This window comes from Narcine bancroftii, chromosome 2 (genome assembly GCF_036971445.1).
Source record: "Narcine bancroftii isolate sNarBan1 chromosome 2, sNarBan1.hap1, whole genome shotgun sequence".
In the NCBI taxonomy this organism is placed as follows: Eukaryota; Metazoa; Chordata; class Chondrichthyes; order Torpediniformes; family Narcinidae; genus Narcine; species Narcine bancroftii.
Window position 1 is genome coordinate 120183933 of NC_091470.1, and position 144179 is coordinate 120328111.

The following is a 144179-nucleotide window of genomic DNA, read 5'->3' on the forward strand; positions in this document are numbered from 1 at the left end:
GAATCAGAGGCGGGGAATCAGATATGGGGAAACAGAGGCGGGGAATCAGGGGCGGGGAAACAGAGGCGGGGAATCAGATATGGGGAATCAGAGGTGGCGAATCAAAGGCGGTGAATCAGAGATGGGGAATCAGAGGCCGGGAATCAGAGGCAGGGAATCAAACACGGGGAATCAGAGGCGGGGAATCAGAGCTGGTGAATCAGAGGCGGGGAATCAGAGTTGGGGAATCAGAGGCAGGGAATCAGAGGCAGGGAATCAATATGGGGAATCAGAGGTTGGGAATCAGAGGCAGGGAATCAGAGGCGAGGAAACAGAGCTGGGGAATCAGAGGCGGGGAATCAGAATTGGGGAATCAGAGATGGGGAATCAGAGATGGGGAATCAGAGGCGGGTAATCAGACGCGGGGAATCAGAGGTGGTGAATCAGAGATGTGGAATCAGAGGCGGGGAATCAGAGGCAGGGAATCAGACGCGGGGAATCAGAGGCGGGGAATCATAGCTGGCGAATCACAGGCGGGGAATCAGAGGTGGGGAATCAGAGGCGTGGAAACAGAGGCAGCAAATCAGATATGGGGAATCAGAGGTGGGGAATCAGAGGTTGTGAATCAGAGATGGGGATTCAGAGCGGGGAATCAGAGGCCGGTAATCAGACGCGGGGAATCAGAGGCGGGGAATCAGATATGGGGAATCAGAGGCGGGGAATCAGAGGCGGGGAAATAGAGGCGGGGAATCAGATATGGGGAAACAGAGGCGGGGAATCAGAGGCGGGGAAACAGAGGCGGGGAATCAGATATGGGGAATCAGAGGTGGGGAATCAGAGGTTGGGAATCAGAGGCAGGGAATCAGAGGCTGGGAATCAGATGCAGGGAATCAGATGCGGGGAATCAGAGGCGGGGAATCAGAGCTGGGGAATCAGAGGTGGGGAATCAGAGTTGGGGAATCAGAGGCGGGGACTTAGCTATGGGGAAACAGAGGCGGGGATTCAGAGGCGGGGAAACAGAGGCGGGGAATCAGATATGGGGAATCAGAGGTTTGGAATCAGAGGCAGGGAATCAGATGTGCAGAATCAGAGATGGGGAATCAGAGGCAGGGAATCAGAATCAGAAGCAGGGAATAAGACGCGGGGAATCAGAGGCGGGGAATCAGAGCTGGGGAATAAAAGGCAGTGAATCGGATGTGCGGAATCAGAGATGGGGAATCAGAGGTGGGGAATCAGAGGCGGTGAATCAGACATGGGTAATCAGAGGCGGGGAATCAGAGGCAGGAAATCAGACACGGGGAATCAGAGGCGGGGAATCAGAGCTGGGAAATTAGAGGCAGGGAATCAGAGTTGGGGATTCAGAGGCGGGTAATCAGATATGGGGAAACAGAGGCGGGGAATCAGAGGCGGGCAAATAGAGGCGGGGAATCAGATATGGGGAAACAGAGGCGGGGAATCAGAGGCGGGGAAACAGAGGCGGGGAATCAGATATGGGGAATCAGAGGTGGGGAATCAGAGTTTGGGAATCAGAGGCAGGGAATCAGAGGCTGGGAATCAGATGCAGGGAATCAGATGCGGGGAATCAGAGGCGGGGAATCAGAGCTGGGGACTCAGAGGTGGGGAATCAAAGTTGGGGAATCAGAGGTGGGGAATCAGAGATGGGGAATCAGAGGTGGGGAATCAGAGGCGGTGAATCAGACATGGGTAATCAGAAGCGGGGAATCAGAGGCAGGAAATCAGACATGGGGAATCAGAGGCGGGGAATCAGAGCTGGGGAATTAGATGCAGGGAATCAGAGTTGGGGATTCAGAGGCGGGGAATCAGATATGGGGAAACAGTGGCGGGGAATCAGAGGCGGGGAAACAGAGGCGGGGAATCAGATATGGGGAATCAGAGGTGGGTAATCAGAGCTGGGGAATCAGAGGTGGGGAATCAAAGTTGGGGAATCAGAGGCGGGGACTTAGATATGGGAAACAAAGGCGGGGAATCAGAGGTGGGGAAACAGAGGCGGGGAATCAGATATGGGGAATCAGAGGTGGGGAATCAGAGGCGGGGAATCAGAGCTGGGGAATCAGAGGCAGTGAATCAGAGGCGGGGAATCAGAGGCAGGGAATCGGATGTGCGGAATCAGAGATGGGGAAACAGAGGTGGGGAATCAGAGGCGGTGAATCAGACATGGGTAATCAGAGGCGGTGTATCAGAGGCAGTAAATCAGACACGGAGAATCAGAGGCGGGGAATCAGAACTGGGAAATTAGAGGCAGGGAATCAGAGTTGGGGATTCAGAGGTGGGGAATCAGTTATGGGGAAACAGAGGCGGGGAATCAGAGGCAGGCAAATAGAGGCGGGGAATCAGATATGGGGAAACAGAGGTGGGGAATCAGAGGTGGGGAAACAGAGGCGGGGAATCAGATATGGGGAATCAGAGGTGGGGAATCAGAGGTGGGGAATCAGAGGCAGGGAATCAGAGGCTGGGAATCAGATGCAGGGAATCAGATGCGGGGAATCAGAGGCGGGGAATCAGAGCTGGGGAATCAGAGGTGGGGAATCAAAGTTGGGGAATCAGAGGCGGGGACTTAGATATGGGGAAACAGAGGCGGGGAATCAGAGGCGGGGAAACAGAGGAGCGGAATCAGATATGGGGAATCAGAGGTGGGGAATCAGAGGCCGGGAATTAGATGTGCGGAATCAGAAATGGGGAATCAGAGGCCGGGAATCAGAGGCCGGGAATCAGAGGTGGGGAATCTGAGTCCGGGAATCAGAGATGGGGAATCAGAGGCGGGGAATGAGATAAGGGGAATCAGAGGCGGGGAATCAGAGGCGGGGAAACAGAGGCGAGGAATCAGATATGGGGAATCAGAGGTGGCGAATCAAAGGCGGTGAATCAGAGATGGGGAATCAGAGGCGGGGAATCAGAGGCAGGGAATCAAACACGGGGAATCAGAGGCGGGGAATCAGAGCTGGGTTATCAGAGGCGGGGAATCAGAGTTGGGGAATCAGAGGCGGGGAATCAGAGCTGGGTTATCAGAGGCGGGGAATCAGAGTTGGGGAATCAGAGGCGGGGAATCAGAGCTGGGGAATCAGAGGCAGGGAATCGGATGTGCGGAATCAGAGATGGGGAATCAGAGGTGGGGAATCAGAGGCGGTGAATCTGAGATGGGGAATCAGAGGCCGGGAATCAGAGGCAGGATATCAGACACGGGGATTCAGAGGCTGGGAATCAGACGGGGGGAATCAAAGGCGGGGAATCAGAGCTGGGGAATCAGAGGTAGGGAATCAGAGTTGGGGATTCAGAGGCGGGGAATCAGATATGGGGAAACGGAGGCGGGGAATCAGAGGCGGGCAAACAGAGGCGGGGAATTAGATATGGGGAATCAGAGGTGGGGAATCATAGGTGGTGAATCAGACAATGGGGAATCACAGGCGGGGAATCAGAGGCAGGGAATAGAACGCGGGGAATCAGAGGCAGGGAATCAGAGCTGGGGAATCAGAGGCGGGGAATCATAGTTGGGAATCAGAGGCGGGGAATCAGATATGGGGAAACAGAGGCGGGGAATCAGAGGCGGGGAAACAGAGGCGGGGAATCAGATATGGGGAATCGGATGCGGGGAATCGGAGGCGGGGAATCAGAGCTGGGGAATCAGAGGCGGGGAATCAGAGTTGGTGCATCAGAGGTGGGGAATTAGATATGGGGAAACAGAGGCGGGGAATCAGAGGCGGGGAAACAGAGGAGGGGAATCAGATATGGGGAATCAGAGGTGGGGAATCAGAGTTTGGGAATCAGAGGCAGGGAATCAGAGGCTTGGAATCAGATGCAGGGAATCAGATGCGGGGAATCAGAGGCGGGGAATCAGAGCTGGGGAATCAGAGGTGGGGAATCAGAGTTGGGGAATCAGAGGCGGGGACTTAGATATTGGGAAACAGAGGTGTGGAATCAGAGGCGGGGAAACAGAGGTGGGGAATCAGATATGGGGATTCAGAGGTTGGGAATCAGAGGCAGGGAATCAGATGTGCGGAATCAGAGATGGGGAATCAAAGGCAGGGAATCAGAATCAGAAGCAGGGAATCAGAGGCCGGGAATCAGAGGCCGGAATCAGATGCCGGGAATAAGAGGCCGGGAATCAGAGGTGGGGAATCAGAGTCCGGGAATCAGAGATGGGGATTCAGAGGCGGGGAATGAGATATGGGGAATCAGAGGCGGGGAATCAGAGGTGGGGAAACAGAGGCGGGGAATCAGATATGGGGATTCAGAGGTTGTGAATCAGGGGCGGGGTATCAGTGGCAGGGAATCAGAGGCGGGAAATCAGAGGCCGGGAATCAGAGGCGGTGAATCAGAGGCGGGGATTCAGAGGCAGGGAATCGGATGTGCGGATTCAGAGATAGGGAATCAGAGGTGGGGAATCAGAGGCGGTGAATCAGACATGGGTAATCAGAGGCGGGGAATCAGAGGCAGGAAATCAGACACGGGGAATCAGAGGCGGGGAATCAGAGCTGGGGAATTAGATGCAGGGAATCAGAGTTGGGGATTCAGTGGCGGGGAATCAGATATGGGGAAACAGAGGTGGGGAATCAGAGGTGGGCAAATAGAGGCGGGGAATCAGATATGGGGAAACAGAGGCGGGGAATCAGAGACGGGGAAACAGAGGCGGGGAATCAGATATGGGGAATCAGAGGTGGGGAATCAGAGGTTGGGAATCAGAGGCAGGGAATCAGAGGCTGGGAATCAGATGCAGGGAATCAGATGCGGGGATCAGAGGCGGGGAATCAGAGCTGGGGAATCAGAGGTGGGGAATCAGAGTTGGGGAATCAGAGGCGGGGACTTAGATATGGGGAAACAGAGGCGGGGAATCAGAGGCGGGGAAACAGAGGCGGGGAATCAGATATGGGGAATCAGAGGTGGGGAATCAGAGGCAGGGAATCAGATGTGCGGAATCAGAGATGGGGAATCAAAGGCAGGGAATCAGAATCAGAAGCAGGGAATCAGAGGCCGGGAATCAGAGGCCGGAATCAGATGCCGGGAATAAAAGGTCGGGAATCAGAGGTGGGGAATCAGAGTCCGGGAATCAGAGATGGGGAATCAGAGGCGGGGAATGAGATATGGGGAATCAGAGGCGGGGAATCAGAGACGGGGAAACAGTGGCGAGGAATCAGATATGGGGAATCAGAGGTGGCGAATCAGAGGCGGGGAATCAGATATGGGGAATCAGAGGTTTGGAATCAGAGGCAGGGAATCAGATGTGCAGAATCAGAGATGGGGAATCAGAGGCAGGGAATCAGAATCAGAAGCAGGGAATAAGACGCGGGGAATCAGAGGCGGGGAATCAGAGCTGGGGAATAAAAGGCAGTGAATCGGATGTGCGGAATCAGAGATGGGGAATCAGAGGTGGGGAATCAGAGGCGGTGAATCAGACATGGGTAATCAGAGGCGGGGAATCAGAGGCAGGAAATCAGACACGGGGAATCAGAGGCGGGGAATCAGAGCTGGGAAATTAGAGGCAGGGAATCAGAGTTGGGGATTCAGAGGCGGGTAATCAGATATGGGGAAACAGAGGCGGGGAATCAGAGGCGGGCAAATAGAGGCGGGGAATCAGATATGGGGAAACAGAGGCGGGGAATCAGAGGCGGGGAAACAGAGGCGGGGAATCAGATATGGGGAATCAGAGGTGGGGAATCAGAGTTTGGGAATCAGAGGCAGGGAATCAGAGGCTGGGAATCAGATGCAGGGAATCAGATGCGGGGAATCAGAGGCGGGGAATCAGAGCTGGGGACTCAGAGGTGGGGAATCAAAGTTGGGGAATCAGAGGTGGGGAATCAGAGATGGGGAATCAGAGGTGGGGAATCAGAGGCGGTGAATCAGACATGGGTAATCAGAAGCGGGGAATCAGAGGCAGGAAATCAGACATGCGGAATCAGAGGCGGGGAATCAGAGCTGGGCAATTAGATGCAGGGAATCAGAGTTGGGGATTCAGAGGCGGGGAATCAGATATGGGGAAACAGTGGCGGGGAATCAGAGGCGGGGAAACAGAGGCGGGGAATCAGATATGGGGAATCAGAGGTGGGTAATCAGAGCTGGGGAATCAGAGGTGGGGAATCAAAGTTGGGGAATCAGAGGCGGGGACTTAGATATGGGAAACAAAGGCGGGGAATCAGAGGTGGGGAAACAGAGGCGGGGAATCAGATATGGGGAATCAGAGGTGGGGAATCAGAGGCGGGGAATCAGAGCTGGGGAATCAGAGGCAGTGAATCAGAGGCGGGGAATCAGAGGCAGGGAATCGGATGTGCGGAATCAGAGATGGGGAATCAGAGGTGGGGAATCAGAGGCGGTGAATCAGACATGGGTAATCAGAGGCGGTGTATCAGAGGCAGTAAATCAGACACGGGGAATCAGAGGCGGGGAATCAGAACTGGGAAATTAGAGGCAGGGAATCAGAGTTGGGGATTCAGAGGCGGGGAATCAGTTATGGGGAAACAGAGGCAGGGAATCAGAGGCAGGCAAATAGAGGCGGGGAATCAGATATGGGGAAACAGAGGTGGGGAATCAGAGGTGGGGAAACAGAGGCGGGGAATCAGATATGGGGAATCAGAGGTGGGGAATCAGAGGTGGGGAATCAGAGGCAGGGAATCAGAGGCTGGGAATCAGATGCAGGGAATCAGATGCGGGGAATCAGAGGCGGGGAATCAGAGCTGGGGAATCAGAGGTGGGGAATCAAAGTTGGGGAATCAGAGGCGGGGACTTAGATATGGGGAAACAGAGGCGGGGAATCAGAGGCGGGGAAACAGAGGAGCGGAATCAGATATGGGGAATCAGAGGTGGGGAATCAGAGGCCGGGAATTAGATGTGCGGAATCAGAAATGGGGAATCAGAGGCCGGGAATCAGAGGCCGGAATCAGATGCCGGGAATAAGAGGCCGGGAATCAGAGGTGGGGAATCTGAGTCCGGGAATCAGAGATGGGGAATCAGAGGCGGGGAATGAGATAAGGGGAATCAGAGGCGGGGAATCAGAGGCGGGGAAACAGAGGCGAGGAATCAGATATGGGGAATCAGAGGTGGCGAATCAAAGGCGGTGAATCAGAGATGGGGAATCAGAGGCGGGGAATCAGAGGCAGGGAATCAAACACGGGGAATCAGAGGCGGGGAATCAGAGCTGGGTTATCAGAGGCGGGGAATCAGAGTTGGGGAATCAGAGGCGGGGAATCAGAGCTGGGTTATCAGAGGCGGGGAATCAGAGTTGGGGAATCAGAGGCGGGGAATCAGAGCTGGGGAATCAGAGGCAGGGAATCGGATGTGCGGAATCAGAGATGGGGAATCAGAGGTGGGGAATCAGAGGCGGTGAATCTGAGATGGGGAATCAGAGGCCGGGAATCAGAGGCAGGATATCAGACACGGGGATTCAGAGGCTGGGAATCAGACGGGGGGAATCAAAGGCGGGGAATCAGAGCTGGGGAATCAGAGGTAGGGAATCAGAGTTGGGGATTCAGAGGCGGGGAATCAGATATGGGGAAACGGAGGCGGGGAATCAGAGGCGGGCAAACAGAGGCGGGGAATTAGATATGGGGAATCAGAGGTGGGGAATCATAGGTGGTGAATCAGACAATGGGGAATCACAGGCGGGGAATCAGAGGCAGGGAATAGAACGCGGGGAATCAGAGGCAGGGAATCAGAGCTGGGGAATCAGAGGCGGGGAATCATAGTTGGGAATCAGAGGCGGGGAATCAGATATGGGGAAACAGAGGCGGGGAATCAGAGGCGGGGAAACAGAGGCGGGGAATCAGATATGGGGAATCGGATGCGGGGAATCGGAGGCGGGAAATCAGAGCTGGGGAATCAGAGGCGGGGAATCAGAGTTGGTGCATCAGAGGTGGGGAATTAGATATGGGGAAACAGAGGCGGGGAATCAGAGGCGGGGAAACAGAGGAGGGGAATCAGATATGGGGAATCAGAGGTGGGGAATCAGAGTTTGGGAATCAGAGGCAGGGAATCAGAGGCTTGGAATCAGATGCAGGGAATCAGATGCGGGGAATCAGAGGCGGGGAATCAGAGCTGGGGAATCAGAGGTGGGGAATCAGAGTTGGGGAATCAGAGGCGGGGACTTAGATATTGGGAAACAGAGGTGTGGAATCAGAGGCGGGGAAACAGAGGTGGGGAATCAGATATGGGGATTCAGAGGTTGGGAATCAGAGGCAGGGAATCAGATGTGCGGAATCAGAGATGGGGAATCAAAGGCAGGGAATCAGAATCAGAAGCAGGGAATCAGAGGCCGGGAATCAGAGGCCGGAATCAGATGCCGGGAATAAGAGGCCGGGAATCAGAGGTGGGGAATCAGAGTCCGGGAATCAGAGATGGGGATTCAGAGGCGGGGAATGAGATATGGGGAATCAGAGGCGGGGAATCAGAGGTGGGGAAACAGAGGCGGGGAATCAGATATGGGGATTCAGAGGTTGTGAATCAGGGGCGGGGTATCAGTGGCAGGGAATCAGAGGCGGGAAATCAGAGGCCGGGAATCAGAGGCGGTGAATCATAGGCGGGGATTCAGAGGCAGGGAATCGGATGTGCGGAATCAGAGATAGGGAATCAGAGGTGGGGAATCAGAGGCGGTGAATCAGACATGGGTAATCAGAGGCGGGGAATCAGAGGCAGGAAATCAGACACGGGGAATCAGAGGCGGGGAATCAGAGCTGGGGAATTAGATGCAGGGAATCAGAGTTGGGGATTCAGTGGCGGGGAATCAGATATGGGGAAACAGAGGTGGGGAATCAGAGGTGGGCAAATAGAGGCGGGGAATCAGATATGGGGAAACAGAGGCGGGGAATCAGAGACGGGGAAACAGAGGCGGGGAATCAGATATGGGGAATCAGAGGTGGGGAATCAGAGGTTGGGAATCAGAGGCAGGGAATCAGAGGCTGGGAATCAGATGCAGGGAATCAGATGCGGGGATCAGAGGCGGGGAATCAGAGCTGGGGAATCAGAGGTGGGGAATCAGAGTTGGGGAATCAGAGGCGGGGACTTAGATATGGGGAAACAGAGGCGGGGAATCAGAGGCGGGGAAACAGAGGCGGGGAATCAGATATGGGGAATCAGAGGTGGGGAATCAGAGGCAGGGAATCAGATGTGCGGAATCAGAGATGGGGAATCAAAGGCAAGGAATCAGAATCAGAAGCAGGGAATCAGAGGCCGGGAATCAGAGGCCGGAATCAGATGCCGGGAATAAAAGGTCGGGAATCAGAGGTGGGGAATCAGAGTCCGGGAATCAGAGATGGGGAATCAGAGGCGGGGAATGAGATATGGGGAATCAGAGGCGGGGAATCAGAGACGGGGAAACAGTGGCGAGGAATCAGATATGGGGAATCAGAGGTGGCGAATCAGAGGCGGGGAATCAGATATGGGGAATCAGAGGTTTGGAATCAGAGGCAGGGAATCAGATGTGCAGAATCAGAGATGGGGAATCAGAGGCAGGGAATCAGAATCAGAAGCAGGGAATAAGACGCGGGGAATCAGAGGCGGGGAATCAGAGCTGGGGAATAAAAGGCAGTGAATCGGATGTGCGGAATCAGAGATGGGGAATCAGAGGTGGGGAATCAGAGGCGGTGAATCAGACATGGGTAATCAGAGGCGGGGAATCAGAGGCAGGAAATCAGACACGGGGAATCAGAGGCGGGGAATCAGAGCTGGGAAATTAGAGGCAGGGAATCAGAGTTGGGGATTCAGAGGCGGGTAATCAGATATGGGGAAACAGAGGCGGGGAATCAGAGGCGGGCAAATAGAGGCGGGGAATCAGATATGGGGAAACAGAGGCGGGGAATCAGAGGCGGGGAAACAGAGGCGGGGAATCAGATATGGGGAATCAGAGGTGGGGAATCAGAGTTTGGGAATCAGAGGCAGGGAATCAGAGGCTGGGAATCAGATGCAGGGAATCAGATGCGGGGAATCAGAGGCGGGGAATCAGAGCTGGGGAATCAGAGGTGGGGAATCAAAGTTGGGGAATCAGAGGTGGGGAATCAGAGATGGGGAATCAGAGGTGGGGAATCAGAGGCGGTGAATCAGACATGGGTAATCAGAAGCGGGGAATCAGAGGCAGGAAATCAGACATGGGGAATCAGAGGCGGGGAATCAGAGCTGGGGAATTAGATGCAGGGAATCAGAGTTGGGGATTCAGAGGCGGGGAATCAGATATGGGGAAACAGTGGCGGGGAATCAGAGGCGGGGAAACAGAGGCGGGGAATCAGATATGGGGAATCAGAGGTGGGTAATCAGAGCTGGGGAATCAGAGGTGGGGAATCAAAGTTGGGGAATCAGAGGCGGGGACTTAGATATGGGAAACAGAGGCGGGGAATCAGAGGTGGGGAAACAGAGGCGGGGAATCAGATATGGGGAATCAGAGGTGGGGAATCAGAGGCGGGGAATCAGAGCTGGGGAATCAGAGGCAGTGAATCAGAGGCGGGGAATCAGAGGCAGGGAATCGGATGTGCGGAATCAGAGATGGGGAATCAGAGGTGGGGAATCAGAGGCGGTGAATCAGACATGGGTAATCAGAGGCGGTGTATCAGAGGCAGTAAATCAGACACGGGGAATCAGAGGCGGGGAATCAGAACTGGGAAATTAGAGGCAGGGAATCAGAGTTGGGGATTCAGAGGCGGGGAATCAGTTATGGGGAAACAGAGGCGGGGAATCAGAGGCAGGCAAATAGAGGCGGGGAATCAGATATGGGGAAACAGAGGTGGGGAATCAGAGGTGGGGAAACAGAGGCGGGGAATCAGATATGGGGAATCAGAGGTGGGGAATCAGAGGTGGGGAATCAGAGGCAGGGAATCAGAGGCTGGGAATCAGATGCAGGGAATCAGATGCGGGGAATCAGAGGCGGGGAATCAGAGCTGGGGAATCAGAGGTGGGGAATCAAAGTTGGGGAATCAGAGGCGGGGACTTAGATATGGGGAAACAGAGGCGGGGAATCAGAGGCGGGGAAACAGAGGAGCGGAATCAGATATGGGGAATCAGAGGTGGGGAATCAGAGGCCGGGAATTAGATGTGCGGAATCAGAAATGGGGAATCAGAGGCCGGGAATCAGAGGCCGGAATCAGATGCCGGGAATAAGAGGCCGGGAATCAGAGGTGGGGAATCTGAGTCCGGGAATCAGAGATGGGGAATCAGAGGCGGGGAATGAGATAAGGGGAATCAGAGGCGGGGAATCAGAGGCGGGGAAACAGAGGCGAGGAATCAGATATGGGGAATCAGAGGTGGCGAATCAAAGGCGGTGAATCAGAGATGGGGAATCAGAGGCGGGGAATCAGAGGCAGGGAATCAAACACGGGGAATCAGAGGCGGGGAATCAGAGCTGGGTTATCAGAGGCGGGGAATCAGAGTTGGGGAATCAGAGGCGGGGAATCAGAGCTGGGTTATCAGAGGCGGGGAATCAGAGTTGGGGAATCAGAGGCGGGGAATCAGAGCTGGGGAATCAGAGGCAGGGAATCGGATGTGCGGAATCAGAGATGGGGAATCAGAGGTGGGGAATCAGAGGCGGTGAATCTGAGATGGGGAATCAGAGGCCGGGAATCAGAGGCAGGATATCAGACACGGGGATTCAGAGGCTGGGAATCAGACGGGGGGAATCAAAGGCGGGGAATCAGAGCTGGGGAATCAGAGGTAGGGAATCAGAGTTGGGGATTCAGAGGCGGGGAATCAGATATGGGGAAACGGAGGCGGGGAATCAGAGGCGGGCAAACAGAGGCGGGGAATTAGATATGGGGAATCAGAGGTGGGGAATCATAGGTGGTGAATCAGACAATGGGGAATCACAGGCGGGGAATCAGAGGCAGGGAATAGAACGCGGGGAATCAGAGGCAGGGAATCAGAGCTGGGGAATCAGAGGCGGGGAATCATAGTTGGGAATCAGAGGCGGGGAATCAGATATGGGGAAACAGAGGCGGGGAATCAGAGGCGGGGAAACAGAGGCGGGGAATCAGATATGGGGAATCGGATGCGGGGAATCGGAGGCGGGGAATCAGAGCTGGGGAATCAGAGGCGGGGAATCAGAGTTGGTGCATCAGAGGTGGGGAATTAGATATGGGGAAACAGAGGCGGGGAATCAGAGGCGGGGAAACAGAGGAGGGGAATCAGATATGGGGAATCAGAGGTGGGGAATCAGAGTTTGGGAATCAGAGGCAGGGAATCAGAGGCTTGGAATCAGATGCAGGGAATCAGATGCGGGGAATCAGAGGCGGGGAATCAGAGCTGGGGAATCAGAGGTGGGGAATCAGAGTTGGGGAATCAGAGGCGGGGACTTAGATATTGGGAAACAGAGGTGTGGAATCAGAGGCGGGGAAACAGAGGTGGGGAATCAGATATGGGGATTCAGAGGTTGGGAATCAGAGGCAGGGAATCAGATGTGCGGAATCAGAGATGGGGAATCAAAGGCAGGGAATCAGAATCAGAAGCAGGGAATCAGAGGCCGGGAATCAGAGGCCGGAATCAGATGCCGGGAATAAGAGGCCGGGAATCAGAGGTGGGGAATCAGAGTCCGGGAATCAGAGATGGGGATTCAGAGGCGGGGAATGAGATATGGGGAATCAGAGGCGGGGAATCAGAGGTGGGGAAACAGAGGCGGGGAATCAGATATGGGGATTCAGAGGTTGTGAATCAGGGGCGGGGTATCAGTGGCAGGGAATCAGAGGCGGGAAATCAGAGGCCGGGAATCAGAGGCGGTGAATCAGAGGCGGGGATTCAGAGGCAGGGAATCGGATGTGCGGAATCAGAGATAGGGAATCAGAGGTGGGGAATCAGAGGCGGTGAATCAGACATGGGTAATCAGAGGCGGGGAATCAGAGGCAGGAAATCAGACACGGGGAATCAGAGGCGGGGAATCAGAGCTGGGGAATTAGATGCAGGGAATCAGAGTTGGGGATTCAGTGGCGGGGAATCAGATATGGGGAAACAGAGGTGGGAAATCAGAGGTGGGCAAATAGAGGCGGGGAATCAGATATGGGGAAACAGAGGCGGGGAATCAGAGACGGGGAAACAGAGGCGGGGAATCAGATATGGGGAATCAGAGGTGGGGAATCAGAGGTTGGGAATCAGAGGCAGGGAATCAGAGGCTGGGAATCAGATGCAGGGAATCAGATGCGGGGATCAGAGGCGGGGAATCAGAGCTGGGGAATCAGAGGTGGGGAATCAGAGTTGGGGAATCAGAGGCGGGGACTTAGATATGGGGAAACAGAGGCGGGGAATCAGAGGCGGGGAAACAGAGGCGGGGAATCAGATATGGGGAATCAGAGGTGGGGAATCAGAGGCAGGGAATCAGATGTGCGGAATCAGAGATGGGGAATCAAAGGCAGGGAATCAGAATCAGAAGCAGGGAATCAGAGGCCGGGAATCAGAGGCCGGAATCAGATGCCGGGAATAAAAGGTCGGGAATCAGAGGTGGGGAATCAGAGTCCGGGAATCAGAGATGGGGAATCAGAGGCGGGGAATGAGATATGGGGAATCAGAGGCGGGGAATCAGAGGCGGGGAAACAGTGGCGAGGAATCAGATATGGGGAATCAGAGGTGGCGAATCAAAGGCGGTGAATCAGAGATGGGGAATCAGAGGCGGGGAATCAGAGGCAGGGGATCAAACACGGGGAATCAGAGCTGGGGAATCAGAGGTGGGGAATCAGAGTCGGGGAATCAGAGGCAGGGAATCGGATGTGCGGAATCAGAGATGGGGAATCAGAGGTGGGGAATCAGAGGCGGTGAATCTGAGATGGGGAATCAGAGGCGGGGAATCAGAGGCAGGATATCAGACACGGGGATTCAGAGGCTGGGAATCAGACGGGGGGAATCAAAGGCGGGGAATCAGAGCTGGGGAATAAGAGTTAGGGAATCAGAGTTGGGGATTCAGAGGCGGGGAATCAGATATGGGGAAACGGAGGCGGGGAATCAGGGGCGGGCAAACAGAGGCGGGGAATTAGATATGGGGAATCAGAGGTGGCGAATCAAAGGCGGTGAATCAGAGATGGGGAATCAGAGATGGGGAATCAGAGGCAGGGAATCAGAATCAGAAGCAGGGAATAAGACGCGGGGAATCAGAGGCGGGGAATCAGAGCTGGGGAATCAAAGGCAGTGAATCGGATGTGCGGAATCAGAGATGGGGAATCAGAGGTGGGGAATCAGAGGCGGTGAATCAGACATGGGTAATCAGAGGCGGGGAATCAGAGGCAGGAAATTAGACACGGGGAATCAGAGGCGGGGAATCAGAGCTGGGAAATTAGAGGCAGGGAATCAGAGTTGGGGATTCAGAGGCGGGTAATCAGATATGGGGAAACAGAGGCGGGGAATCAGAGGCGGGCAAATAGAGGCGGGGAATCAGATATGGGGAAACAGAGGCGGAGAATCAGAGGCGGGGAAACAGAGGCGGGGAATCAGATATGGGGAATCAGAGGTGGGGAATCAGAGTTTGGGAATCAGAGGCAGGGAATCAGAGGCTGGGAATCAGATGCAGGGAATCAGATGCGGGGAATCAGAGGCGGGGAATCAGAGCTGGGGAATCAGAGGTGGGGAATCAAAGTTGGGGAATCAGAGGTGGGGAATCAGAGATGGGGAATCAGAGGCTGGGAATCGAATGTGCGGAATCAGAGATGGGGAATCAGAGGTGGGGAATCAGAGGCGGTGAATCAGACATGGGTAATCAGAAGCGGGGAATCAGAGGCAGGAAATCAGACATGGGGAATCAGAGGCGGGGAATCAGAGCTGGGGAATTAGATGCAGGGAATCAGAGTTGGGGATTCTGAGGCGGGGATTCAGATATGGGGAAACAGTGGCGGGGAATCAGAGGCGGGGAAACAGAGGCGGGGAATCAGATATGGGGAATCAGAGGTGGGTAATCAGAGCTGGGGAATCAGAGGTAGGGAATCAAAGTTGGGGAATCAGAGGCGGGGACTTAGATATGGGAAACAGAGGCGGGGAATCAGAGGCGGGGAAACAGAGGCGGGGAATCAGATATGGGGAATCAGAGGTGGGGAATCAGAGGCGGGGAATCAGAGCTGGGGAATCAGAGGCAGTGAATCAGAGGCGGGGAATCAGAGGCAGGGAATCGGATGTGCGGAATCAGAGATGGGGAATCAGAGGTGGGGAATCAGAGGCGGTGAATCAGACATGGGTAATCAGAGGCGGTGTATCAGAGGCAGGAAATCAGACACGGGGAATCAGAGGCGGGGAATCAGAACTGGGAAATTAGAGGCAGGGAATCAGAGTTGGGGATTCAGAGGCGGGGAATCAGTTATGGGGAAACAGAGGCGGGGAATCAGAGGCGGGCAAATAGAGGCGGGGAATCAGATATGGGGAAACAGAGGTGGGGAATCAGAGGCGGGGAAACAGAGGCGGGGAATCAGATATGGGGAATCAGAGGTGGGGAATCAGAGGTTGGGAATCAGAGGCAGGGAATCAGAGGCTGGGAATCAGATGCAGGGAATCAGATGCGGGGAATCAGAGGCGGGGAATCAGAGCTAGGGAATCAGAGGTGGGGAATCAAAGTTGGGGTATCAGAGGCGGGGACTTAGATATGGGGAAACAGAGGCGGGGAATCAGAGGCGGGGAAACAGAGGAGCGGATTCAGATATGGGGAATCAGAGGCGGGGATTCAGAGGCAGGGAATCGGATGTGCGGAATCAGAGATAGGGAATCAGAGGTGGGGAATCAGAGGCGGTGAATCAGACATGGGTAATCAGAGGCGGGGAATCAGAGGCAGGAAATCAGACACGGGGAATCAGAGGCGGGGAATCAGAGCTGGGGAATTAGATGCAGGGAATCAGAGTTGGGGATTCAGTGGCGGGGAATCAGATATGGGGAAACAGAGGTGGGGAATCAGTGGTGGGCAAATAGAGGCGGGGAATCAGATATGGGGAAACAGAGGCGGGGAATCAGAGACTGGGAAACAGAGGCGGGGAATCAGATGCAGGGAATCAGATGCGGGGATCAGAGGCGGGGAATCAGAGCTGGGGAATCAGAGGTGGGGAATCAGAGTTGGGGAATCAGAGGCGGGGACTTAGATATGGGGAAACAGAGGTGGGGAATCAGAGGCGGGGAAACAGAGGCGGGGAATCAGATATGGGGAATCAGAGGCAGGGAATCAGAATCAGAAGCAGGGGATAAGACGCGGGGAATCAGAGGCGGGGAATCAGAGCTGGGGAAGCAGAGGCAGTGAATCAGAGGCAGGGAATCAGAGGCAGGGAATCGGATGTGCGGAATCAGAGATGGGGAATCAGAGGTGGGGAATCAGAGGCGGTGAATCAGACATGGGTAATCAGAGGCGGGAAATCAGAGGCAGGAAATCAGACACGGGGAATCAGAGGCGGGGAATCAGAGCTGGGAAATTAGAGGCAGGGAATCAGAGTTGGGGAATCAGAGGCGGGGAATCAGATATGGGGAAACAGAGGCGGGGAATGAGAGGCGGGCAAATAGAGGTGGGGAATCAGAGGTTGGGAATCAGAGGCAGGGAATGAGAGGCTGGGAATCAGATGCAGGGAATCAGATGCGGGGAATCAGAGGTGGGGAATCAAAGTTGGGGAATCAGAAGCGGGGACTTAGATATGGGGAAACAGAGGTGGGGAATCAGAGGCAGGGAATCAGATGTGCGGAATCAGAGATGGGGAATCAGAGGTGGGTAATCAGAGCTGGGGAATCAGAGGTGGGGAATCAGAGTTGGGTAATCAGAGGCGGGGACTTAGATATGGGGAAACAGAGGCGGGGAATCAGAGGCGGGGAATCAGAGTTGGGGAATCAGAGGCGGGGAATCAGAGCTGGGGAATCAGAGGTGGTGAATCAGAGTCGGGGAATCAGAGGCAGGGAATCGGATGTGCGGAATCAGAGATGGGGAATCAGAGGTGGGGAATCAGAGGCGGTGAATCTGAGATGGGGAATCAGAGGCGGGGAATCAGAGGCAGGATATCAGACACGGGGATTCAGAGGCTGGGAATCAGACGGGGGGAATCAAAGGCGGGGAATCAGAGCTGGGGAATCAGAGGCAGGGAATCAGAGCTGGGGAATCAGAGGCAGGGAATAGAACGCGGGGAATCAGAGGCAGGGAATCAGAGCTGGGGAATCAGAGGCGGGGAATCATAATTGGGAATCAGAGGCGGGGAATCAGATATGGGGAAACAGAGGCGGGGAATCAGAGGCGGGGAAACAGAGGCGGGGAATCAGATATGGGGAATCGGATGCGGGGAATCAGAGGCGGGGAATCACAGCTGGGGAATCAGAGGCGGGGAATCAGAGTTGGTGCATCAGAGGTGGGGAATTCGATATGGGGAAACAGAGGCGGGGAATCAGAGGCGGGGAAACAGAGGCGGGGAATCAGATATGGGGAATCAGAGGTGGGGAATCAGAGGCAGGGAATCAGATGTGCGGAATCAGAGATGGAGAATCAGAGGCAGGGAATCAGAATCAGAAGCGGGGAATCAGAGGCCGGGTATCAGAGGCCTGGAATCAGATGCTGGTAATAAGAGGCCGGGAATCAGAGGTGGGGAATCAGAGTCCGGGAATCAGAGATGGGGATTCAGAGGCGGGGAATCAGATATGGGGAATCAGAGGTGGGTAATCAGAGGCAGGGAATCAGATGTGCAGAATCAGAGATGGGGAATCAGAGGCAGGGAATCAGAATCAGAAGCAGGGAATAAGACGCGGGGAATCAGAGGCGGGGAATCAGAGCTGGGGAAGCAGAGGCAGTGAATCAGAGGCAGGGAATCAGAGGCAGGGACTTAGATATGGGGAAACAGAGGCGGGGAATCAGAGGCGGGGAAACAGAGGCGGGGAATCAGATATAGGGAATCAGAGATGGGGAATCAGAGGCAGGGAATCAGAATCAGAAGCAGGGGATAAGACACGGGGAATCAGAGGCGGGGAATCAGAGCTGGGGAAGCAGAGGCAGTGAATCAGAGGCAGGGAATCAGAGGCAGGGAATCGGATGTGCGGAATAAGAGATGTGGAATCAGAGGTGGGGAATCAGAGGCGGTGAATCAGACATGGGTAGTCAGAGGCGGGGAATCAGAGGCAGGAAATCAGACACGGGGAATCAGAGGCGGGGAATCAGGGCTGGGAAATTAGAGGCAGGGAATCAGAGTTGGGGAATCAGAGGCGGGGACTTAGATATGGGGAAACAGAGGTGGGGAATCAGAGGCGGGGAAACAGAGGCGGGGAATCAGATATGGGGAATCAGAGGCAGGGAATCAGAATCAGAAGCAGGGGATAAGACGCGGGGAATCAGAGGCGGGGAATCAGAGCTGGGGAAGCAGAGGCAGTGAATCAGAGGCAGGGAATCAGAGGCAGGGAATCGGATGTGCGGAATCAGAGATGGGGAATCAGAGGTGGGGAATCAGAGGCGGTGAATCAGACATGGGTAATCAGAGGCGGGAAATCAGAGGCAGGAAATCAGACACGGGGAATCAGAGGCGGGGAATCAGAGCTGGGAAATTAGAGGCAGGGAATCAGAGTTGGGGAATCAGAGGCGGGGAATCAGATATGGGGAAACAGAGGCGGGGAATGAGAGGCGGGCAAATAGAGGTGGGGAATCAGAGGTTGGGAATCAGAGGCAGGGAATGAGAGGCTGGGAATCAGATGCAGGGAATCAGATGCGGGGAATCAGAGGTGGGGAATCAAAGTTGGGGAATCAGAAGCGGGGACTTAGATATGGGGAAACAGAGGTGGGGAATCAGAGGCAGGGAATCAGATGTGCGGAATCAGAGATGGGGAATCAGAGGTGGGTAATCAGAGCTGGGGAATCAGAGGTGGGGAATCAGAGTTGGGGAATCAGAGGCGGGGACTTAGATATGGGGAAACAGAGGCGGGGAATCAGAGGCGGGGAATCAGAGTTGGGGAATCAGAGGCGGGGAATCAGAGCTGGGGAATCAGAGGTGGTGAATCAGAGTCGGGGAATCAGAGGCAGGGAATCGGATGTGCGGAATCAGAGATGGGGAATCAGAGGTGGGGAATCAGAGGCGGTGAATCTGAGATGGGGAATCAGAGGCGGGGAATCAGAGGCAGGATATCAGACACGGGGATTCAGAGGCTGGGAATCAGACGGGGGGAATCAAAGGCGGGGAATCAGAGCTGGGGAATCAGAGGCAGGGAATCAGAGCTGGGGAATCAGAGGCAGGGAATAGAACGCGGGGAATCAGAGGCAGGGAATCAGAGCTGGGGAATCAGAGGCGGGGAATCATAATTGGGAATCAGAGGCGGGGAATCAGATATGGGGAAACAGAGGCGGGGAATCAGAGGCGGGGAAACAGAGGCGGGGAATCAGATATGGGGAATCGGATGCGGGGAATCAGAGGCGGGGAATCACAGCTGGGGAATCAGAGGCGGGGAATCAGAGTTGGTGCATCAGAGGTGGGGAATTCGATATGGGGAAACAGAGGCGGGGAATCAGAGGCGGGGAAACAGAGGCGGGGAATCAGATATGGGGAATCAGAGGTGGGGAATCAGAGGCAGGGAATCAGATGTGCGGAATCAGAGATGGAGAATCAGAGGCAGGGAATCAGAATCAGAAGCGGGGAATCAGAGGCCGGGTATCAGAGGCCTGGAATCAGATGCTGGTAATAAGAGGCCGGGAATCAGAGGTGGGGAATCAGAGTCCGGGAATCAGAGATGGGGATTCAGAGGCGGGGAATCAGATATGGGGAATCAGAGGTGGGTAATCAGAGGCAGGGAATCAGATGTGCAGAATCAGAGATGGGGAATCAGAGGCAGGGAATCAGAATCAGAAGCAGGGAATAAGACGCGGGGAATCAGAGGCGGGGAATCAGAGCTGGGGAAGCAGAGGCAGTGAATCAGAGGCAGGGAATCAGAGGCAGGGACTTAGATATGGGGAAACAGAGGCGGGGAATCAGAGGCGGGGAAACAGAGGCGGGGAATCAGATATAGGGAATCAGAGATGGGGAATCAGAGGCAGGGAATCAGAATCAGAAGCAGGGGATAAGACACGGGGAATCAGAGGCGGGGAATCAGAGCTGGGGAAGCAGAGGCAGTGAATCAGAGGCAGGGAATCAGAGGCAGGGAATCGGATGTGCGGAATAAGAGATGTGGAATCAGAGGTGGGGAATCAGAGGCGGTGAATCAGACATGGGTAGTCAGAGGCGGGGAATCAGAGGCAGGAAATCAGACACGGGGAATCAGAGGCGGGGAATCAGGGCTGGGAAATTAGAGGCAGGGAATCAGAGTTGGGGATTCAGAGGCGGGGAATCAGATATGGGGAAACAGAGGCGGGGAATCAGAGGCGGGGAAACAGAGGCGGGGAATCAGATATGGGGAATCAGAGGTGGGGAATCAGAGGTTGGGAATCAGATGCAGGGAATCAGAGGCTGGGAATCAGATGCAGGGAATCAGATGCGGGGAATCAGAAGCGGGGAATCAGAGCTGGGGAATCAGAGGTGGGGAATCAAAGTTGGGGAATCAGAGGCGGGGACTTAGATATGGGGAAACAGAGGCGGGGAATCAGAGACGGGGAAACAGAGGCGGGGATTCAGATATGGGGAATCAGAGTTGGGGAATCAGAGGCAGGGAATTAGATGTGTGGAATCAGAAATGGGGAATCAGAGGCAGGGAATCATAATCAGAAGCAGGGAATCAGAGGCCGGGAATCAGAGGCCGGAATCAGATGCCGGGAATAAAAGGTCGGGAATCAGAGGTGGGGAATCAGAGTCCGGGAATCAGAGATGGGGAATCAGAGGCGGGGAATGAGATATGGGGAATCAGAGGCGGGGAATCAGAATTGGGGAATCAGAGATGGGGAATCAGAGATGGGGAATCAGAGGCGGGGAATCAAACGCGGGGAATCAGAGGTGGTGAATCAGAGATGTGGAATCAGAGGCGGGGAATCAGAGGCAGGGAATCAGACGCGGGGAATCAGAGGCGGGGAATCATAGCTGGCGAATCAGAGGCGGGGAATGAGATATGGGGAATCAGAGGCGGGGAATCAGAGGCGGTGAAACAGTGGCGAGGAATCAGATATGGGGAATCAGAGGTGGCGAATCAAAGGCGGTGAATCAGAGATGGGGAATCAGAGGCAGGGAATCAGAGGCGGGGAATCAGAGGTGGGGAATCAGAGGTTGAGAATCAGAGGCAGGGAATCAGAGGCTGGGAATCAGATGCAGGGAATCAGATGCGGGGAATCAGAGGCGGTGAATCAGAGCTGGGGAATCAGAGGTGGGGAATCAAAGTTGGGGAATCAGAGGCGGGGACTTAGATATGGGGAAACAGAGGCGGGGAATCATATATCGGGAATCAGAGGTGGGGAATCAGAGGCAGGGAATTAGATGTGCGGAATCAGAGATGGGGAATCAGAGGCAGGGAATCAGAATCAGAAGCAGGGAATCAGAGGCCGGGAATCGGAGGTGGGGAATCAGAGTCCGGGAATCAGAGATGGGGAATCAGAGGCGCGGAATGAGATATGGGGAATCAGAGGCGGGGAATCAGAGGCGGGTAAACAGAGGCGAGGAATCAGATATGGGGAATCAGAGGTGGCGAATCAAAGGCGGTGAATCAGAGATGGATAATCAGAGGCGGGGAATCAGAGGCAGGGAATCAAACACGGGTAATCAGAGGCGGGGAATCAGAGCTGGGGAATCGGAGGTGGGGAATCAAAGTTGGGGAATCAGAGGCGGGGAATCAGAGATGGGGAATCAGAGGCTGGGAATCGGATGTGCGGAATCAGAGATGGGTTATCAGAGGTGGGGAATCAGAGGCGGTGAATCAGACATGGGTAATCAGAGGCGGGGAATCAGAGGCAGGAAATCAGACACGGGGAATCAGAGGCGGGGAATCAGAGCTGGGGAATTAGATGCAGGGAGTCAGAGTTGGGGATTCAGAGGCGGGGAATCAGATATGGGGAAACAGTGGCGGGGAATCAGAGGCGGGGAAACAGAGGCGGGGAATCAGATATGGGGAATCAGAGGTGGGTAATCAGAGCTGGGGAATCAGAGGTGGGGAATCAGAGTTGGGGAATCAGAGGCGGGGTCTTAGATATGGGGAAACGGAGGCGGGGAATCAGAGGCGGGGAAACAGAGGCGGGGAATCAGATATGGGGAATCAGAGGTGGGGAATCAGAGGCAGGGAATTAGATGTGCGGAATCAGAAATGGGGAATCAGAGGCAGGGAATCAGAATCAGAAGCAGGGAATCAGAGGCCGGGAATCAGAGGCCGGAATCTGATGCCGGGAATAAGAGGCCGGGAATCAGAGGTGGGGAATCAGAGTCCGGGAATCAGAGATGGGGAATCAGAGGCGGGGAATGAGATATGGGGAATCAGAGGCGGGGAATCAGAGGCTGGGAAACAGAGGCGAGGAATCAGATATGGGGAATCAGAGGTGGCGAATCAAAGGCGGTGAATCAGAGATGGGGAATCAGAGGCGGGGAATCAGAGGCAGGGAATCAAACACGGGGAATCAGAGGCGGGGAATCAGAGCTGGGTTATCAGAGGCGGGGAATCAGAGTTGGGGAATCAGAGGCGGGGAATCAGAGCTGGGGAATCAGAGGTGGGGAATCAGAGTCGGGGAATCAGAGGCAGGGAATCGGATGTGCGGAATCAGAGATGGGGAATCAGAGGTGGGGAATCAGAGGCGGTGAATCTGAGATGAGGAATCAGAGGCGGGGAATCAGAGGCAGGATATCAGACACGGGGATTCAGAGGCTGGGAATCAGACGGGGGGAATCAAAGGCGGGGAATCAGAGCTGGGGAATCAGAGGCAGGGAATCAGAGTTGGGGATTCAGAGGCGGGGAATCAGATATGGGGAAACAGAGGCGGGGAATCAGAGGCGGGCAAACAGAGGCGGGGAATTAGATATGGGGAATCAGAGGTGGGGAATCAGAGGCAGGGAATAGAACGCGGAGAATCAGGCAGGGAATCAGAGCAGGGGTATCAGAGGCGGGGAATCATAGTTGGGAATCAGAGTCGGGGAATCAGATATGGGGAAACAGAGGCGGGGAATCAGATATGGGGAATCGGATGCGGGGAATCAGAGGCGGGGAATCAGAGCTGGGGAATCAGAGGCGGGGAATCAGAGTTGGTGCATCAGAGGTGGGGAATTAGATATGGGGAAACAGAGGCGGGGAATCAGAGGCGGGGAAACAGAGGTGGGGAATCAGATATGGGGAATCAGAGGTGGGGAATCAGAGGCAGGGAATCAGATGTGCGGAATCAGAGATGGGGAATCAGAGGCAGGGAATCAGAATCAGAAGCGGGGAATCAGAGGCCGGGAATCAGAGGCCTGGAATCAGATGCTGGGAATAAGAGGCCGGGAATCAGAGGTGGGGAATCAGAGTCCGGGAATCAGAGATGGGGATTCAGAGGCGCGGAATGAGATATGGAGAATCAGAGGCGGGTAATCAGAGGCGGGGAAACAGAGGCGAGGAATCAGATATGGGGAATCAGAGGTGGCGAATGAAATGCGGTGAATCAGAGATGGGGAATCAGAGGCGGGGAATCAGAGGCAGGGAATCAAACACGGGGAATCAGAGGCGGGGAATCAGAGCTGGGGAATCAGAGATGGGGAATCAGAGGCAGGGAATCAGAATCAGAAGCAGGGGATAAGACACGGGGAATCAGAGGCGGGGAATCAGAGCTGGGGAAGCAGAGGCAGTGAATCAGAGGCAGGGAATCAGAGGCAGGGAATCGGATGTGCGGAATAAGAGATGTGGAATCAGAGGTGGGGAATCAGAGGCGGTGAATCAGACATGGGTAATCAGAGGCGGGGAATCAGAGGCAGGGACTTAGATATGGGGAAACAGAGGCGGGGAATCAGAGGCAGGGTCTTAGATATGGGGAAACAGAGGCGGGGAATCAGAGGCGGGGAAACAGAGGCGGGGAATCAGATATGGGGAATCAGAGATGGGGAATCAGAGGCAGGGAATCAGAATCAGAAGCAGGGGATAAGACACGGGGAATCAGAGGCGGGGAATCAGAGCTGGGGAAGCAGAGGCAGTGAATCAGAGGCAGGGAATCAGAGGCAGGGAATCGGATGTGCGGAATAAGAGATGTGGAATCAGAGGTGGGGAATCAGAGGCGGTGAATCAGACATGGGTAATCAGAGGCGGGGAATCAGAGGCAGGAAATCAGACACGGGGTATCAGAGGCGGGGAATCAGGGCTGGGAAATTAGAGGCAGGGAATCAGAGTTGAGGATTCAGAGGCGGGGAATCAGATATGGGGAAACAGAGGCGGGGAATCAGAGGCGGGGAAACAGAGGCGGGGAATCAGATATGGGGAATCAGAGGTGGGGAATCAGAGGTTGGGAATCAGATGCAGGGAATCAGAGGCTGGGAATCAGATGCAGGGAATCAGATGCGGGGAATCAGAAGCGGGGAATCAGAGCTGGGGAATCAGAGGTGGGGAATCAAAGTTGGGGAATCAGAGACGGGGTCTTAGATATGGGGAAACAGAGGCGGGGAATCAGAGACGGGGAAACAGAGGCGGGGATTCAGATATGGGGAATCAGAGTTGGGGAATCAGAGGCAGGGAATTAGATGTGTGGAATCAGAAATGGGGAATCAGAGGCAGGGAATCAGAATCAGAAGCAGGGAATCAGAGGCCGGGAATCAGAGGCCGGAATCAGATGCCGGGAATAAAAGGTCGGGAATCAGAGGTGGGGAATCAGAGTCCGGGAATCAGAGATGGGGAATCAGAGGCGGGGAATGAGATATGGGGAATCAGAGGCGGGGAATCAGAATTGGGGAATCAGAGATGGGGAATCAGAGATGGGGAATCAGAGGCGGGGAATCAAACGCGGGGAATCAGAGGTGGTGAATCAGAGATGTGGAATCAGAGGCGGGGAATCAGAGGCAGGGAATCAGACGCGGGGAATCAGAGGCGGGGAATCATAGCTGGCGAATCAGAGGCGGGGAATGAGATATGGGGAATCAGAGGCGGGGAATCAGAGGCGGTGAAACAGTGGCGAGGAATCAGATATGGGGAATCAGAGGTGGCGAATCAAAGGCGGTGAATCAGAGATGGGGAATCAGAGGCAGGGAATCAGAGGCGGGGAATCAGAGGTGGGGAATCAGAGGTTGAGAATCAGAGGCAGGGAATCAGAGGCTGGGAATCAGATGCAGGGAATCAGATGCGGGGAATCAGAGGCGGGGAATCAGAGCTGGGGAATCAGAGGTGGGGAATCAAAGTTGGGGAATCAGAGGCGGGGACTTAGATATGGGGAAACAGAGGCGGGGAATCATATATGGGGAATCAGAGGTGGGGAATCAGAGGCAGGGAATTAGATGTGCGGAATCAGAGATGGGGAATCAGAGGCAGGGAATCAGAATCAGAAGCAGGGAATCAGAGGCCGGGAATCGGAGGTGGGGAATCAGAGTCCGGGAATCAGAGATGGGGAATCAGAGGCGCGGAATGAGATATGGGGAATCAGAGGCGGGGAATCAGAGGCGGGTAAACAGAGGCGAGGAATCAGATATGGGGAATCAGAGGTGGCGAATCAAAGGCGGTGAATCAGAGATGGATAATCAGAGGCGGGGAATCAGAGGCAGGGAATCAAACACGGGTAATCAGAGGCGGGGAATCTGAGCTGGGGAATCGGAGGTGGGGAATCAAAGTTGGGGAATCAGAGGCGGGGAATCAGAGATGGGGAATCAGAGGCTGGGAATCGGATGTGCGGAATCAGAGATGGGTTATCAGAGGTGTGGAATCAGAGGCGGTGAATCAGACATGGGTAATCAGAGGTGGGGAATCAGAGGCAGGAAATCAGACACGGGGAATCAGAGGCGGGGAATCAGAGCTGGGGAATTAGATGCAGGGAGTCAGAGTTGGGGATTCAGAGGCGGGGAATCAGATATGGGGAAACAGTGGCGGGGAATCAGAGGCGGGGAAACAGAGGCGGGGAATCAGATATGGGGAATCAGAGGTGGGTAATCAGAGCTGGGGAATCAGAGGTGGGGAATCAGAGTTGGGGAATCAGAGGCGGGGTCTTAGATATGGGGAAACAGAGGCGGGGAATCAGAGGCGGGGAAACAGAGGCGGGGAATCAGATATGGGGAATCAGAGGTGGGGAATCAGAGGCAGGGAATTAGATGTGCGGAATCAGAAATGGGGAATCAGAGGCAGGGAATCAGAATCAGAAGCAGGGAATCAGAGGCCGGGAATCAGAGGCCGGAATCTGATGCCGGGAATAAGAGGCCGGGAATCAGAGGTGGGGAATCAGAGTCCGGGAATCAGAGATGGGGAATCAGAGGCGGGGAATGAGATATGGGGAATCAGAGGCGGGGAATCAGAGGCTGGGAAACAGAGGCGAGGAATCAGATATGGGGAATCAGAGGTGGCGAATCAAAGGCGGTGAATCAGAGATGGGGAATCAGAGGCGGGGAATCAGAGGCAGGGAATCAAACACGGGGAATCAGAGGCGGGGAATCAGAGCTGGGTTATCAGAGGCGGGGAATCAGAGTTGGGGAATCAGAGGCGGGGAATCATAGCTGGGGAATCAGAGGTGGGGAATCAGAGTCGGGGAATCAGAGGCAGGGAATCGGATGTGCGGAATCAGAGATGGGGAATCAGAGGTGGGGAATCAGAGGCGGTGAATCTGAGATGAGGAATCAGAGGCGGGGAATCAGAGGCAGGATATCAGACACGGGGATTCAGAGGCTGGGAATCAGACGGGGGGAATCAAAGGTGGGGAATCAGAGCTGGGGAATCAGAGGCAGGGAATCAGAGTTGGGGATTCAGAGGCGGGGAATCAGATATGGGGAAACAGAGGCGGGGAATCAGAGGCGGGCAAACAGAGGCTGGGAATTAGATATGGGGAATCAGAGGTGGGGAATCAGAGGCAGGGAATAGAACGCGGAGAATCAGGCAGGGAATCAGAGCTGGGGTATCAGAGGCGGGGAATCATAGTTGGGAATCAGAGTCGGGGAATCAGATATGGGGAAACAGAGGCGGGGAATCAGATATGGGGAATCGGATGCGGGGAATCAGAGGCGGGGAATCAGAGCTGGGGAATCAGAGGCGGGGAATCAGAGTTGGTGCATCAGAGGTGGGGAATTAGATATGGGGAAACAGAGGCGGGGAATCAGAGGCGGGGAAACAGAGGTGGGGAATCAGATATGGGGAATCAGAGGTGGGGAATCAGAGGCAGGGAATCAGATGTGCGGAATCAGAGATGGGGAATCAGAGGCAGGGAATCAGAATCAGAAGCGGGGAATCAGAGGCCGGGAATCAGAGGCCTGGAATCAGATGCTGGGAATAAGAGGCCGGGAATCAGAGGTGGGGAATCAGAGTCCGGGAATCAGAGATGGGGATTCAGAGGCGCGGAATGAGATATGGAGAATCAGAGGCGGGTAATCAGAGGCGGGGAAACAGAGGCGAGGAATCAGATATGGGGAATCAGAGGTGGCGAATGAAATGCGGTGAATCAGAGATGGGGAATCAGAGGCGGGGAATCAGAGGCAGGGAATCAAACACGGGGAATCAGAGGCGGGGAATCAGAGCTGGGGAATCAGAGGCGGGGAATCAGAGTTGGCGAATCAGAGGCGGGGAATCAGATATGGGGAAACAGGGGCGGGGAATCAGAGGCCGGGAATTAGAGTTGGGGAATCAGAGGCGGGGAATCAGAGGCGGGGAAACAGAGGCGGGGAATCAAACATGGGGAATCAGAGGTGGGGAATCAGAGGTTGGGAATCAGAGGCAGGGAATCAGAGGCGGGGAATCAGAGGCGGGGAATCAGAGGCAGTGAATCAGATGTGCGGAATCGGAGATGGGGAATCAGATGCAGGGAATCAGATGCGGGGAATCAGAGGCGGTGAATCAGAGCTGGGGAATCAGAGGTGGGGAATCAAAGTTGGGGAATCAGATGCGGGGACTTAGATATGGGGAAACAGAGGCGGGGAATCATATATCGGGAATCAGAGGTGGGGAATCAGAGGCAGGGAATTAGATGTGCGGAATCAGAGATGGGGAATCAGAGGCAGGGAATCAGAATCAGAAGCAGGGAATCAGAGGCCGGGAATCGGAGGTGGGGAATCAGAGTCCGGGAATCAGAGATGGGGAATCAGAGGCGCGGAATGAGATATGGGGAATCAGAGGCGGGGAATCAGAGGCGGGTAAACAGAGGCGAGGAATCAGATATGGGGAATCAGAGGTGGCGAATCAAAGGCGGTGAATCAGAGATGGATAATCAGAGGCGGGGAATCAGAGGCAGGGAATCAAACACGGGTAATCAGAGGCGGGGAATCAGAGCTGGGGAATCGGAGGTGGGGAATCAAAGTTGGGGAATCAGAGGCGGGGAATCAGAGATGGGGAATCAGAGGCTGGGAATCGGATGTGCGGAATCAGAGATGGGTTATCAGAGGTGGGGAATCAGAGGCGGTGAATCAGACATGGGTAATCAGAGGCGGGGAATCAGAGGCAGGAAATCAGACACGGGGAATCAGAGGCGGGGAATCAGAGCTGGGGAATTAGATGCAGGGAGTCAGAGTTGGGGATTCAGAGGCGGGGAATCAGATATGGGGAAACAGTGGCGGGGAATCAGAGGCGGGGAAACAGAGGCGGGGAATCAGATATGGGGAATCAGAGGTGGGTAATCAGAGCTGGGGAATCAGAGGTGGGGAATCAGAGTTGGGGAATCAGAGGCGGGGTCTTAGATATGGGGAAACGGAGGCGGGGAATCAGAGGCGGGGAAACAGAGGCGGGGAATCAGATATGGGGAATCAGAGGTGGGGAATCAGAGGCAGGGAATTAGATGTGCGGAATCAGAAATGGGGAATCAGAGGCAGGGAATCAGAATCAGAAGCAGGGAATCAGAGGCCGGGAATCAGAGGCCGGAATCTGATGCCGGGAATAAGAGGCCGGGAATCAGAGGTGGGGAATCAGAGTCCGGGAATCAGAGATGGGGAATCAGAGGCGGGGAATGAGATATGGGGAATCAGAGGCGGGGAATCAGAGGCTGGGAAACAGAGGCGAGGAATCAGATATGGGGAATCAGAGGTGGCGAATCAAAGGCGGTGAATCAGAGATGGGGAATCAGAGGCGGGGAATCAGAGGCAGGGAATCAAACACGGGGAATCAGAGTCGGGGAATCAGAGCTGGGTTATCAGAGGCGGGGAATCAGAGTTGGGGAATCAGAGGCGGGGAATCAGAGCTGGGGAATCAGAGGTGGGGAATCAGAGTCGGGGAATCAGAGGCAGGGAATCGGATGTGCGGAATCAGAGATGGGGAATCAGAGGTGGGGAATCAGAGGCGGTGAATCTGAGATGAGGAATCAGAGGCGGGGAATCAGAGGCAGGATATCAGACACGGGGATTCAGAGGCTGGGAATCAGACGGGGGGAATCAAAGGCGGGGAATCAGAGCTGGGGAATCAGAGGCAGGGAATCAGAGTTGGGGATTCAGAGGCGGGGAATCAGATATGGGGAAACAGAGGCGGGGAATCAGAGGCGGGCAAACAGAGGCGGGGAATTAGATATGGGGAATCAGAGGTGGGGAATCAGAGGCAGGGAATAGAACGCGGAGAATCAGGCAGGGAATCAGAGCAAGGGTATCAGAGGCGGGGAATCATAGTTGGGAATCAGAGTCGGGGAATCAGATATGGGGAAACAGAGGCGGGGAATCAGATATGGGGAATCGGATGCGGGGAATCAGAGGCGGGGAATCAGAGCTGGGGAATCAGAGGCGGGGAATCAGAGTTGGTGCATCAGAGGTGGGGAATTAGATATGGGGAAACAGAGGCGGGGAATCAGAGGCGGGGAAACAGAGGTGGGGAATCAGATATGGGGAATCAGAGGTGGGGAATCAGAGGCAGGGAATCAGATGTGCGGAATCAGAGATGGGGAATCAGAGGCAGGGAATCAGAATCAGAAGCGGGGAATCAGAGGCCGGGAATCAGAGGCCTGGAATCAGATGCTGGGAATAAGAGGCCGGGAATCAGAGGTGGGGAATCAGAGTCCGGGAATCAGAGATGGGGATTCAGAGGCGCGGAATGAGATATGGAGAGTCAGAGGCGGGTAATCAGAGGCGGGGAAACAGAGGCGAGGAATCAGATATGGGGAATCAGAGGTGGCGAATGAAATGCGGTGAATCAGAGATGGGGAATCAGAGGCGGGGAATCAGAGGCAGGGAATCAAACACGGGGAATCAGAGGCGGGGAATCAGAGCTGGGGAATCAGAGATGGGGAATCAGAGGCAGGTAATCAGAATCAGAAGCAGGGGATAAGACACGGGGAATCAGAGGCGGGGAATCAGAGCTGGGGAAGCAGAGGCAGTGAATCAGAGGCAGGGAATCAGAGGCAGGGAATCGGATGTGCGGAATAAGAGATGTGGAATCAGAGGTGGGGAATCAGAGGCGGTGAATCAGACATGGGTAATCAGAGGCGGGGAATCAGAGGCAGGGACTTAGATATGTGGAAACAGAGGCGGGGAATCAGAGGCAGGGTCTTAGATATGGGGAAACAGAGGCGGGGAATCAGAGGCGGGGAAACAGAGGCGGGGAATCAGATATGGGGAATCAGAGATGGGGAATCAGAGGCAGGGAATCAGAATCAGAAGCAGGGGATAAGACACGGGGAATCAGAGGCGGGGAATCAGAGCTGGGGAAGCAGAGGCAGTGAATCAGAGGCAGGGAATCAGAGGCAGGGAATCGGATGTGCGGAATAAGAGATGTGGAATCAGAGGTGGGGAATCAGAGGCGGTGAATCAGACATGGGTAATCAGAGGCGGGGAATCAGAGGCAGGAAATCAGACACGGGGTATCAGAGGCGGGGAATCAGGGCTGGGAAATTAGAGGCAGGGAATCAGAGTTGAGGATTCAGAGGCGGGGAATCAGATATGGGGAAACAGAGGCGGGGAATCAGAGGCGGGGAAACAGAGGCGGGGAATCAGATATGGGGAATCAGAGGTGGGGAATCAGAGGTTGGGAATCAGATGCAGGGAATCAGAGGCTGGGAATCAGATGCAGGGAATCAGATGCGGGGAATCAGAAGCGGGGAATCAGAGCTGGGGAATCAGAGGTGGGGAATCAAAGTTGGGGAATCAGAGACGGGGTCTTAGATATGGGGAAACAGAGGCGGGGAATCAGAGACGGGGAAACAGAGGCGGGGATTCAGATATGGGGAATCAGAGTTGGGGAATCAGAGGCATGGAATTAGATGTGTGGAATCAGAAATGGGGAATCAGAGGCAGGGAATCAGAATCAGAAGCAGGGAATCAGAGGCCGGGAATCAGAGGCCGGAATCAGATGCCGGGAATAAAAGGTCGGGAATCAGAGGTGGGGAATCAGAGTCCGGGAATCAGAGATGGGGAATCAGAGGCGGGGAATGAGATATGGGGAATCAGAGGCGGGGAATCAGAATTGGGGAATCAGAGATGGGGAATCAGAGATGGGGAATCAGAGGCGGGGAATCAAACGCGGGGAATCAGAGGTGGTGAATCAGAGATGTGGAATCAGAGGCGGGGAATCAGAGGCAGGGAATCAGACGCGGGGAATCAGAGGCGGGGAATCATAGCTGGCGAATCAGAGGCGGGGAATGAGATATGGGGAATCAGAGGCGGGGAATCAGAGGCGGTGAAACAGTGGCGAGGAATCAGATATGGGGAATCAGAGGTGGCGAATCAAAGGCGGTGAATCAGAGATGGGGAATCAGAGGCAGGGAATCAGAGGCGGGGAATCAGAGGTGGGGAATCAGAGGTTGAGAATCAGAGGCAGGGAATCAGAGGCTGGGAATCAGATGCAGGGAATCAGATGCGGGGAATCAGAGGCGGGGAATCAGAGCTGGGGAATCAGAGGTGGGGAATCAAAGTTGGGGAATCAGAGGCGGGGACTTAGATATGGGGAAACAGAGGCGGGGAATCATATATGGGGAATCAGAGGTGGGGAATCAGAGGCAGGGAATTAGATGTGCGGAATCAGAGATGGGGAATCAGAGGCAGGGAATCAGAATCAGAAGCAGGGAATCAGAGGCCGGGAATCGGAGGTGGGGAATCAGAGTCCGGGAATCAGAGATGGGGAATCAGAGGCGCGGAATGAGATATGGGGAATCAGAGGCGGGGAATCAGAGGCGGGTAAACAGAGGCGAGGAATCAGATATGGGGAATCAGAGGTGGCGAATCAAAGGCGGTGAATCAGAGATGGATAATCAGAGGCGGGGAATCAGAGGCAGGGAATCAAACACGGGTAATCAGAGGCGGGGAATCTGAGCTGGGGAATCGGAGGTGGGGAATCAAAGTTGGGGAATCAGAGGCGGGGAATCAGAGATGGGGAATCAGAGGCTGGGAATCGGATGTGCGGAATCAGAGATGGGTTATCAGAGGTGTGGAATCAGAGGCGGTGAATCAGACATGGGTAATCAGAGGTGGGGAATCAGAGGCAGGAAATCAGACACGGGGAATCAGAGGCGGGGAATCAGAGCTGGGGAATTAGATGCAGGGAGTCAGAGTTGGGGATTCAGAGGCGGGGAATCAGATATGGGGAAACAGTGGCGGGGAATCAGAGGCGGGGAAACAGAGGCGGGGAATCAGATATGGGGAATCAGAGGTGGGTAATCAGAGCTGGGGAATCAGAGGTGGGGAATCAGAGTTGGGGAATCAGAGGCGGGGTCTTAGATATGGGGAAACAGAGGCGGGGAATCAGAGGCGGGGAAACAGAGGCGGGGAATCAGATATGGGGAATCAGAGGTGGGGAATCAGAGGCAGGGAATTAGATGTGCGGAATCAGAAATGGGGAATCAGAGGCAGGGAATCAGAATCAGAAGCAGGGAATCAGAGGCCGGGAATCAGAGGCCGGAATCTGATGCCGGGAATAAGAGGCCGGGAATCAGAGGTGGGGAATCAGAGTCCGGGAATCAGAGATGGGGAATCAGAGGCGGGGAATGAGATATGGGGAATCAGAGGCGGGGAATCAGAGGCTGGGAAACAGAGGCGAGGAATCAGATATGGGGAATCAGAGGTGGCGAAACAAAGGCGGTGAATCAGAGATGGGGAATCAGAGGCGGGGAATCAGAGGCAGGGAATCAAACACGGGGAATCAGAGGCGGGGAATCAGAGCTGGGTTATCAGAGGCGGGGAATCAGAGTTGGGGAATCAGAGGCGGGGAATCATAGCTGGGGAATCAGAGGTGGGGAATCAGAGTTGGGGAATCAGAGGCAGGGAATCGGATGTGCGGAATCAGAGATGGGGAATCAGAGGTGGGGAATCAGAGGCGGTGAATCTGAGATGAGGAATCAGAGGCGGGGAATCAGAGGCAGGATATCAGACACGGGGATTCAGAGGCTGGGAATCAGACGGGGGGAATCAAAGGCGGGGAATCAGAGCTGGGGAATCAGAGGCAGGGAATCAGAGTTGGGGATTCAGAGGCGGGGAATCAGATATGGGGAAACAGAGGCGGGGAATCAGAGGCGGGCAAACAGAGGCTGGGAATTAGATATGGGGAATCAGAGGTGGGGAATCAGAGGCAGGGAATAGAACGCGGAGAATCAGGCAGGGAATCAGAGCTGGGGTATCAGAGGCGGGGAATCATAGTTGGGAATCAGAGTCGGGGAATCAGATATGGGGAAACAGAGGCGGGGAATCAGATATGGGGAATCGGATGCGGGGAATCAGAGGCGGGGAATCAGAGCTGGGGAATCAGAGGCGGGGAATCAGAGTTGGTGCATCAGAGGTGGGGAATTAGATATGGGGAAACAGAGGCGGGGAATCAGAGGCGGGGAAACAGAGGTGGGGAATCAGATATGGGGAATCAGAGGTGGGGAATCAGAGGCAGGGAATCAGATGTGCGGAATCAGAGATGGGGAATCAGAGGCAGGGAATCAGAATCAGAAGCGGGGAATCAGAGGCCGGGAATCAGAGGCCTGGAATCAGATGCTGGGAATAAGAGGCCGGGAATCAGAGGTGGGGAATCAGAGTCCGGGAATCAGAGATGGGGATTCAGAGGCGCGGAATGAGATATGGAGAATCAGAGGCGGGTAATCAGAGGCGGGGAAACAGAGGCGAGGAATCAGATATGGGGAATCAGAGGTGGCGAATGAAATGCGGTGAATCAGAGATGGGGAATCAGAGGCGGGGAATCAGAGGCAGGGAATCAAACACGGGGAATCAGAGGCGGGGAATCAGAGCTGGGGAATCAGAGGCGGGGAATCAGAGTTGGCGAATCAGAGGCGGGGAATCAGATATGGGGAAACAGGGGCGGGGAATCAGAGGCCGGGAATTAGAGTTGGGGAATCAGAGGCGGGGAATCAGAGGCGGGGAAACAGAGGCGGGGAATCAAACATGGGGAATCAGAGGTGGGGAATCAGAGGTTGGGAATCAGAGGCAGGGAATCAGAGGCGGGGAATCAGAGGCGGGGAATCAGAGGCAGTGAATCAGATGTGCGGAATCGGAGATGGGGAATCTGAGGCAAGGAATCAGAGGCGGGGATTCAGAGGCGGGGAATCAGAGGCCGGGAATCAGATATGGTGAAACAGAGGCGGGGAATCAGAGGCGGGGAAACAGAGGCGGGGAATCAGATATGAGGAATCAGAGGTGGGGAATCAGAGGCAGGGAATCAGAGGCAGGGATTCAGAGGCTTGGAATCAGATGCAGGGAATCAGATGCGGGGAATCAGAGGCGGGGAATCAGAGCTGGGGAATCAGAGGTGGGGAATCAGAGTTTGGGAATCAGAGGCAGGGAATCAGAGGCTTGGAATCAGATGCAGGGAATCAGATGCGGGGAATCAGAGTTGGGGAATCAGAGGCGGGGACTTAGATATTGGGAAACAGAGGCGGGGAATCAGAGGCGGGGAAACAGAGGCGGGGAATCAGATATGGGGAATCAGAGGTGGGGAATCAGAGGCAGGGAATCAGATGTGCGGAATCAGAGATGGGGAATCAAAGGCAGGGAATCAGAATCAGAAGCAGGGAATAAGAGGCCGGGAATCAGAGGCCGGAATCAGATGCCGGGAATAAGAGGCCGGGAATCATAGGTGGGGAATCAGAGTCCGGGAATCAGAGATGGGGATTCAGAGGCGGGGAATGAGATATGGGGAATCAGAGGCGGGGAATCAGAGGCGGGGAAACAGAGGCGGGGAATCAGAAATGGGGAATCAGAGGTGGGGAATCAGGGGCGGGGTATCAGTGGCAGGGAATCAGATGCGGGAAATCAGAGGCCGGGAATCAGAGGCGGTGAATCAGAGGCGGGGAATCAGATATGGGGAAACAGAGGCGGGGAATCAGAGGCGGGCAAACAGAGGCGGGGAATTAGATATGGGGAATCAGTGGTGGGGAATCAGAGGTGGTGAATCAGAGATGGGGAATCACAGGCGGGGAATCAGTGGCAGGGAATAGAACGCGGGGAATCAGAGGCAGGGAATCAGAGCTGGGGAATCAGAGGCGGGGAATCATAGTTGGGAATCAGAGGCGGGGAATCAGATATGGGGAAACAGAGGCGGGGAATCAGGGGCGGGGAATCAGAGCTGGGGAATCAGAGGCGAAGAAACAGAGCTGGGGAATCAGAGGCGGGGAATCAGAATTGGGGAATCAGAGATGGGGAATCAGAGATGGGGAATCAGAGGCGGGGTATCAGACGCGGGGAATCAGAGGTGGTGAATCAGAGATGTGGAATCAGAGGCGGGGAATCAGAGGCAGGGAATCAGACGCGGGGAATCAGAGGCGGGGAATCATAGCTGGCGAATCACAGGCGGCGAATCAGAGGTGGGGAATCAGAGGCGTGGAAACAGAGGCAGCAAATCAGATATGGGGAATCAGAGGTGGGGAATCAGAGGTTGTGAATCAGAGATGGGGAATCAGAGCGGGGAATCAGAGGCCGGTAATCAGACGCGGGGAATCAGAGGCGGGGAATCAGATATGGGGAATCAGAGGCGGGGAATCAGAGGCGGGGAAATAGAGGCGGGGAATCAGATATGGGGAAACAGAGGCGGGGAATCAGAGGCGGGGAAACAGAGGCGGGGAATCAGATATGGGGCATCAGAGGTGGGGAATCAGAGGTTGGGAATCAGAGGCAGGGAATCAGAGGCTGGGAATCAGATGCAGGGAATCAGATGCGGGGAATCAGAGGCGGGGAATCAGAGCTGGGGAATCAGAGGTGGGGAATCAGAGTTGGGGAATCAGTGGCGGGGACTTAGCTATGGGGAAACAGAGGCGGGGAATCAGAGGCAGGGAAACAGAGGCGGGGAATCAGATATGGGGAATCAGAGGTGGGGAATCAGAGGCAGGGAATCAGATGTGCAGAATCAGAGATGGGGAATCAGAGGCAGGGAATCAGAATCAGAAGCAGGGAATAAGACGCGGGGAATCAGAGGCGGGGAATCAGAGCTGGGGAATCAAAGGCAGTGAATCGGATGTGCGGAATCAGAGATGGGGAATCAGAGGTGGGGAAACAGAGGCGGTGAATCAGACATGGGTAATCAGAGGCGGGGAATCAGAGGCAGGAAATCAGACACGGGGAATCAGAGGCGGGGAATCAGAGCTGGGAAATTAGAGGCAGGGAATCAGAGTTGGGGATTCAGAGGAGGGTAATCAGATATGGGGAAACAGAGGCGGGGAATCAGAGGCGGGCAAATAGAGGCGGGGAATCAGATATGGGGAATCAGAGGTGGCGAATGAAATGCGGTAAATCAGAGATGGGGAATCAGAGGCGGGGAATCAGAGGCAGGGAATCAAACACGGGGAATCAGAGGCGGGGAATCAGAGCTGGGGAATCAGAGATGGGGAATCAGAGGCAGGGAATCAGAATCAGAAGCAGGGGATAAGACACGGGGAATCAGAGGCGGGGAATCAGAGCTGGGGAAGCAGAGGCAGTGAATCAGAGGCAGGGAATCAGAGGCAGGGAATCGGATGTGCGGAATAAGAGATGTGGAATCAGAGGTGGGGAATCAGAGGCGGTGAATCAGACATGGGTAATCAGAGGCGGGGAATCAGAGGCAGGGACTTAGATATGGGGAAACAGAGGCGGGGAATCAGAGGCAGGGTCTTAGATATGGGGAAACAGAGGCGGGGAATCAGAGGCAGGGAAACAGAGGCGGGGAATCAGATATGGGGAATCAGAGATGGGGAATCAGAGGCAGGGAATCAGAATCAGAAGCAGGGGATAAGACACGGGGAATCAGAGGCGGGGAATCAGAGCTGGGGAAGCAGAGGCAGTGAATCAGAGGCAGGGAATCAGAGGCAGGGAATCGGATGTGCGGAATAAGAGATGTGGAATCAGAGGTGGGGAATCAGAGGCGGTGAATCAGACATGGGTAATCAGAGGCGGGGAATCAGAGGCAGGAAATCAGACACGGGGAATCAGAGGCGGGGAATCAGGGCTGGGAAATTAGAGGCAGGGAATCAGAGTTGAGGATTCAGAGGCGGGGAATCAGATATGGGGAAACAGAGGCGGGGAATCAGAGGCGGGGAAACAGAGGCGGGGAATCAGATATGGGGAATCAGAGGTGGGGAATCAGAGGTTGGGAATCAGATGCAGGGAATCAGAGGCTGGGAATCAGATGCAGGGAATCAGATGCGGGGAATCAGAAGCGGGGAATCAGAGCTGGGGAATCAGAGGTGGGGAATCAAAGTTGGGGAATCAGAGGCGGGGACTTAGATATGGGGAAACAGAGGCGGGGAATCAGAGACGGGGAAACAGAGGCGGGGATTCAGATATGGGGAATCAGAGTTGGGGAATCAGAGGCAGGGAATTAGATGTGTGGAATCAGAAATGGGGAATCAGAGGCAGGGAATCAGAATCAGAAGCAGGGAATCAGAGGCCGGGAATCAGAGGCCGGAATCGGATGCCGGGAATACAAGGTCGGGAATCAGAGGTGGGGAATCAGAGTCCGGGAATCAGAGATGGGGAATCAGAGGCGGGGAATGAGATATGGGGAATCAGAGGCGGGGAATCAGAATTGGGGAATCAGAGATGGGGAATCAGAGATGGGGAATCAGAGGCGGGGAATCAAACGCGGGGAATCAGAGGTGGTGAATCAGAGATGTGGAATCAGAGGCGGGGAATCAGAGGCAGGGAATCAGACGCGGGGAATCAGAGGCGGGGAATCATAGCTGGCGAATCAGAGGCGGGGAATGAGATATGGGGAATCAGAGGCGGGGAATCAGAGGCGGTGAAACAGTGGCGAGGAATCAGATATGGGGAATCAGAGGTGGCGAATCAAAGGCGGTGAATCAGAGATGGGGAATCAGAGGCAGGGAATCAGAGGCGGGGAATCAGAGGTGGGGAATCAGAGGTTGAGAATCAGAGGCAGGGAATCAGAGGCTGGGAATCAGATGCAGGGAATCAGATGCGGGGAATCAGAGGCGGGGAATCAGAGCTGGGGAATCAGAGGTGGGGAATCAAAGTTGGGGAATCAGAGGCGGGGACTTAGATATGGGGAAACAGAGGCGGGGAATCATATATGGGGAATCAGAGGTGGGGAATCAGAGGCAGGGAATTAGATGTGCGGAATCAGAGATGGGGAATCAGAGGCAGGGAATCAGAATCAGAAGCACGGAATCAGAGGCCGGGAATCGGAGGTGGGGAATCAGAGTCCGGGAATCAGAGATGGGGAATCAGAGGCGCGGAATGAGATATGGGGAATCAGAGGCGGGGAATCAGAGGCGGGTAAACAGAGGCGAGGAATCAGATATGGGGAATCAGAGGTGGCGAATCAAAGGCGGTGAATCAGAGATGGATAATCAGAGGCGGGGAATCAGAGGCAGGGAATCAAACACGGGTAATCAGAGGCGGGGAATCAGAGCTGGGGAATCGGAGGTGGGGAATCAAAGTTGGGGAATCAGAGGCGGGGAATCAGAGATGGGGAATCAGAGGCTGGGAATCGGATGTGCGGAATCAGAGATGGGTTATCAGAGGTGGGGAATCAGAGGCGGTGAATCAGACATGGGTAATCAGAGGCGGGGAATCAGAGGCAGGAAATCAGACACGGGGAATCAGAGGCGGGGAATCAGAGCTGGGGAATTAGATGCAGGGAGTCAGAGTTGGGGATTCAGAGGCGGGGAATCAGATATGGGGAAACAGTGGCGGGGAATCAGAGGCGGGGAAACAGAGGCGGGGAATCAGATATGGGGAATCAGAGGTGGGTAATCAGAGCTGGGGAATCAGAGGTGGGGAATCAGAGTTGGGGAATCAGAGGCGGGGTCTTAGATATGGCGAAACAGAGGCGGGGAATCAGAGGCGGGGAAACAGAGGCGGGGAATCAGATATGGGGAATCAGAGGTGGGGAATCAGAGGCAGGGAATTAGATGTGCGGAATCAGAAATGGGGAATCAGAGGCAGGGAATCAGAATCAGAAGCAGGGAATCAGAGGCCGGGAATCAGAGGCCGGAATCTGATGCCGGGAATAAGAGGCCGGGAATCAGAGGTGGGGAATCAGAGTCCGGGAATCAGAGATGGGGAATCAGAGGCGGGGAATGAGATATGGGGAATCAGAGGCGGGGAATCAGAGGCTGGGAAACAGAGGCGAGGAATCAGATATGGGGAATCAGAGGTGGCGAATCAAAGGCGGTGAATCAGAGATGGGGAATCAGAGGCGGGGAATCAGAGGCAGGGAATCAAACACGGGGAATCAGAGGCGGGGAATCAGAGCTGGGTTATCAGAGGCGGGGAATCAGAGTTGGGGAATCAGAGGCGGGGAATCAGAGCTGGGGAATCAGAGGTGGGGAATCAGAGTCGGGGAATCAGAGGCAGGGAATCGGATGTGCGGAATCAGAGATGGGGAATCAGAGGTGGGGAATCAGAGGCGGTGAATCTGAGATGAGGAATCAGAGGCGGGGAATCAGAGGCAGGATATCAGACACGGGGATTCAGAGGCTGGGAATCAGACGGGGGGAATCAAAGGCGGGGAATCAGAGCTGGGGAATCAGAGGCAGGGAATCAGAGTTGGGGATTCAGAGGCGGGGAATCAGATATGGGGAAACAGAGGCGGGGAATCAGAGGCGGGCAAACAGAGGCTGGGAATTAGATATGGGGAATCAGAGGTGGGGAATCAGAGGCAGGGAATAGAACGCGGAGAATCAGGCAGGGAATCAGAGCTGGGGTATCAGAGGCGGGGAATCATAGTTGGGAATCAGAGTCGGGGAATCAGATATGGGGAAACAGAGGCGGGGAATCAGATATGGGGAATCGGATGCGGGGAATCAGAGGCGGGGAATCAGAGCTGGGGAATCAGAGGCGGGGAATCAGAGTTGGTGCATCAGAGGTGGGGAATTAGATATGGGGAAACAGAGGCGGGGAATCAGAGGCGGGGAAACAGAGGTGGGGAATCAGATATGGGGAATCAGAGGTGTGGAATCAGAGGCAGGGAATCAGATGTGCGGAATCAGAGATGGGGAATCAGAGGCAGGGAATCAGAATCAGAAGCGGGGAATCAGAGGCCGGGAATCAGAGGCCTGGAATCAGATGCTGGGAATAAGAGGCCGGGAATCAGAGGTGGGGAATCAGAGTCCGGGAATCAGAGATGGGGATTCAGAGGCGCGGAATGAGATATGGAGAATCAGAGGCGGGTAATCAGAGGCGGGGAAACAGAGGCGAGGAATCAGATATGGGGAATCAGAGGTGGCGAATGAAATGCGGTGAATCGGAGATGGGGAATCAGAGGCGGGGAATCAGAGGCAGGGAATCAAACACGGGGAATCAGAGGCGGGGAATCAGAGCTGGGGAATCAGAGGCGGGGAATCAGAGTTGGCGAATCAGAGGCGGGGAATCTGATATGGGGAAACAGGGGCGGGGAATCAGAGGCCGGGAATTAGAGTTGGGGAATCAGAGGCGGGGAATCAGAGGCGGGGAAACAGAGGCGGGGAATCAAACATGGGGAATCAGAGGTGGGGAATCAGAGGTTGGGAATCAGAGGCAGGGAATCAGAGGCGGGGAATCAGAGGCGGGGAATCAGAGGCAGTGAATCAGATGTGCGGAATCGGAGATGGGGAATCTGAGGCAAGGAATCAGAGGCGGGGATTCAGAGGCGGGGAATCAGAGGCCGGGAATCAGATATGGTGAAACAGAGGCGGGGAATCAGAGGCGGGGAAACAGAGGCGGGGAATCAGATATGAGGAATCAGAGGTGGGGAATCAGAGTTTGGGAATCAGAGGCAGGGAATCAGAGGCTTGGAATCAGATGCAGGGAATCAGATGCGGGGAATCAGAGGCGGGGAATCAGAGCTGGGGAATCAGAGGTGGGGAATCAGAGTTTGGGAATCAGAGGCAGGGAATCAGAGGCTTGGAATCAGATGCAGGGAATCAGATGCGGGGAATCAGAGTTGGGGAATCAGAGGCGGGGACTTAGATATTGGGAAACAGAGGCGGGGAATCAGAGGCGGGGAAACAGAGGCGGGGAATCAGATATGGGGAATCAGAGGTGGGGAATCAGAGGCAGGGAATCAGATGTGCGGAATCAGAGATGGGGAATCAAAGGCAGGGAATCAGAATCAGAAGCAGGGAATAAGAGGCCGGGAATCAGAGGCCGGAATCAGATGCCGGGAATAAGAGGCCGGGAATCATAGGTGGGGAATCAGAGTCCGGGAATCAGAGATGGGGATTCAGAGGCGGGGAATGAGATATGGGGAATCAGAGGCGGGGAATCAGAGGCGGGGAAACAGAGGCGGGGAATCAGAAATGGGGAATCAGAGGTGGGGAATTAGGGGCGGGGTATCAGTGGCAGGGAATCAGATGCGGGAAATCAGAGGCCGGGAATCAGAGGCGGTGAATCAGAGGCGGGGAATCAGATATGGGGAAACAGAGGCGGGGAATCAGAGGCGGGCAAACAGAGGCGGGGAATTAGATATGGGGAATCAGTGGTGGGGAATCAGAGGTGGTGAATCAGAGATGGGGAATCACAGGCGGGGAATCAGTGGCAGGGAATAGAATGCGGGGAATCAGAGGCAGGGAATCAGAGCTGGGGAATCAGAGGCGGGGAATCATAGTTGGGAATCAGAGGCGGGGAATCAGATATGGGGAAACAGAGGCGGGGAATCAGGGGCGGGGAAACAGAGGCGGGGAATCAGATATGGGGAATCAGATGTGGCGAATCAAAGACGGTGAATCAGAGATGGGGAATCAGAGGCAGGGAATCAGAGGCGAAGAAACAGAGCTGGGGAATCAGAGGCGGGGAATCAGAATTGGGGAATCAGAGATGGGGAATCAGAGATGGGGAATCAGAGGCGGGGTATCAGACGCGGGGAATCAGAGGTGGTGAATCAGAGATGTGGAATCAGAGGCGGGGAATCAGAGGCAGGGAATCAGACGCGGGGAATCAGAGGCGGGGAATCATAGCTGGCGAATCACAGGCGGGGAATCAGAGGTGGGGAATCAGAGGCGTGGAAACAGAGGCAGCAAATCAGATATGGGGAATCAGAGGTGGGGAATCAGAGGTTGTGAATCAGAGATGGGGAATCAGAGCGGGGAATCAGAGGCCGGTAATCAGACGCGGGGAATCAGAGGCGGGGAATCAGATATGGGGAATCAGAGGCGGGGAATCAGAGGCGGGGAAATAGAGGCGGGGAATCAGATATGGGGAAACAGAGGCGGGGAATCAGAGGCGGGGAAACAGAGGCGGGGAATCAGATATGGGGAATCAGAGGTGGGGAATCAGAGGTTGGGAATCAGAGGCAGGGAATCAGAGGCTGGGAATCAGATGCAGGGAATCAGATGCGGGGAATCAGAGGCGGGGAATCAGAGCTGGGGAATCAGAGGTGGGGAATCAGAGTTGGGGAATCAGTGGCGGGGACTTAGCTATGGGGAAACAGAGGCGGGGAATCAGAGGCGGGGAAACAGAGGCGGGGAATCAGATATGGGGAATCAGAGGTGGGGAATCAGAGGCAGGGAATCAGATGTGCAGAATCAGAGATGGGGAATCAGAGGCAGGGAATCAGAATCAGAAGCAGGGAATAAGACGCGGGGAATCAGAGGCGTGGAATCAGAGCTGGGGAATCAAAGGCAGTGAATCGGATGTGCGGAATCAGAGATGGGGAATCAGAGGTGGGGAAACAGAGGCGGTGAATCAGACATGGGTAATCAGAGGCGGGGAATCAGAGGCAGGAAATCAGACACGGGGAATCAGAGGCGGGGAATCAGAGCTGGGAAATTAGAGGCAGGGAATCAGAGTTGGGGATTCAGAGGAGGGTAATCAGATATGGGGAAACAGAGGCGGGGAATCAGAGGCGGGCAAATAGAGGCGGGGAATCAGATATGGGGAAACAGAGGCGGGGAATCAGAGGCGGGGAAACAGAGGCGGGGAATCAGATATGGGGAATCAGAGGTGGGGAATCAGAGTTTGGGAATCTGAGGCAGGGAATCAGAGGCTGGGAATCAGATGCAGGGAATCAGATGCGGGGAATCAGAGGCGGGGAATCAGAGCTGGGGAATCAGAGGTGGGGAATCAAAGTTGGGGAATCAGAGGTGGGGAATCAGAGATGGGGAATCAGAGGCTGTGAATCGGATGTGCGGAATCAGAGATGGGGAATCAGAGGTGGGGAATCAGAGGCGGTGAATCAGACATGGGTAATCAGAAGCGGGGAATCAGAGGCAGGAAATCAGACACGGGGAATCAGAGGCGGGGAATCAGAGCTGGGGAATTAGATGCAGGGAATCAGAGTTGGGGATTCAGAGGCGGGGAATCAGATATGGGGAAACAGTGGCGGGGAATCAGAGGCGGGGAAACAGAGGCGGGGAATCAGATATGGGGAATCAGAGGTGGGTAATCAGAGCTGGGGAATCAGAGGTGGGGAATCAAAGTTGGGGAATCAGAGGCGGGGACTTAGATATGGGAAACAGAGGCGGGGAATCAGAGGCAGGGAAACAGAGGCGGGGAATCAGATATGGGGAATCAGAGGTGGGGAATCAGAGGCAGGGAATCAGATGTGCGGAATCAGAGATGGGGAATCAGAGGCAGGGAATCAGAATCAGAAGCAGGGAATAAGACGCGGGGAATCAGAGGCGGGGAATCAGATCTGGGGAATCAGAGGCAGTGAATCAGAGGCGGGGAATCAGAGGCAGGGAATCGGATGTGCGGAATCAGAGATGGGGAATCAGAGGTGGGGAATCAGAGGCGGGGAATGAGATATGGGGAATCAGAGGCGGGGAATCAGAGGCGGGGAAACAGAGGCGGGGAATCAGATATGGGGAATCAGAGGTGGGGAATCAGGGGCGGGGTATCAGTGGCAGGGAATCAGATGCGGGAAATCAGAGGCCGGGAATCAGAGGCAGTTAATCAGAGGCGGGGAATCAGAGATGGGGAATCAGAGGCGGGGAATAAGAGGCAGGAAATCAGACATGGGGAATCAGAGGCGGGGAATCAGAGCTGGGGAATTAGATGCAGGGAATCAGATTTGGGGATTCAGAGGCGGGGAATCAGATATGGGGAAACAGAGGTGGGGAATCAGAGGTGGGCAAATAGAGGCGGGGAATCAGATATGGGGAAACAGAGGCGGGGAATCAGAGACGGGGAATCAGAGGCGGGGAATCAGATATGGGGAATCAGAGGTGGGGAATCAGAGGTTGGGAATCAGAGGCAGGGAATCAGAGGCTGGGAATCAGATGCAGGGAATCAGATGCGGGGATCAGAGGCGGGGAATCAGAGCTGGGGAATCAGAGGTGGGGAATCAGAGTTGGGGAATCAGAGGCGGGGACTTAGATATGGGGAAACAGAGGCGGGGAATCAGAGGTGGGGAAACAGAGGCGGGGAATCAGATATGGGGAATCAGAGGTGGGGAGTCAGAGGCAGGGAATCAGATGTGCGGAATCAGAGATGGGGAATCAGAGGCAGGGAATCAGAATCAGAAGCAGGGGATAAGACACGGGGAATCAGAGGCGGGGAATCAGAGCTGGGGAAGCAGAGGCAGTGAATCAGAGGCAGGGAATCAGAGGCAGGGAATCGGATGTGCGGAATCAGAGATGTGGAATCAGAGGTGGGGAATCAGAGGCGGTGAATCAGACATGGGTAATCAGAGGCGGGGAATCAGAGGCAGGAAATCAGACACGGGGAATCAGAGGCGGGGAATCAGGGCTGGGAAATTAGAGGCAGGGAATCAGAGTTGGGGATTCAGAGGCGGGGAATCAGATATGGGGAAACAGAGGCGGGGAATCAGAGGCGGGCAAATATAGGCGGGGATTCAGATATGGGGAAACAGAGGCGGGGAATCAGAGGCGGGGAAACAGAGGCGGGGAATCAGATATGGGGAATCAGAGGTGGGGAATCAGAGGTTGGGAATCAGAGGCAGGGAATCAGAGGCTGGGAATCAGATGCAGGGAATCAGATGCGGGGAATCAGAGGCGGGGAATCAGAGCTGGGGAATAAGAGGTGGGGAATCAGAGTTGGGGAATCAGAGGCGGGGACTTAGCTATGGGGAAACAGAGGCGGGGATTCAGAGGCGGGGAAACAGAGGCGGGGAATCAGATATGGGGAATCAGAGGTTTGGAATCAGAGGCAGGGAATCAGATGTGCAGAATCAGAGATGGGGAATCAGAGGCAGGGAATCAGAATCAGAAGCAGGGAATAAGACGCGGGGAATCAGAGGCGGGGAATCAGAGCTGGGGAATCAAAGGCAGTGAATCGGATGTGCGGAATCAGAGATGGGGAATCAGAGGTGGGGAATCAGAGGCGGTGAATCAGACATGGGTAATCAGAGGCGGGGAATCAGAGGCAGGAAATCAGACACGGGGAATCAGAGGCGGGGAATCAGAGCTGGGAAATTAGAGGCAGGGAATCAGAGTTGGGGATTCAGAGGCGGGTAATCAGATATGGGGAAACAGAGGCGGGGAATCAGAGGCGGGCAAATAGAGGCGGGGAATCAGATATGGGGAAACAGAGGCGGGGAATCAGAGGCGGGGAAACAGAGGCGGGGAATCAGATATGGGGAATCAGAGGTGGGGAATCAGAGTTTGGGAATCAGAGGCAGGGAATCAGAGGCTGGGAATCAGATGCAGGGAATCAGATGCGGGGAATCAGAGGCGGGGAATCAGAGCTCGGGAATCAGAGGTGGGGAATCAAAGTTGGGGAATCAGAGGTGGGGAATCAGAGGCAGGGAATCAGAGGCTGGGAATCAGATGCAGGGAATCAGATGCGGGGAATCAGAGGCGGGGAATCAGAGCTGGGGAATCAGAGGTGGGGAATCAGAGTTGGGGAATCAGTGGCGGGGACTTAGCTATGGGGAAACTGAGGCGGGGAATCAGAGGCGGGGAAACAGAGGCGTGGAATCAGATATGAGGAATCAGAGGTGGGGAATCAGAGGCAGGGAATCAGATGTGCAGAATCAGAGATGGGGAATCAGAGGCAGGGAATCAGAATCAGAAGCAGGGAATAAGACGCGGGGAATCAGAGGCGTGGAATCAGAGCTGGGGAATCAAAGGCAGTGAATCGGATGTGCGGAATCAGAGATGGGGAATCAGAGGTGGGGAAACAGAGGCGGTGAATCAGACATGGGTAATCAGAGGCGGGGAATCAGAGGCAGGAAATCAGACACGGGGAATCAGAGGCGGGGAATCAGAGCTGGGAAATTAGAGGCAGGGAATCAGAGTTGGGGATTCAGAGGAGGGTAATCAGATATGGGGAAACAGAGGCGGGGAATCAGAGGCGGGCAAATAGAGGCGGGGAATCAGATATGGGGAAACAGAGGCGGGGAATCAGAGGCGGGGAAACAGAGGCGGGGAATCAGATATGGGGAATCAGATGCGGGGAATCAGAGGCGGGGAATCAGAGCTGGGGAATCAGAGGTGGGGAATCAAAGTTGGGGAATCAGAGGTGGGGAATCAGAGATGGGGAATCAGAGGCTGTGAATCGGATGTGCGGAATCAGAGATGGGGAATCAGAGGTGGGGAATCAGAGGCGGTGAATCAGACATGGGTAATCAGAAGCGGGGAATCAGAGGCAGGAAATCAGACACGGGGAATCAGAGGCGGGGAATCAGAGCTGGGGAATTAGATGCAGGGAATCAGAGTTGGGGATTCAGAGGCGGGGAATCAGATATGGGGAAACAGTGGCGGGGAATCAGAGGCGGGGAAACAGAGGCGGGGAATCAGATATGGGGAATCAGAGGTGGGTAATCAGAGCTGGGGAATCAGAGGTGGGGAATCAAAGTTGGGGAATCAGAGGCGGGGACTTAGATATGGGAAACAGAGGCGGGGAATCAGAGGCAGGGAAACAGAGGCGGGGAATCAGATATGGGGAATCAGAGGTGGGGAATCAGAGGCAGGGAATCAGATGTGCGGAATCAGAGATGGGGAATCAGAGGCAGGGAATCAGAATCAGAAGCAGGGAATAAGACGCGGGGAATCAGAGGCGGGGAATCAGATCTGGGGAATCAGAGGCAGTGAATCAGAGGCGGGGAATCAGAGGCAGGGAATCGGATGTGCGGAATCAGAGATGGGGAATCAGAGGTGGGGAATCAGAGGCGGGGAATGAGATATGGGGAATCAGAGGCGGGGAATCAGAGGCGGGGAAACAGAGGCGGGGAATCAGATATGGGGAATCAGAGGTGGGGAATCAGGGGCGGGGTATCAGTGGCAGGGAATCAGATGCGGGAAATCAGAGGCCGGGAATCAGAGGCAGTTAATCAGAGGCGGGGAATCAGAGATGGGGAATCAGAGGCGGGGAATAAGAGGCAGGAAATCAGACATGGGGAATCAGAGGCGGGGAATCAGAGCTGGGGAATTAGATGCAGGGAATCAGATTTGGGGATTCAGAGGCGGGGAATCAGATATGGGGAAACAGAGGTGGGGAATCAGAGGTGGGCAAATAGAGGCGGGGAATCAGATATGGGGAAACAGAGGCGGGGAATCAGAGGTGGGGAAACAGAGGCGGGGAATCAGATATGGGGAATCAGAGGTGGGGAGTCAGAGGCAGGGAATCAGATGTGCGGAATCAGAGATGGGGAATCAGAGGCAGGGAATCAGAATCAGAAGCAGGGGATAAGACACGGGGAATCAGAGGCGGGGAATCAGAGCTGGGGAATCAGAGGCAGTGAATCAGAGGCGGGGAATCAGAGGCAGGGAATCGGATGTGCGGAATCAGAGATGGGGAATCAGAGGTGGGGAATCAGAGGCGGGGAATGAGATATGGGGAATCAGAGGCGGGGAATCAGAGGCGGGGAAACAGAGGCGGGGAATCAGATATGGGGAATCAGAGGTGGGGAATCAGGGGCGGGGTATCAGTGGCAGGGAATCAGATGCGGGAAATCAGAGGCCGGGAATCAGAGGCAGTTAATCAGAGGCGGGGAATCAGAGATGGGGAATCAGAGGCGGGGAATAAGAGGCAGGAAATCAGACATGGGGAATCAGAGGCGGGGAATCAGAGCTGGGGAATTAGATGCAGGGAATCAGATTTGGGGATTCAGAGGCGGGGAATCAGATATGGGGAAACAGAGGTGGGGAATCAGAGGTGGGCAAATAGAGGCGGGGAATCAGATATGGGGAAACAGAGGCGGGGAATCAGAGACGGGGAATCAGAGGCGGGGAATCAGATATGGGGAATCAGAGGTGGGGAATCAGAGGTTGGGAATCAGAGGCAGGGAATCAGAGGCTGGGAATCAGATGCAGGGAATCAGATGCGGGGATCAGAGGCGGGGAATCAGAGCTGGGGAATCAGAGGTGGGGAATCAGAGTTGGGGAATCAGAGGCGGGGACTTAGATATGGGGAAACAGAGGCGGGGAATCAGAGGTGGGGAAACAGAGGCGGGGAATCAGATATGGGGAATCAGAGGTGGGGAGTCAGAGGCAGGGAATCAGATGTGCGGAATCAGAGATGGGGAATCAGAGGCAGGGAATCAGAATCAGAAGCAGGGGATAAGACACGGGGAATCAGAGGCGGGGAATCAGAGCTGGGGAAGCAGAGGCAGTGAATCAGAGGCAGGGAATCAGAGGCAGGGAATCGGATGTGCGGAATCAGAGATGTGGAATCAGAGGTGGGGAATCAGAGGCGGTGAATCAGACATGGGTAATCAGAGGCGGGGAATCAGAGGCAGGAAATCAGACACGGGGAATCAGAGGCGGGGAATCAGGGCTGGGAAATTAGAGGCAGGGAATCAGAGTTGGGGATTCAGAGGCGGGGAATCAGATATGGGGAAACAGAGGCGGGGAATCAGAGGCGGGCAAATATAGGCGGGGATTCAGATATGGGGAAACAGAGGCGGGGAATCAGAGGCGGGGAAACAGAGGCGGGGAATCAGATATGGGGAATCAGAGGTGGGGAATCAGAGGTTGGGAATCAGAGGCAGGGAATCAGAGGCTGGGAATGATGCAGGGAATCAGATGCGGGTAATCTGAGGCGGAGAATCAGATCTGGGGAATCAGAGGTGGTGAATCAGAGGCGGGGAAACAGAGGCGGGGAAACAGAGGCGGGGATTCAGATATGGGGAATCAGAGTTGGGGAATCAGAGGCAGGGAATTAGATGTGCAGAATCAGAAATGGGGAATCAGAGGCAGGGAATCAGAATCAGAAGCAGGGAATCAGAGGCCGGGAATCAGAGGCCGGAATCAGATGCCGGGAATAAAAGGTCGGGAATCAGAGGTGGTGAATCAGAGTCCGGGAATCAGAGATGGGGAATCAGAGGCGGGGAATGAGATATGGGGAATCAGAGGCGGGGAATCAGAGGCGGGGAAACAGTGGCGAGGAATCAGATATGGGGAATCAGAGGTGGCGAATCAAAGGCGGTGAATCAGAGATGGGGAATCAGAGGCGGGGAATCAGAGACAGGGGATCAAACACGGGGAATCAGAGGTGGGGAATCAGAACTGGGGAATCAGAGGCGGGGAATCAGAGTTGGGGAATCGGAGGCGGGGAATCAGAGCTCGGGAATCAGAGGTGGGGAATCAGAGTCGGGGAATCAGAGGCAGGGAATCGGATGTGCGGAATCAGAGATGGGGAATCAGAGGTGGGGAATCAGAGGCGGTGAATCTGAGATGGGGAATCAGAGGCGGGGAATCAGAGGCAGGTTATCAGACACGGGGATACAGAGGCTGGGAATCAGACGGGGGGAATCAAAGGCGGGGAATGAAGCTGGGGAATCAGAGGCAGGGAATCAGAGTTGGGGATTCAGAGGCGGGGAATCAGATATGGGGAAACAGAGGCGGGGAATGAGAGGCGGGCAAACAGAGGCGGGGAATTAGATATGGGGAATCAGTGGTGGGGAATCAGAGGTGGTGAATCAGAGATGGGGAATCACAGGCGGGGAATCAGAGGCAGGGAATAGAACGCGGGGAATCAGAGGCAGGGAATCAGAGCAGGGGAATCAGAGGCGGGGAATCATAGTTGGGAATCAGAGGCGGGGAATCAGATATGGGGAAACAGAGGCGGGGAATCAGGGGCGGGGAAACAGAGGCGGGGAATCAGATATGGGGAATCAGAGGTGGCGAATCAAAGGCGGTGAATCAGAGATGGGGAATCAGAGGCCGGGAATCAGAGGCAGGGAATCAAACACGGGGAATCAGAGGCGGGGAATCAGAGCTGGTGAATCAGAGGCGGGGAATCAGAGTTGGGGAATCAGAGGCAGGGAATCAGAGGCAGGGAATCAATATGGGGAATCAGAGGTTGGGAATCAGAGGCAGGGAATCAGAGGCGAGGAAACAGAGCTGGGGAATCAGAGGCGGGGAATCAGGATTGGGGAATCAGAGATGGGGAATCAGAGATGGGGAATCAGAGGCGGGGAATCAGACGCGGGGAATCAGAGGCGGGGAATCATAGCTGGCGAATCACAGGCGGGGAATCAGAGGCAGCAAATCAGATATGGGGAATCAGAGGTGGGGAATCAGAGGCGGGGAATGAGATATGGGGAATCAGAGGCGGGGAATCAGAGGCGGGGAAACAGAGGCGGGGAATCAGATATGGGGAATCAGAGGTGGGGAATCAGGGGCGGGGTATCAGTGGCAGGGAATCAGATGCGGGAAATCAGAGGCCGGGAATCAGAGGCAGTTAATCAGAGGCGGGGAATCAGAGATGGGGAATCAGAGGCGGGGAATAAGAGGCAGGAAATCAGACATGGGGAATCAGAGGCGGGGAATCAGAGCTGGGGAATTAGATGCAGGGAATCAGATTTGGGGATTCAGAGGCGGGGAATCAGATATGGGGAAACAGAGGTGGGGAATCAGAGGTGGGCAAATAGAGGCGGGGAATCAGATATGGGGAAACAGAGGCGGGGAATCAGAGACGGGGAATCAGAGGCGGGGAATCAGATATGGGGAATCAGAGGTGGGGAATCAGAGGTTGGGAATCAGAGGCAGGGAATCAGAGGCTGGGAATCAGATGCAGGGAATCAGATGCGGGGATCAGAGGCGGGGAATCAGAGCTGGGGAATCAGAGGTGGGGAATCAGAGTTGGGGAATCAGAGGCGGGGACTTAGATATGGGGAAACAGAGGCGGGGAATCAGAGGTGGGGAAACAGAGGCGGGGAATCAGATATGGGGAATCAGAGGTGGGGAGTCAGAGGCAGGGAATCAGATGTGCGGAATCAGAGATGGGGAATCAGAGGCAGGGAATCAGAATCAGAAGCAGGGGATAAGACACGGGGAATCAGAGGCGGGGAATCAGAGCTGGGGAAGCAGAGGCAGTGAATCAGAGGCAGGGAATCAGAGGCAGGGAATCGGATGTGCGGAATCAGAGATGTGGAATCAGAGGTAGGGAATCAGAGGCGGTGAATCAGACATGGGTAATCAGAGGCGGGGAATCAGAGGCAGGAAATCAGACACGGGGAATCAGAGGCGGGGAATCAGGGCTGGGAAATTAGAGGCAGGGAATCAGAGTTGGGGATTCAGAGGCGGGGAATCAGATATGGGGAAACAGAGGCGGGGAATCAGAGGCGGGCAAATATAGGCGGGGATTCAGATATGGGGAAACAGAGGCGGGGAATCAGAGGCGGGGAAACAGAGGCGGGGAATCAGATATGGGGAATCAGAGGTGGGGAATCAGAGGTTGGGAATCAGAGGCAGGGAATCAGAGGCTGGGAATCAGATGCAGGGAATCAGATGCGGGGAATCAGAGGCGGGGAATCAGAGCTGGGGAATCAGAGGTGGGGAATCAGAGTTGGGGAATCAGAGGCGGGGACTTAGCTATGGGGAAACAGAGGCGGGGATTCAGAGGCGGGGAAACAGAGGCGGGGAATCAGATATGGGGAATCAGAGGTTTGGAATCAGAGGCAGGGAATCAGATGTGCAGAATCAGAGATGGGGAATCAGAGGCAGGGAATCAGAATCAGAAGCAGGGAATAAGACGCGGGGAATCAGAGGCGGGGAATCAGAGCTGGGGAATCAAAGGCAGTGAATCGGATGTGCGGAATCAGAGATGGGGAATCAGAGGTGGGGAATCAGAGGCGGTGAATCAGACATGGGTAATCAGAGGCGGGGAATCAGAGGCAGGAAATCAGACACGGGGAATCAGAGGCGGGGAATCAGAGCTGGGAAATTAGAGGCAGGGAATCAGAGTTGGGGATTCAGAGGCGGGTAATCAGATATGGGGAAACAGAGGCGGGGAATCAGAGGCGGGCAAATAGAGGCGGGGAATCAGATATGGGGAAACAGAGGCGGGGAATCAGAGGCGGGGAAACAGAGGTGGGGAATCAGATATGGGGAATCAGAGGTGGGGAATCAGAGTTTGGGAATCAGAGGCAGGGAATCAGAGGCTGGGAATCAGATGCAGGGAATCAGATGCGGGGAATCAGAGGCGGGGAATCAGAGCTGGGGAATCAGAGGTGGGGAATCAAAGTTGGGGAATCAGAGGTGGGGAATCAGAGGCAGGGAATCAGAGGCTGGGAATCAGATGCAGGGAATCAGATGCGGGGAATCAGAGGCGGGGAATCAGAGCTGGGGAATCAGAGGTGGGGAATCAGAGTTGGGGAATCAGTGGCGGGGACTTAGCTATGGGGAAACAGAGGCGGGGAATCAGAGGCGGGGAAACAGAGGCGTGGAATCAGATATGGGGAATCAGAGGTGGGGAATCAGAGGCAGGGAATCAGATGTGCAGAATCAGAGATGGGGAATCAGAGGCAGGGAATCAGAATCAGAAGCAGGGAATAAGACGCGGGGAATCAGAGGCGTGGAATCAGAGCTGGGAAATCAAAGGCAGTGAATCGGATGTGCGGAATCAGAGATGGGGAATCAGAGGTGGGGAAACAGAGGCGGTGAATCAGACATGGGTAATCAGAGGCGGGGAATCAGAGGCAGGAAATCAGACACGGGGAATCAGAGGCGGGGAATCAGAGCTGGGAAATTAGAGGCAGGGAATCAGAGTTGGGGATTCAGAGGAGGGTAATCAGATATGGGGAAACAGAGGCGGGGAATCAGAGGCGGGCAAATAGAGGCGGGGAATCAGATATGGGGAAACAGAGGCGGGGAATCAGAGGCGGGGAAACAGAGGCGGGGAATCAGATATGGGGAATCAGAGGTGGGGAATCAGAGTTTGGGAATCTGAGGCAGGGAATCAGAGGCTGGGAATCAGATGCAGGGAATCAGATGCGGGGAATCAGAGGCGGGGAATCAGAGCTGGGGAATCAGAGGTGGGGAATCAAAGTTGGGGAATCAGAGGTGGGGAATCAGAGATGGGGAATCAGAGGCTGTGAATCGGATGTGCGGAATCAGAGATGGGGAATCAGAGGTGGGGAATCAGAGGCGGTGAATCAGACATGGGTAATCAGAAGCGGGGAATCAGAGGCAGGAAATCAGACACGGGGAATCAGAGGCGGGGAATCAGAGCTGGGGAATTAGATGCAGGGAATCAGAGTTGGGGATTCAGAGGCGGGGAATCAGATATGGGGAAACAGTGGCGGGGAATCAGAGGCGGGGAAACAGAGGCGGGGAATCAGATATGGGGAATCAGAGGTGGGTAATCAGAGCTGGGGAATCAGAGGTGGGGAATCAAAGTTGGGGAATCAGAGGCGGGGACTTAGATATGGGAAACAGAGGCGGGGAATCAGAGGCAGGGAAACAGAGGCGGGGAATCAGATATGGGGAATCAGAGGTGGGGAATCAGAGGCAGGGAATCAGATGTGCGGAATCAGAGATGGGGAATCAGAGGCAGGGAATCAGAATCAGAAGCAGGGAATAAGACGCGGGGAATCAGAGGCGGGGAATCAGATCTGGGGAATCAGAGGCAGTGAATGAGAGGCGGGGAATCAGAGGCAGGGAATCGGATGTGCGGAATCAGAGATGGGGAATCAGAGGTGGGGAATCAGAGGCGGGGAATGAGATATGGGGAATCAGAGGCGGGGAATCAGAGGCGGGGAAACAGAGGCGGGGAATCAGATATGGGGAATCAGAGGTGGGGAATCAGGGGCGGGGTATCAGTGGCAGGGAATCAGATGCGGGAAATCAGAGGCCGGGAATCAGAGGCAGTTAATCAGAGGCGGGGAATCAGAGATGGGGAATCAGAGGCGGGGAATAAGAGGCAGGAAATCAGACATGGGGAATCAGAGGCGGGGAATCAGAGCTGGGGAATTAGATGCAGGGAATCAGATTTGGGGATTGAGAGGCGGGGAATCAGATATGGGGAAACAGAGGTGGGGAATCAGAGGTGGGCAAATAGAGGCGGGGAATCAGATATGGGGAAACAGAGGCGGGGAATCAGAGGTGGGGAAACAGAGGCGGGGAATCAGATATGGGGAATCAGAGGTGGGGAGTCAGAGGCAGGGAATCAGATGTGCGGAATCAGAGATGGGGAATCAGAGGCAGGGAATCAGAATCAGAAGCAGGGGATAAGACACGGGGAATCAGAGGCGGGGAATCAGAGCTGGGGAATCAGAGGCAGTGAATCAGAGGCGGGGAATCAGAGGCAGGGAATCGGATGTGCGGAATCAGAGATGGGGAATCAGAGGTGGGGAATCAGAGGCGGGGAATGAGATATGGGGAATCAGAGGCGGGGAATCAGAGGCGGGGAAACAGAGGCGGGGAATCAGATATGGGGAATCAGAGGTGGGGAATCAGGGGCGGGGTATCAGTGGCAGGGAATCAGATGCGGGAAATCAGAGGCCGGGAATCAGAGGCAGTTAATCAGAGGCTGGGAATCAGAGATGGGGAATCAGAGGCGGGGAATAAGAGGCAGGAAATCAGACATGGGGAATCAGAGGCGGGGAATCAGAGCTGGGGAATTAGATGCAGGGAATCAGATTTGGGGATTCAGAGGCGGGGAATCAGATATGGGGAAACAGAGGTGGGGAATCAGAGGTGGGCAAATAGAGGCGGGGAATCAGATATGGGGAAACAGAGGCGGGGAATCAGAGACGGGGAATCAGAGGCGGGGAATCAGATATGGGGAATCAGAGGTGGGGAATCAGAGGTTGGGAATCAGAGGCAGGGAATCAGAGGCTGGGAATCAGATGCAGGGAATCAGATGCGGGGATCAGAGGCGGGGAATCAGAGCTGGGGAATCAGAGGTGGGGAATCAGAGTTGGGGAATCAGAGGCGGGGACTTAGATATGGGGAAACAGAGGCGGGGAATCAGAGGTGGGGAAACAGAGGCGGGGAATCAGATATGGGGAATCAGAGGTGGGGAGTCAGAGGCAGGGAATCAGATGTGCGGAATCAGAGATGGGGAATCAGAGGCAGGGAATCAGAATCAGAAGCAGGGGATAAGACACGGGGAATCAGAGGCGGGGAATCAGAGCTGGGGAAGCAGAGGCAGTGAATCAGAGGCAGGGAATCAGAGGCAGGGAATCGGATGTGCGGAATCAGAGATGTGGAATCAGAGGTGGGGAATCAGAGGCGGTGAATCAGACATGGGTAATCAGAGGCGGGGAATCAGAGGCAGGAAATCAGACACGGGGAATCAGAGGCGGGGAATCAGGGCTGGGAAATTAGAGGCAGGGAATCAGAGTTGGGGATTCAGAGGCGGGGAATCAGATATGGGGAAACAGAGGCGGGGAATCAGAGGCGGGCAAATATAGGCGGGGATTCAGATATGGGGAAACAGAGGCGGGGAATCAGAGGCGGGGAAACAGAGGCGGGGAATCAGATATGGGGAATCAGAGGTGGGGAATCAGAGGTTGGGAATCAGAGGCAGGGAATCAGAGGCTGGGAATGATGCAGGGAATCAGATGCGGGTAATCTGAGGCGGAGAATCAGATCTGGGGAATCAGAGGTGGTGAATCAGAGGCGGGGAAACAGAGGCGGGGAAACAGAGGCGGGGATTCAGATATGGGGAATCAGAGTTGGGGAATCAGAGGCAGGGAATTAGATGTGCAGAATCAGAAATGGGGAATCAGAGGCAGGGAATCAGAATCAGAAGCAGGGAATCAGAGGCCGGGAATCAGAGGCCGGAATCAGATGCCGGGAATAAAAGGTCGGGAATCAGAGGTGGGGAATCAGAGTCCGGGAATCAGAGATGGGGAATCAGAGGCGGGGAATGAGATATGGGGAATCAGAGGCGGGGAATCAGAGGCGGGGAAACAGTGGCGAGGAATCAGATATGGGGAATCAGAGGTGGCGAATCAAAGGCGGTGAATCAGAGATGGGGAATCAGAGGCGGGGAATCAGAGACAGGGGATCAAACACGGGGAATCAGAGGTGGGGAATCAGAACTGGGGAATCAGAGGCGGGGAATCAGAGTTGGGGAATCGGAGGCGGGGAATCAGAGCTCGGGAATCAGAGGTGGGGAATCAGAGTCGGGGAATCAGAGGCAGGGAATCGGATGTGCGGAATCAGAGATGGGGAATCAGAGGTGGGGAATCAGAGGCGGTGAATCTGAGATGGGGAATCAGAGGCGGGGAATCAGAGGCAGGTTATCAGACACGGGGATACAGAGGCTGGGAATCAGACGGGGGGAATCAAAGGCGGGGAATGAAGCTGGGGAATCAGAGGCAGGGAATCAGAGTTGGGGATTCAGAGGCGGGGAATCAGATATGGGGAAACAGAGGCGGGGAATGAGAGGCGGGCAAACAGAGGCGGGGAATTAGATATGGGGAATCAGTGGTGGGGAATCAGAGGTGGTGAATCAGAGATGGGGAATCACAGGCGGGGAATCAGAGGCAGGGAATAGAACGCGGGGAATCAGAGGCAGGGAATCAGAGCAGGGGAATCAGAGGCGGGGAATCATAGTTGGGAATCAGAGGCGGGGAATCAGATATGGGGAAACAGAGGCGGGGAATCAGGGGCGGGGAAACAGAGGCGGGGAATCAGATATGGGGAATCAGAGGTGGCGAATCAAAGGCGGTGAATCAGAGATGGGGAATCAGAGGCCGGGAATCAGAGGCAGGGAATCAAACACGGGGAATCAGAGGCGGGGAATCAGAGCTGGTGAATCAGAGGCGGGGAATCAGAGTTGGGGAATCAGAGGCAGGGAATCAGAGGCAGGGAATCAATATGGGGAATCAGAGGTTGGGAATCAGAGGCAGGGAATCAGAGGCGAGGAAACAGAGCTGGGGAATCAGAGGCGGGGAATCAGGATTGGGGAATCAGAGATGGGGAATCAGAGATGGGGAATCAGAGGCGGGGAATCAGACGCGGGGAATCAGAGGCGGGGAATCATAGCTGGCGAATCACAGGCGGGGAATCAGAGGCAGCAAATCAGATATGGGGAATCAGAGGTGGGGAATCAGAGGTTGTGAATCAGAGATGGGGAATCAGAGCGGGGAATCAGAGGCCGGTAATCAGACGCGGGGAATCAGATATGGGGAATCAGAGGCGGGGAATCAGAGGCGGGGAAATAGAGGCGGGGAATCAGATATGGGGAAACAGAGGCGGGGATTCAGAGGCGGGGAAACAGAGGCGGGGAATCAGATATGGGGAATCAGAGGTGGGGAATCAGAGGTTGGGAATCAGAGGCAGGGAATCAGAGGCTGGGAATCAGATGCAGGGAATCAGATGCGGGGAATCAGAGGCGGGGAATCAGAGCTGGGGAATCAGAGGTGGGGAATCAGAGTTGGGGAATCAGAGGCGGGGACTTAGCTATGGGGAAACAGAGGCGGGGATTCAGAGGCGGGGAAACAGAGGCGGGGAATCAGATATGGGGAATCAGAGGTTTGGAATCAGAGGCAGGGAATCAGATGTGCAGAATCAGAGATGGGGAATCAGAGGCAGGGAATCAGAATCAGAAGCAGGGAATAAGACGCGGGGAATCAGAGGCGGGGAATCAGAGCTGGGGAATCAAAGGCAGTGAATCGGATGTGCGGAATCAGAGATGGGGAATCAGAGGTGGGGAATCAGAGGCGGTGAATCAGACATGGGTAATCAGAGGCGGGGAATCAGAGGCAGGAAATCAGACACGGGGAATCAGAGGCGGGGAATCAGAGCTGGGAAATTAGAGGCAGGGAATCAGAGTTGGGGATTCAGAGGCGGGTAATCAGATATGGGGAAACAGAGGCGGGGAATCAGAGGCGGGCAAATAGAGGCGGGGAATCAGATATGGGGAAACAGAGGCGGGGAATCAGAGGCGGGGAAACAGAGGCGGGGAATCAGATATGGGGAATCAGAGGTGGGGAATCAGAGTTTGGGAATCAGAGGCAGGGAATCAGAGGCTGGGAATCAGATGCAGGGAATCAGATGCGGGGAATCAGAGGCGGGGAATCAGAGCTGGGGAATCAGAGGTGGGGAATCAAAGTTGGGGAATCAGAGGTGGGGAATCAGAGGCAGGGAATCAGAGGCTGGGAATCAGATGCAGGGAATCAGATGCGGGGAATCAGAGGCGGGGAATCAGAGCTGGGGAATCAGAGGTGGGGAATCAGAGTTGGGGAATCAGTGGCGGGGACTTAGCTATGGGGAAACAGAGGCGGGGAATCAGAGGCGGGGAAACAGAGGCGGGGAATCAGATATGGGGAATCAGAGGTGGGGAATCAGAGGCAGGGAATCAGATGTGCAGAATCAGAGATGGGGAATCAGAGGCAGGGAATCAGAATCAGAAGCAGGGAATAAGACGCGGGGAATCAGAGGGGTGGAATCAGAGCTGGGGAATCAAAGGCAGTGAATCGGATGTGCGGAATCAGAGATGGGGAATCAGAGGTGGGGAAACAGAGGCGGTGAATCAGACATGGGTAATCAGAGGCGGGGAATCAGAGGCAGGAAATCAGACACGGGGAATCAGAGGCGGGGAATCAGAGCTGGGAAATTAGAGGCAGGGAATCAGAGTTGGGGATTCAGAGGAGGGTAATCAGATATGGGGAAACAGAGGCGGGGAATCAGAGGCGGGCAAATAGAGGCGGGGAATCAGATATGGGGAAACAGAGGCGGGGAATCAGAGGCGGGGAAACAGAGGCGGGGAATCAGATATGGGGAATCAGAGGTGGGGAATCAGAGTTTGGGAATCTGAGGCAGGGAATCAGAGGCTGGGAATCAGATGCAGGGAATCAGATGCGGGGAATCAGAGGCGGGGAATCAGAGCTGGGGAATCAGAGGTGGGGAATCAAAGTTGGGGAATCAGAGGTGGGGAATCAGAGATGGGGAATCAGAGGCTGTGAATCGGATGTGCGGAATCAGAGATGGGGAATCAGAGGTGGGGAATCAGAGGCGGTGAATCAGACATGGGTAATCAGAAGCGGGGAATCAGAGGCAGGAAATCAGACACGGGGAATCAGAGGCGGGGAATCAGAGCTGGGGAATTAGATGCAGGGAATCAGAGTTGGGGATTCAGAGGCGGGGAATCAGATATGGGGAAACAGTGGCGGGGAATCAGAGGCGGGGAAACAGAGGCGGGGAATCAGATATGGGGAATCAGAGGTGGGTAATCAGAGCTGGGGAATCAGAGGTGGGGAATCAAAGTTGGGGAATCAGAGGCGGGGACTTAGATATGGGAAACAGAGGCGGGGAATATGAGGCAGGGAAACAGAGGCGGGGAATCAGATATGGGGAATCAGAGGTGGGGAATCAGAGGCAGGGAATCAGATGTGCGGAATCAGAGATGGGGAATCAGAGGCAGGGAATCAGAATCAGAAGCAGGGAATAAGACGCGGGGAATCAGAGGCGGCGAATCAGATCTGGGGAATCAGAGGCAGTGAATCAGAGGCGGGGAATCAGAGGCAGGGAATCGGATGTGCGGAATCAGAGATGGGGAATCAGAGGTGGGGAATCAGAGGCGGGGAATGAGATATGGGGAATCAGAGGCGGGGAATCAGAGGCGGGGAATCAGAGGCGGGGAATCAGAGCTGGGGAAGCAGAGGCAGTGAATCAGAGGCAGGGAATCAGAGGCAGGGAATCGGATGTGCGGAATCAGAGATGTGGAATCAGAGGTGGGGAATCAGAGGCGGTGAATCAGACATGGGTAATCAGAGGCGGGGAATCAGAGGCAGGAAATCAGACACGGGGAATCAGAGGCGGGGAATCAGGGCTGGGAAATTAGAGGCAGGGAATCAGAGTTGGGGATTCAGAGGCGGGGAATCAGATATGGGGAAACAGAGGCGGGGAATCAGAGGCGGGCAAATATAGGCGGGGATTCAGATATGGGGAAACAGAGGCGGGGAATCAGAGGCGGGGAAACAGAGGCGGGGAATCAGATATGGGGAATCAGAGGTGGGGAATCAGAGGTTGGGAATCAGAGGCAGGGAATCAGAGGCTGGGAATCAGATGCAGGGAATCAGATGCGGGTAATCTGAGGCGGAGAATCAGATCTGGGGAATCAGAGGTGGTGAATCAGAGGCGGGGAAACAGAGGCGGGGAAACAGAGGCGGGGATTCAGATATGGGGAATCAGAGTTGGGGAATCAGAGGCAGGGAATTAGATGTGCGGAATCAGAAATGGGGAATCAGAGGCAGGGAATCAGAATCAGAAGCAGGGAATCAGAGGCCGGGAATCAGAGGCCGGAATCAGATGCCGGGAATAAAAGGTCGGGAATCAGAGGTGGGGAATCAGAGTCCGGGAATCAGAGATGGGGAATCAGAGGCGGGGAATGAGATATGGGGAATCAGAGGCGGGGAATCAGAGGCGGGGAAACAGTGGCGAGGAATCAGATATGGGGAATCAGAGGTGGCGAATCAAAGGCGGTGAATCAGAGATGGGGAATCAGAGGCGGGGAATCAGAGACAGGGGATCAAACACGGGGAATCAGAGGTGGGGAATCAGAACTGGGGAATCAGAGGCGGGGAATCAGAGTTGGGGAATCGGAGGCGGGGAATCAGAGCTCGGGAATCAGAGGTGGGGAATCAGAGTCGGGGAATCAGAGGCAGGGAATCGGATGTGCGGAATCAGAGATGGGGAATCAGAGGTGGGGAATCAGAGGCGGTGAATCTGAGATGGGGAATCAGAGGCGGGGAATCAGAGGCAGGTTATCAGACACGGGGATACAGAGGCTGGGAATCAGACGGGGGGAATCAAAGGCGGGGAATGAAGCTGGGGAATCAGAGGCAGAGAATCAGAGTTGGGGATTCAGAGGCGGGGAATCAGATATGGGGAAACAGAGGCGGGGAATGAGAGGCGGGCAAACAGAGGCGGGGAATTAGATATGGGGAATCAGTGGTGGGGAATCAGAGGTGGTGAATCAGAGATGGGGAATCACAGGCGGGGAATCAGAGGCAGGGAATAGAACGCGGGGAATCAGAGGCAGGGAATCAGAGCAGGGGAATCAGAGGCGGGGAATCATAGTTGGGAATCAGAGGCGGGGAATCAGATATGGGGAAACAGAGGCGGGGAATCAGGGGCGGGGAAACAGAGGCGGGGAATCAGATATGGGGAATCAGAGGTGGCGAATCAAAGGCGGTGAATCAGAGATGGGGAATCAGAGGCCGGGAATCAGAGGCAGGGAATCAAACACGGGGAATCAGAGGCGGGGAATCAGAGCTGGTGAATCAGAGGCGGGGAATCAGAGTTGGGGAATCAGAGGCAGGGAATCAGAGGCAGGGAATCAATATGGGGAATCAGAGGTTGGGAATCAGAGGCAGGGAATCAGAGGCGAGGAAACAGAGCTGGGGAATCAGAGGCGGGGAATCAGGATTGGGGAATCAGAGATGGGGAATCAGAGATGGGGAATCAGAGGCGGGGAATCAGACGCGGGGAATCAGAGGCGGGGAATCATAGCTGGCGAATCACAGGCGGGGAATCAGAGGCAGCAAATCAGATATGGGGAATCAGAGGTGGGGAATCAGAGGTTGTGAATCAGAGATGGGGAATCAGAGCGGGGAATCAGAGGCCGGTAATCAGACGCGGGGAATCAGATATGGGGAATCAGAGGCGGGGAATCAGAGGCGGGGAAATAGAGGCGGGGAATCAGATATGGGGAAACAGAGGCGGGGATTCAGAGGCGGGGAAACAGAGGCGGGGAATCAGATATGGGGAATCAGAGGTGGGGAATCAGAGGTTGGGAATCAGAGGCAGGGAATCAGAGGCTGGGAATCAGATGCAGGGAATCAGATGCGGGGAATCAGAGGCGGGGAATCAGAGCTGGGGAATCAGAGGTGGGGAATCAGAGTTGGGGAATCAGAGGCGGGGACTTAGCTATGGGGAAACAGAGGCGGGGATTCAGAGGCGGGGAAACAGAGGCGGGGAATCAGATATGGGGAATCAGAGGTTTGGAATCAGAGGCAGGGAATCAGATGTGCAGAATCAGAGATGGGGAATCAGAGGCAGGGAATCAGAATCAGAAGCAGGGAATAAGACGCGGGGAATCAGAGGCGGGGAATCAGAGCTGGGGAATCAAAGGCAGTGAATCGGATGTGCGGAATCAGAGATGGGGAATCAGAGGTGGGGAATCAGAGGCGGTGAATCAGACATGGGTAATCAGAGGCGGGGAATCAGAGGCAGGAAATCAGACACGGGGAATCAGAGGCGGGGAATCAGAGCTGGGAAATTAGAGGCAGGGAATCAGAGTTGGGGATTCAGAGGCGGGTAATCAGATATGGGGAAACAGAGGCGGGGAATCAGAGGCGGGCAAATAGAGGCGGGGAATCAGATATGGGGAAACAGAGGCGGGGAATCAGAGGCGGGGAAACAGAGGCGGGGAATCAGATATGGGGAATCAGAGGTGGGGAATCAGAGTTTGGGAATCAGAGGCAGGGAATCAGAGGCTGGGAATCAGATGCAGGGAATCAGATGCGGGGAATCAGAGGCGGGGAATCAGAGCTGGGGAATCAGAGGTGGGGAATCAAAGTTGGGGAATCAGAGGTGGGGAATCAGAGATGGGGAATCAGAGGCTGGGAATCGAATGTGCGGAATCAGAGATGGGGAATCAGAGGTGGGGAATCAGAGGCGGTGAATCAGACATGGGTAATCAGAAGCGGGGAATCAGAGGCAGGAAATCAGACATGGGGAATCAGAGGCGGGGAATCAGATATGGGGAATCAGAGGCGGGGAAACAGAGGCGGGGAATCAGATATGGGGAATCAGAGGCGGGGAAACAGAGGCGGGGAATCAGATATGGGGAATCAGAGTTGGGTAATCAGAGCTGGGGAATCAGAGGTGGGGAATCAAAGTTGGGGAATCAGAGGCGGGGACTTAGATATGGGAAACAGAGGCGGGGAATCAGAGGCGGGGAAACAGAGGCGGGGAATCAGATATGGGGAATCAGAGGTGGGGAATCAGAGGCGGGGAATCAGAGCTGGGGAATCAGAGGCAGTGAATCAGAGGCGGGGAATCAGAGGCAGGGAATCGGATGTGCGGAATCTGAGATGGGGAATCAGAGGTGGGGAATCAGAGGCGGTGAATCAGACATGGGTAATCAGAGGCGGTGTATCAGAGGCAGGAAATCAGACACGGGGAATCAGAGGCGGGGAATCAGAACTGGGAAATTAGAGGCAGGGAATCAGAGTTGGGGATTCAGAGGCGGGGAATCAGATATGGGGAAACAGAGGCGGGGAATCAGAGGCGGGCAAATAGAGGCGGGGAATCGGATATGGGGAAACAGAGGTGGGGAATCAGAGGCGGGGAAACAGAGGCGGGGAATCAGATATGGGGAATCAGAGGTGGGGAATCAGAGGTTGGGTATCAGAGGCAGGGAATCAGAGGCTGGGAATCAGATGCAGGGAATCAGATGCGGGGAATCAGAGGCGGGGAATCAGAGCTGGGGAATCAGAGGTGGGGAATCAAAGTTGGGGAATCAGAGGCGGGGACTTAGATATGGGGAAACAGAGGCGGGGAATCGGAGGCGGGGAAACAGAGGAGCGGAATCAGATATGGGGAATCAGAGGTGGGGAATCAGAGGCAGGGAATTAGATGTGCGGAATCAGAAATGGGGAATCAGAGGCAGGGAATCAGAATCAGAAGCAGGGAATCAGAGGCCGGGAATCAGAGGCCGGAATCAGATGCCGGGAATAAGAGGCCGGGAATCAGAGGTGGGGAATCTGAGTCCGGGAATCAGAGATGGGGAATCAGAGGCGGGGAATGAGATATGGGGAATCAGAGGCGGGGAATCAGAGGCGGGGAAACAGAGGCGAGGAATCAGATATGGGGAATCAGAGGTGGCGAATCAAAGGCGGTGAATCAGAGATGGGGAATCTGAGGCGGGGAATCAGAGGCAGGGAATGAAACACGGGGAATCAGAGGCGGGGAATCAGAGCTGGGATATCAGAGGCGGGGAATCAGAGTTGGGGAATCAGAGGCGGGGAATCAGAGCTGGGGAGTCAGAGGTGGGGAATCAGAGTCGGGGAATCAGAGGCAGGGAATCGGATGTGCGGAATCAGAGATGGGGAATCAGAGGTGGGGAATCAGAGGCGGTGAATCTGAGATGGGGAATCAGATGCGGGGAATCAGAGGCAGGATATCAGACACGGGGATTCAGAGGCTGGGAATCAGACGGGGGGAATCAAAGGCGGGGAATCAGAGCTGGGGAATCAGAGGCAGGGAATCAGAGTTGGGGATTCAGAGGCGGGGAATCAGATATGGGGAAACGGAGGCGGGGAATCAGAGGCGGGCAAACAGAGGCGGGGAATTAGATATGGGGAATCAGAGGTGGGGTATCATAGGTGGTGAATCAGACAATGGGGAATCACAGGCGGGGAATCAGAGGCAGGGAATAGAACGCGGGGAATCAGAGGCAGGGAATCAGAGCTGGGGAATCAGAGGCGGGGAATCATAGTTGGGAATCAGAGGCGGGGAATCAGATATGGGGAATCGGATGCGGGGAATCAGAGGCGGGGAATCAGAGCTGGGGAATCAGAGGCGGGGAATCAGAGTTGGTGCATCAGAGGTGGGGAATTAGATATGGGGAAACAGAGGCGGGGAATCAGAGGCGGGGAAACAGAGGCGGGGAATCAGATATGGGGAATCAGAGGTGGGGAATCAGAGTTTGGGAATCAGAGGCAGGGAATCAGAGGCTTGGAATCAGATGCAGGGAATCAGATGCGGGGAATCAGAGTTGGGGAATCAGAGGCGGGGACTTAGATATTGGGAAACAGAGGTGTGGAATCAGAGGCGGGGAAACAGAGGTGGGGAATCAAATATGGGGATTCAGAGGTTGGGAATCAGAGGCAGGGAATCAGATGTGCGGAATCAGAGATGGGGAATCAAAGGCAGGGAATCAGAATCAGAAGCAGGGAATCAGAGGCCGGGAATCAGAGGCCGGAATCAGATGCCGGGAATAAGAGGCCGGGAATCAGAGGTGGGGAATCAGAGTCCGGGAATCAGAGATGGGGATTCAGAGGCGGGGAATGAGATATGGGGAATCAGAGGCGGGGAATCAGAGGTGGGGAAACAGAGGCGGGGAATCAGATATGGGGATTCAGAGGTGGGGAATCAGGGGCGGGGTATCAGTGGCAGGGAATCAGAGGCGGGAAATCAGAGGCCGGGAATCTGAGGCGGTGAAACAGAGGCGGGGATTCAGAGGCAGGGAATCGGATGTGCGGAATCAGAGATGGGGAATCAGAGGTGGGGAATCAGAGGCGGTGAATCAGACATGGGTAATCAGAGGCGGGGAATCAGAGGCAGGAAATCAGACACGGGGAATCAGAGGCGGGGAATCAGAGCTGGGGAATTAGATGCAGGGAATCAGAGTTGGGGATTCAGTGGCGGGGAATCAGATATGGGGAAACAGAGGTGGGGAATCAGAGGTGGGCAAATAGAGGCGGGGAATCAGATATGGGGAAACTGAGGCGGGGAATCAGAGACGGGGAAACAGAGGTGGGGAATCAGATATGGGGAATCAGAGGTGGGGAATCAGAGGTTGGGAATCAGAGGCAGGGAATCAGAGGCTGGGAATCAGATGCAGGGAATCAGATGCGGGGATCAGAGGCGGGGAATCAGAGCTGGGGAATCAGAGGTGGGGAATCAGAGTTGGGGAATCAGAGGCGGGGACTTAGATATGGGGAAACAGAGGCGGGGAATCAGAGGCGGGGAAACAGAGGCGGGGAATCAGATATGGGGAATCAGAGGTGGGGAATCAGAGGCAGGGAATCAGATGTGCGGAATCAGAGATGGGGAATCAGAGGCAGGGAATCAGAATCAGAAGCAGGGGATAAGACGCGGGGAATCAGAGGCGGGGAATCAGAGCTGGGGAAGCAAAGGCAGTGAATCAGAGGCAGGGAATCAGAGGCAGGGAATCGGAGGTGCGGAATCAGAGATGTGGAATCAGAGGTGGGGAATCAGAGGCGGTGAATCAGACATGGGTAATCAGAGGCGGGGAATCAGAGGCAGGAAATCAGACATGGGGAATCAGAGGCGGGGAATCAGAGCTGGGAAATTAGAGGCAGGGAATCAGAGTTGGGGATTCAGAGGCGGGGAATCAGATATGGGGAAACAGAGGCGGGGAATCAGAGGCGGGCAAATAGAGGCGGGGAATCGGATATGGGGAAACAGAGGTGGGGAATCAGAGGCGGGGAAACAGAGGCGGGGAATCAGATATGGGGAATCAGAGGTGGGGAATCAGAGGTTGGGTATCAGAGGCAGGGAATCAGAGGCTGGGAATCAGATGCAGGGAATCAGATGCGGGGAATCAGAGGCGGGGAATCAGAGCTGGGGAATCAGAGGTGGGGAATCAAAGTTGGGGAATCAGAGGCGGGGACTTAGATATGGGGAAACAGAGGCGGGGAATCGGAGGCGGGGAAACAGAGGAGCGGAATCAGATATGGGGAATCAGAGGTGGGGAATCAGAGGCAGGGAATTAGATGTGCGGAATCAGAAATGGGGAATCAGAGGCAGGGAATCAGAATCAGAAGCAGGGAATCAGAGGCCGGGAATCAGAGGCCGGAATCAGATGCCGGGAATAAGAGGCCGGGAATCAGAGGTGGGGAATCTGAGTCCGGGAATCAGAGATGGGGAATCAGAGGCGGGGAATGAGATATGGGGAATCAGAGGCGGGGAATCAGAGGCGGGGAAACAGAGGCGAGGAATCAGATATGGGGAATCAGAGGTGGCGAATCAAAGGCGGTGAATCAGAGATGGGGAATCTGAGGCGGGGAATCAGAGGCAGGGAATGAAACACGGGGAATCAGAGGCGGGGAATCAGAGCTGGGATATCAGAGGCGGGGAATCAGAGTTGGGGAATCAGAGGCGGGGAATCAGAGCTGGGGAGTCAGAGGTGGGGAATCAGAGTCGGGGAATCAGAGGCAGGGAATCGGATGTGCGGAATCAGAGATGGGGAATCAGAGGTGGGGAATCAGAGGCGGTGAATCTGAGATGGGGAATCAGATGCGGGGAATCAGAGGCAGGATATCAGACACGGGGATTCAGAGGCTGGGAATCAGACGGGGGGAATCAAAGGCGGGGAATCAGAGCTGGGGAATCAGAGGCAGGGAATCAGAGTTGGGGATTCAGAGGCGGGGAATCAGATATGGGGAAACGGAGGCGGGGAATCAGAGGCGGGCAAACAGAGGCGGGGAATTAGATATGGGGAATCAGAGGTGGGGAATCATAGGTGGTGAATCAGACAATGGGGAATCACAGGCGGGGAATCAGAGGCAGGGAATAGAACGCGGGGAATCAGAGGCAGGGAATCAGAGCTGGGGAATCAGAGGCGGGGAATCATAGTTGGGAATCAGAGGCGGGGAATCAGATATGGGGAATCGGATGCGGGGAATCAGAGGCGGGGAATCAGAGCTGGGGAATCAGAGGCGGGGAATCAGAGTTGGTGCATCAGAGGTGGGGAATTAGATATGGGGAAACAGAGGCGGGGAATCAGAGGCGGGGAAACAGAGGCGGGGAATCAGATATGGGGAATCAGAGGTGGGGAATCAGAGTTTGGGAATCAGAGGCAGGGAATCAGAGGCTTGGAATCAGATGCAGGGAATCAGATGCGGGGAATCAGAGTTGGGGAATCAGAGGCGGGGACTTAGATATTGGGAAACAGAGGTGTGGAATCAGAGGCGGGGAAACAGAGGTGGGGAATCAAATATGGGGATTCAGAGGTTGGGAATCAGAGGCAGGGAATCAGATGTGCGGAATCAGAGATGGGGAATCAAAGGCAGGGAATCAGAATCAGAAGCAGGGAATCAGAGGCCGGGAATCAGAGGCCGGAATCAGATGCCGGGAATAAGAGGCCGGGAATCAGAGGTGGGGAATCAGAGTCCGGGAATCAGAGATGGGGATTCAGAGGCGGGGAATGAGATATGGGGAATCAGAGGCGGGGAATCAGAGGTGGGGAAACAGAGGCGGGGAATCAGATATGGGGATTCAGAGGTGGGGAATCAGGGGCGGGGTATCAGTGGCAGGGAATCAGAGGCGGGAAATCAGAGGCCGGGAATCTGAGGCGGTGAAACAGAGGCGGGGATTCAGAGGCAGGGAATCGGATGTGCGGAATCAGAGATGGGGAATCAGAGGTGGGGAATCAGAGGCGGTGAATCAGACATGGGTAATCAGAGGCGGGGAATCAGAGGCAGGAAATCAGACACGGGGAATCAGAGGCGGGGAATCAGAGCTGGGGAATTAGATGCAGGGAATCAGAGTTGGGGATTCAGTGGCGGGGAATCAGATATGGGGAAACAGAGGTGGGGAATCAGAGGTGGGCAAATAGAGGCGGGGAATCAGATATGGGGAAACTGAGGCGGGGAATCAGAGACGGGGAAACAGAGGTGGGGAATCAGATATGGGGAATCAGAGGTGGGGAATCAGAGGTTGGGAATCAGAGGCAGGGAATCAGAGGCTGGGAATCAGATGCAGGGAATCAGATGCGGGGATCAGAGGCGGGGAATCAGAGCTGGGGAATCAGAGGTGGGGAATCAGAGTTGGGGAATCAGAGGCGGGGACTTAGATATGGGGAAACAGAGGCGGGGAATCAGAGGCGGGGAAACAGAGGCGGGGAATCAGATATGGGGAATCAGAGGTGGGGAATCAGAGGCAGGGAATCAGATGTGCGGAATCAGAGATGGGGAATCAGAGGCAGGGAATCAGAATCAGAAGCAGGGGATAAGACGCGGGGAATCAGAGGCGGGGAATCAGAGCTGGGGAAGCAAAGGCAGTGAATCAGAGGCAGGGAATCAGAGGCAGGGAATCGGAGGTGCGGAATCAGAGATGGGGAATCAGAGGTGGGGAATCAGAGGCGGTGAATCAGACATGGGTAATCAGAGGCGGGGAATCAGAGGCAGGAAATCAGACATGGGGAATCAGAGGCGGGGAATCAGAGCTGGGAAATTAGAGGCAGGGAATCAGAGTTGGGGATTCAGAGGCGGGGAATCAGATATGGGGAAACAGAGGCGGGGAATCAGAGGCGGGCAAATAGAGGCGGGGAATCAGATATGGGGAAACAGAGGCGGGGAATCAGAGGCGGGGAAACAGAGGCGGGGAATCAGATATGGGGAATCAGAGGTGGGGAATCAGAGGTTGGGAATCAGAGGCAGGGAATGAGAGGCTGGGATACAGATGCAGGGAATCAGATGCGGGGAATCAGAGGCGGGGAATCAGAGCTGGGGAATCAGAGGTGGGGAATCAAAGTTGGGGAATCAGAGGCGGGGACTTAGATATGGGGAAACAGAGGTGGGGAATCAGAGGTGGGTAATCAGAGCTGGGGAATCAGAGGTGGGGAATCAGAGTTGGGGAATCAGAGGCGGGGACTTAGATATGGGGAAACAGAGGCGGGGAATCAGAGGCGGGGAATCAGAGTTGGGGAATCAGAGGCGGGGAATCAGAGCTGGGGAATCAGAGGTGGTGAATCAGAGTCGGGGAATCAGAGGCAGGGAATCGGATGTGCGGAATCAGAGATGGGGAATCAGAGGTGGGGAATCAGAGGCGGTGAATCTGAGATGGGGAATCAGAGGCGGGGAATCAGAGGCAGGATATCAGACACGGGGATTCAGAGGCTGGGAATCAGACGGGGGGAATCAAAGGCGGGGAATCAGAGCTGGGGAATCAGAGGCAGGGAATCAGAGTTGGGGATTCAGTGGCGGGGAATCAGATATGGGGAAACAGAGGCGGGGAATCATAGTTGGGAATCAGAGGCGGGGAATCAGAGGTAGGGAATAGAACGCGGGGAATCAGAGGCAGGGAATCAGAGCTGGGGAATCAGAGGCGGGGAATCATAGTTGGGAATCAGAGGCGGGGAATCAGATATGGGGAAACAGAGGCGGGGAATCAGAGGCGGGGAAACAGAGGCGGGGAATCAGATATGGGGAATCGGATGCGGGGAATCAGAGGCGGGGAATCAGAGCTGGGGAATCAGAGGCGGGGAATCAGAGTTGGTGCATCAGAGGTGGGGAATTAGATATGGGGAAACAGAGGCGGGGAATCAGAGGCGGGGAAACAGAGGCGGGGAATCAGATATGGGGAATCAGAGGTGGGGAATCAGAGTTTGGGAATCAGAGGCAGGGAATCAGAGGCTTGGAATCAGATGCAGGGAATCAGATGCGGGGAATCAGAGGCGGGGAATCAGAGCTGGGGAATCAGAGGTGGGGAATCAGAGTTGGGGAATCAGAGGCGGGTACTTAGATATTGGGAAACAGATGTGTGGAATCAGAGGCGGGGAAACAGAGGTGGGGAATCAGATATGGGGATTCAGAGGTTGGGAATCAGAGGCAGGGAATCAGATGTGCGGAATCAGAGATGGGGAATCAAAGGCAGGGAATCAGAATCAGAAGCAGGGAATCAGAGGCCGGGAATCAGAGGCCGGAATCAGATGCCGGGAATAAGAGGCCGGGAATCAGAGGTGGGGAATCAGAGTCCGGGAATCAGAGATGGGGATTCAGAGGCGGGGAATGAGATATGGGGAATCAGAGGCGGGGAATCAGAGGTGGGGAAACAGAGGCGGGGAATCAGATATGGGGATTCAGAGGTGGGGAATCAGGGGCGGGGTATCAGTGGCAGGGAATCAGAGGCGGGAAATCAGAGGCCGGGAATCAGAGGCGGTGAAACAGAGGCGGGGATTCAGAGGCAGGGAATCGGATGTGCGGAATCAGAGATGGGGAATCAGAGGTGGGGAATCAGAGGCGGTGAATCAGACATGGGTAATCAGAGGCGGGGAATCAGAGGCAGGAAATCAGACACGGGGAATCAGAGGCGGGGAATCAGAGCTGGGGAATTAGATGCAGGGAATCAGAGTTGGGGATTCAGTGGCGGGGAATCAGATATGGGGAAACAGAGGTGGGGAATCAGAGGTGGGCAAATAGAGGCGGGGATTCAGATATGGTGAAACAGAGGCGGGGAATCAGAGATGGGGAAACAGAGGCGGGGAATCAGATATGGGGAATCAGAGGTGGGGAATCAGAGGTTGGGAATCAGAGGCAGGGAATCAGAGGCTGGGAATCAGATGCAGGGAATCAGATGCGGGGATCAGAGGCGGGGAATCAGAGCTGGGGAATCAGAGGTGGGGAATCAGAGTTGGGGAATCAGAGGCGGGGACTTAGATATGGGGAAACAGAGGCGGGGAATCAGAGGCGGGGAAACAGAGGCGGGGAATCAGATATGGGGAATCAGAAGTGGGGAATCAGAGGCAGGGAATCAGATGTGCGGAATCAGAGATGGGGAATCAGAGGCAGGGAATCAGAATCAGAAGCAGGGGATAAGACGCGGGGAATCAGAGGCGGGGAATCAGAGCTGGGGAAGCAAAGGCAGTGAATCAGAGGCAGGGAATCAGAGGCAGGGAATCGGATGTGCGGAATCAGAGATGGGGAATCAGAGGTGGGGAATCAGAGGCGGTGAATCAGACATGGGTAATCAGAGGCGGGGAATCAGAGGCAGGAAATCAGACACGGGGAATCAGAGGCGGGGAATCAGAGCTGGGAAATTAGAGGCAGGGAATCAGAGTTGGGGATTCAGAGGCGGGGAATCAGATATGGGGAAACAGAGGCGGGGAATCAGAGGCGGGCAAATAGAGGCGGGGAATCAGATATGGGGAAACAGAGGCGGGGAATCAGAGGCGGGGAAAGAGAGGCGGGGAATCAGATATGGGGAATCAGAGGTGGGGAATCAGAGGTTGGGAATCAGAGGCAGGGAATGAGAGGCTGGGATACAGATGCAGGGAATCAGATGCGGGGAATCAGAGGCGGGGAATCAGAGGCGGGGACTTAGATATGGGGAAACAGAGGCGGGGAATCAGAGGCGGGGAATCAGAGTTGGGGAATCAGAGGCGGGGAATCAGAGCTGGGGAATCAGAGGTGGTGAATCAGAGTCGGGGAATCAGAGGCAGGGAATCGGATGTGCGGAATCAGAGATGGGGAATCAGAGGTGGGGAATCAGAGGCGGTGAATCTGAGATGGGGAATCAGAGGCGGGGAATCAGAGGCAGGATATCAGACACGGGGATTCAGAGGCTGGGAATCAGACGGGGGGAATCAAAGGCGGGGAATCAGAGCTGGGGAATCAGAGGCAGGGAATCAGAGTTGGGGATTCAGTGGCGGGGAATCAGATATGGGGAAACAGAGGCGGGGAATCATAGTTGGGAATCAGAGGCGGGGAATCAGAGGCAGGGAATAGAACGCTGGGAATCAGAGGCAGGGAATCAGAGCTGGGGAATCAGAGGCGGGGAATCATAGTTGGGAATCAGAGGCGGGGAATCATGTTGGGAAACAGAGGCGGGGAATCAGAGGCGGGGAAACAGAGGCGGGGAATCAGATATGGGGAATCAGAGGTGGGGAATCAGAGGCAGGGAATCAGATGTGCGGAATCAGAGATGGAGAATCAGAGGCAGGGAATCAGAATCAGAAGCGGGGAATCAGAGGCCGGGTATCAGAGGCCTGGAATCAGATGCTGGTAATAAGAGGCCGGGAATCAGAGGTGGGGAATCAGAGTCCGGGAATCAGAGATGGGGATTCAGAGGCGGGGAATCAGAGCTGGGGAAGCAGAGGCAGTGAATCAGAGGCAGGGAATCAGAGGCAGGGACTTAGATATGGGGAAACAGAGGCGGGGAATCAGAGGCGGGGAAACAGAGGCGGGGAATCAGATATGGGGAATCAGAGGTGGGGAGTCAGAGGCAGGGAATCAGATGTGCGGAATCAGAGATGGGGAATCAGAGGCAGGGAATCAGAATCAGAAGCAGGGGATAAGACACGGGGAATCAGAGGCGGGGAATCAGAGCTGGGGAAGCAGAGGCAGTGAATCAGAGGCAGTGAATCAGAGGCAGGGAATCGGATGTGCGGAATCAGAGATGTGGAATCAGAGGTGGGGAATCAGAGGCGGTGAATCAGACATGGGTAATCAGAGGCGGGGAATCAGAGGCAGGAAATCAGACACGGGGAATCAGAGGCGGGGAATCAGGGCTTGGAAATTAGAGGCAGGGAATCAGAGTTGGGGATTCAGAGGCGGGGAATCAGATATGGGGAAACAGAGGCGGGGAATCAGAGGCGGGCAAATATAGGCGGGGATTCAGATATGGCGAAACAGAGGCGGGGAATCAGAGGCGGGGAAACAGAGGCGGGGAATCAGATATGGGGAATCAGAGGTGGGGAATCAGAGGTTGGGAATCAGAGGCAGGGAATCAGAGGCTGGGAATCAGATGCAGGGAATCAGATGCGGGGAATCTGAGGCGGAGAATCAGAGCTGGGGAATCAGAGGTGGGGAATCAAAGTTGGGGAATCAGAGGCGGGGACTTAGATATGGGGAAACAGAGGCGGGGAATCAGAGACGGGGAAACAGAGGCGGGGATTCAGATATGGGGAATAAGAGTTGGGGAATCAGAGGCAGGGAATTAGATGTGCGGAATCAGAAATGGGGAATCAGAGGCAGGGAATCAGAATCAGAAGCAGGGAATCAGAGGCCGGGAATCAGAGGCCGGAATCAGATGCCGGGAATAACAGGTCGGGAATCAGAGGTGGGGAATCAGAGTCCGGGAATCAGAGATGGGGAATCAGAGGCGGGGAATGAGATATGGGGAATCAGAGGCGGGGAATCAGAGATGGGGAATCAGAGGCGGGGAATCAGAGGCAGGGGATCAAACACGGGGAATCAGAGGTGGGGAATCAGAACTGGGGAATCAGAGGCGGGGAATCAGAGTTGGGGAATCGGAGGCGGGGAATCAGAGCTCGGGAATCAGAGGTGGGGAATCAGAGTCGGGGAATCAGAGGCAGGGAATCGGATGTGCGGAATCAGAGATGGGGAATCAGAGGTGGGGAATCAGAGGCGGTGAATCTGAGATGGGGAATCAGAGGCGGGGAATCAGAGGCAGGTTATCAGACACGGGGATACAGAGGCTGGGAATCAGACGGGGGGAATCAAAGGTGGGGAATGAAGCTGGGGAATCAGAGGCAGGGAATCAGAGTTGGGGATTCAGAGGCGGGGAATCAGATATGGGGAAACAGAGGCGGGGAATCAGAGGCGGGCAAACAGAGGCGGGGAATTAGATATGAGGAATCAGTGGTGGGGAATCAGAGGTGGTGAATCAGAGATGGGGAATCACAGGCGGGGAATCAGAGGCAGGGAATAGAACGCGGGGAATCAGAGGCAGGGAATCAGAGCAGGGGAATCAGAGGCGGGGAATCATAGTTGGGAATCAGAGGCGGGGAATCAGATATGGGGAAACAGAGGCGGGGAATCAGGGGCGGGGAAACAGAGGCGGGGAATCAGATATGGGAAATCAGAGGTGGCGAATCAAAGGCGGTGAATCAGAGATGGGGAATCAGAGGCCGGGAATCAGAGGCAGGGAATCAGAGGCAGGGAATCAGAGGCAGGGAATCAATATGGGGAATCAGAGGTTGGGAATCAGAGGCAGGGAATCAGAGGCGAGGAAACAGAGCTGGGGAATCAGAGGCGGGGAATCAGAATTGGGGAATCAGAGATGGGGAATCAGAGATGGGGAATCAGAGGCGGGGAATCAGACGCGGGGAATCAGAGGTGGTGAATCAGAGATGTGGAATCAGAGGCGGGGAATCAGAGGCAGGGAATCAGACGCGGGGTATCAGAGGCGGGGAATCATAGCTGGCGAATCACAGGCGGGGAATCAGAGGTGGGGAATCAGAGGCGTGGAAACAGAGGCAGCAAATCAGATATGGGGAATCAGAGGTGGGCAATCAGAGCGGGGAATCAGAGGCCGGTAATCAGACGCGGGGAATCAGAGGCGGGGAATCAGATATGGGGAATCAGAGGCGGGGAATCAGAGGCGGGGAAATAGAGGCGGGGAATCAGATATGGGGAAACAGAGGCGGGGAATCAGAGGCGGGGAAACAGAGGCGGGGAATCAGATATGGGGAATCAGAGGTGGGGAATCAGAGGTTGGGAATCAGAGGCAGGGAATCAGAGGCTGGGAATCAGATGCAGGGAATCAGATGCGGGGAATCAGAGGCGGGGAATCAGAGCTGGGGAATCAGAGGTGGGGAATCAGAGTTGGGGAATCAGAGGCGGGGACTTAGCTATGGGGAAACAGAGGCGGGGATTCAGAGGCGGCGAAACAGAGGCGGGGAATCAGATATGGGGAATCAGAGGTTTGGAATCAGAGGCAGGGAATCAGATGTGCAGAATCAGAGATGGGGAATCAGAGGCAGGGAATCAGAATCAGAAGCAGTGAATAAGACGCGGGGAATCAGAGGCGGGGAATCAGAGCTGGGGAATCAAAGGCAGTGAATCGGATGTGCGGAATCAGAGATGGGGAATCAGAGGTGGGGAATCAGAGGCGGTGAATCAGACATGGGTAATCAGAGGCGGGGAATCAGAGGCAGGAAATCAGACACGGGGAATCAGAGGCGGGGAATCAGAGCTGGGGAATCAGAGGCAGGGAATCAGAGTTGGTGCATCAGAGGTGGGGAATTAGATATGGGGAAACAGAGGCGGGGAATCAGAGGCGGGGAAACAGAGGTGGGGAATCAGATATGGGGAATCAGAGGTGGGGAATCAGAGTTTGGGAATCAGAGGCAGGGAATCAGAGGCTTTGAATCAGATGCAGGGAATCAGATGCGGGGAATCAGAGGCGGGGAATCAGAGCTGGGGAATCAGAGGTGGGGAATCAGAGTTGGGGAATCAGAGGCGGGGACTTAGATATTGGGAAACAGAGGTGTGGAATCAGAGGCGGGGAAACAGAGGTGGGGAATCAGATATGGGGATTCAGAGGTTGGGAATCAGAGGCAGGGAATCAGATGTGCGGAATCAGAGATGGGGAATCAAAGGCAGGGAATCAGAATCAGAAGCAGGGAATCAGAGGCCGGGAATCAGAGGCCGGAATCAGATGCCGGGAATAAGAGGCCGGGAATCAGAGTTGGGGAATCAGAGGCGGGGAATGAGATATGGGGAATCAGAGGCGGGGAATCAGAGGTGGGGAAACAGAGGCGGGGAATCAGATATGGGGATTCAGAGGTGGGGAATCAGGGGCGGGGTTTCAGTGGCAGGGAATCAGAGGCGGGAAATCAGAGGCCGGGAATCAGAGGCGGTGAATCAGAGGCGGGGATTCAGAGGCAGGGAATCGGATGTGCGGAATCAGAGATGGGGAATCAGAGGTGGGGAATCAGAGGCGGTGAATCAGACATGGGTAATCAGAGGCGGGGAATCAGAGGCAGGAAATCAGACACGGGGAATCAGAGGCGGGGAATCAGAGCTGGGGAATTAGATGCAGGGAATCAGAGTTGGGGATTCAGTGGCGGGGAATCAGATATGGGGAAACAGTTGTGGGGAATCAGAGGTGGGCAAATAGAGGCGGGGAATCAGATATGGGGAAACAGAGGCGGGGAATCAGAGACGGGGAAACAGAGGCGGGGAATCAGATATGGGGAATCAGAGGTGGGGAATCAGAGGTTGGGAATCAGAGGCAGGGAATCAGAGGCTGGGAATCAGATGCAGGGAATCAGATGCGGGGATGAGAGGCGGGGAATCAGAGCTGGGGAATCAGAGGTGGGGAATCAGAGTTGGGGAATCAGAGGCGGGGACTTAGATATGGGGAAACAGAGGCGGGGAATCAGAGGCGGGGAAACAGAGGTGGGGAATCAGATATGGGGTATCAGAGGTGGGGAATCAGAGGCAGGGAATCAGATGTGCGGAATCAGAGATGGGGAATCAGAGGCAGGGAATCAGAATCAGAAGCAGGGGATAAGACGCGGGGAATCAGAGGCGGGGAATCAGAGCTGGGGAAGCAGAGGCAGTGAATCAGAGGCAGGGAATCAGAGGCAGGGAATCGGATGTGCGGAATCAGAGATGGGGAATCAGAGGTGGGGAATCAGAGGCGGTCAATCAGACATGGGTAATCAGAGGCGGGGAATCAGAGGCAGGAAATCAGACACGGGGAATCAGAGGCGGGGAATCAGAGCTGGGAAATTAGAGGCAGGGAATCAGAGTTGGGGATTCAGAGGCGGGGAATCAGATATGGGGAAACAGAGGTGGGGAATCAGAGGCGGGCAAATAGAGGCGGGGAATCAGATATGGGGAAACAGAGGCGGGGAATCAGAGGCGGGGAAAGAGAGGCGGTGAATCAGATATGGGGAATCAGAGGTGGGGAATCAGAGGTTGGGAATCAGATGCAGGGAATGAGAGGCTGGGATACAGATGCAGGGAATCAGATGCGGGGAATCAGAGGCGGGGAACCAGAGCTGGGGAATCAGAGGTGGGGAATCAAAGTTGGGGAATCAGAGGCGGGGACTTAGATATGGGGAAACAGAGGTGGGGAATCAGAGGCAGGGAATCAGATGTGCGGAATCAGAGATGGGGAATCAGAGGTGGGTAATCAGAGCTGGGGAATCAGAGGTGGGGAATCAGAGTTGGGGAATCAGAGGCGGGGACTTAGATATGGGGAAACAGAGGCGGGGAATCAGAGGCGGGGAATCAGAGTTGGGGAATCAGAGGCGGGGAATCAGAGCTGGGGAATCAGAGGTGGTGAATCAGAGTCGGGGAATCAGAGGCAGGGAATCGGATGTGCGGAATCAGAGATGGGGAATCAGAGGTGGGGAATCAGAGGCGGTGAATCTGAGATGGGGAATCAGAGGCGGGGAATCAGAGGCAGGATATCAGACACGGGGATTCAGAGGCTGGGAATCAGACGGGGGGAATCAAAGGCGGGGAATCAGAGCTGGGGAATCAGAGGCAGGGAATCAGAGTTGGGGATTCAGTGGCGGGGAATCAGATATGGGGAAACAGAGGCGGGGAATCAGGCGGGCAAACAGAGGCGGGGAATTAGATATGGGGAATCAGAGGTGGGGAATCAGAGTTGGGGATTCAGTGGCGGGGAATCAGATATGGGGAAACAGAGGCGGGGAATCATAGTTGGGAATCAGAGGCGGGGAATCAGAGGCAGGGAATAGAACGCTGGGAATCAGAGGCAGGGAATCAGAGCTGGGGAATCAGAGGCGGGGAATCATAGTTGGGAATCAGAGGCGGGGAATCAGATATGGGGAAACAGAGGCGGGGAATCAGAGGCGGGGAAACAGAGGCGGGGAATCAGATATGGGGAATCGGATGCGGGGAATCAGAGGCGGGGAATCAGAGCTGGGGAATCAGAGGCGGGGAATCAGAGTTGGTGCATCAGAGGTGGGGAATTCGATATGGGGAAACAGAGGCGGGGAATCAGAGGCGGGGAAACAGAGGCGGGGAATCAGATATGGGGAATCAGAGGTGGGGAATCAGAGGCAGGGAATCAGATGTGCGGAATCAGAGATGGAGAATCAGAGGCAGGGAATCAGAATCAGAAGCGGGGAATCAGAGGCCGGGTATCAGAGGCCTGGAATCAGATGCTGGTAATAAGAGGCCGGGAATCAGAGGTGGGGAATCAGAGATGGGGATTCAGAGGCGGGGAATCAGAGCTGGGGAAGCAGAGGCAGTGAATCAGAGGCAGGGAATCAGAGGCAGGGACTTAGATATGGGGAAACAGAGGCGGGGAATCAGAGGCGGGGAAACAGAGGCGGGGAATCAGATATTTGGAATCAGAGGTGGGGAGTCAGAGGCAGGGAATCAGATGTGCGGAATCAGAGATGGGGAATCAGAGGCAGGGAATCAGAATCAGAAGCAGGGGATAAGACACGGGGAATCAGAGGCGGGGAATCAGAGCTGGGGAAGCAGAGGCAGTGAATCAGAGGCAGGGAATCAGAGGCAGGGAATCGGATGTGCGGAATCAGAGATGTGGAATCAGAGGTGGGGAATCAGAGGCGGTGAATCAGACATGGGTAATCAGAGGCGGGGAATCAGAGGCAGGAAATCAGACACGGGGAATCAGAGGCGGGGAATCAGGGCTTGGAAATTAGAGGCAGGGAATCAGAGTTGGGGATTCAGAGGCGGGGAATCAGATATGGGGAAACAGAGGCGGGGAATCAGAGGCGGGCAAATATAGGCGGGGATTCAGATATGGGGAAACAGAGGCGGGGAATCAGAGGCGGGGAAACAGAGGCGGGGAATCAGATATGGGGAATCAGAGGTGGGGAATCAGAGGTTGGGAATCAGAGGCAGGGAATCAGAGGCTGGGAATCAGATGCAGGGAATCAGATGCGGGGAATCTGAGGCGGAGAATCAGAGCTGGGGAATCAGAGGTGGGGAATCAAAGTTGGGGAATCAGAGGCGGGGACTTAGATATGGGGAAACAGAGGCGGGGAATCAGAGACGGGGAAACAGAGGCGGGGATTCAGATATGGGGAATAAGAGTTGGGGAATCAGAGGCAGGGAATTAGATGTGCGGAATCAGAAATGGGGAATCAGAGGCAGGGAATCAGAATCAGAAGCAGGGAATCAGAGGCCGGGAATCAGAGGCCGGAATCAGATGCCGGGAATAACAGGTCGGGAATCAGAGATGGGGAATCAGAGGCGGGGAATGAGATATGGGGAATCAGAGGCGGGGAATCAGAGGTGGGGAATCAGAGGCGGGGAATCAGAGGCAGGGGATCAAACACGGGGAATCAGAGGTGGGGAATCAGAACTGGGGAATCAGAGGCGGGGAATCAGAGTTGGGGAATCGGAGGCGGGGAATCAGAGCTCGGGAATCAGAGGTGGGGAATCAGAGTCGGGGAATCAGAGGCAGGGAATCGGATGTGCGGAATCAGAGATGGGGAATCAGAGGTGGGGAATCAGAGGCGGTGAATCTGAGATGGGGAATCAGAGGCGGGGAATCAGAGGCAGGTTATTAGACACGGGGATACAGAGGCTGGGAATCAGACGGGGGGAATCAAAGGTGGGGAATGAAGCTGGGGAATCAGAGGCAGGGAATCAGAGTTGGGGATTCAGAGGCGGGGAATCAGATATGGGGAAACAGAGGCGGGGAATCAGAGGCGGGCAAACAGAGGCGGGGAATTAGATATGGGGAATCAGTGGTGGGGAATCAGAGGTGGTGAATCAGAGATGGGGAATCACAGGCGGGGAATCAGAGGCAGGGAATAGAAGGCGGGGAATCAGAGGCAGGGAATCAGAGCAGGGGAATCAGAGGCGGGGAATCATAGTTGGGAATCAGAGGCGGGGAATCAGATATGGGGAAACAGAGGCGGGGAATCAGGGGCGGGGAAACAGAGGCGGGGAATCAGATATGGGAAATCAGAGGTGGCGAATCAAAGGCGGTGAATCAGAGATGGGGAATCAGAGGCCGGGAATCAGAGGCAGGGAATCAGAGGCAGGGAATCAGAGGCAGGGAATCAATATGGGGAATCAGAGGTTGGGAATCAGAGGCAGGGAATCAGAGGCGAGGAAACAGAGCTGGGGAATCAGAGGCGGGGAATCAGAATTGGGGAATCAGAGATGGGGAATCAGAGATGGGGAATCAGAGGCGGGGAATCAGACGCGGGGAATCAGAGGTGGTGAATCAGAGATGTGGAATCAGAGGCGGGGAATCAGAGGCAGGGAATCAGACGCGGGGTATCAGAGGCGGGGAATCATAGCTGGCGAATCACAGGCGGGGAATCAGAGGTGGGGAATCAGAGGCGTGGAAACAGAGGCAGCAAATCAGATATGGGGAATCAGAGGTGGGCAATCAGAGCGGGGAATCAGAGGCCGGTAATCAGACGCGTGGAATCAGAGGCGGGGAATCAGATATGGGGAATCAGAGGCGGGGAATCAGAGGCGGGGAAATAGAGGCGGGGAATCAGATATGGGGAAACAGAGGCGGGGAATCAGAGGCGGGGAAACAGAGGCGGGGAATCAGATATGGGGAATCAGAGGTGGGGAATCAGAGGTTGGGAATCAGAGGCAGGGAATCAGAGGCTGGGAATCAGATGCAGGGAATCAGATGCGGGGAATCAGAGGCGGGGAATCAGAGCTGGGGAATCAGAGGTGGGGAATCAGAGTTGGGGAATCAGAGGCGGGGACTTAGCTATGGGGAAACAGAGGCGGGGATTCAGAGGCGGGGAAACAGAGGCGGGGAATCAGATATGGGGAATCAGAGGTTTGGAATCAGAGGCAGGGAATCAGATGTGCAGAATCAGAGATGGGGAATCAGAGGCAGGGAATCAGAATCAGAAGCAGGGAATAAGACGCGGGGAATCAGAGGCGGGGAATCAGAGCTGGGGAATCAAAGGCAGTGAATCGGATGTGCGGAATCAGAGATGGGGAATCAGAGGTGGGGAATCAGAGGCGGTGAATCAGACATGGGTAATCAGAGGCGGGGAATCAGAGGCAGGAAATCAGACACGGGGAATCAGAGGCGGGGAATCAGAGCTGGGGAATCAGAGGCAGGGAATCAGAGTTGGTGCATCAGAGGTGGGGAATTAGATATGGGGAAACAGAGGCGGGGAATCAGAGGCGGGGAAACAGAGGTGGGGAATCAGATATGGGGAATCAGAGGTGGGGAATCAGAGTTTGGGAATCAGAGGCAGGGAATCAGAGGCTTGGAATCAGATGCAGGGAATCAGATGCGGGGAATCAGAGGCGGGGAATCAGAGCTGGGGAATCAGTGGTGGGGAATCAGAGTTGGGGAATCAGAGGCGGGGACTTAGATATTGGGAAACAGAGGTGTGGAATCAGAGGCGGGGAAACAGAGGTGGGGAATCAGATATGGGGATTCAGAGGTTGGGAATCAGAGGCAGGGAATCAGATGTGCGGAATCAGAGATGGGGAATCAAAGGCAGGGAATCAGAATCAGAAGCAGGGAATCAGAGGCCGGGAATCAGAGGCCGGAATCAGATGCCGGGAATAAGAGGCCGGGAATCAGAGGTGGGGAATCAGAGTCCGGGAATCAGAGATGGGGATTCAGAGGCGGGGAATGAGATATGGGGAATCAGAGGCGGGGAATCAGAGGTGGGGAAACAGAGGCGGGGAATCAGATATGGGGATTCAGAGGTGGGGAATCAGGGGCGGGGTTTCAGTGGCAGGGAATCAGAGGCGGGAAATCAGAGGCCGGGAATCAGAGGCGGTGAATCAGAGGCGGGGATTCAGAGGCAGGGAATCGGATGTGCGGAATCAGAGATGGGGAATCAGAGGTGGGGAATCAGAGGCGGTGAATCAGACATGAGTAATCAGAGGCGGGGAATCAGAGGCAGGAAATCAGACACGGGGAATCAGAGGCGGGGAATCAGAGCTGGGGAATTAGATGCAGGGAATCAGAGTTGGGGATTCAGTGGCGGGGAATCAGATATGGGGAAACAGTGGTGGGGAATCAGAGGTGGGCAAATAGAGGCGGGGAATCAGATATGGGGAAACAGAGGCGGGGAATCAGAGACGGGGAAACAGAGGCGGGGAATCAGATATGGGGAATCAGAGGTGGGGAATCAGAGGTTGGGAATCAGAGGCAGGGAATCAGAGGCTGGGAATCAGATGCAGGGAATCAGATGCGGGGATGAGAGGCGGGGAATCAGAGCTGGGGAATCAGAGGTGGGGAATCAGAGTTGGGGAATCAGAGGCGGGGACTTAGATATGGGGAAACAGAGGCGGGGAATCAGAGGCGGGGAAACAGAGGCGGGGAATCAGATATGGGGAATCAGAGGTGGGGAATCAGAGGCAGGGAATCAGATGTGCGGAATCAGAGATGGGGAATCAGAGGCAGGGAATCAGAATCAGAAGCAGGGGATAAGACGCGGGGAATCAGAGGCGGGGAATCAGAGCTGGGGAAGCAGAGGCAGTGAATCAGAGGCAGGGAATCAGAGGCAGGGAATCGGATGTGCGGAATCAGAGATGGGGAATCAGAGGTGGGGAATCAGAGGCGGTCAATCAGACATGGGTAATCAGAGGCGGGGAATCAGAGGCAGGAAATCAGACACGGGGAATCAGAGGCGGGGAATCAGAGCTGGGAAATTAGAGGCAGGGAATCAGAGTTGGGGATTCAGAGGCGGGGAATCAGATATGGGGAAACAGAGGTGGGGAATCAGAGGCGGGCAAATAGAGGCGGGGAATCAGATATGGGGAAACAGAGGCGGGGAATCAGAGGCGGGGAAAGAGAGGCGGGGAATCAGATATGGGGAATCAGAGGTGGGGAATCAGAGGTTGGGAATCAGAGGCAGGGAATGAGAGGCTGGGATACAGATGCAGGGAATCAGATGCGGGGAATCAGAGGCGGGGAACCAGAGCTGGGGAATCAGAGGTGGGGAATCAAAGTTGGGGAATCAGTGGCGGGGACTTAGATATGGGGAAACAGAGGTGGGGAATCAGAGGCAGGGAATCAGATGAGCGGAATCAGAGATGGGGAATCAGAGGTGGGTAATCAGAGCTGGGGAATCAGAGGTGGGGAATCAGAGTTGGGGAATCAGAGGCGGGGACTTAGATATGGGGAAACAGAGGCGGGGAATCAGAGGCGGGGAATCAGAGTTGGGGAATCAGAGGCGGGGAATCAGAGCTGGGGAATCAGAGGTGGTGAATCAGAGTGGGGGAATCAGAGGCAGGGAATCGGATGTGCGGAATCAGAGATGGGGAATCAGAGGTGGGGAATCAGAGGCGGTGAATCTGAGATGGGGAATCAGAGGCGGGGAATCAGAGGCAGGATATCAGACACGGGGATTCCGAGGCTGGGAATCAGACGGGGGGAATCAAAGGCGGGGAATCAGAGCTGCGGAATCAGAGGCAGGGAATCAGAGTTGGGGATTCAGTGGCGAGGAATCAGATATGGGGAAACAGAGGCGGGGAATCAGGCGGGCAAACAGAGGCGGGGAATTAGATATGGGGAATCAGAGGTGGGGAATCAGAGTTGGGGATTCAGTGGCGGGGAATCAGATATGGGGAAACAGAGGCGGGGAATCATAGTTGGGAATCAGAGGCGGGGAATCAGAGGCAGGGAATAGAACGCTGGGAATCAGAGGCAGGGAATCAGAGCTGGGGAATCAGAGGCGGGGAATCATAGTTGGGAATCAGAGGCGGGGAATCAGATATGGGGAAACAGAGGCGGGGAATCAGAGGCGGGGAAACAGAGGCGGGGAATCAGATATGGGGAATCGGATGCGGGGAATCAGAGGCGGGGAATCAGAGCTGGGGAATCAGAGGCGGGGAATCAGAGTTGGTGCATCAGAGGTGGGGAATTCGATATGGGGAAACAGAGGCGGGGAATCAGAGGCGGGGAAACAGAGGCGGGGAATCAGATATGGGGAATCAGAGGTGGGGAATCAGAGGCAGGGAATCAGATGTGCGGAATCAGAGATGGAGAATCAGAGGCAGGGAATCAGAATCAGAAGCGGGGAATCAGAGGCCGGGTATCAGAGGCCTGGAATCAGATGCTGGTAATAAGAGGCCGGGAATCAGAGGTGGGGAATCAGAGTCCGGGAATCAGAGATGGGGATTCAGAGGCGGGGAATCAGAGCTGGGGAAGCAGAGGCAGTGAATCAGAGGCAGGGAATCAGAGGCAGGGACTTAGATATCGGGAAACAGAGGCGGGGAATCAGAGGCGGGGAAACAGAGGCGGGGAATCAGATATGGGGAATCAGAGGTGGGGAGTCAGAGGCAGGGAATCAGATGTGCGGAATCAGAGATGGGGAATCAGAGGCAGGGAATCAGAATCAGAAGCAGGGGATAAGACACGGGGAATCAGAGGCGGGGAATCAGAGCTGGGGAAGCAGAGGCAGTGAATCAGAGGCAGGGAATCAGAGGCAGGGAATCGGATGTGCGGAATCAGAGATGTGGAATCAGAGGTGGGGAATCAGAGGCGGTGAATCAGACATGGGTAATCAGAGGCGGGGAATCAGAGGCAGGAAATCAGACACGGGGAATCAGAGGCGGGGAATCAGGGCTTGGAAATTAGAGGCAGGGAATCAGAGTTGGGGATTCAGAGGCGGGGAATCAGATATGGGGAAACAGAGGCGGGGAATCAGAGGCGGGCAAATATAGGCGGGGATTCAGATATGGGGAAACAGAGGCGGGGAATCAGAGGCGGGGAAACAGAGGCGGGGAATCAGATATGGGGAATCAGAGGTGGGGAATCAGAGGTTGGGAATCAGAGGCAGGGAATCAGAGGCTGGGAATCAGATGCAGGGAATCAGATGCGGGGAATCTGAGGCGGAGAATCAGAGCTGGGGAATCAGAGGTGGGGAATCAAAGTTGGGGAATCAGAGGCGGGGACTTAGATATGGGGAAACAGAGGCGGGGAATCAGAGACGGGGAAACAGAGGCGGGGATTCAGATATGGGGAATAAGAGTTGGGGAATCAGAGGCAGGGAATTAGATGTGCGGAATCAGAAATGGGGAATCAGAGGCAGGGAATCAGAATCAGAAGCAGGGAATCAGAGGCCGGGAATCAGAGGCCGGAATCAGATGCCGGGAATAACAGGTCGGGAATCAGAGATGGGGAATCAGAGGCGGGGAATGAGATATGGGGAATCAGAGGCGGGGAATCAGAGATGGGGAATCAGAGGCGGGGAATCAGAGGCAGGGGATCAAACACGGGGAATCAGAGGTGGGGAATCAGAACTGGGGAATCAGAGGCGGGGAATCAGAGTTGGGGAATCGGAGGCGGGGAATCAGAGCTCGGGAATCAGAGGTGGGGAATCAGAGTCGGGGAATCAGAGGCAGGGAATCGGATGTGCGGAATCAGAGATGGGGAATCAGAGGTGGGGAATCAGAGGCGGTGAATCTGAGATGGGGAATCAGAGGCGGGGAATCAGAGGCAGGTTATCAGACACGGGGATACAGAGGCTGGGAATCAGACGGGGGGAATCAAAGGTGGGGAATGAAGCTGGGGAATCAGAGGCAGGGAATCAGAGTTGGGGATTCAGAGGCGGGGAATCAGATATGGGGAAACAGAGGCGGGGAATCAGAGGCGGGCAAACAGAGGCGGGGAATTAGATATGGGGAATCAGTGGTGGGGAATCAGAGGTGGTGAATCAGAGATGGGGAATCACAGGCGGGGAATCAGAGGCAGGGAATAGAAGGCGGGGAATCAGAGGCAGGGAATCAGAGCAGGGGAATCAGAGGCGGGGAATCATAGTTGGGAATCAGAGGCGGGGAATCAGATATGGGGAAACAGAGGCGGGGAATCAGGGGCGGGGAAACAGAGGCGGGGAATCAGATATGGGAAATCAGAGGTGGCGAATCAAAGGCGGTGAATCAGAGATGGGGAATCAGAGGCCGGGAATCAGAGGCAGGGAATCAGAGGCAGGGAATCAGAGGCAGGGAATCAATATGGGGAATCAGAGGTTGGGAATCAGAGGCAGGGAATCAGAGGCGAGGAAACAGAGCTGGGGAATCAGAAGCGGGGAATCAGAATTGGGGAATCAGAGATGGGGAATCAGAGATGGGGAATCAGAGGCGGGGAATCAGACGCGGGGAATCAGAGGTGGTGAATCAGAGATGTGGAATCAGAGGCGGGGAATCAGAGGCAGGGAATCAGACGCGGGGTATCAGAGGCGGGGAATCATAGCTGGCGAATCACAGGCGGGGAATCAGAGGTGGGGAATCAGAGGCGTGGAAACAGAGGCAGCAAATCAGATATGGGGAATCAGAGGTGGGCAATCAGAGCGGGGAATCAGAGGCCGGTAATCAGACGCGTGGAATCAGAGGCGGGGAATCAGATATGGGGAATCAGAGGCGGGGAATCAGAGGCGGGGAAATAGAGGCGGGGAATCAGATATGGGGAAACAGAGGCGGGGAATCAGAGGCGGGGAAACAGAGGCGGGGAATCAGATATGGGGAATCAGAGGTGGGGAATCAGAGGTTGGGAATCAGAGGCAGGGAATCAGAGGCTGGGAATCAGATGCAGGGAATCAGATGCGGGGAATCAGAGGCGGGGAATCAGAGCTGGGGAATCAGAGGTGGGGAATCAGAGTTGGGGAATCAGAGGCGGGCACTTAGCTATGGGGAAACAGAGGCGGGGATTCAGAGGCGGGGAAACAGAGGCGGGGAATCAGATATGGGGAATCAGAGGTTTGGAATCAGAGGCAGGGAATCAGATGTGCAGAATCAGAGATGGGGAATCAGAGGCAGGGAATCAGAATCAGAAGCAGGGAATAAGACGCGGGGAATCAGAGGCGGGGAATCAGAGCTGGGGAATCAAAGGCAGTGAATCGGATGTGCAGAATCAGAGATGGGGAATCAGAGGTGGGGAATCAGAGGCGGTGAATCAGACATGGGTAATCAGAGGCGGGGAATCAGAGGCAGGAAATCAGACACGGGGAATCAGAAGCGGGGAATCAGAGCTGGGGAATCAGAGGCAGGGAATCAGAGTTGGTGCATCAGAGGTGGGGAATTAGATATGGGGAAACAGAGGCGGGGAATCAGAGGCGGGGAAACAGAGGTGGGGAATCAGATATGGGGAATCAGAGGTGGGGAATCAGAGTTTGGGAATCAGAGGCAGGGAATCAGAGGCTTGGAATCAGATGCAGGGAATCAGATGCGGGGAATCAGAGGCGGGGAATCAGAGCTGGGGAATCAGTGGTGGGGAATCAGAGTTGGGGAATCAGAGGCGGGGACTTAGATATTGGGAAACAGAGGTGTGGAATCAGAGGCGGGGAAACAGAGGTGGGGAATCAGATATGGAGATTCAGAGGTTGGGAATCAGAGGCAGGGAATCAGATGTGCGGAATCAGAGATGGGGAATCAAAGGCAGGGAATCAGAATCAGAAGCAGGGAATCAGAGGCCGGGAATCAGAGGCCGGAATCAGATGCCGGGAATAAGAGGCCGGGAATCAGAGGTGGGGAATCAGAGTCCGGGAATCAGAGATGGGGATTCAGAGGCGGGGAATGAGATATGGGGAATCAGAGGCGGGGAATCAGAGGTGGGGAAACAGAGGCGGGGAATCAGATATGGGGATTCAGAGGTGGGGAATCAGGGGCGGGGTTTCAGTGGCAGGGAATCAGAGGCGGGAAATCAGAGGCCGGGAATCAGAGGCGGTGAATCAGAGGCGGGGATTCAGAGGCAGGGAATCGGATGTGCGGAATCAGAGATGGGGAATCAGAGGTGGGGAATCAGAGGCGGTGAATCAGACATGGGTAATCAGAGGCGGGGAATCAGAGGCAGGAAATCAGACACGGGGAATCAGAGGCGGGGAATCAGAGCTGGGGAATTAGATGCAGGGAATCAGAGTTGGGGATTCAGTGGCGGGGAATCAGATATGGGGAAACAGTGGTGGGGAATCAGAGGTGGGCAAATAGAGGCGGGGAATCAGATATGGGGAAACAGAGGCGGGGAATCAGAGACGGGGAAACAGAGGCGGGGAATCAGATATGGGGAATCAGAGGTGGGGAATCAGAGGTTGGGAATCAGAGGCAGGGAATCAGAGGCTGGGAATCAGATGCAGGGAATCAGATGCGGGGATGAGAGGCGGGGAATCAGAGCTGGGGAATCAGAGGTGGGGAATCAGAGTTGGGGAATCAGAGGCGGGGACTTAGATATGGGGAAACAGAGGCGGGGAATCAGAGGCGGGGAAACAGAGGCGGGGAATCAGATATGGGGAATCAGAGGTGGGGAATCAGAGGCAGGGAATCAGATGTGCGGAATCAGAGATGGGGAATCAGAGGCAGGGAATCAGAATCAGAAGCAGGGGATAAGACGCGGGGAATCAGAGATGGGGAATCAGAGCTGGGGAAGCAGAGGCAGTGAATCAGAGGCAGGGAATCAGAGGCAGGGAATCGGATGGTCGGAATCAGAGATGGGGAATCAGAGGTGGGGAATCAGAGGCGGTCAATCAGACATGGGTAATCAGAGGCGGGGAATCAGAGGCAGGAAATCAGACACGGGGAATCAGAGGCGGGGAATCAGAGCTGGGAAATTAGAGGCAGGGAATCAGAGTTGGGGATTCAGAGGCGGGGAATCAGATATGGGGAAACAGAGGTGGGGAATCAGAGGCGGGCAAATAGAGGCGGGGAATCAGATATGGGGAAACAGAGGCGGGGAATCAGAGGCGGGGAAAGAGAGGCGGGGAATCAGATATGGGGAATCAGAGGTGGGGATTCAGAGGTTGGGAATCAGAGGCAGGGAATGAGAGGCTGGGATACAGATGCAGGGAATCAGATGCGGGAAATCAGAGGCGGGGAACCAGAGCTGGGGAATCAGAGGTGGGGAATCAAAGTTGGGGAATCAGAGGCGGGGACTTAGATATGGGGAAACAGAGGTGGGGAATCAGAGGCAGGGAATCAGATGAGCGGAATCAGAGATGGGGAATCAGAGGTGGGTAATCAGAGCTGGGGAATCAGAGGTGGGGAATCAGAGTTGGGGAATCAGAGGCGGGGACTTAGATATGGGGAAACAGAGGCGGGGAATCAGAGGCGGGGAATCAGAGTTGGGGAATCAGAGGCGGGGAATCAGAGCTGGGGAATCAGAGGTGGTGAATCAGAGTCGGCGAATCAGAGGCAGGGAATCGGATGTGCGGAATCAGAGATGGGGAATCAGAGGTGGGGAATCAGAGGCGGTGAATCTGAGATGGGGAATCAGAGGCGGGGAATCAGAGGCAGGATATCAGACACGGGGATTCAGAGGCTGGGAATCAGATGGGGGGAATCAAAGGCGGGGAATCAGAGCTGGGGAATCAGAGGCAGGGAATCAGAGTTGGGGATTCAGTGGCGGGGAATCAGATATGGGGAAACAGAGGCGGGGAATCAGGCGGGCAAACAGAGGCGGGGAATTAGATATGGGGAATCAGAGGTGGGGAATCAGAGGTGGTGAATCAGAGATGGGGAATCACAGGCGGGGAATCAGAGGCAGGGAATAGAACGCGGGGAATCAGAGGCAGGGAATCAGAGCTGGGGAAGCAGAGGCAGTGAATCAGAGGCAGGGAATCAGAGGCAGGGACTTAGATATGGGGAAACAGAGGCGGGGAATCAGAGGCGGGGAAACAGAGGCGGGGAATCAGACATGGGGAATCAGAGGTGGGGAGTCAGAGGCAGGGAATCAGATGTGCGGAATCAGAGATGGGGAATCAGAGGCAGGGAATCAGAATCAGAAGCAGGGGATAAGACACGGGGAATCAGAGGCGGGGAATCAGAGCTGGGAAGCAGAGGCAGTGAATCAGAGGCAAGGAATCAGAGGCAGGGAATCGGATGTGCGGAATCAGAGATGTGGAATCAGAGGTGGGGAATCAGAGGCGGTGAATCAGACATGGGTAATCAGAGGCGGGGAATCAGAGGCAGGAAATCAGACACGGGGAATCAGAGGCGGGGAATCAGGGCTGGGAAATTAGAGGCAGGGAATCAGAGTTGGGGATTCAGAGGCGGGGAATCAGATATGGGGAAACAGAGGCGGGGAATCAGAGGCGGGCAAATATAGGCGGGGATTCAGATATGGGGAAACAGAGGCGGGGAATCAGAGGCGGGGAAACAGAGGCGGGGAATCAGATATGGGGAATCAGAGGTGGGGAATCAGAGGTTGGGAATCAGAGGCAGGGAATCAGAGGCTGGGAATCAGATGCAGGGAATCAGATGCGGGGAATCTGATGCGGAGAATCAGAGCTGGGGAATCAGAGGTGGGGAATCAAAGTTGGGGAATCAGAGGCGGGGACTTAGATATGGGGAAACAGAGGCCGGGAATCAGAGACGGGGAAACAGAGGCGGGGATTCAGATATGGGGAATCAGAGTTGGGGAATCAGAGGCAGGGAATTAGATGTGCGGAATCAGAGGCGGGGAATCAGAGTTGGGGAATCGGAGGCGGGGAATCAGAGCTCGGGAATCAGAGGTGGGGAATCAGAATCAGAAGCAGGGAATCAGAGGCCGGGAATCAGAGGCCGGAATCAGATGCCGGGAATAACAGGTCGGGAATCAGAGGTGGGGAATCAGAGTCCGGGAATCAGAGATGGGGAATCAGAGGCGGGGAATGAGATATGGGGAATCAGAGGCGGGGAATCAGAGGCGGGGAAACAGTGGCGAGGAATCAGATATGGGGAATCAGAGGTGGCGAATCAAAGGCGGTGAATCAGAGATGGGGAATCAGAGGCCGGGAATCAGAGGCAGGGAATCAAACACGGGGAATCAGAGGCGGGGAATCAGAGCTGGTGAATCAGAGGCGGGGAATCAGAGTTGGGGAATCAGAGGCAGGGAATCAGAGGCAGGGAATCAATATGGGGAATCAGATGTTGGGAATCAGAGGCAGGGAATCAGAGGCGAGGAAACAGAGCTGGGGAATCAGAGGCGGGGAATCAGAATTGGGGAATCAGAGATGGGGAATCAGAGATGGGGCATCAGAGGCGGGGAATCAGACGCGGGGAATCAGAGGTGGTGAATCAGAGATGGGGAATCACAGGCGGGGAATCAGAGGCAGGGAATAGAACGCGGGGAATCAGAGGCAGGGAATCATAGTTGGGAATCAGAGGCGGGGAATCAGATATGGGGAAACAGAGGCGGGGAATCAGGGGCGGGGAAACAGAGGCGGGGAATCAGATATGGGGAATCAGAGGTGGCGAATCAAAGGCGGTGAATCAGAGATGGGGAATCAGAGGCCGGGAATCAGAGGCAGGGAATCAAACACGGGGAATCAGAGGCGGGGAATCAGAGCTGGTGAATCAGAGGCGGGGAATCAGAGTTGGGGAATCAGAGGCAGGGAATCAGAGGCAGGGAATCAATATGGGGAATCAGAGGTTGGGAATCAGAGGCAGGGAATCAGAGGCGAGGAAACAGAGCTGGGGAATCAGAGGCGGGGAATCAGAATTGGGGAATCAGAGATGGGGAATCAGAGATGGGGAATCAGAGGCGGGGAATCAGACGCGGGGAATCAGAGGTGGTGAATCAGAGATGTGGAATCAGAGGCGGGGAATCAGAGGCAGGGAATCAGACGCGGGGTATCAGAGGCGGGGAATCATAGCTGGCGAATCACAGGCGGGGAATCAGAGGTGGGGAATCAGAGGCGTGGAAACAGAGGCAGCAAATCAGATATGGGGAATCAGAGGTGGGGAATCAGAGCGGGGAATCAGAGGCCGGTAATCAGACGCGGGGAATCAGAGGCGGGGAATCAGATATGGGGAATCAGAGGCGGGGAATCAGAGGCGGGGAAATAGAGGCGGGGAATCAGATATGGGGAAACAGAGGCGGGGAATCAGAGGCGGGGAAACAGAGGCGGGGAATCAGATATGGGGAATCAGAGGTGGGGAATCAGAGGTTGGGAATCAGAGGCAGGGAATCAGAGGCTGGGAATCAGATGCAGGGAATCAGATGCGGGGAATCAGAGGCGGGGAATCAGAGCTGGGGAATCAGAGGTGGGGAATCAGAGTTGGGGAATCAGAGGCGGGGACTTAGCTATGGGGAAACAGAGGCGGGGATTCAGAGGCGGGGAAACAGAGGCGGGGAATCAGATATGGGGAATCAGAGGTTTGGAATCAGAGGCAGGGAATCAGATGTGCAGAATCAGAGATGGGGAATCAGAGGCAGGGAATCAGAATCAGAATCAGGGAATAAGACGCGGGGAATCAGAGGCGGGGAATCAGAGCTGGGGAATCAAAGGCAGTGAATCGGATGTGCGGAATCAGAGATGGGGAATCAGAGGTGGGGAATCAGAGGCGGTGAATCAGACATGGGTAATCAGAGGCGGGGAATCAGAGGCAGGAAATCAGACACGGGGAATCAGAGGCGGGGAATCAGAGCTGGGAAATTACAGGCAGGGAATCAGAGTTGGGGATTCAGAGGCGGGTAATCAGATATGGGGAAACAGAGGCGGGGTATCAGAGGCGGGCAAATGGAGGCGGGGAATCAGATATGGGGAAACAGAGGCGGGGAATCAGAGGTGGGGAAACAGAGGCGGGGAATCAGATATGGGGAATCAGAGGTGGGGAATCAGAGTTTGGGAATCAGAGGCAGGGAATCAGAGGCTGGGAATCAGATGCAGGGAATCAGATGCGGAGAATCAGAGGCGGGGAATCAGAGCTGGGGAATCAGAGGTGGGGAATCAAAGTTGGGGAATCAGAGGTGGGGAATCAGAGATGGGGAATCAGAGGCTGGGAATCGAATGTGCGGAATCAGAGATGGGGAATCAGAGGTGGGGAATCAGAGGCGGTGAATCCGACATGGGTAATCAGAAGCGGGGAATCAGAGGCAGGAAATCAGACATGGGGAATCAGAGGCGGGGAATCAGAGCTGGGGAATTAGATGCAGGGAATCAGAGTTGGGGATTCAGAGGCGGGGAATCAGGTATGGGGAAACAGTGGCGGGGAATCAGAGGCGGGGAAACAGAGGCGGGAAATCAGATATGGGGAATCAGAGGTGGGTAATCAGAGCTGGGGAATCAGAGGTGGGGAATCAAAGTTGGGGAATCAGAGGCGGGGACTTAGATATGGGAAACAGAGGCGGGGAATCAGAGGCGGGGAAACAGAGGCGGGGAATCAGATATGGGGAATCAGAGGTGGGGAATCAGAGGCGGGGAATCAGAGCTGGGGAATCAGTGGCAGTGAATCAGAGGCGGGGAATCAGAGGCAGGGAATCGGATGTGCGGAATCAGAGATGGGGAATCAGAGGTGGGGAATCAGAGGCGGTGAATAAGACATGGGTAATCAGAGGCGGTGTATCAGAGGCAGGAAATCAGACACGGGGAATCAGAGGCGGGGAATCAGAACTGGGAAATTAGAGGCAGGGAATCAGAGTTGGGGATTCAGAGGCGGGGAATCAGATATGGGGAAACAGAGGCGGGGAATCAGAGGCGGGCAAATAGAGGCGGGGAATCAGATATGGGGAAACAGAGGTGGGGAATCAGAGGCGGGGAAACAGAGGCGGGGAATCAGATATGGGGAATCAGAGGTGGGGAATCAGAGTTTGGGAATCAGAGGCAGGGAATCCGAGGCTGGGAATCAGATGCAGGGAATCAGATGCGGGGAATCAGAGGTGGGGAATCAGAGCTGGGGAATCAGAGGTGGGGAATCAAAGTTGGGGAATCAGAGGCGGGGACTTAGATATGGGGAAACAGAGGCGGGGAATCAGAGGCGGGGAATCAGAGGCAGGGAATCAGAATCAGAAGCAGGGAATCAGAGGCCGGGAATCAGAGGCCGGAATCAGATGCCGGGAATAAGAGGCCGGGAATCAGAGGTGGGGAATCTGAGTCCGGGAATCAGAGATGGGGAATCAGCGGCGGGGAATGAGATATGGGGAATCAGAGGCGGGGAATCAGAGGCGGGGAAACAGAGGCGAGGAATCAGATATGGGGAATCAGAGGTGGCGAATCAAAGGCGGTGAATCAGAGATGGGGAATCAGAGGCGGGGAATCAGAGGCAGGGAATCAAACACGGGGAATCAGAGGCGGGGAATCAGAGCTGGGTTATCAGAGGCGGGGAATCAGAGTTGGGGAATCAGAGGCGGGGAATCAGAGCTGGGGAATCAGAGGTGGGGAATCAGAGTCGGGGAATCAGAGGCAGGGAATCGGATGTGCGGAATCAGAGATGGGGAATCAGAGGTGGGGAATCAGAGGCGGTGAATCTGAGATGGGGAATCAGAGGCAGGGAATCAGAGTTGGGGATTCAGAGGCGGGGAATCAGATATGGGGAAACGGAGGCGGGGAATCAGAGGCGGGCAAACAGAGGCGGGGAATTAGATATGGGGAATCAGAGGTGGGGAATCATAGGTGGTGAATCAGACAATGGGGAATCACAGGCGGGGAATCAGAGGCAGGGAATAGAACGCGGGGAATCAGAGGCAGGGAATCATAGTTGGGAATCAGAGGCGGGGAATCAGATATGGGGAAACAGAGGCGGGGAATCAGATATGGGGAATCGGATGCGGGGAATCAGAGGCGGGGAATCAGAGCTGGGAATCAGAGGCGGGGAATCATAGTTGGGAATCAGAGGCGGGGAATCAGATATGGGGAAACAGAGGCGGGGAATCAGAGGCGGGGAAACAGAGGCGGGGAATCAGATATGGGGAATCGGATGCGGGGAATCAGAGGCGGGGAATCAGAGCTGGGGAATCAGAGGCGGGGAATCAGAGTTGGTGCATCAGAGGTGGGGAATTAGATATGGGGAAACAGAGGCAGGGAATCAGAGGCGGGGAAACAGAGGCGGGGAATCAGATATGGGGAATCAGAGGTGGGGAATCAGAGTTTGGGAATCAGAGGCAGGGAATCAGAGGCTTGGAATCAGATGCAGGGAATCAGATGCGGGGAATCAGAGGCGGGGAATCAGAGCTGGGGAATCAGAGGTGGGGAATCAGAGTTGGGGAATCAGAGGCGGGGAATTAGATATTGGGAAACAGTGGTGTGGAATCAGAGGCGGGGAAACAGTGGTGGGGAATCAGATATGGGGATTCAGAGGTTGGGAATCAGAGGCAGGGAATCAGATGTGCGGAATCAGAGATGGGGAATCAAAGGCAGGGAATCAGAATCAGAAGCAGGGAATCAGAGGCCGGGAATCAGAGGCCGGAATCAGATGCTGGGAATAAGAGGCCGGGAATCAGAGGTGGGGAATCAGAGTCCGGGAATCAGAGATGGGGATTCAGAGGCGGGGAATGAGATATGGGGAATCAGAGGCGGGGAGTCAGAGGTGGGGAAACAGAGGCGGGGAATCAGATATGGGGATTCAGAGGTAGGGAATCAGGGGCGGGGTATCAGTGGCAGGGAATCAGAGGCGGGAAATCAGAGGCCGGGAATCAGAGGCGGTGAATCAGAGGCGGGGATTCAGAGGCAGGGAATCGGATGTGCGGAATCAGAGATGGGGAATCAGAGGTGGGGAATCAGAGGCGGTGAATCAGACATGGGTAATCAGAGGCGGGGAATCAGAGGCAGGAAATCAGACACGGGGAATCAGAGGCGGGGAATCAGAGCTGGGGAATTAGATGCAGGGAATCAGAGTTGGGGATTCAGTGGCGGGGAATCAGATATGGGGAAACAGAGGTGGGGAATCAGAGGTGGGCAAATATAGGCGGGGAATCAGATATGGGGAAACAGAGGCGGGGAATCAGAGACGGGGAAACAGAGGCGGGGAATCAGATATGGGGAATCAGAGGTGGGGAATCAGAGGTTGGGAATCAGAGGCAGGGAATGAGAGGCTGGGAATCAGATGCAGGGAATCAGATGCGGGGAATCAGAGGCGGGGAATCAGAGCTGGGGAATCAGAGGTGGGGAATCAGAGTTGGGGAATCAGAGGCGGGGACTTAGATATGGGGAAACAGATGCGGGGAATCAGAGGCGGGGAATCAGAGTTGGGGAATCAGAGGCGGGGACTTAGATATGGGGAAACAGATGCGGGGAATCAGAGGCGGGGAATCAGAGCTGGGGAATCAGAGGTGGGGAATCAGAGGCGGTGAATCTGAGATGGGGAATCAGAGGCGGGGAATCAGAGGCAGGATATCAGACACGAGGATTCAGAGGCTGGGAATCAGACGGGGGGAATCAAAGGCGGGGAATCAGAGCTGGGGAATCAGAGGCAGGGAATCAGAGTTGGGGATTCAGTGGCGGGGAATCAGATATGGGGAAACAGAGGCGGGGAATCAGAGGCGGGCAAACAGAGGCGGGGAATTAGATATGGGGAATCAGAGGTGGGGAATCAGAGGTGGTGAATCAGAGATGGGGAATCACAGGCGGGGAATCAGAGGTAGGGAATAGAACGCGGGGAATCAGAGGCAGGGAATCAGAGCTGGGGAATCAGAGGCGGGGAATCATAGTTGGGAATCAGAGGCGGGGAATCAGATATGGGGAAACAGAGGCGGGGAATCAGAGGCGGGGAAACAGAGGCGGGGAATCAGATATGGGGAATCGGATGCGGGGAATCAGAGGTGGGGAATCAGAGCTGGGGAATCAGAGGCGGGGAATCAGAGTTGGTGCATCAGAGGTGGGGAATTCGATATGGGGAAAAAGAGGCGGGGAATCAGAGGCGGGGAAACAGAGGCGGGGAATCAGATATGGGGAATCAGAGGTGGGGAATCAGAGGCAGGGAATCAGATGTGCGGAATCAGAGATGGAGAATCAGAGGCAGGGAATCAGAATCAGAAGAGGGGAATCAGAGGCCGGGTATCAGAGGCCTGGAATCAGATGCTGGTAATAAGAGGCCGGGAATCAGAGGTGGGGAATCAGAGTCCGGGAATCAGAGATGGGGATTCAGAGGCGGGGAATCAGATATGGGGAATCAGAGGTGGGGAATCAGAGGCAGGGAATCAGACGTGCAGAATCAGAGATGGGGAATCAGAGGCAGGGAATCAGAATCAGAAGCAGGGAATAAGACGCGGGGAATCAGAGGCGGGGAATCAGAGCTGGGGAATCAGAGGCAGTGAATCGGATGTGCGGAATCAGAGATGGGGAATCAGAGGTGGGGAATCAGAGGCGGTGAATCAGACATGGGTAATCAGAGGCGGGGAATCAGAGGCAGGAAATCAGAGTTGGGGATTCAGAGGCGGGTAATCAGATATGGGGAAACAGAGGCGGGGAATCAGAGGCAGGCAAATAGAGGCGGGGAATCAGATATGGGGAAACAGAGGTTGGGAATCAGAGGCGGGGAAACAGAGGCGGGGAATCAGATATGGGGAATCAGAGGTGGGGAATCAGAGTTTGGGAATCAGAGGCAGGGAATCAGAGCCTGGGAATCAGATGCAGGGAATCAGATGCGGGGAATCAGAGGCGGGCCATCAGAGCTGGGGAATCAGAGGTGGGGAATCAAAGTTGGGGAATCAGAGGCGGGGACTTAGATATGGGGAAACAGAGGCGGGGAATCAGAGGCGGGGAAACAGAGGCGGGGAATCAGATATGGGGAATCAGAGGTGGGGAATCAGAGGCAGGGAATTAGATGTGCAGAATCAGAGATGGGGAATCAGAGTCAGGGAATCAGAATCAGAAGCAGGGAATCAGAGGCCGTGAATCAGAGGCGAGGAAACATAGCTGGGGAATCAGAGGCGGTGAATCACAATTGGGGAATCAGAGATGGGGAATCAGAGATGGGGAATCAGAGGCGGGGAATCAGACGCAATGAATTAGAGGTGGTGAATCAGAGATGTGGAATCAGAGGCGGGGAATCAGAGGCAGGGAATCAGATGCGGGGAATCAGAGGCGGGGAATCATAGCTGGCGAATCAGAGGCGGGGAATCAGAGGTTGGGAATCAGAGGAGGGGAAACAGAGGCGGCAAATCAGATATGGGGAATCAAAGGTGGGGAAATCAGAGGTTGTGAATCAGAGATGGGGAATCAGAGCGGGGAATCAGAGGCCGGTAATCAGACGCGGGGAATCAGATGCGGGGATTCAGAGCTGGGGAATCAGATGCGGGGATTCAGAGCTGGGGAATCAGAGGCGGGGAATCAGAGTTGGGGAATCAGAGGCGGGGAATCAGATATGGGGAATCAGAGGCTGGGAATCAGAGGCGGGGAAATAGAGGCGGGGAATCAGATATGGGGAAACAGAGGCGGGGAATCAGAGGCGGGGAAACAGAGGCGGGGAATCAGATATGGGGAATCAGAGGTGGGGAATCAGAGGTTGGGAATCAGAGGCAGGGAATCATAGGCTGGGAATCAGATGCAGGGAATCAGATGCGGGGAATCAGAGGCGGGGAATCAGAGCTGGGGAATCAGAGGTGGGGAATCAGAGTTGGGGAATCAGAGGCGGGGACTTAGATATGGGGAAACAGAGGCGGGGAATCAGAGGCGGGGAAACAGAGGCGGGGAAACAGAGGCGGGGAATCAGATATGGGGAATCAGAGGTGCGGAATCAGAGGTTGGGAATCAGAGGCAGGGAATCAGAGGCTGGGAATCAGATGCAGGGAATCAGATGCGGGGAATCAGAGGCGGGGAATCAGAGCTGGGGAATCAGAGGTGGGGAATCAGAGTTGGGGAATCAGAGGCGGGGACTTAGATATGGGGAAACAGAGGCGGGGAATCAGAGGCGGGGAAACAGAGGCGGGGAATCAGACGCAATGAATCAGAGGTGGTGAATCAGAGATGTGGAATCAGAGTCGGGGAATCAGAGGCAGGGAATCAGATGCGGGGAATCAGAGGTGGGGAATCATAGCTGGTGAATCAGAGGCGGGGAATCAGAGGTGGGGAATCAGAGGCGGGGAAACAGAGGCGGCAAATCAGATATGGGGAATCAGAGGTGGGGAATCAGAGGTTGTGAATCAGAGATGGGGAATCAGAGCGGGGAATCAGAGGCCGGTAATCAGACGCGGGGAATCAGATGCGGGGATTCAGAGCTGGGGAATCAGAGGCGGGGAATCAGAGTTGGGGAATCAGAGGCGGGGAATCAGATATGGGGAATCAGAGGCTGGGAATCAGAGGAAGGGAAATAGAGGCGGGGAATCAGATATGGGGAAACAGAGGCGGGGAATCAGAGGCGGGGAAACAGAGGCGGGGAATCAGATATGGGGAATCAGAGGTGGGGAATCAGAGGTTGGGAATCAGAGGCAGGGAATCAGAGGCTGGGAATCAGATGCAGGGAATCAGATGCGGGGAATCAGAGGCGGGGAATCAGAGCTGGGGAATCAGAGGTGGGGAATCAGAGTTGGGGAATCAGAGGCGGGGACTTAGATATGGGGAAACAGAGGCGGGGAATCAGAGGCAGGGAAACAGAGGCGGGGAATCAGATATGGCGAATCAGAGGTGGGGAATCAGAGGCGGGGAATGAGATATGGGGAATCAGAGGCGGGAAATCAGAGGCGGGGAAACAGAGGCGAGGAATCAGATATGGGGAATCAGAGGTGGCGAATCAAAGGCGGTGAATCAGAGATGGGGAATCAGAGGCGGGGAATCAGAGGCAGGGAATCAAACACGGGGAATCAGAGGAGGGGAATCAGAGCTGGGGAATCAGAGGTGGGGAATCAGAGTTGGGGAATCAGAGGCGGGGAATCAGAGATGGGGAATCAGAGGCTGGGAATCGGATGTGCGGAATCAGAGATGGGGAATCAGAGGTGGGGAATCAGAGGCGGTGAATCAGACATGGGTAATCAGAAGCGGGGAATCAGAGGCAGGAAATCAGACACGGGGAATCAGAGGCGGGGAATCAGAGGCGGGGAAACAGAGGCGGGGAATAAGATATGGGGAAACAGAGGCGGGGAATCAGAGGCGGGGAAACAGAGGCGGGGAATCAGATATGGGGAATCAGAGGTGGGGAATCAGAGTTTGGGAATCAGAGGCAGGGAATCAGAGGTTGGGAATCAGATGCAGGGAATCAGAGCTGGGGAATCAGAGGTGGGGAATCAAAGTTGGGGAATCAGAGGCGGGGACTTAGATATGGGGAAACAGAGGCGGGGAATCAGAGGCGGGGAAACAGAGGCGGGGAATGAGAGGCGGGGAATCAGAGATGGGGAATCAGAGGCTGGGAATCGGATGTGCGGAATCAGAGATGGGGAATCAGAGGTGGGGAATCAGAGGCGGTGAATTAGACATGGTTAATCAGAGGCGGGGAATCGGAGGCAGGAAATCAGACACGGGGAATCAGAGGCGGGGAATCAGAGCTGGGGAATTAGATGCAGGGAATCAGAGTTGGGGATTCAGAGGCGGATAATCAGATATGGGGAAACAGTGGCGGGGAATCAGAGGCGGGGAAACAGAGGCAGGGAATTAGATTAGGGGAATCAGAGGTGGGTAATCAGAGCTGGGGAATCAGAGGTGGGGAATCAGAGTTGGGGAATCAGAGGCGGGGACTTAGATATGGGGAAACAGAGGCGGGGAATCAGAGGCAGGTAATCAGAGTTGGGGAATCAGAGGCGGGGAATCAGAGCTGGGGAATCAGAGGTGGGGAATCAGAGTCGGGGAATCAGAGGCAGGGAATCGGATGTGCGGAATCAGAGATGGGGAATCAGAGGTGGGTAATCAGAGGCGGTGAATCTGAGATGGGGAATCAGAGGCGGGGAATCAGAGGCAGGATATCAGACACGGGGATTCAGAGGCTGGGAATCAGACGGGGGGAATCAAAGGCGGGGAATCAGAGCTGGGGAATCAGAGGCAGGGAATCAGAGTTGGGGATTCAGTGGCGGGGAATCAGATATGGGGAAACAGAGGCGGGGAATCAGAGGCGGGCAAACAGAGGCGGGGAATTAGATATGGGGAATCAGAGGTGGGGAATCAGAGGTGGTGAATCAGAGATGGGGAATCACAGGCGGGGAATCAGAGGCAGGGAATAGAACGCGGGGAATCAGAGGCAGGGAATCAGAGCTGGGGAATCAGAGGCAGGGAATCAGAATCAGAAGCGGGGAATCAGAGGCCGGGAATCAGAGGCCTGGAATCAGATGCTGGTAATAAGAGGCCGGGAATCAGAGGTGGGTAATCAGAGTCCGGGAATCAGAGATGGGGATTCAGAGGCGGTGAATCAGACATGGGTAATCAGAGGCGGGGAATCAGAGGCAGGAAATCAGACACGGGGAATCAGAGGCGGGGAATCAGAGCTGGGAAATTAGAGGCAGGGAATCAGAGTTGGGGATTCAGAGGCGGGTAATCAGATATGGGGAAACAGAGGCGGGGAATCAGAGGCGGGCAAATAGAGGCGGGGAATCAGATATGGGGAAACAGAGGCGGGGAATCAGAGGCGGGGAAACAGAGGCGGGGAATCAGATATGGGGAATCAGAGGTGGGGAATCAGAGTTTGGGAATCAGAGGCAGGGAATCAGAGGCTGGGAATCAGATGCAGGGAATCAGATGCGGGGAATCAGAGGCGGGCAATAAGAGCTGGGGAATCAGAGGTGGGGAATCAAAGTTGGGGAATCAGAGGCGGGGAGTTAGATATAGGGAAACAGAGGCGGGGAATCAGAGGCGGGGAAACAGAGGCGGGGAATCAGATATGGGGAATCAGAGGTGGGGAATCAGAGGCAGGGAATTAGATGTGCGGAATCAGAGATGGGGAATCAGAGGTGGGGAATCAGAGTTTGGGAATCAGAGGCAGGGAATCAGAGGCTGGGAATCAGATGCAGGGAATCAGATGCGGGGAATCAGAGGCGGGGAATCAGAGCTGGAGAATCAGAGGTGGGGAATCAAAGTTGGGGAATCAGAGGCGGGGACTTAGATATGGGGAAACAGAGGCGGGGAATCAGAGGCGGGGAAACAGAGGCGGGGAATTAGATGTGCGGAATCAGAGATGGGGAATCAGAGGCAGGGAATCAGAATCAGAAGCAGCGAATCAGAGGCCGGGAATCAGAGGTGGGGAATCAGAGTCCGGGAATCAGAGATGGGGAATCAGAGGTGGGGAATCAGAGGCGGTGAATCAGACATGGGTAATCAGAGGCGGGGAATCAGTGGCAGGAAATCAGACACGGGGAATCAGAGGCGGGGAATCAGAGCTGGGAAATTAGAGGCAGGGAATCAGAGTTGGGGATTCAGAGGCGGGTAATCAGATATGGGGAAACAGAGGCGGGGAATCAGAGGCGGGCAAATAGAGGCGGGGAATCAGATATGGGGAAACAGAGGCGGGGAATCAGATGCGGGGAAACAGAGGCGGGGAATCAGATATGGGGAATCAGAGGTGGGGATTCAGAGTTTGGGAATCAGAGGCAGGGAATCAGAGGCTGGGAATCAGATGCAGGGAATCAGATGCGGGGAATCAGAGGCGGGCAATAAGAGCTGGGGAATCAGAGGTGGGGAATCAAAGTTGGGGAATCAGAGGCGGGGAGTTAGATATAGGGAAACAGAGGCGGGGAATCAGAGGCGGGGAAACAGAGGCGGGGAATCAGATATGGGGAATCAGAGGTGGGGAATCAGAGGCAGGGAATTAGATGTGCGGAATCAGAGATGGGGAATCAGAGGTGGGGAATCAGAGTTTGGGAATCAGAGGCAGGGAATCAGAGGCTGGGAATCAGATGCAGGGAATCAGATGCGGGGAATCAGAGGCGGGGAATCAGAGCTGGAGAATCAGAGGTGGGGAATCAAAGTTGGGGAATCAGAGGCGGGGACTTAGATATGGGGAAACAGAGGCGGGGAATCAGAGGCGGGGAAACAGAGGCGGGGAATTAGATGTGCGGAATCAGAGATGGGGAATCAGAGGCAGGGAATCAGAATCAGAAGCAGCGAATCAGAGGCCGGGAATCAGAGGTGGGGAATCAGAGTCCGGGAATCAGAGATGGGGAATCAGAGGCGGGGAATGAGATATGGGGAATCAGAGGCGGGAAATCAGAGGCGGGGAAACAGAGGCGAGGAATCAGATATGGGGAATCAGAGGTGGCGAATCAAAGGCGGTGAATCAGAGATGGGGAATCAGAGGCGGGGAAGCAGAGGCAGGGAATCAAACACGGGGAATCAGAGGCGGGGAATCAGAGCTGGGGAATCAGAGGTGGGGAATCAGAGTTGGGGAATCAGAGGCGGGGAATCAGAGATGGGGAATCAGAGGCTGGGAATCGGATGTGCGGAATCAGAGATGGGGAATCAGAGGTGGGGAATCAGAGGCGGTGAATCAGACGGGTAATCAGAAGCGGGGAATCAGAGGCAGGAAATCAGACCCGGGGAATCAGAGGTGTGGAATCAGAGGCGGGGAAACAGAGGCGGGGAATAAGATATGGGGAAACAGAGGCGGGGAATCAGAGGCGGGGAAACAGAGGCGGGGAATCAGATATGGGGAATCAGAGGTGGGGAATCAGAGCTGGGGAATTAGATGCAGGGAATCAGAGTTGGGGATTCAGAGGCGGAGAATCAGATATGGGGAAACAGTGGCGGGGAATCAGAGGCGGGGAAACAGAGGCAGGGAATTAGATTAGGGGAATCAGAGGTGGGTAATCAGAGTTGGGGAATCAGAGGTGGGGAATCAGAGTTGGGGAATCAGAGGCGGGGACTTAGATATGGGGAAACAGAGGCGGGGAATCAGAGGCAGGTAATAAGAGTTGGGGAATCAGAGGCGGGGAATCAGAGCTGGGGAATCAGAGGTGGGGAATCAGAGTCGGGGAATCAGAGGCAGGGAATCGGATGTGCGGAATCAGAGATGGGGAATCAGAGGTGGGGAATCAGAGGCGGTGAATCTGAGATGGGGAATCAGAGGCGGGGAATCAGAGGCAGGATATCAGACACGGGGATTCAGCGGCTGGGAATCAGACGGGGGGAATCAAAGGCGGGGAATCAGAGCTGGGGAATCAGAGGCAGGGAATCAGAGTTGGGGATTCAGTGGCGGGGAATCAGATATGGGGAAACAGAGGCGGGGAATCAGAGGCGGGCAAACAGAGGCGGGGAATTAGATATGGGGAATCAGAGGTGGGGAATCAGAGGTGGTGATTCAGAGATGGGGAATCACAGGCGGGGAATCAGAGGCAGGGAATAGAACGCGGGGAATCAGAGGCAGGGAATCAGAGCTGGGGAATCAGAGGCGGGGAATCATAGTTGGGAATCAGAGGCGGGGAATCAGATATGGGGAAACAGAGGCGGGGAATCAGAGGCGGGGAAACAGAGGCGGGGAATCAGATATGGGGAATCGGATGCGGGGAATCAGAGGCGGGGAATCAGAGCTGGGGAATCAGAGGCGGGGAATCAGAGTTGGTGCATCAGAGGTGGGGAATTAGATATGGGGAAACAGAGGCGGGGAATCAGAGGCGGGGAAAAAGAGGCGGTGAATCAGACATGGGTAATCAGAGGCGGGGAATCAGAGGCAGGAAATCAGACACGGGGAATCAGAGGCGGGGAATCAGAGTTGGGGAATCAGAGGCGGGGAATCAGAGCTGGGGAATCAGAGGTGGGTAATCAGAGCTGGGGAATCAGAGGTGGGGAATCAGAGTTGGGGAATCAGAGGCGGGGAATCAGAGCTGGGGAATCAGAGGTGGGGAATCAGATGCGGGGAATCAGAGGCGGGGAATCAGAGCTGGGGAATCAGAGGTGGGGAATCAAAGTTGGGGAATCAGAGGCGGGGAATCAGAGGCAGGGAATCGGATGTGCGGAATCAGAGATGGGGAATCAGAGGTGGGGAATCAGAGGCGGTGAATCTGAGATGGGGAATCAGAGGCGGGGAATCAGAGGCAGGATATCAGACACGGGGATTCAGAGGCTGGGAATCAGAGCTGGGGAATCAGAGGCGGGGAATCATAGTTGGGAATCAGAGGCGGGGAATCAGATATGGGGAAACAGAGGCGGGGAATCAGAGGCAGGGAAACAGAGGCGTGGAATCAGATATGGGGAATCGGATGCGTGGAATCAGAGGCGGGGAATCAGAGCTGGGGAATCAGAGGCGGGGAATCAGAGTTGGTGCATCAGAGGTGGGGAATTAGATATGGGGAAACAGAGGCGGGGAATCAGAGGCGGGGAAACAGAGGCGGTGCATCAGACATGGGTAATCAGAGGCGGGGAATCAGAGGCGGGGAATCAGAGCTGGGGAATTAGATGCAGGGAATCAGAGTTGGGGATTCAGAGGCGGAGAATCAGATATGGGGAAACAGTGGCGGGGAATCAGAGGCGGGGAAACAGAGGCTGGGAATTAGATATGGGGAATCAGAGGTGGGTAATCAGAGCTGGGGAATCAGAGGTGGGGAATAAGAGTTGGGGAATCAGAGGCGGGGAATCAGAGCTGGGGAATCAGAGGTGGGGAATCAGATGCGGGGAATCAGAGGCGGGGAATCAGAGCTGGGGAATCAGAGGTGGGGAATCAAAGTTGGGGAATCAGAGGCGGGGAATCAGAGCTGGGGAATCAGAGGTGGGGAATCAGATGCGGGGAATCAGAGGCGGGGAATCAGAGCTGGGGAATCAGAGGTGGGGAATCAAAGTTGGGGAATCAGAGGCGGGGACTTAGATATGGGGAAACAGAGGCGGGGAATCAGAGGCGGGGAAACAGAGGCGGGGAATTAGATGTGCGGAATCAGAGATGGGGAATCAGAGGCAGGGAATCAGAATCAGAAGCAGCGAATCAGAGGCCGGGAATCAGAGGTGGGGAATCAGAGTCCGGGAATCAGAGATGGGGAATCAGAGGCGGGGAATGAGATATGGGGAATCAGAGGCGGGAAATCAGAGGCGGGGAAACAGAGGCGAGGAATCAGATATGGGGAATCAGAGGTGGCGAATCAAAGGCGGTGAATCAGAGATGGGGAATCAGAGGCGGGGAATCAGAGGCAGGGAATCAAACACGGGGAATCAGAGGCGGGGAATCAGAGCTGGGGAATCAGAGGTGGGGAATCAGAGTTGGGGAATCAGAGGCGGGGAATCAGAGATGGGGAATCAGAGGCTGGGAATCGGATGTGCGGAATCAGAGATGGGGAATCAGAGGTGGGGAATCAGAGGCGGTGAATCAGACATGGGTAATCAGAGGCGGGGAATCAGAGGCAGGAAATCAGACACGGGGAATCAGAGGCGGGGAATCAGAGGCGGGGAAACAGAGGCGGGGAATCAGATATGGGGAAACAGAGGCGGGGAATCAGAGGCGGGGAAACAGAGGTGGGGAATCAGATATGGGGAATCAGAGGTGGGGAATCAGAGTTTGGGAATCAGAGGCAGGGAATCAGAGGCTGGGAATCAGATGCAGGGAATCAGATGCGGGGAATCAGAGGCGGGGAATCAGAGCTGGGGAATCAGAGGTGGGGAATCAAAGTTGGGGAATCAGAGGCGGGGAATTAGATGTGCGGAACCAGAGATGGGGAATCAGAGGCAGGTAATCAGAATCAGAAGCAGCGAATCAGAGGCCGGGAATCAGAGGTGGGGAATCAGAGTCCGGGAATCAGAGATGGGGAATCAGAGGCGGGGAATGAGATATGGGGAATCAGAGGCGGGAAATCAGAGGTGGGGAAACAGAGGCGAGGAATCAGATATGGGGAATCAGAGGTGGCGAATCAAAGGCGGTGAATCAGAGATGGGGAATCAGAGGCGGGGAATCAGAGGCAGGGAATCAAACACGGGGAATCAGAGGCGGGGAATCAGAGCTGGGGAATCAGAGGTGGGGAATCAGAGGCTGGGAATCGGATGTGCGGAATCAGAGATGGGGAATCAGAGGTGGGGAATCAGAGGCGGTGAATTAGACATGGGTAATCAGAGGCGGGGAATCAGTGGCAGGTAATCAGACACGGGGAATCAGAGGCGGGGAATCAGAGCTGGGGAATTAGATGCAGGGAATCAGAGTTGGGGATTCAGAGGCGGAGAATCAGATTTGGGGAAACAGTGGCGGGGAATCAGAGGCGGGGAAACAGAGGCAGGGAATTAGATATGGGGAATCAGAGGTGGGTAATCAGAGTTGGGGAATCAGAGGTGGGGAATCAGAGTTGGGGAATCAGAGGCGGGGAATCAGAGTTGGGGAATCAGAGGCGGGGAATCAGAGTTGGGGAATCAGAGGCGGGGAATCAGAGCTGGGGATTCAGAGGTGGCGAATCAGAGTCGGGGAATCAGAGGCAGGGAATCGGATGTGCGGAATCAGAGATGGGGAATCAGAGGTGGGGAATCAGAGGCGGTGAATCTGAGATGGGGAATCAGAGGCGGGGTATCAGAGGCAGGATATCAGACACGGGGATTCAGAGGCTGGGAATCAGACGGGGGGAATCAAAGGCGGGGAATCAGAGCTGGGGAATCATAGTTGGGAATCAGAGGTGGGGAATCAGATATGGGGAAACAGAGGCGGGGAATCAGAGGCGGGGAAACAGAGGCGGGGAATCAGATATGGGGAATCGGATGCGGGGAATCAGAGGCGGGGAATCAGAGCTGGGGAATCAGAGGCGGGGAATCAGAGTTGGTGCATCAGAGGTGGGGAATTAGATATGGGGAAACAGAGGCGGGGAATCAGAGGCGGGGAAACAGAGGCGGTGAATCAGACATGGGAAATCAGAGGCGGGGAATCAGAGGCAGGAAATCGGACACGGGGAATCAGAGGCGGGGAATCAGAGCTGGGGAATTAGATGCAGGGAATCAGAGTTGGGGATTCAGAGGCGGAGAATCAGATATGGGGAAACAGTGGCGGGGAATCAGAGGCGGGGAAACAGAGGCTGGGAATTAGATATGGGGAATCAGAGGTGGGTAATCAGAGCTGGGGAATCAGAGGTGGGGAATCAGAGTTGGGGAATCAGAGGCGGGGAATCAGAGCTGGGGAATCAGAGGTGGGGAATCAGATGCGGGGAATCAGAGGCGGGGAATCAGAGCTGGGGAATCAGAGGTGGGGAATCAAAGTTGGGGAATCAGAGGCGGGGAATCAGAGGCAGGGAATCGGATGTGCGGAATCAGAGATGGGGAATCAGAGGTGGGGAATCAGAGGCGGTGAATCTGAGATGGGGAATCAGAGGCGGGGAATCAGAGGCAGGATATCAGACACGTGGATTCAGAGGCTGGGAATCAGAGCTGGGGAATCAGAGGCGGGGAATCATAGTTGGGAATCAGAGGCGGGGAATCAGATATGGGGAAACAGAGGCGGGGAATCAGAGGCGGGGAAACAGAGGCGGGGAATCAGATATGGGGAATCGGATGCGGGGAATCAGAGGCGGGGAATCAGAGCTGGGGAATCAGAGGCGGGGAATCAGAGCTGGGGAATTAGATGCAGAGAATCAGAGTTGGGGATTCAGAGGCGGAGAATCAGATATGGGGAAACAGTGGCGGGGAATCAGAGGCGGGGAAACAGAGGCTGGGAATTAGATATGGGGAATCAGAGGTGGGTAATCAGAGCTGGGGAATCAGAGGTGGGGAATCAGAGTTGGGGAATCAGAGGCGGGGAATCAGAGCTGGGGAATCAGAGGTGGGGAATCAGATGCGGGGAATCAGAGGCGGGGAATCAGAGCTGGGGAATCAGAGGTGGGGAATCAAAGTTGGGGAATCAGAGGCGGGGAATCAGAGGCAGGGAATCGGATGTGCGGAATCAGAGATGGGGAATCAGATATGGGGAAACAGAGGCGGGGAATCAGAGGCGGGGAATCAGAGTTTGGGAATCAGAGGCGGGGAATCAGAGCTGGGGAATCAGAGGTGGGGAATCAGATGCGGGGAATCAGAGGCGGGGAATCAGAGCTGGGGAATCAGAGGTGGGGAATCAAAGTTGGGGAATCAGAGGCGGGGACTTAGATATGGGGAAACAGAGGCGGGGAATCAGAGGCGGGGAAACAGAGGCGGGGAATTAGATGTGCGGAATCAGAGATGGGGAATCAGAGGCAGGGAATCAGAATCAGAAGCAGCGAATCAGAGGCCGGGAATCAGAGGTGGGGAATCAGAGTCCGGGAATCAGAGATGGGGAATCAGAGGCGGGGAATGAGATATGGGGAATCAGAGGCGGGAAATCAGAGGCGGGGAAACAGAGGCGAGGAATCAGATATGGGGAATCAGAGGTGGCGAATCAAAGGCGGTGAATCAGAGATGGGGAATCAGAGGCGGGGAATCAGAGGCAGGGAATCAAACACGGGGAATCAGAGGCGGGGAATCAGAGCTGGGGAATCAGAGGTGGGGAATCAGAGTTGGGGAATCAGAGGCGGGGAATCAGAGATGGGGAATCAGAGGCTGGGAATCGGATGTGCGGAATCAGAGATGGGGAATCAGAGGTGGGGAATCAGAGGCGGTGAATCAGACATGGGTAATCAGAGGCGGGGAATCAGAGGCAGGAAATCAGACAAGGGGAATCAGAGGCGGGGAATCAGAGGCGGGGAAACAGAGGCGGGGAATCAGATATGGGGAAACAGAGGCGGGGAATCAGAGGCGGGGAAACAGAGGCGGGGAATCAGATATGGGGAATCAGAGGTGGGGAATCAGAGTTTGGGAATCAGAGGCAGGGAATCAGAGGCTGGGAATCAGATGCAGGGAATCAGATGCGGGGAATCAGAGGCGGGGAATCAGAGCTGGGGAATCAGAGGTGGGGAATCAAAGTTGGGGAATCAGAGGCGGGGACTTAGATATGGGGAAACAGAGGCGGGGAATCAGAGGCGGGGAAACAGAGGCGGGGAATTAGATGTGCGGAATCAGAGATGGGTAATCAGAGGCAGGGAATCAGAATCAGAAGCAGCGAATCAGAGGCCAGGAATCAGAGGTGGGGAATCAGAGTCCGGGAATCAGAGATGGGAAATCAGAGGTGGGGAATGAGATATGGGGAATCAGAGGCGGGAAATCAGAGGCGGGGAAACAGAGGCGAGGAATCAGATATGGGGAATCAGAGGTGGCGAATCAAAGGCGGTGAATCAGAGATGGGGAATCAGAGGCGGGGAATCAGAGGCAGGGAATCAAACACGGGGAATCAGAGGCGGGGAATCAGAGCTGGGGAATCAGAGGTGGGGAATCAGAGTTGGGGAATCAGAGGCGGGGAATCAGAGATATGGAATCAGAGGCTGGGAATCGGATGTGCGGAATCAGAGTTGGGGAATCAGAGGTGGGGAATCAGAGGCGGTGAATTAGACATGGGTAATCAGAGGCGGGGAATCAGAGGCAGGAAATCAGACACGGGGAATCAGAGGCGGGGAATCAGAGCTGGGGAATTAGATGCAGGGAATCAGAGATGGGGATTCAGAGGCGGAGAATCAGATATGGGGAAACAGTGGCGGGGAATCAGAGGCGGGGAAACAGAGGCAGGGAATTAGATATGGGGAATCAGTGGTGGGTAATCAGAGCTGGGGAATCAGAGGTGGGGAATCAGAGTTGGGGAATCAGAGGCGGGGACTTAGATATGGGGAAACAGAGGCGGGGAATCAGAGGCGGGGAATCAGAGTTGGGGAATCAGAGGCGGGGAATCAGAGCTGGGGAATCAGAGGTGGGGAATCAGAGTCGGGGAATCAGAGGCAGGGAATCGGATGTGCGGAATCAGAGATGGGGAATCAGAGGTGGGGAATCAGAGGCAGTGAATCTGAGATGGGGAATCAGAGGCGGGGAATCAGAGGCAGGGAATCAGAGTTGGGGATTCAGTGGCGGGGAATCAGATATGGGGAAACAGAGGCGGGGAATCAGAGGCGGGCCAACAGAGGCGGGGAATTAGATATGGGGAATCAGAGGTGGGGAATCAGAGGTGGTGAATCAGAGATGGGGAATCACAGGCGGGGAATCAGAGGCAGGGAATAGAACGCGGGGAATCAGAGGCAGGGAATCAGAGCTGGTGAATCAGAGGCGGGGAATCATAGTTGGGAATCAGAGGCGGGGAATCAGATATGGGGAAACAGAGGCAGGGAATCAGAGTTGGGGATTCAGTGGCGGGGAATCAGATATGGGGAAACAGAGGCGGGGAATCAGAGGCGGGCCAACAGAGGCGGGGAATTAGATATGGGGAATCAGAGGTGGGGAATCAGAGGTGGTGAATCAGAGATGGGGAATCACAGGCGGGGAATCAGAGGCAGGGAATAGAACGCGGGGAATCAGAGGCAGGGAATCAGAGCTGGGGAATCAGAGGCGGGGAATCATAGTTGGGAATCAGAGGCGGGGAATCAGATATGGGGAAACAGAGGCGGGGAATCAGAGGCGGGGAAACAGAGGCGGGGAATCAGATATGGGGAATCGGATGCGGGGAATCAGAGGCGGGGAATCAGAGCTGGGGAATCAGAGGCGGGGAATCAGAGTTGGTGCATCAGAGGTGGGGAATTAGATATGGGGAAACAGAGGCGGGGAATCAGAGGCGGGGAAACAGAGGCGGTGAATCAGACATGGGTAATCAGAGGCGGGGAATCAGAGGCAGGAAATCAGACACGGGGAATCAGAGGCGGGGAATCAGAGCTGGGGAATTAGATGCAGGGAATCAGAGTTGGGGATTCAGAGGCAGAGAATCAGATATGGGGAAACAGTGGCGGGGAATCAGAGGCGGGGAAACAGAGGCTGGGAATTAGATATGGGGAATCAGAGGTGGGTAATCAGAGCTGGGGAATCAGAGGTGGGGAATCAGAGTTGGGGAATCAGAGGCGGGGACTTAGATACGGGGAAGCAGAGGCAGGGAATCAAACACGGGGAATCAGAGGCGGGGAATCAGAGCTGGGGAATCAGAGGTGGGGAATCAGAGTTGGGGAATCAGAGGCGGGGAATCAGAGATGGGGAATCAGAGGCTGGGAATCGGATGTGCGGAATCAGAGATGGGGAATCAGAGGTGGGGAATCAGAGGCGGTGAATCAGACGGGTAATCAGAAGCGGGGAATCAGAGGCAGGAAATCAGACCCGGGGAATCAGAGGCGTGGAATCAGAGGCGGGGAAACAGATGCGGGGAATAAGATATGGGGAAACAGAGGCGGGGAATCAGAGGCGGGGAAACAGAGGCGGGGAATCAGATATGGGGAATCAGAGGTGGGGAATCAGAGCTGGGGAATTAGATGCAGGGAATCAGAGTTGGGGATTCAGAGGCGGAGAATCAGATATGGGGAAACAGTGGCGGGGAATCAGAGGCGGGGAAACAGAGGCAGGGAATTAGATTAGGGGAATCAGAGGTGGGTAATCAGAGTTGGGGAATCAGAGGTGGGGAATCAGAGTTGGGGAATCAGAGGCGGGGACTTAGATATGGGGAAACAGAGGCGGGGAATCAGAGGCAGGTAATAAGAGTTGGGGAATCAGAGGCGGGGAATCAGAGCTGGGGAATCAGAGGTGGGGAATCAGAGTCGGGGAATCAGAGGCAGGGAATCGGATGTGCGGAATCAGAGATGGGGAATCAGAGGTGGGGAATCAGAGGCGGTGAATCTGAGATGGGGAATCAGAGGCGGGGAATCAGAGGCAGGATATCAGACACGGGGATTCAGCGGCTGGGAATCAGACGGGGGGAATCAAAGGCGGGGAATCAGAGCTGGGGAATCAGAGGCAGGGAATCAGAGTTGGGGATTCAGTGGCGGGGAATCAGATATGGGGAAACAGAGGCGGGGAATCAGAGGCGGGCAAACAGAGGCGGGGAATTAGATATGGGGAATCAGAGGTGGGGAATCAGAGGTGGTGAATCAGAGATGGGGAATCACAGGCGGGGAATCAGAGGCAGGGAATAGAACGCGGGGAATCAGAGGCAGGGAATCAGAGCTGGGGAATCAGAGGCGGGGAATCATAGTTGGGAATCAGAGGCGGGGAATCAGATATGGGGAAACAGAGGCGGGGAATCAGAGGCGGGGAAACAGAGGCGGGGAATCAGATATGGGGAATCGGATGCGGGGAATCAGAGGCGGGGAATCAGAGCTGGGGAATCAGAGGCGGGGAATCAGAGTTGGTGCATCAGAGGTGGGGAATTAGATATGGGGAAACAGAGGCGGGGAATCAGAGGCGGGGAAACAGAGGCGGTGAATCAGACATGGGTAATCAGAGGCGGGGAATCAGAGGCAGGAAATCAGACACGGGGAATCAGAGGCGGGGAATCAGAGTTGGGGAATCAGAGGCGGGGAATCAGAGCTGGGGAATCAGAGGTGGGTAATCAGAGCTGGGGAATCAGAGGTGGGGAATCAGAGTTGGGGAATCAGAGGCGGGGAATCAGAGCTGGGGAATCAGAGGTGGGGAATCAGATGCGGGGAATCAGAGGCGGGGACTCAGAGCTGGGGAATCAGAGGTGGGGAATCAAAGTTGGGGAATCAGAGGCGGGGAATCAGAGGCAGGGAATCGGATGTGCGGAATCAGAGATGGGGAATCAGAGGTGGGGAATCAGAGGCGGTGAATCTGAGATGGGGAATCAGAGGCGGGGAATCAGAGGCAGGATATCAGACACGGGGATTCAGAGGCTGGGAATCAGAGCTGGGGAATCAGAGGCGGGGAATCATAGTTGGGAATCAGAGGCGGGGAATCAGATATGGGGAAACAGAGGCGGGGAATCAGAGGCAGGGAAACAGAGGCGTGGAATCAGATATGGGGAATCGGATGCGTGGAATCAGAGGCGGGGAATCAGAGCTGGGGAATCAGAGGTGGGGAATCAGAGTTGGTGCATCAGAGGTGGGGAATTAGATATGGGGAAACAGAGGCGGGGAATCAGAGGCGGGGAAACAGAGGCGGTGCATCAGACATGGGTAATCAGAGGCGGGGAATCAGAGGCGGGGAATCAGAGCTGGGGAATTAGATGCAGGGAATCAGAGTTGGGGATTCAGAGGCGGAGAATCAGATATGGGGAAACAGTGGCGGGGAATCAGAGGCGGGGAAACAGAGGCTGGGAATTAGATATGGGGAATCAGAGGTGGGTAATCAGAGCTGGGGAATCAGAGGTGGGGAATAAGAGTTGGGGAATCAGAGGCGGGGAATCAGAGCTGGGGAATCAGAGGTGGGGAATCAGAGGTGGGGAATCAGAGTCGGGGAATCAGAGGCAGGGAATCGGATGTGCGGAATCAGAGATGGGGAATCAGAGGTGGGGAATCAGAGGCGGTGAATCTGAGATGGGGAATCAGAGGCGGGGAATCAGAGGCAGGATATCAGACACGGGGATTCAGCGGCTGGGAATCAGACGGGGGGAATCAAAGGCGGGGAATCAGAGCTGGGGAATCAGAGGCAGGGAATCAGAGTTGGGGATTCAGTGGCGGGGAATCAGATATGGGGAAACAGAGGCGGGGAATCAGAGGCGGGCAAACAGAGGCGGGGAATTAGATATGGGGAATCAGAGGTGGGGAATCAGAGGTGGTGAATCAGAGATGGGGAATCACAGGCGGGGAATCAGAGGCAGGGAATAGAACGCGGGGAATCAGAGGCAGGGAATCAGAGCTGGGGAATCAGAGGCGGGGAATCATAGTTGGGAATCAGAGGCGGGGAATCAGATATGGGGAAACAGAGGCGGGGAATCAGAGGCGGGGAAACAGAGGCGGGGAATCAGATATGGGGAATCGGATGCGGGGAATCAGAGGCGGGGAATCAGAGCTGGGGAATCAGAGGCGGGGAATCAGAGTTGGTGCATCAGAGGTGGGGAATTAGATATGGGGAAACAGAGGCGGGGAATCAGAGGCGGGGAAACAGAGGCGGTGAATCAGACATGGGTAATCAGAGGCGGGGAATCAGAGGCAGGAAATCAGACACGGGGAATCAGAGGCGGGGAATCAGAGTTGGGGAATCAGAGGCGGGGAATCAGAGCTGGGGAATCAGAGGTGGGTAATCAGAGCTGGGGAATCAGAGGTGGGGAATCAGAGTTGGGGAATCAGAGGCGGGGAATCAGAGCTGGGGAATCAGAGGTGGGGAATCAGATGCGGGGAATCAGAGGCGGGGACTCAGAGCTGGGGAATCAGAGGTGGGGAATCAAAGTTGGGGAATCAGAGGCGGGGAATCAGAGGCAGGGAATCGGATGTGCGGAATCAGAGATGGGGAATCAGAGGTGGGGAATCAGAGGCGGTGAATCTGAGATGGGGAATCAGAGGCGGGGAATCAGAGGCAGGATATCAGACACGGGGATTCAGAGGCTGGGAATCAGAGCTGGGGAATCAGAGGCGGGGAATCATAGTTGGGAATCAGAGGCGGGGAATCAGATATGGGGAAACAGAGGCGGGGAATCAGAGGCAGGGAAACAGAGGCGTGGAATCAGATATGGGGAATCGGATGCGTGGAATCAGAGGCGGGGAATCAGAGCTGGGGAATCAGAGGTGGGGAATCAGAGTTGGTGCATCAGAGGTGGGGAATTAGATATGGGGAAACAGAGGCGGGGAATCAGAGGCGGGGAAACAGAGGCGGTGCATCAGACATGGGTAATCAGAGGCGGGGAATCAGAGGCGGGGAATCAGAGCTGGGGAATTAGATGCAGGGAATCAGAGTTGGGGATTCAGAGGCGGAGAATCAGATATGGGGAAACAGTGGCGGGGAATCAGAGGCGGGGAAACAGAGGCTGGGAATTAGATATGGGGAATCAGAGGTGGGTAATCAGAGCTGGGGAATCAGAGGTGGGGAATAAGAGTTGGGGAATCAGAGGCGGGGAATCAGAGCTGGGGAATCAGAGGTGGGGAATCAGATGCGGGGAATCAGAGGCGGGGAATCAGAGCTGGGGAATCAGAGGTGGGGAATCAAAGTTGGGGAATCAGAGGCGGGGAATCAGAGGCAGGGAATCGGATGTGCGGAATCAGAGATGGGGAATCAGATATGGGGAAACAGAGGCGGGGAATCAGAGGCGGGGAATCAGAGTTGGGGAATCAGAGGCGGGGAATCAGAGCTGGGGAATCAGAGGTGGGGAATCAGATGCGGGGAATCAGAGGCGGGGAATCAGAGCTGGGGAATCAGAGGTGGGGAATCAAAGTTGGGGAATCAGAGGCGGGGACTTAGATATGGGGAAACAGAGGCGGGGATTCAGAGGCGGGGAAACAGAGGCGGGGAATTAGATGTGCGGAATCAGAGATGGGGAATCAGAGGCAGGGAATCAGAATCAGAAGCAGCGAATCAGAGGCCGGGAATCAGAGGTGTGGAATCAGAGTCCGGGAATCGGAGATGGGGAATCAGAGGCGGGGAATGAGATATGGGGAATCAGAGGCGGGAAATCAGAGGCGGGGAAACAGAGGCGAGGAATCAGATATGGGGAATCAGAGGTGGCGAATCAAAGGCGGTGAATCAGAGATGGGGAATCAGAGGCGGGGAATCAGAGGCAGGGAATCAAACACGGGGAATCAGAGGCGGGGAATCAGAGCTGGGGAATCAGAGGTGGGGAATCAGAGTTGGGGAATCAGAGGCGGGGAATCAGAGATGGGGAATCAGAGGCTGGGAATCGGATGTGCGGAATCAGAGATGGGGAATCAGAGGTGGGGAATCAGAGGCGGTGAATCAGACATGGGTAATCAGAGGCGGGGAATCAGAGGCAGGAAATCAGACACGGGGAATCAGAGGTGGGGAATCAGAGGCGGGGAAACAGAGGCGGGGAATCAGATATGGGGAAACAGAGGCGGGGAATCAGAGGCGGGGAAACAGAGGTGGGGAATCAGATATGGGGAATCAGAGGTGGGGAATCAGAGTTTGGGAATCAGAGGCAGGGAATCAGAGGCTGGGAATCAGATGCAGGGAATCAGATGCGGGGAATCAGAGGCGGGGAATCAGAGGCGGGGAATTAGATGTGCGGAATCAGAGATGGGGAATCAGAGGCAGGTAATCAGAATCAGAAGCAGCGAATCAGAGGCCGGGAATCAGAGGTGGGGAATCAGAGTCCGGGAATCAGAGATGGGGAATCAGAGGCGGGGAATGAGATATGGGGAATCAGAGGCGGGAAATCAGAGGTGGGGAAACAGAGGCGAGGAATCAGATATGGGGAATCAGAGGTGGCGAATCAAAGGCGGTGAATCAGAGATGGGGAATCAGAGGCGGGGAATCAGAGGCAGGGAATCAAACACGGGGAATCAGAGGCGGGGAATCAGAGCTGGGGAATCAGAGGTGTGGAATCAGAGGCTGGGAATCGGATGTGCGGAATCAGAGATGGGGAATCAGAGGTGGGGAATCAGAGGCGGTGAATTAGACATGGATAATCAGAGGCGGGGAATCAGTGGCAGGTAATCAGACACGGGGAATAAGAGGCGGGGAATCAGAGCTGGGGAATTAGATGCAGGGAATCAGAGTTGGGGATTCAGAGGCGGAGAATCAGATATGGGGAAACAGTGGCGGGGAATCAGAGGCGGGGAAACAGAGGCAGGGAATTAGATATGGGGAATCAGAGGTGGGTAATCAGAGCTGGGGAATCAGAGGTGGGGAATCAGAGTTGGGGAATCAGAGGCGGGGAATCAGAGTTGGGGAATCAGAGGCGGGGAATCAGAGTTGGGGAATCAGAGGCGGGGAATCAGAGCTGGGGATTCAGAGGTGGCGAATCAGAGTCGGGGAATCAGAGGCAGGGAATCGGATGTGCGGAATCAGAGATGGGGAATCAGAGGTGGGGAATCAGAGGCGGTGAATCTGAGATGGGGAATCAGAGGCGGGGTATCAGAGGCAGGATATCAGACACGGGGATTCAGAGGCTGGGAATCAGACGGGGGGAATCAAAGGCGGGGAATCAGAGCTGGGGAATCATAGTTGGGAATCAGATATGGGGAAACAGAGGCGGGGAATCAGAGGCGGGGAAACAGAGGCGGGGAATCAGATATGGGGAATCGGATGCGGGGAATCAGAGGCGGGGAATCAGAGCTGGGGAATCAGAGGCGGGGAATCAGAGTTGGTGCATCAGAGGTGGGGAATTAGATATGGGGAAACAGAGGCGGGGAATCAGAGGCGGGGAAACAGAGGCGGTGAATCAGACATGGGTAATCAGAGGCGGGGAAACAGAGGCTGGGAATTAGATATGGGGAATCAGAGGTGGGTAATCAGAGCTGGGGAATCAGAGGTGGGGAATCAGAGTTGGGGAATCAGAGGCGGGGAATCAGAGCTGGGGAATCAGAGGTGGGGAATCAGATGCGGGGAATCAGAGGCGGGGAATCAGAGCTGGGGAATCAGAGGTGGGGAATCAAAGTTGGGGAATCAGAGGCGGGGAATCAGAGGCAGGGAATCGGATGTGCGGAATCAGAGATGGGGAATCAGAGGTGGGGAATCAGAGGCGGTGAATCTGAGATGGGGAATCAGAGGCGGGGAATCAGAGGCAGGATATCAGACACGTGGATTCAGAGGCTGGGAATCAGAGCTGGGGAATCAGAGGCGGGGAATCATAGTTGGGAATCAGAGGCGGGGAATCAGATATGGGGAAACAGAGGCGGGGAATCAGAGGCGGGGAAACAGAGGCGGGGAATCAGATATGGGGAATCGGATGCGGGGAATCAGAGGCGGGGAATCAGAGCTGGGGAATCAGAGGCGGGGAATCAGAGCTGGGGAATTAGATGCAGGGAATCAGAGTTGGGGATTCAGAGGCGGAGAATCAGATATGGGGAAACAGTGGCGGGGAATCAGAGGCGGGGAAACAGAGGCTGGGAATTAGATATGGGGAATCAGAGGTGGGTAATCAGAGCTGGGGAATCAGAGGTGGGGAATCAGAGTTGGGGAATCAGAGGCGGGGAATCAGAGCTGGGGAATCAGAGGTGGGGAATCAGATGCGGGGAATCAGAGGCGGGGAATCAGAGCTGGGGAATCGGAGGTGGGGAATCAAAGTTGGGGAATCAGAGGCGGGGAATCAGAGGCAGGGAATCGGATGTGCGGAATCAGAGATGGGGAATCAGATATGGGGAAACAGAGGCGGGGAATCAGAGGCGGGGAATCAGAGTTGGGGAATCAGAGGCGGGGAATCAGAGCTGGGGAATCAGAGGTGGGGAATCAGATGCGGGGAATCAGAGGCGGGGAATCAGAGCTGGGGAATCAGAGGTGGGGAATCAAAGTTGGGGAATCAGAGGCGGGGACTTAGATATGGGGAAACAGAGGCGGGGAATCAGAGGCGGGGAAACAGAGGCGGGGAATTAGATGTGCGGAATCAGAGATGGGGAATCAGAGGCAGGGAATCAGAATCAGAAGCAGCGAATCAGAGGCCGGGAATCAGAGGTGGGGAATCAGAGTCCGGGAATCAGAGATGGGGAATCAGAGGCGGGGAATGAGATATGGGGAATCAGAGGCGGGAAATCAGAGGCGGGGAAACAGAGGCGAGGAATCAGATATGGGGAATCAGAGGTGGCGAATCAAAGGCGGTGAATCAGAGATGGGGAATCAGAGGCGGGGAATCAGAGGCAGGGAATCAAACACGGGGAATCAGAGGCGGGGAATCAGAGCTGGGGAATCAGAGGTGGGGAATCAGAGTTGGGGAATCAGAGGCGGGGAATCAGAGATGGGGAATCAGAGGCTGGGAATCGGATGTGCGGAATCAGAGATGGGGAATCAGAGGTGGGGAATCAGAGGCGGTGAATCAGACATGGGTAATCAGAGGCGGGGAATCAGAGGCAGGAAATCAGACACGGGGAATCAGAGGCGGGGAATCAGAGGCGGGGAAACAGAGGCGGGGAATCAGATATGGGGAAACAGAGGCGGGGAATCAGAGGCGGGGAAACAGAGGCGGGGAATCAGATATGGGGAATCAGAGGTGGGGAATCAGAGTTTGGGAATCAGAGGCAGGGAATCAGAGGCTGGGAATCAGATGCAGGGAATCAGATGCGGGGAATCAGAGGCGGGGAATCAGAGCTGGGGAATCAGAGGTGGGGAATCAAAGTTGGGGAATCAGAGGCGGGGACTTAGATATGGGGAAACAGAGGCGGGGAATCAGAGGCGGGGAAACAGAGGCGGGGAATTAGATGTGCGGAATCAGAGATGGGGAATCAGAGGCAGGGAATCAGAATAAGAAGCAGCGAATCAGAGGCCAGGAATCAGAGGTGGGGAATCAGAGTCCGGGAATCAGAGATGGGAAATCAGAGGTGGGGAATGAGATATGGGGAATCAGAGGCGGGAAATCAGAGGCGGGGAAACAGAGGCGAGGAATCAGATATGGGGAATCAGAGGTGGCGAATCAAAGGCGGTGAATCAGAGATGGGGAATCAGAGGCGGGGAATCAGAGGCAGGGAATCAAACACGGGGAATCAGAGGCGGGGAATCAGAGCTGGGGAATCAGAGGTGGGGAATCAGAGTTGGGGAATCAGAGGCGGGGAATCAGAGATATGGAATCAGAGGCTGGGAATCGGATGTGCGGAATCAGAGATGGGGAATCAGAGGTGGGGAATCAGAGGCGGTGAATTAGACATGGGTAATCAGAGGCGGGGAATCAGAGGCAGGAAATCAGACATGGGGAATCAGAGGCGGGGAATCAGAGCTGGGGAATTAGATGCAGGGAATCAGAGATGGGGATTCAGAGGCGGAGAATCAGATATGGGGAAACAGTGGCGGGGAATCAGAGGCGGGGAAACAGAGGCAGGGAATTAGATATGGGGAATCAGAGGTGGGTAATCAGAGCTGGGGAATCAGAGGTGGGGAATCAGAGTTGGGGAATCAGAGGCGGGGACTTAGATATGGGGAAACAGAGGCGGGGAATCAGAGGCGGGGAATCAGAGTTGGGGAATCAGAGGCGGGGAATCAGAGCTGGGGAATCAGAGGTGGGGAATCAGAGTCGGGGAATCAGAGGCAGGGAATCGGATGTGCGGAATCAGAGATGGGGAATCAGAGGTGGGGAATCAGAGGCAGTGAATCTGAGATGGGGAATCAGAGGCGGGGAATCAGAGGCAGGGAATCAGAGTTGGGGATTCAGTGGCGGGGAATCAGATATGGGGAAACAGAGGCGGGGAATCAGAGGCGGGCCAACAGAGGCGGGGAATTAGATATGGGGAATCAGAGGTGGGGAATCAGAGGTGGTGAATCAGAGATGGGGAATCACAGGCGGGGAATCAGAGGCAGGGAATAGAACGCGGGGAATCAGAGGCAGGGAATCAGAGCTGGGGAATCAGAGGCGGGGAATCATAGTTGGGAATCAGAGGCGGGGAATCAGATATGGGGAAACAGAGGCAGGGAATCAGAGTTGGGGATTCAGTGGCGGGGAATCAGATATGGGGAAACAGAGGCGGGGAATCAGAGGCGGGCCAACAGAGGCGGGGAATTAGATATGGGGAATCAGAGGTGGGGAATCAGAGGTGGTGAATCAGAGATGGGGAATCACAGGCGGGGAATCAGAGGCAGGGAATAGAACGCGGGGAATCAGAGGCAGGGAATCTGAGCTGGGGAATCAGAGGCGGGGAATCATAGTTGGGAATCAGAGGCGGGGAATCAGATATGGGGAAACAGAGGCGGGGAATCAGAGGCGGGGAAACAGAGGCGGGGAATCAGATATGGGGAATCGGATGCGGGGAATCAGAGGCGGGGAATCAGAGCTGGGGAATCAGAGGCAGGGAATCAGAGTTGGTGCATCAGAGGTGGGGAATTAGATATGGGGAAACAGAGGCGGGGAATCAGAGGCGGGGAAACAGAGGCGGTGAATCAGACATGGGTAATCAGAGGCGGGGAATCAGAGGCAGGAAATCAGACACGGGGAATCAGAGGCGGGGAATCAGAGCTGGGGAATTAGATGCAGGGAATCAGAGTTGGGGATTCAGAGACAGAGAATCAGATATGGGGAAACAGTGGCGGGGAATCAGAGGCGGGGAAACAGAGGCTGGGAATTAGATATGGGGAATCAGAGGTGGGTAATCAGAGCTGGGGAATCAGAGGTGGGGAATCAGAGTTGGGGAATCAGAGGCGGGGACTTAGATATGGGGAAACAGAGGCGGGGAATCAGAGGCGGGGAATCAGAGTTGGGGAATCAGAGGCGGGGAATCAGAGCTGGGGAATCAGAGGTGGGGAATCAGAGTCGGGGAATCAGAGGCAGGGAATCGGATGTGCGGAATCAGAGATGGGGAATCAGAGGTGGGGAATCAGAGGCGGTGAATCTGAGATGGGGAATCAGAGGCGGGGAATCAGAGGCAGGATATCAGACACGGGGATTCAGAGGCTGGGAATCAGACGGGGGGAATCAAAGGCGGGGAATCAGAGCTGGGGAATCAGAGGCAGGGAATCAGAGTTGGGGATTCAGTGGCGGGGAATCAGATATGGGGAAACAGAGGCGGGGAATCAGAGGAGGGCAAACAGAGGCGGGGAATTAGATATGGGGAATCAGAGGTGGGGAATCAGAGGTGGTTAATCAGAGATGGGGAATCACAGGCGGGGAATCAGAGGCAGGGAATAGAACACGGGGAATCAGAGGCAGGGAATCAGAGCTGGGGAATCAGAGGCGGGGAATCATAGTTGGGAATCAGAGGCGGGGAATCAGATATGGGGAAACAGAGGCAGGGAATCAGAGGCGGGGAAACAGAGGCGGGGAATCAGATATGGGGAATCGGATGCGGGGAATCAGAGGCGGGGAATCAGTGCTGGGGAATCAGAGGCGGGGAATCAGAGTTGGTGCATCAGAGGTGGGGAATTAGATATGGGGAAACAGAGGCGGGGAATCAGAGGTGGGGAAACTGAGGCGGGGAATCAGATATGGGGAATGAGAGGTGGGGAATCAGAGGCAGGGAATCAGATGTGCGGAATCAGAGATGGGGAATCAGAGGCAGGGAATCAGAATCAGAAGCGGGGAATCAGAGGCCGGGAATCAGAGGCCTGGAATCAGATGCTGGTAATAAGAGGCCGGGAATCAGAGGTGGGGAATCAGAGCTGGGGAATCAGAGGCAGTGAATCGGATGTGCGGAATCAGAGATGGGGAATCAGATGTGGGTAATCAGAGGCGGGGAATCAGAGGCAGGAAATCAGACACGGGGAATCAGAGGCGGGGAATCAGAGCTGGGAAATTAGAGGCAGGGAATCAGAGTTGGGGATTCAGAGGCGGGTAATCAGATATGGGGAAACAGAGGCGGGGAATCAGAGGCGGGCAAATAGAGGCGGGGAATCAGATATGGGGAAACAGAGGCGGGGAATCAGAGGCGGGGAAACAGAGGCGGGGAATCAGATATGGGGAATCAGAGGTGGGGAATCAGAGTTTGGGAATCAGAGGCAGGGAATCAGAGGCTGGGAATCAGATGCAGGGAATCAGATGCGGGGAATCAGAGGCGGGCAATCAGAGCTGGGGAATCAGAGGTGGGGAATCAAAGTTGGGGAATCAGAGGCGGGGACTTAGATATGGGGAAACAGAGGCGGGGAATCAGAGGCGGGGAAACAGAGGCGGGGAATCAGATATGGGGAATCAGAGGTGGGGAATCAGAGGCAGGGAATTAGATGTGCGGAATCAGAGATGGGGAATCAGAGGCAGGGAATCAGAATCAGAAGCAGGGAATCAGAGGCCGGGAATCAGAAGTGGGGAATCAGAGTCCGGGAATCAGAGATGGGGAATCAGAGGTGGGGAATGAGATATGGGGAATCAGAGGCGGGGAATCAGAGGCGGGTAAACAGAGGCGAGGAATCAGATGTGCAGAATCAGAGATGGGGAATCAGAGGCAGGGAATCAGAATCAAAAGCAGGGAATAAGACGCGGGGAATCAGAGGCGGGGAATCAGAGCTGGGGAATCAGAGGCAGTGAATCGGATGTGCGGAATCAGAGATGGGGAATCATAGGTGGGGAATCAGAGGCGGTGAATCAGACATGGGTAATCAGAGGCGGGGAATCAGAGGCAGGAAATCAGACACGGGGAATCAGAGGCGGGGAATCAGAGCTGGGAATTTAGAGGCAGGGAATCAGAGTTGGGGATTCAGAGGCGGGTAATCAGATATGGGGAAACAGAGGAGGGGAATCAGAGGCGGGCAAATAGAGGCGGGGAATCAGATATGGGGAAACAGAGGCGGGGAATCAGAGGCGGGGAATCAGAGGTGGGGAATCAGAGGTTGGGAATCAGAGGCAGGGAATCAGAGGCTGGGAATCAGATGCAGGGAATCAGATGCGGGGAATCAGAGTTGGGGAATCAGAGGCGGGGAATCAGAGCTGGGGAATCAGAGGTGGGGAATCAGAGTCGGGGAATCAGAGGCAGGGAATCGGATGTGCGGAATCAGAGATGGGGAATCAGAGGTGGGGAATCAGAGGCGGTGAATCTGAGATGGGGAATCAGAGGCGGGGAATCAGAGGCAGGATATCAGACACGGGGATTCAGAGGCTGGGAATCAGACGGGGGGAATCAAAGGCGGGGAATCAGAGCTGGGGAATCAGAGGCAGGGAATCAGAGTTGGGGATTCAGTGGCGGGGAATCAGATATGGGGAAACAGAGGCGGGGAATCAGAGGCGGGCAAACAGAGGCGGGGAATTAGATATGGGGAATCAGAGGTGGGGAATCAGAGGTGGTGAATCAGAGATGGGGAATCACAGGCGGGGAATCAGAGGCAGGGAATAGAACACGGGGAATCAGAGGCAGGGAATCAGAGCTGGGGAATCAGAGGCGGGGAATCATAGTTGGGAATCAGAGGCGGGGAATCAGATATGGGGAAACAGAGGCGGGGAATCAGAGGCGGGGAAACAGAGGCGGGGAATCAGATATGGGGAATCGGATGCGGGGAATCAGAGGCGGGGAATCAGTGCTGGGGAATCAGAGGCGGGGAATCAGAGTTGGTGCATCAGAGGTGGGGAATTAGATATGGGGAAACAGAGGCGGGGAATCAGAGGTGGGGAAACAGAGGCGGGGAATCAGATATGGGGAATCAGAGGTGGGGAATCAGAGGCAGGGAATCAGATGTGCGGAATCAGAGATGGGGAATCAGAGGCAGGGAATCAGAATCAGAAGCGGGGAATCAGAGGCCGGGAATCAGAGGCCTGGAATCAGATGCTGGTAATAAGAGGCCGGGAATCAGAGGTGGGGAATCAGTGTCCGGGAATCAGAGATGGGGATTCAGAGGCGGGGAATCAGATATGGGGAATCAGAGGTGGGGAATCAGAGGCAGGGAATCAGATGTGCAGAATCAGAGATGGGGAATCAGATGTGGGTAATCAGAGGCGGGGAATCAGAGGCAGGAAATCAGACACGGGGAATCAGAGGCAGGGAATCAGAGCTGGGAAATTAGAGGCAGGGAATCAGAGTTGGGGATTCAGAGGCGGGTAATCAGATATGGGGAAACAGAGGCGGGGAATCAGAGGCGGGCAAATAGAGGCGGGGAATCAGATATGGGGAAACAGAGGCGGGGAATCAGAGGCGGGGAAACAGAGGCGGGGAATCAGATATGGGGAATCAGAGGTGGGGAATCAGAGTTTGGGAATCAGAGGCAGGGAATCAGAGGCTGGGAATCAGATGCAGGGAATCAGATGCGGGGAATCAGAGGCGGGCAATCAGAGCTGGGGAATCAGAGGTGGGGAATCAAAGTTGGGGAATCAGAGGCGGGGACTTAGATATGGGGAAACAGAGGCGGGGAATCAGAGGCGGGGAAACAGAGGCGGGGAATCAGATATGGGGAATCAGAGGTGGGGAATCAGAGGCAGGGAATTAGATGTGCGGAATCAGAGATGGGGAATCAGAGGCAGGGAATCAGAATCAGAAGCAGGGAATCAGAGGCCGGGAATCAGAAGTGGGGAATCAGAGTCCGGGAATCAGAGATGGGGAATCAGAGGTGGGGAATGAGATATGGGGAATCAGAGGCGGGGAATCAGAGGCGGGTAAACAGAGGCGAGGAATCAGATGTGCAGAATCAGAGATGGGGAATCAGAGGCAGGGAATCAGAATCAAAAGCAGGGAATAAGACGCGGGGAATCAGAGGCGGGGAATCAGAGCTGGGGAATCAGAGGCAGTGAATCGGATGTGCGGAATCAGAGATGGGGAATCATAGGTGGGGAATCAGAGGCGGTGAATCAGACATGGGTAATCAGAGGCGGGGAATCAGAGGCAGGAAATCAGACACGGGGAATCAGAGGCGGGGAATCAGAGCTGGGAATTTAGAGGCAGGGAATCAGATTTGGGGATTCAGAGGCGGGTAATCAGATATGGGGAAACAGAGGAGGGGAATCAGAGGCGGGCAAATAGAGGCGGGGAATCAGATATGGGGAAACAGAGGCGGGGAATCAGAGGCGGGGAATCAGAGGTGGGGAATCAGAGGTTGGGAATCAGAGGCAGGGAATCAGAGGCTGGGAATCAGATGCAGGGAATCAGATGCGGGGAATCAGAGGCGGGGAATCAGAGCTGGGGAATCAGAGGTGGGGAATCAAAGTTGGGGAATCAGAGGCGGGGACTTAGATATGGGGAAACAGAGGCGGGGAATCAGAGTCGGGGAAACAGAGGCGGGGAATCAGATATGGGGAATCAGAGGTGGGGAATCAGAGGCAGGGAATTAGATGTGCGGAATCAGAGATGGGGAATCAAAGGCAGGGAATCAGAATCAGAAGCAGGGAATCAGAGGCCGGGAATCAGAGGCAGGGAATCAAACACGGGGAATCAGAGGCGGGGAAAGAGAGGCGGGGAATTAGATGTGCGGAATCAGAGATGGGGAATCAGAGGCAGGGAATCAGAATCAGAAGCAGAAAATCAGAGGCCGGGAATCAGAGGTGGGGAATCAGAGTCCGGGAATCAGAGATGGGGAATCAGAGGCGGGGAATGAGATATGGGGAATCAGAGGCGGGAAATCAGAGGCGGGGAAACAGAGGCGAGGAATCAGATATGGGGAATCAGAGGTGGCGAATCAAAGGCGGTGAATCAGAGATGGGGAATCAGAGGCGGGGAATCAGAGGCAGGGAATCAAACACGGGGAATCAGAGGCGGGGAATCAGAGCTGGGGAATCAGAGGTGGGGAATCAGAGTTGGGGAATCAGAGGCGGGGAATCAGAGATATGGAATCAGAGGCTGGGAATCGGATGTGCGGAATCAGAGATGGGGAATCAGAGGTGGGGAATCAGAGGCGGTGAATTAGACATGGGTAATCAGAGGCGGGGAATCAGAGGCAGGAAATCAGACACGGGGAATCAGAGGCGGGGAATCAGAGCTGGGGAATTAGATGCAGGGAATCAGAGTTGGGGATTCAGAGGCGGAGAATCAGATATGGGGAAACAGTGGCGGGTAATCAGAGGCGGGGAAACAGAGGCAGGGAATTAGATATGGGGAATCAGAGGTGGGTAATCAGAGCTGGGGAATCAGAGGTGGGGAATCAGAGTTGGGGAATCAGAGGCGGGGACTTAGATATGGGGAAACAGAGGCGGGGAATCAGAGGCGGGGAATCAGAGTTGGGGAATCAGAGGCGGGGAATCATAGTTGGGAATCAGAGGCGGGGAATCAGATATGGGGAGTCAGAGCTGGGGAATCAGAGGCGGGGAATCATAGTTGGGAATCAGAGGCGGGGACTCAGATATGGGGAAACAGAGGCGGGGAATCAGAGGCGGGGAAACAGAGGCGGGGAATCAGATATGGGGAATCGGATGCGGGGAATCAGAGGCGGGGAATCAGAGCTGGGGAATCAGAGGCGGGGAATCAGAGTTGGTGCATCAGAGGTGGGGAATTAGATATGGGGAAACAGAGGCGGGGAATCAGAGGCGGGGAAACAGAGGCGGTGAATCAGACATGGGTAATCAGAGGCGGGGAATCAGAGGCAGGAAATCAGACACGGGGAGTCAGAGGCGGGGAATCAGAGCTGGGGAATTAGATGCAGGGAATCAGAGTTGGGGATTCAGAGGCAGAGAATCAGATATGGGGAAACAGTGGCGGGGAATCAGAAGCGGGGAAACAGAGGCTGGGAATTAGATATGGGGAATCAGAGGTGGGTAATCAGAGCTGGGGAATCAGAGGTGGGGAATCAGAGTTGGGGAATCAGAGGCGGGGACTTAGATATGGGGAAACAGAGGCGGGGAATCAGAGGCGGGGAATCAGAGTTGGGGAATCAGAGGTGGGGAATCAGAGTCGGGGAATCAGAGGCAGGGAATCGGATGTGCGGAATCAGAGATGGGGAATAAGAGGTGGGGAATCAGAGGCGGTGAATCTGAGATGGGGAATCAGAGGCGGGGAATCAGAGGCAGGATATCAGACACGGGGATTCAGAGGCTGGGAATCAGACGGGGGGAATCAAAGGCGGGGAATCAGAGCTGGGGAATCAGAGGCAGGGAATCAGAGTTGGGGATTCAGTGGCGGGGAATCAGATATGGGGAAACAGAGGCGGGGAATCAGAGGCGGGCAAACAGAGGCGGGGAATTAGATATGGGGAATCAGAGGTGGGGAATCAGAGGTGGTGAATCAGAGATAGGGAATCACAGGCGGGGAATCAGAGGCAGGGAATAGAACGCGGGGAATCAGAGGCAGGGAATCAGAGCTGGGGAATCAGAGGCGGGGAATCATAGTTGGGAATCAGAGGCGGGGAATCAGATATGGGGAAACAGAGGCGGGGAATCAGAGGCGGGGAAACAGAGGCGGGGAATCAGATATGGGGAATCGGATGCAGGGAATCAGAGGCGGGGAATCAGAGCTGGGGAATCAGAGGCGGGGAATCAGAGTTGGTGCATCAGAGGTGGGGAATTAGATATGGGGAAACAGAGGCGGGGAATCAGAGGTGGGGAAACAGAGGCGGGGAATCAGATATGGGGAATCAGAGGTGGGGAATCAGAGGCAGGGAATCAGATGTGCGGAATCAGAGATGGGGAATCAGAGGCAGGGAATCAGAATCAGAAGCGGGGAATCAGAGGCCGGGAATCAGAGGCCTGGAATCAGATGCTGGTAATAAGAGGCCGGGAATCAGAGGTGGGGAATCAGTGTCCGGGAATCAGAGATGGGGATTCAGAGGCGGGGAATCAGATATGGGGAATCAGAGGTGGGGAATCAGAGGCAGGGAATCAGATGTGCAGAATCAGAGATGGGGAATCAGAGGCAGGGAATCAGAATCAGAAGCAGGGAATAAGACGCGGGGAATCAGAGGCGGGGAATCAGAGCTGGGGAATCAGAGGCAGTGAATCGGATGTGCGGAATCAGAGATGGGGAATCAGATGTGGGGAATCAGAGGCGGTGAATCAGACATGGGTAATCAGAGGCGGGGAATCAGAGGCAGGAAATCAGACACGGGGAATCAGAGGCGGGGAATCAGACATGGGTAATCAGAGGCGGGGAATCAGAGGCAGGAAATCAGACACGGGGAATCAGAGGCGGGGAATCAGAGCTGGGAAATTAGAGGCAGGGAATCAGAGTTGGGGATTCAGAGGCGGGTAATCAGATATGGGGAAACAGAGGCGGGGAATCAGAGGCGGGCAAATAGAGGCGGGGAATCAGATATGGGGAAACAGAGGCGGGGAATCAGAGGCGGGGATACAGAGGCGGGGAATCAGATATGGGGAATCAGAGGTGGGGAATCAGAGTTTGGGAATCAGAGGCAGGGAATCAGAGGCTGGGAATCAGATGCAGGGAATCAGATGCGGGGAATCAGAGGCGGGCAATCAGAGCTGGGGAATCAGAGGTGGGGAATCAAAGTTGGGGAATCAGAGGCGGGGACTTAGATATGGGGAAACAGAGGCGGGGAATCAGAGGCGGGGAAACAGAGGCGGGGAATCAGATATGGGGAATCAGAGGTGGGGAATCAGAGGCAGGGAATAAGATGTGCGGAATCAGAGATGGGGAATCGGAGGCAGGGAATCAGAATCAGAAGCAGGGAATCAGAGGCCGGGAATCAGAAGTGGGGAATCAGAGTCCGGGAATCAGAGATGGGGAATCAGAGGTGGGGAATGAGATATGGGGAATCAGAGGCGGGGAATCAGAGGCGGGTAAACAGAGGCGAGGAATCAGATGTGCAGAATCAGAGATGGGGAATCAGAGGCGGGGAAACAGAGGCGGGGAATCAGATATGGGGAAACAGAGGCGGGGAATCAGAGGCGGGGAAACAGAGGCGGGGAATCAGATATGGGGAATCAGAGGTGGGGAATCAGAGTTTGGGAATCAGAGGCAGGGAATCAGAGGCTGGGAATCAGATGCAGGGAATCAGATGCGGGGAATCAGAGGCGGGGAATCAGAGCTGGGGAATCAGAGGTGGGGAATCAAAGTTGGGGAATCAGAGACGGGGACTTAGATATGGGGAAACAGAGGCGGGGAATCAGAGGCGGGGAAACAGAGGCGGGGAATTAGATGTGTGGAATCAGAGATGGGGAATCAGAGGCAGGGAATCAGAATCAGAAGCAGCGAATCAGAGGCCAGGAATCAGAGGTGGGGAATCAGAGTCCGGGAATCAGAGATGGGAAATCAGAGGTGGGGAATGAGATATGGGGAATCAGAGGCGGGAAATCAGAGGCGGGGAAACAGAGGCGAGGAATCAGATATGGGGAATCAGAGGTGGCGAATCAAAGGCGGTGAATCAGAGATGGGGAATCAGAGGCGGGGAATCAGAGGCAGGGAATCAAACACGGGGAATCAGAGGCGGGGAATCAGAGCTGGGGAATCAGAGGTGGGGAATCAGAGTTGGGGAATCAGAGGCGGGGAATCAGAGATATGGAATCAGAGGCTGGGAATCGGATGTGCGGAATCAGAGATGGGGAATCAGAGGTGGGGAATCAGAGGCGGTGAATTAGACATGGGTAATCAGAGGCGGGGAATCAGAGGCAGGAAATCAGACACGGGGAATCAGAGGCGGGGAATCAGAGCTGGGGAATTAGATGCAGGGAATCAGAGATGGGGATTCAGAGGCGGAGAATCAGATATGGGGAAACAGTGGCGGGGAATCAGAGGCGGGGAAATAGAGGCAGGGAATTAGATATGGGGAATCAGAGGTGGGTAATCAGAGCTGGGGAATCAGAGGTGGGGAATCAGAGTTGGGGAATCAGAGGCGGGGACTTAGATATGGGGAAACAGAGGCGGGGAATCAGAGGCGGGGAATCAGAGTTGGGGAATCAGAGGCGGGGAATCAGAGCTGGGGAATCAGAGGTGGGGAATCAGAGTCGGGGAATCAGAGGCAGGGAATCGGATGTGCGGAATCAGAGATGGGGAATCAGAGGTGGGGAATCAGAGGCAGTGAATCTGAGATGGGAAATCAGAGGCGGGGAATCAGAGGCAGGGAATCAGAGTTGGGGATTCAGTGGCGGGGAATCAGATATGGGGAAACAGAGGCGGGGAATCAGAGGCGGGCCAACAGAGGCGGGGAATTAGATATGGGGAATCAGAGGTGGGGAATCAGAGGTGGTGAATCAGAGATGGGGAATCACAGGCGGGGAATCAGAGGCAGGGAATAGAACGCGGGGAATCAGAGGCAGGGAATCAGAGCTGGGGAATCAGAGGCGGGGAATCATAGTTGGGAATCAGAGGCGGGGAATCAGATATGGGGAAACAGAGGCAGGGAATCAGAGTTGGGGATTCAGTGGCGGGGAATCAGATATGGGGAAACAGAGGCGGGGAATCAGAGGCGGGCCAACAGAGGCGGGGAATTAGATATGGGGAATCAGAGGTGGGGAATCAGAGGTGGTGAATCAGAGATGGGGAATCACAGGCGGGGAATCAGAGGCAGGGAATAGAACGCTGGGAATCAGAGGCAGGGAATCAGAGCTGGGGAATCAGAGGCGGGGAATCATAGTTGGGAATCAGAGGCGGGGAATCAGATATGGGGAAACAGAGGCGGGGAATCAGAGGCGGGGAAACAGAGGCGGGGAATCAGATATGGGGAATCGGATGCGGGGAATCAGAGGCGGGGAATCAGAGCTGGGGAATCAGAGGCGGGGAATCAGAGTTGGTGCATCAGAGGTGGGGAATTAGATATGGGGAAACAGAGGCGGGGAATCAGAGGCGGGGAAACTGAGGCGGTGAATCAGACATGGGTAATCAGAGGCGGGGAATCAGAGGCAGGAAATCAGACACGGGGAATCAGAGGCGGGGAATCAGAGCTGGGGAATTAGATGCAGGGAATCAGAGTTGGGGATTCAGAGGCAGAGAATCAGATATGGGGAAACAGTGGCGGGGAATCAGAGGCGGGGAAACAGAGGCTGGGAATTAGATATGGGGAATCAGAGGTGGGTAATCAGAGCTGGGGAATCAGAGGTGGGGAATCAGAGTTGGGGAATAAGAGGCGGGGACTTAGATATGGGGAAACAGAGGCGGGGAATCAGAGGCGGGGAATCAGAGTTGGGGAATCAGAGGTGGGGAATCAGAGCTGGGGAATCAGAGGTGGGGAATCAGAGTCGGGGAATCAGAGGCAGGGAATCGGATGTGCGGAATCAGAGATGGGGAATCAGAGGTGGGGATTCAGAGGCGGTGAATCTGAGATGGGGAATCAGAGGCGGGGAATCAGAGGCAGGATATCAGACACGGGGATTCAGAGGCTGGGAATCAGACGGGGAGAATCAAAGGCGGGGAATCAGAGCTGGGGAATCAGAGGCAGGGAATCAGAGTTGGGGATTCAGTGGCGGGGAATCAGATATGGGGAAACAGAGGCGGGGAATCAGAGGCGGGCAAACAGAGGCGGGGAATTAGATATGGGGAATCAGAGGTGGGGAATCAGAGGTGGTGAATCAGAGATGGGGAATCACAGGCGGGGAATCAGAGGCAGGGAATAGAACACGGGGAATCAGAGGCAGGGAATCAGAGCTGGGGAATCAGAGGCGGGGAATCATAGTTGGGAATCAGAGGCGGGGAATCAGATATGGGGAAACAGAGGCGGGGAATCAGAGGCGGGGAAACAGAGGCGGGGAATCAGATATGGGGAATCGGATGCGGGGAATCAGAGGCGGGGAATCAGTGCTGGGGAATCAGAGGCGGGGAATCAGAGTTGGTGCATCAGAGGTGGGGAATTAGATATGGGGAAACAGAGGCGGGGAATCAGAGGTGGGGAAACAGAGGCGGGGAATCAGATATGGGGAATCAGAGGTGGGGAATCAGAGGCAGGGAATCAGATGTGCGGAATCAGAGATGGGGAATCAGAGGCAGGGAATCAGAATCAGAAGCGGGGAATCAGAGGCCGGGAATCAGAGGCCTGGAATCAGATGCTGGTAATAAGAGGCCGGGAATCAGAGGTGGGGAATCAGTGTCCGGGAATCAGAGATGGGGATTCAGAGGCGGGGAATCAGATATGGGGAATCAGAGGTGGGGAATCAGAGGCAGGGAATCAGATGTGCAGAATCAGAGATGGGGAATCAGAGGCAGGGAATCAGAATCAGAAGCAGGGAATAAGACGCGGGGAATCAGAGGCGGGGAATCAGAGCTGGGGAATCAGAGGCAGTGAATCGGATGTGCGGAATCAGAGATGGGGAATCAGATGTGGGTAATCAGAGGCGGGGAATCAGAGGCAGGAAATCAGACACGGGGAATCAGAGGCGGGGAATCAGAGCTGGGAAATTAGAGGCAGGGAATCAGAGTTGGGGATTCAGAGGCGGGTAATCAGATATGGGGAAACAGAGGCGGGGAATCAGAGGCGGGCAAATAGAGGCGGGGAATCAGATATGGGGAAACAGAGGCGGGGAATCAGAGGCGGGGAAACAGAGGCGGGGAATCAGATATGGGGAATCAGAGGTGGGGAATCAGAGTTTGGGAATCAGAGGCAGGGAATCAGAGGCTGGGAATCAGATGCAGGGAATCAGATGCGGGGAATCAGAGGCGGGCAATCAGAGCTGGGGAATCAGAGGTGGGGAATCAAAGTTGGGGAATCAGAGGCGGGGACTTAGATATGGGGAAACAGAGGCGGGGAATCAGAGGCGGGGAAACAGAGGCGGGGAATCAGATATGGGGAATCAGAGGTGGGGAATCAGAGGCAGGGAATTAGATGTGCGGAATCAGAGATGGGGAATCAGAGGCAGGGAATCAGAATCAGAAGCATGGAATCAGAGGCCGGGAATCAGAAGTGGGGAATCAGAGTCCGGGAATCAGAGATGGGGAATCAGAGGTGGGGAATGAGATATGGGGAATCAGAGGCGGGGAATCAGAGGCGGGTAAACAGAGGCGAGGAATCAGATGTGCAGAATCAGAGATGGGGAATCAGAGGCAGGGAATCAGAATCAAAAGCAGGGAATAAGACGCGGGGAATCAGAGGCGGGGAATCAGAGCTGGGGAATCAGAGGCAGTGAATCGGATGTGCGGAATCAGAGATGGGGAATCATAGGTGGGGAATCAGAGGCGGTGAATCAGACATGGGTAATCAGAGGCGGGGAATCAGAGGCAGGAAATCAGACACGGGGAATCAGAGGCGGGGAATCAGAGCTGGGAATTTAGAGGCAGGAATCAGAGTTGGGGATTCAGAGGCGGGTAATCAGATATGGGGAAACAGAGGAGGGGAATCAGAGGCGGGCAAATAGAGGCGGGGAATCAGATATGGGGAAACAGAGGCGTGGAATCAGAGGCGGGGAATCAGAGGTGGGGAATCAGAGGTTGGGAATCAGAGGCAGGGAATCAGAGGCTGGGAATCAGATGCAGGGAATCAGATGCGGGGAATCAGAGTTGGGGAATCAGAGGCGGGGAATCAGAGCTGGGGAATCAGAGGTGGGGAATCAGAGTCGGGGAATCAGAGGCAGGGAATCGGATGTGCGGTATCAGAGATGGGGAATCAGAGGTGGGGAATCAGAGGCGGTGAATCTGAGATGGGGAATCAGAGGCGGGGAATCAGAGGCAGGATATCAGACACGGGGATTCAGAGGCTGGGAATCAGACGGGGGGAATCAAAGGCGGGGAATCAGAGCTGGGGAATCAGAGGCAGGGAATCAGAGTTGGGGATTCAGTGGCGGAGAATCAGATATGGGGAAACAGAGGCGGGGAATCAGAGGCGGGCAAACAGAGGCGGGGAATTAGATATGGGGAATCAGAGGTGGGGAATCAGAGGTGGTGAATCAGAGATGGGGAATCACAGGCGGGGAATCAGAGGCAGGGAATAGAACACGGGGAATCAGAGGCAGGGAATCAGAGCTGGGGAATCAGAGGCGGGGAATCATAGTTGGGAATCAGAGGCGGGGAATCAGATATGGGGAAACAGAGGCGGGGAATCAGAGGCGGGGAAACAGAGGCGGGGAATCAGATATGGGGAATCGGATGCGGGGAATCAGAGGCGGGGAATCAGTGCTGGGGAATCAGAGGCGGGGAATCAGAGTTGGTGCATCAGAGGTGGGGAATTAGATATGGGGAAACAGAGGCGGGGAATCAGAGGTGGGGAAACAGAGGCGGGGAATCAGATATGGGGAATCAGAGGTGGGGAATCAGAGGCAGGGAATCAGATGTGCGGAATCAGAGATGGGGAATCAGAGGCAGGGAATCAGAATCAGAAGCGGGGAATCAGAGGCCGGGAATCAGAGGCCTGGAATCAGATGCTGGTAATAAGAGGCCGGGAATCAGAGGTGGGGAATCAGTGTCCGGGAATCAGAGATGGGGATTCAGAGGCGGGGAATCAGATATGGGGAATCAGAGGTGGGGAATCAGAGGCAGGGAATCAGATGTGCAGAATCAAAGATGGGGAATCAGAGGCAGGGAATCAGAATCAGAAGCAGGGAATAAGACGCGGGGAATCAGAGGCGGGGAATCAGAGCTGGGGAATCAGAGGCAGTGAATCGGATGTGCGGAATCAGAGATGGGGAATCAGATGTGGGTAATCAGAGGCGGGGAATCAGAGGCAGGAAATCAGACACGGGGAATCAGAGGCGGGGAATCAGAGCTGGGAAATTAGAGGCAGGGAATCAGAGTTGGGGATTCAGAGGCGGGTAATCAGATATGGGGAAACAGAGGCGGGGAATCAGAGGCGGGCAAATAGAGGCGGGGAATCAGATATGGGGAAACAGAGGCGGGGAATCAGAGGCGGGGAAACAGAGGCGGGGAATCAGATATGGGGAATCAGAGGTGGGGAATCAGAGTTTGGGAATCAGAGGCAGGGAATCAGAGGCTGGGAATCAGATGCAGGGAATCAGATGCGGGGAATCAGAGGCGGGCAATCAGAGCTGGGGAATCAGAGGTGGGGAATCAAAGTTGGGGAATCAGAGGCGGGGACTTAGATATGGGGAAACAGAGGCGGGGAATCAGAGGCGGGGAAACAGAGGCGGGGAATCAGATATGGGGAATCAGAGGTGGGGAATCAGAGGCAGGGAATTAGATGTGCGGAATCAGAGATGGGGAATCAGAGGCAGGGAATCAGAATCAGAAGCAGGGAATCAGAGGCCGGGAATCAGAAGTGGGGAATCAGAGTCCGGGAATCAGAGATGGGGAATCAGAGGTGGGGAATGAGATATGGGGAATCAGAGGCGGGGAATCAGAGGCGGGTAAACAGAGGCGAGGAATCAGATGTGCAGAATCAGAGATGGGGAATCAGAGGCAGGGAATCAGAATCAAAAGCAGGGAATAAGACGCGGGGAATCAGAGGCGGGGAATCAGAGCTGGGGAATCAGAGGCAGTGAATCGGATGTGCGGAATCAGAGATGGGGAATCATAGGTGGGGAATCAGAGGCGGTGAATCAGACATGGGTAATCAGAGGCGGGGAATCAGAGGCAGGAAATCAGACACGGGGAATCAGAGGCGGGGAATCAGAGCTGGGAATTTAGAGGCAGGGAATCAGATTTGGGTATTCAGAGGCGGGTAATCAGATATGGGGAAACAGAGGAGGGGAATCAGAGGCGGGCAAATAGAGGCGGGGAATCAGATATGGGGAAACAGAGGCGGGGAATCAGAGGCGGGGAATCAGAGGTGGGGAATCAGAGGTTGGGAATCAGAGGCAGGGAATCAGAGGCTGGGAATCAGATGCAGGGAATCAGATGCGGGGAATCAGAGGCGGGGAATCAGAGCTGGGGAATCAGAGGTGGGGAATCAAAGTTGGGGAATCAGAGGCGGGGACTTAGATATGGGGAAACAGAGGCGGGGAATCAGAGTCGGGGAAACAGAGGCGGGGAATCAGATATGGGGAATCAGAGGTGGGGAATCAGAGGCAGGGAATTAGATGTGCGGAATCAGAGATGGGGAATCAAAGGCAGGGAATCAGAATCAGAAGCAGGGAATCAGAGGCCGGGAATCAGAGGCAGGGAATCAAACACGGGGAATCAGAGGCGGGGAAAGAGAGGCGGGGAATTAGATGTGCGGAATCAGAGATGGGGAATCAGAGGCAGGGAATCAGAATCAGAAGCAGCGAATCAGAGGCCGGGAATCAGAGGTGGGGAATCAGAGTCCGGGAATCAGAGATGGGGAATCAGAGGCGGGGAATGAGATATGGGGAATCAGAGGCGGGAAATCAGAGGCGGGGAAACAGAGGCGAGGAATCAGATATGGGGAATCAGAGGTGGCGAATCAAAGGCGGTGAATCAGAGATGGGGAATCAGAGGTGGGGAATCAGAGTTGGGGAATCAGAGGCGGGGAATCAGAGATATGGAATCAGAGGCTGGGAATCGGATGTGCGGAATCAGAGATGGGGAATCAGAGGTGGGGAATCAGAGGCGGTGAATTAGACATGGGTAATCAGAGGCGGAGAATCAGAGGCAGGAAATCAGACACGGAGAATCAGAGGCGGGGATTCAGAGCTGGGGAATTAGATGCAGGGAATCAGAGTTGGGGATTCAGAGGCGGAGAATCAGATATGGGGAAACAGTGGCGGGGAATCAGAGGCGGGGAAACAGAGGCAGGGAATTAGATATGGGGAATCAGAGGTGGGTAATCAGAGCTGGGGAATCAGAGGTGGGGAATCAGAGTTGGGGAATCAGAGGCGGGGACTTAGATATGGGGAAACAGAGGCGGGAATCAGAGGCGGGGAATCAGAGTTGGGGAATCAGAGGCGGGGAATCAGAGCTGGGGAATCAGAGGTGGGGAATCAGAGTCGGGGAATCAGAGGCAGGGAATCGGATGTGCGGAATCAGAGATGGGGAATCAGAGGTGGGGAATCAGAGGCAGTGAATCTGAGATGGGGAATCAGAGGCGGGGAATCAGAGGCAGGATATCAGACACGGGGATTCAGAGGCTGGGATTCAGACGGGTGGAATCAAAGGCGGGGAATCAGAGCTGGGGAATCAGAGGCAGGGAATCAGAGTTGGGGATTCAGTGGTTGGGAATCAGATATGGGGAAACAGAGGCGGGGAATCAGAGGCGGGCCATCAGAGGCGGGGAATTAGATATGGGGAATCAGAGGTGGGGAATCAGAGGTGGTGAATCAGAGATGGGGAATCACAGGCGGGGAATCAGAGGCAGGGAATAGAACGCGGGGAATCAGAGGCAGGGAATCAGAGCTGGGGAATCAGAGGCGGGGAATCATAGTTGGGAATCAGAGGCGGGGAATCAGATATGGGGAAACAGAGGCGGGGAATCAGAGGCGGGGAAACAGAGGCGGGGAATCAGATATGGGGAATCGGATGCGGGGAATCAGAGGCGGGGAATCAGAGCTGGGGAATCAGAGGCGGGGAATCAGAGTTGGTGCATCAGAGGTGGGGAATTAGATATGGGGAAACAGAGGCGGGGAATCAGAGGCGGGGAAACAGAGGCGGTGAATCAGACATTGGTAATCAGAGGCGGGGAATCAGAGGCAGGAAATCAGACACGGGGAGTCAGAGGCGGGGAATCAGAGCTGGGGAATTAGATGCAGGGAATCAGAGTTGGGGATTCAGAGGCAGAGAATCAGATATGGGGAAACAGTGGCGGGGAATCAGAGGCGGGGAAACAGAGGCTGGGAATTAGATATGGGGAATCAGAGGTGGGTAATCAGAGCTGGGGAATCAGAGGTGGGGAATCAGAGTTGGGGAATCAGAGGCGGGGACTTAGATATGGGGAAACAGAGGCGGGGAATCAGAGGCGGGGAATCAGAGTTGGGGAATCAGAGGTGGGGAATCAGAGTCGGGGAATCAGAGGCAGGGAATCGGATGTGCGGAATCAGAGATGGGGAATCAGAGGTGGGGAATCAGAGGCGGTGAATCTGAGATGGGGAATCAGAGGCGGGGAATCAGAGGCAGGATATCAGACACGGGGATTCAGAGGCTGGGAATCAGACGGGGGGAATCAAAGGCGGGGAATCAGAGCTGGGGAATCAGAGGCAGGGAATCAGAGTTGGGGATTCAGTGGCGGGGAATCAGATATGGGGAAACAGAGGCGGGGAATCAGAGGCGGGCAAACAGAGGCGGGGAATTAGATATGGGGAATCAGAGGTGGGGAATCAGAGGTGGTGAATCAGAGATAGGGAATCACGGCGGGGAATCAGAGGCAGGGAATAGAACGTGGGGAATCAGAGGCAGGGAATCAGAGCTGGGGAATCAGAGGCGGGGAATCATAGTTGGGAATCAGAGGCGGGGAATCAGATATGGGGAAACAGAGGCGGGGAATCAGAGGCGGGGAAACAGAGGCGGGGAATCAGATATGGGGAATCGGATGCGGGGAATCAGAGGCGGGGAATCAGAGCTGGGGAATCAGAGGCGGGGAATCAGAGTTGGTGCATCAGAGGTGGGGAATTAGATATGGGGAAACAGAGGCGGGGAATCAGAGGTGGGGAAACAGAGGCGGGGAATCAGATATGGGGAATCAGAGGTGGGGAATCAGAGGCAGGGAATCAGATGTGCGGAATCAGAGATGGGGAATCAGAGGCAGGGAATCAGAATCAGAAGCGGGGAATCAGAGGCCGGGAATCAGAGGCCTGGAATCAGATGCTGGTAATAAGAGGCCGGGAATCAGAGGTGGGGAATCAGTGTCCGGGAATCAGAGATGGGGATTCAGAGGCGGGGAATCAGATATGGGGAATCAGAGGTGGGGAATCAGAGGCAGGGAATCAGATGTGCAGAATCAGAGATGGGGAATCAGAGGCAGGGAATCAGAATCAGAAGCAGGGAATAAGACGCGGGGAATCAGAGGCGGGGAATCAGAGCTGGGGAATCAGAGGCAGTGAATCGGATGTGCGGAATCAGAGATGGGGAATCAGATGTGGGGAATCAGAGGCGGTGAATCAGACATGGGTAATCAGAGGCGGGGAATCAGAGGCAGGAAATCAGACACGGGGAATCAGAGGCGGGGAATCAGACATGGGTAATCAGAGGCGGGGAATCAGAGGCAGGAAATCAGACACGGGGAATCAGAGGCGGGGAATCAGATATGGGGAAACAGAGGCCGGGAATCAGAGGCGGGCAAATAGAGGCGGGGAATCAGATATGGGGAAACAGAGGCAGGGAATCAGAGGCGGGGAAACAGAGGCGGGGAATCAGATATGGGGAATCAGAGGTGGGGAATCAGAGTTTGGGAATCAGAGGCAGGGAATCAGAGGCTGGGAATCAGATGCAGGGAATCAGATGCGATGAATCAGAGGCGGGCAATCAGAGCTGGGGAATCAGAGGTGGGGAATCAAAGTTGGGGAATCAGAGGCGGGGACTTAGATATGGGGAAACAGAGGCGGGGAATCAGAGGCGGGGAAACAGAGGCGGGGAATCAGATATGGGGAATCAGAGGTGGGGAATCAGAGGCAGGGAATAAGATGTGCGGAATCAGAGATGGGGAATCAGAGGCAGGGAATCAGAATCAGAAGCAGGGAATCAGAGGCCGGGAATCAGAAGTGGGGAATCAGAGTCCGGGAATCAGAGATGGGGAATCAGAGGTGGGGAATGAGATATGGGGAATCAGAGGCGGGGAATCAGAGGCGGGTAAACAGAGGCGAGGAATCAGATGTGCAGAATCAGAGATGGGGAATCAGAGGCAGGGAATCAGAATCAGAAGCAGGGAATAAGACGCGGGGAATCAGAGGCGGGGAATCAGAGCTGGGGAATCAGAGGCAGTGAATCGGATGTGCGGAATCAGAGATGGGGAATCATAGGTGGGGAATCAGAGGCGGTGAATCAGACATGGGTAATCAGAGGCGGGGAATCAGAGGCAGGAAATCAGACACGGGGAATCAGAGGCGGGGAATCAGAGCTGGGAAATTAGAGGCAGGGAATCAGAGTTGGGGATTCAGAGGCGGGTAATCAGATATGGGGAAACAGAGGAGGGGAATCAGAGCCGGGCAAATAGAGGCGGGGAATCAGATATGGGGAAACAGAGGCGGGGAATCAGAGGCGGGGAATCAGAGGTGGGGAATCAGAGGTTGGGAATCAGAGGCAGGGAATCAGAGGCTGGGAATCAGATGCAGGGAATCAGATGCGGGGAATCAGAGGCGGGAATCAGAGCTGGGGAATCAGAGGTGGGGAATCAAAGTTGGGGAATCAGAGGCGGGGACTTAGATATGGGGAAACAGAGGCGGGGAATCAGAGGCGGGGAAACAGAGGCGGGGAATCAGATATGGGGAATCAGAGGTGGGGAATCAGAGGCAGGGAATTAGATGTGCGGAATCAGAGATGGGGAATCAGAGGCAGGGAATCAGAATCAGAAGCAGGGAATCAGAGGCCGGGAATCAGAGGTGGGGAATCAGAGTCCGGGAATCAGAGATGGGGAATCAGAGGCGGGGAATGAGATATGGGGAATCAGAGGCGGGGAATCTGAGGCGGGTAAACAGAGGTGAGGAATCAGATATGGGGAATCAGAGGTGGCGAATCAAAGGCGGTGAATCAGAGATGGGGAATCAGATGCGGGGAATCAGAGGCATGGAATCAAACACGGGGAATCAGAGGCGGGGAATCAGAGCTGGGGAATCGGAGGTGGGGAATCAGAGTTGGGGAATCAGAGGCGGGGAATCAGAGATGGGGAATCAGAGGCTGGGAATCGGATGTGCGGAATCAGAGATGGGGAATCAGAGGTGGGGAATCAGAGGCGGTGAATCAGACATGGGTAATCAGAGGCGGGGAATCAGAGGCAGGAAATCAGACATGGGGAATCAGAGGCGGGGAATCAGAGCTGGGGAATTAGATGCAGGGAATCAGAGTTGGGGATTCAGAGGCGGGGAATCAGATATGGGGAAACAGTGGCGGGGAATCAGAGGCGGGGAAACAGAGGCGGGGAATCAGATATGGGGAATCAGAGGTGTGTAATCAGAGCTGGGGAATCAGAGGTGGGGAATCAGAGTTGGGGAATCAGAGGCGGGGACTTAGATATGGGGAAACAGAGGAGGGGAATCAGAGGCGGGGAAACAGAGGCGGGGAATCAGATATGGGGAATCAGAGGTGGGGAATCAGAGGCGGGGAATGAGATATGGGGAATCAGAGGCGGGGAATCTGAGGCGGGTAAACAGAGGTGAGGAATCAGATATGGGGAATCAGAGGTGGCGAATCAAAGGCGGTGAATCAGAGATGGGGAATCAGATGCGGGGAATCAGAGGCAGGGAATCAAACACGGGGAATCAGAGGCGGGGAATCAGAGCTGGGGAATCGGAGGTGGGGAATCAGAGTTGGGGAATCAGAGGCGGGGAATCAGAGATGGGGAATCAGAGGCTGGGAATCGGATGTGCGGAATCAGAGATGGGGAATCAGAGGTGGGGAATCAGAGGCGGTGAATCAGACATGGGTAATCAGAGGTGGGGAATCAGAGGCAGGAAATCAGACACGGGGAATCAGAGGCGGGGAATCAGAGCTGGGGAATTAGATGCAGGGAATCAGAGTTGGGGATTCAGAGGCGGGGAATCAGATATGGGGAAACAGTGGCGGGGAATCAGAGGTGGGGAAACAGAGGCGGGGAATCAGATATGGGGAATCAGAGGTGTGTAATCAGAGCTGGGGAATCAGAGGTGGGGAATCAGAGTTGGGGAATCAGAGGCGGGGACTTAGATATGGGGAAACAGAGGCGGGGAATCAGAGGCGGGGAAACAGAGGCGGGGAATCAGATATGGGGAATCAGAGGTGGGGAATCAGAGGCAGGGAATTAGATGTGCGGAATCAGAAATGGGGAATCAGAGGCAGGGAATCAGAATCAGAAGCAGGGAATCAGAGGCCGGGAATCAGAGGCCGGAATCTGATGCCGGGAATAAGAGGCCGGGAATAAGAGGTGGGGAATCAGAGTCCGGGAATCAGAGATGGGGAATCAGAGGCGGGGAATGAGATATGGGGAATCAGAGGCTGGGAATCAGAGGCGGGGAAACAGAGGCGAGGAATCAGATATGGGGAATCAGAGGTGGCGAATCAAAGGCGGTGAATCAGAGATGGGGAATCAGAGGCGGGGAATCAGAGGCAGGGAATCAAACACGGGGAATCAGAGGCGGGGAATCAGAGCTGGGGAATCGGAGGTGGGGAATCAGAGTTGGGGAATCAGAGGCGGGGAATCAGAGATGGGGAATCAGAGGCTGGGAATCGGATGTGCGGAATCAGAGATGGGGAATCAGAGGTGGGGAATCAGAGGCGGTGAATCAGACATGGGTAATCAGAGGCGGGGAATCAGAGGCAGGAAATCAGACACGGGGAATCAGAGGCGGGGAATCAGAGCTGGGGAATTAGATGCAGGGAATCAGAGTTGGGGATTCAGAGGCGGGGAATCAGATATGGGGAAACAGTGGCGGGGAATCAGAGGCGGGGAAACAGAGGCGGGGAATCAGATATGGGGAATCAGAGGTGTGTAATCAGAGCTGGGGAATCAGAGGTGGGGAATCAGAGTTGGGGAATCAGAGGCGGGGACTTAGATATGGGGAAACAGAGGAGGGGAATCAGAGGCGGGGAAACAGAGGTGGGGAATCAGATATGGGGAATCAGAGGTGGGGAATCAGAGGCGGGGAATGAGATATGGGGAATCAGAGGCGGGGAATCTGAGGCGGGTAAACAGAGGTGAGGAATCAGATATGGGGAATCAGAGGTGGCGAATCAAAGGCGGTGAATCAGAGATGGGGAATCAGATGCGGGGAATCAGAGGCAGGGAATCAAACATGGGGAATCAGAGGCGGGGAATCAGAGCTGGGGAATCGGAGGTGGGGAATCAGAGTTGGGGAATCAGAGGCGGGGAATCAGAGATGGGGAATCAGAGGCTGGGAATCGGATGTGCGGAATCAGAGATGGGGAATCAGAGGTGGGGAATCAGAGGCGGTGAATCAGACATGGGTAATCAGAGGCGGGGAATCAGAGGCAGGAAATCAGACACGGGGAATCAGAGGCGGGGAATCAGAGCTGGGGAATTAGATGCAGGGAATCAGAGTTGGGGATTCAGAGGCGGGGAATCAGATATGGGGAAACAGTGGCGGGGAATCAGAGGCGGGGAAACAGA